The sequence below is a fragment of the Ovis canadensis genome, chromosome 24 (genome assembly GCF_042477335.2).
Source record: "Ovis canadensis isolate MfBH-ARS-UI-01 breed Bighorn chromosome 24, ARS-UI_OviCan_v2, whole genome shotgun sequence".
Classification (NCBI taxonomy): Eukaryota; Metazoa; Chordata; class Mammalia; order Artiodactyla; family Bovidae; genus Ovis; species Ovis canadensis.
In genome coordinates this window covers 17,540,963-17,655,219 of record NC_091268.1, presented here as the reverse complement: position 1 = coordinate 17,655,219, position 114,257 = coordinate 17,540,963, and the positions used below count along the sequence as shown (strand labels likewise).

The following is a 114,257-nucleotide window of genomic DNA, read 5'->3' as shown; positions in this document are numbered from 1 at the left end:
GAGAGCCCCCAGACCCCTGAGAGAGAAAGACCAGACCCTCTTCCTTGAGCCCAGAGCCTGGAGGGTCCACTTACCTTTTCCCAGGCCCAGAGATGATGGAGGGAGCCCTAGGGGAGCAAGCAGGGTGCCAACTCAGGGCAGGGACCCCGGGGACAGAGAAGGGGCAGGTCCCAGGCATCCATCCCTCAGCCTCCCCAAACCCTGCCCTATCCCAGACTTCACAGACCCTCACCTCCCTCTCTGGGGCCCAGTGCTCCCCCGACACCCCCAGACTGGCCGGCAGCCCCACCGCTGGTGCTCACCGCCTTGCAGGCTTTCAGAGGTCAGGCCGAGCAGGAGAAGGGCTGCGGGGAAGGCCCAAGCACTCATGATGCCGGCAGAGTGGGAGGGTACCACCCTGTGGGCCTTTAAACACCCCTGCTGGGTGGGGGCCAGGGTCTCTGCTGGGCTGGCAGACCCCAGGGGGCCAGCCCCTACCTCCCACTGCTGCAGGAGATCAGCCCCAGCCTCCTCGCTGCCCCACTCCTCATCCATCACAGGTGCTGACAGACGGGACAGGCCCCCACCTAGCCCCTCCAAGGCTCCTCCACCCCTGTCAGGGGCTCGGGCCCTGGCGTCAGGCCTGCAGGCTCAGCTGCTCCCCCGCCAGTTGGCGAGGGGCAGGTGGGCACCCCAGGCCCAGCCCAAACACAGCTGGGGGTGAGAGGGGAGCCAAGCCCAGAAACGTGGGTGTGGCTGGCAGGGGATCCTCTGAATGAGTTAGTGTGTTACAGGAAGGAGGCAGTGTTACAGGGGCAAGTGGCCCAGGAACAGGGTAGCACGTCAGGACCTCATCACTATCGCACAAGCAGATGCGTGCGTGACGAGTCCACTCCTAATCCTGGGGACGGCAGCGACCACACGAGGAGACGCTGGCCCTCTGCCCCCAGCTGAGCCCGGGTCGGCATGCGTGGGCCAGAGCCTCCCTTCCACGAGGGATGGTGACACACAGGGATGGCTGACACGCACTCAGCCCAGTTTACACTGTCTCTCGAAGGCTCGGCGGGGGCCCATCCGCTGCACAAGACACCCTCCACCCCGGCTTCACCTCCCTCTCGTGCTCTGCTCCACCAGCACTGACTCTAACTTTAGGGACAGAATCGGGGAGGGGAGCTGCTTAAGCTGCAGGGTGGGGGCAGAGGTGCAAGCAGGTTGTCTCGTGGTGGATGAGCCTGGAGCTGGGGCCCGGGGAGGGGCTTGTGGAGAGCTGAGTCCTGGAGGCCAGGACTGGCAGGCCTGAGACATGCCAGGCATGGGGGGTCTAGACCCCAGCTCCCCCTCCTCCTGTGGGCCCCCACTGGGCTGGAGGGGGACAGTGGTGACTCAGGGTCCCTGGACCTTAGTCCTAAAGCCTCCACTCTCTGTCTGCTGGCCTGGCCCCTGCCCAGCCAGCCACCCCTGGCATCTCAAGCTGAGGAGTCCAGAATCAAGCTGGCTACACTAGACAGCCTGGCAGGGTGGGGTGTGGAGCGGGGCTACAGTGAGGAGTGGGCCACGGTTGGGGGGAGGGCTTCTCCCGGGTCCTCCTCACTGGTGGTGCTCCCAGCACTGCCCCCTCCGCCTCCCCCACACAGCCTGCACCCTTGCTGCTCAGTCTGCCCACACACGAGGGCCGGCACCCCTGGGGCACGCGCACAAGAGTGCACACCTGATGTGACCACGCCGGTGACACCCACCTCCCCCCCACAGACCCCTCTGCGAACACGATCCCCTCAGCCAGGCTCCCCGGCCCAGCACCCCACAGGCCCACTCCAGCCCCGCCGGGGGGCAGGTGTCCGTGACCTGGAGTCCTGGAGGCTGGGAGGGCTCAGGGTTGGCCCCTGGCCCCAACCACTCCTGAGAGCCCAGGGCAGCTGTGGCAGTCTACTCCCCTGCCAGGCCACCTGCTCAGCCCATGGCAGCAGGCACCAGCTCCCTGGCCCGCTCATGGAGGGCACCTAAGTGACCTGTGATCAGCAGCCTGGGTGCTGGGTTCAGATTCAGACCAGGTTCACATACCAGCTCCTTCTGGCTGGGGAGCTTGAGCAGAAATCCCACTTCCCTGTGTCTGTTCACTCTCCTCTAAAACGAGGGAGCTACTTCTTACCCCATTTTACAGATGGGGAAACAGAGGCAGAGAAGAGAAGGGACTGGGCCCAGATCATACAGCCAAGCTTGGGGGCTGGGGTTTGAAGGCATGCAGCCCATAGGCCTCCACCTTCTGCTCACCCACACATGCCTGAGCAGTAGACCCTCTTACCCCAGTCGTCACATTGCTGTCAACCCACCTTGAGCCAGTCTGGGCCCAAGGCCTCTGCCTCAGACCCGGGAGAGCTGAGGGCCCCCTGCACAGATCCAGACAAGGCCCACCCTGCTGGGCGCCAGGGAAGCTTGGCCCAGGAGGAGGCGGGCAGGGAGACCAGGAGAGGCCCGGTGGGAGGTACGGGCTAGGTGCCCGCTTGGCCACTGCCAGAGGGAAAGCCAGGGCCCGCCACCACTGCCAGGCTGCCTGGGTGTTGGCGTGTGCCTGCGGAAAATGCCAAACAGTCTGGGGCCTGGGGCCAACCGACTCCGCTCGGGATCAGGGCCTGGCCCAGCTGGGAACCCTGGCCCCGGCAATGCCACTACCACCCCCGCCCCCGGCACAGCTCAGCCAGGCCCCAGAGCTCAGCCCCACCCTGGGAAAGGCAGCCTGAGAGCACGTGGACCACTCAGGGGTCACGAGAGCCCCTGGCAGAGCCAGGGTCTGGGCTCCCCTTTGCTCCCAGAAGTGGGGGACACACACGGCCCAGCCTCTGAATAGAGGAGCAGCTTTGAGGGGCCAGAGCTGGGAGCCCAGGGCAGGGTGACAGCTGGGGTGTAGGAAGTGTGTCACCTAAAATGGCACGGCCTGGGTCAAGAGGCTCCCACCAGCTGCTCGAAGCAGCACCGCCTGCCTGGTGGGAATCTGGGGGAGGCCAGTTGAAGGAGAGGCCAGGAGCCTGCGGGTCAGACATCTGAACACGCAGCCATGCTAAAAGCCCCTCAGGTCACCCGGTGGCAGCTCTTTAGCCCAGATCCCTGCCTCTGCCGCCTCTGGGACTTCTCTGTCAGCCCGACACTCACACTGTGCAAAGCTGACTTCTATTAACTCCTCCTCACACCTGTCGGATTATTAAAAAAAAACAAAAGAATCTTATGCCAGGGATAAGATTCTTATTCCCTGGTGGTCCAATGGTTACGTTCTTTCACTGCTTTGGGACCGGGTTCCTGGTCAGGAAACCAAGATCCCACAAGCCGGGCAGCACAGCTGTCCAAAAGACAAACAAGTAAACAAACAAAGCCATAGGCCAGGGTGAAGTATAGTGCACGAGGCGGAAACTACCAATATGACACGAACCTGCAAAGCACCTACGAGGCTGGCACAGAGGTCAAGCTGAGGTCAAGAAACAGAACACAGCAGACTCCCCAGGAGTGCTCATCACAGTCTCCTCTTGCTGTTAGGGTAGCCATGTTTGCACCTGTGGTCATCTTTTCCTTGCCTTTCTAAAGCCACGTTAATTCAATTTTGTGGCCCCGTCCGGGTGAGTGGTGAATGCGGCTTCTCTCAGCGGGTCAGAGGTGCTGTTTCCGAGACAGGTCACAAGGGGGCGCACGGTTCAAGCCGGCTCTTGCCTGGACTTGCCGGGACCCACGCCTGGGCGGGGCTTGGGTGGCTTCCTCCTGGACAGAGCCCCGGCTAAGGGCTTTGGTCTCAAACCTTGAGACCCCCAGGTGGGAGCGGAGGTCCTGGGTCCAGCTCTCCTCCTGGGTCCTCCTTTTGAGCTAGGCAGCTGCTTTGAAAACCAAAATACTGTGGTGGCGCTAGTGGTAAAGAACCCCCTGCCAACCCAGGAGACGTGGGTCCGGGAAGATCCCCTGGAGGAGGGCATGTCAACCCACTCGAGTATTCTTGCCTGGAGAATCCCATGGACAGAGGAGCCTGGTGGGTCTCCGTCCATGGGATCACAGAGTTGGACACAGCTAAAGTGACTTAGCACGCAGACACATGAGGGACTGTTAACTGTTAGGAAAGAGTGAGTGAGTTCCTGCTGTGTGCTTGACTGTCCTTTTCTCACAGGCATTTTCTCTTTCAGTGCTCATACACCCCACGGAAGTAGGAACTATGATTTTCCCTAAAATGGGGAAAATATGGAAATATGGAAACAGGCCCAGAGACATGAAGCAACTTACCCACAATTGCACAGCTTCGGTGGGGGGCAGAGCCCTAAATTCCCTGACTCCACGGCCTGTGCTATCGTACTTAACCTTATATTCTAGCCCTTCCACACTTCCACGGAAAGCACGTTTTGAACTTAAAAAAAGTATGTTTAAGTCATTGTGAACGAGACTTTTCAGAATGAGGAAAAGGAACTGAGTCCAGGACTCCCAGAGGTGGGGCTGGCAGAGAGGATGGCAGCTGGAGAGGGAGGGGCCTGCCAGCTCCCTGGGTCTCCTGGGGACACGCCTGGGCTCTTGAGCAGGGACTTGGCCTGAGGGACAGGGGCGTGGCTGCCAGATATGCTAATACAAAGGAAGGGCACAGAGAGGGGAGCTGCAGCTGGCTGAGACTCTGCGTCTTGGGCCCAACCCAGGACGCCAGGCCTCCAGTCCCAGTCTATGGCTTGGAGAGCGTTCCCTGAACGTGGACACACCACAGCAATCAGGCAGCCCTGCAGTCCATGACCTTTCAGAGACGTGTGGACTTGATCCACAAAGGAACTAAACAAGGTGGGAAATGAAATCTGACTGAAGAAGGAAACAGAACAGGCTCTATCTTGAAAGCAGGACTCCATATTGGGCCGGATGGTGGACTTTGAGTTATATGCCCAGTATCTATGGAAATGACATACCAACTGGGAAACTCGGCCCCCGGAAGGATGAGACACAGGGCTCTCCATCGCTTAAAAGAATACCCTAATTATCTGTGTAACTGAATAGAATCATACATTCTATTATGCTTGTTGGGATATGACCACAGGCCTATTCATAACTGTCCACTGTTAACTATGTAGGCTTAAGGCATATGATCACGGGTTAACTTTGATTATATCTTTCTTTTCCCTTTGTTCAGACTAGTTTCAGGGAACCTCATACACTTAGGGTATATAAGGTTTTCACAAAAACTGGTCGGGGTCCTTGGCTAAGAGGAGACTCTGCCTTGGGCCCGCTGGTGTAATAAACTGCACTCCACTGTCTGTATTGTCCTTCTGAGTGAGTTTGTTCCCCGGAATGTGTGGCTATAACATTTGGTGCATTGGCCAGGAAACTCCTCACTTTGAGGAGACAAGTCCCATTTGGGACTACCCCGAGGCCTTACAGGTTGAATCTTCTAGAGGGGGAAGGCGCCTTGTCCTTCAGGAAGGATTCTGCTTCTCAACACCCGGACCTTTCATGTTAGCAGGTAGTGGACGGCAGCAGGGGAACTGAGCGCTCAGGTGAGGAGGAACCCACCCAGCAGGGTGGAAGAGGGGGCCTGATCACCCCCCTGGGAGGGACTGGAAGGGGCACAGACCCACAGGAGCCTGGAATAGGCAGGTGGCAGCGATTGCTTGGTACACAGGTCCACGAGTGTGTTAGGGCTTAGGAAGGAAATTTGTGAAGGTCATTCGGAGGTGTGTCCACGCTGTCTTGGGGAAAATTATTACCAAGCAATCACCAGGGGATTTTTAGGAGAAGAAACTTGATCCTTCTGTGCTTGTATTCTACCCTCCCCTAGGAGGTATCCCGTCTGCTGTGAAATTCTTGACCCCCTCAAAATTGTCAGGCTAGAAGGAGGGGGATACATAAGCGAGTATGAATTGGCTTTTCCAGAGTGGGATATTTAACTCATCTGTGTTTTCAGACACACCTGATCAAGCCCACCAAGGCAGAACAGACATTAAGGGAGAAACAGTCTTGGACCACGTGGTGTTCTGGTTCAGCCGTGCTGGCTGGCAGGTGAAGACACGCCGATCCCCCTTCTCGCTCTGGGCTCTGGCAGGATTTGGACAAGGATGACCTGCCCTTCCCCCATACTGGATGATGATGTGCCCGCCTCCCGGTGCTCCACCAGGACCCGAGGCCACCTTAATGCCCGATCCAGGGCCAGGTGAAGTTCCTGCAGCAGCCACTGCTCCTCCGCCAGCTCTCTCGGAGGTCATAGAGCCACCACCTCGGCAGGCTCCGATCCTGGTAGCAGAAGCCTCTGGCCAACACTTCCAGGATCCGGCTCTAGCTGAACCGCCCAAGCTATACCCGCCTCTCCCGGTGAGTACCGACAGGAAGGGAAAAGGAGACGCCAGAATCAAACAGAGGCTGTGCTCCACTAAGGAGCCAGAGGAAAGGGCCCCACTACAAATGCCCCTCAGACAGTTACAGCAGCCTCCGGTTCAGGGGACAGACGGCCACTACCATCAGCCCCCTGTGGCCTAATATTACCAGTTTAGGCTAATGGAGACTATTTTTCGAACCCACTGCCCTACATGGGATGACATAATCCAACTTCTAGTCTCTCTCTTCATCACTGAGGACAGACACAGGATCCTAACTGAGGCCAGAAAATGGTTAACAGAAATGGCACCTGAGGGTACTGCAAACCCGCAGCGGTGGGCAGAACTAGCCACCCCGATGAGAGGTCCAATTGAGACTGTAACACAGAGGAAGGGAGGGGCCACCTGGAGAGATATCGGGCGGCTATTTCACAAGGCCTTAAGGCAGGGCCCCAAAACCTATGAGTATGGCAAAACCCTCTGAAGTGATTCAAAGAGGGAAAGAATCACCCTCTGAGTTCTATGAAAGACTGTGCGAGGCCTGTATACTTTATATGCCAATAGATCCAGAGGCTACTGGGTCTCAGATGGTGATAAATGCAGCCTTTGTGTCTCAAGCCTACCCCAAAAATGTCAGACGGGGGGACACCAAGTGACTCATGAATTTTTATACATCCCTGAATGCCCAGTACCTTTGTTGGGAAGAGACTTGCTGTCTAAATTGGGGGCACAAGTGACTTTCCCCCCACAAAAGACCCACTCTTCGAGTGGGCTCAACCACCTATTTACTCTTCCTCTCGGTAACCCCTCAAGATGAATGGAGGTTGCATGATCTCCTAGAAGGGAAACCAGATGGGCTAAACAGTGGAGAAAGAGAACTCAACATATTCCCTGAGGTCTGGGCAAAAGAAACCCCCCCCACACACCACCACCCCCCGCCCCCCCCCCACCCCCCGCCCAGGCTTGCAAAACAAGTCCTGGTGGTAATAGAACTCAAATCCAGTACAATTACGTCAGCACCTGCCTTGGGCCTGCCAGACTTTGCTAAGCTGTTTACTCTTTACACGACTGAAAAGGACAAGGTGGCTATGGGAGTGTTGTCCTAGACTGTGGGGACATGGGACAGGCCTGTGGCTTATCTCCTGTTGCCGCTGGGTGGCCAGGATGCTTATAGGAAGTTGCTGTGGTTGCCTTACTGGTCTGGGAGGCAACCAAGCTTACTTTGAGCCAAAATTTGATCATAAAAGTCCCGCGTGAGGTCAACACTCTCCTTTGAGAGGTCCCCCATAAATGGCTGTCGACACCCTGGATTACTCAATACCAGGGACTGTTATGTGAGGACCCCCGTGTTACTATTGAGCCTTGTCAGGCCCTGAATCTGGCCACTCTCCTTCCTCTGGGAGAAGGTGGACCCTCACATGATTGCAAAGAAATCCTAGAAGAAGTTTATGCCAGCAGACCTGACTTGAGAGACCAGCCAATCCTGGACCCGGATTGGGTCCTGTACACCAACGGCACCAGCCTGGTGAAACAAGGACAACTGTCGGGATATGCAGTAGACATGGAAGAAACCATTGTTGAGGCTAGCTCTCTGCCATCACACTGGTCTGCTCAACGGGTCAAACTGTATGCTCTAATCCAGGCCTTCCAGCTGTCAAAAGGTAAGAAGACAAACATTTACACAGGCTCCAGATATTCTTTTGCTACTTTGCATGTACATGGGGCTTTATATAGAGAGAAAGGGCTCTTTTGACAGCCAACAGAAAGGACATTAAAAAATAAAGATGAAATTCTGACCGTATTGGATGCTGTCTGGGAACCAGAAAGCGTTGCAGTCATACACTGCCAAGGACATCAGAAAGAGGATACCCCTCAGGCTCAGGGAAACAGACTGGCGGATAAGATTGCTAAACAAGCAGCCGAGGGCTTGGGGGTGACAAATGAAGCCCCTATTAAAGCTCTCATATTGGTGGAGCTGCCTGAGCTAACGCTGGAGTACACTGAAGCCTAAAACCAACTAGCCAAAGCGGAAGGGGGCCATCAAGACTGAAAAAGAGATGGTGGGAATTGCCAAGTGGCAAATTATTGGTACCAGAGGAGCTGGCACCCACTCTGGTAAGCCAAACACACCAAGCATCCCACCTAGGCCATGATAAACTGGAAGAGATAATTCAAAAATATTTCTTGGTTCCCTGTCTCTATTCCCTATGCAGGACAGAATCTCAGAATTACACTGCTTGCTCATAGGTTAATGTTGCTTCTCAGCACAGACAAAAACCTCCAGGGATTCAGCTGAAAGGCACGCTGCCCTTTGAACACCCTGGAAGTGGACTTCATTGAAATGAAACCTCACCGACGCTACTGTGTTACCTGCTGGTATGTACCTGCTGGTACGTTCTGGGAATGGGTAGAAGCTTTTCCTACCAGGACTGAAAGAGCATCAGAAGTAGCCTGGTGCTTGCTTAGGAAAATAGTTCCCAGATTTGGATTTCCTACCAGCATTGGACGAGACAATGGCCGGGCTTTCACAGCTGATTTAGTACAACAAGAAAACAAAACGTTAAACATCAAATGGAAACTGCACACTGCATATAGGCCCCAGAGTTCTGGGATGGTGGAACGAAGCAACCGGACACTTAAAGAGACGCTCTCCAAGTGGGTCAGAGAGACTGACTGCTCCTGGGGGACTTGCTTCCGACGGCTCTGCTCGAACTCAGGATGACCCCACAGTCCCAAGGCTATTCTCTATACGAAGTGTATGGGAGGCCCCTCCCATAATAAAACAGATGTCAACAAATGTGAAGTCAAGTGGGCCTTAGAAAGCATCACTACAAACAAAGCTAGTGGAGGTGATGGAATTCCAGTTGAGCTATTTCAAATCCTGAAAGATGATGCTGTGAAAGTGCTGCACTCAATATGCCAGCAAATTTGGAAAACTCAGCAGTGGCCACAGGACTGGAAAAGGTCAGTTTTCATTCCAGTCCCAAAGAAAGGCAATGCCAAAGAATGCTCAAACTACCGCACAATTGCACTCATCTCACATGCTAGTAAAGAAATGCTCAAAATTCTCCAAGCCAGGCTTCAGCAATACTTGAACTGTGAACTTCCTGATGTTCAAGCTGGTTTTAGAAAAGGCAGAGGAACCAGAGATCAAATTGCCAACATCCGCTGGATCATCGAAAAACCAAGAGAGTTCCAGAAAAACATCTATTTCTGCTTTATTGACTATGCCAAAGCCTTTGACTGTGTGGATCACAATAAACTGTGGAAAATTCTGAAAGAGATGGGAATGCCAGACCACCTGACCTGCCTTTTGAGAAATCTGTATGCAGGTCAGGAAGCAACACTTACAACTGGACATGGAACAACAGACTGGTTCCAAACAGGAAAAGGAGTACGTCAAGGCTGTATATTGTCACCCTGCTTATTTAACTTATATGCAGAGTACATCATGAGAAATGCTGGGCTGGAAGAAGTACAAGCTGGAATCAAGGTTGCCGGCAGAAATCTCAATAACCTCAGATATGCAGATGACACCACCCTTATGGCAGAAAGTGAAGAGGAACTAAAAAGTCTCTTGATGAAAGTGAAAGTGGAGAGTGAAAAAGTTGGCTTAAAGCTCAATATTCAGAAAACGAAGATCATGGCATCTGGTTCCATCACTTCATGGGAAATAGATGGGGAAACAGTAGAAACAGTGTCAGACTTTATTTTTCTGGGCTCCAAAATCACTGCAGATGGTGACTGCAGCCATGAAATTAAAAGACGCTTACTCCTTGGAAGAAAAGTTATGACCAACCTAGATAGTATATTCAAAAGCAGAGACATTACTTTGCCGACTAAGGTCCGTCTAGTCAAGGCTATGGTTTTTTCCTGTGGTCATGTATGGATGTGAGAATTGGACTGTGAAGAAGGCTGAACACCGAAGAATTGATGCGTTTGAACTGTGGTGTTGGAGAAGACTCTTGAGAGTCCCTTGGAGTGCAAGGAGATCCAACCAGTCCATTCTGAAGGAGATCAACCCTGGGATTTCTTTGGAAGGAATGATGCTAAAGCTGAAGCTCCAGTACTTTGGCCACCTCATGTGAAGAGTTGAGTCATTGGAAAAGAGTCTGATGCTGGGAGGGATTGGGGGCAGGAGGAGAAGAGGACGACCCAGGATGAGATGGCTGGACGGCATCACGGACTCGATGAACGTGAGTTTGGGTGAACTCTGGGAGATGGTGATGGACAGGGAGGCCTGGCATGCTGTGATTCATGGGGTCGCAAAGAGTCGGACATGACTGAGCGACTGAACTGAACTGAACTGAAGGCAGGGGATAGGATTTCGCAGCAGATGGAACTGGATAAGGTAATAAATCAGGTAACTAAGTTTGTACAAGAAAGGGTGTTCCCCAAAGGGGAACAGATTCATGAGTTTATGCTTGGTGACCAAGTATGCGTCAAAGATTGGAAACATGATTTACTAGCCCCTCAGCGGAAGGGCCCTTATACTGTTATTCTAACTAGCCCTACTGCAGTTAAAGTTACAGGTATTGCCCCTTGGATCCATCACATGAGGGTGAAAAGAGCATATCATGCAGACCCAGAAAACGCTGAGTGGACTGCGCAGAGGGACTCCACTGACCCTTGAGAGACCAAGATCATCCTTAAGAAAAAAAGGAGATCCCTGATGAGCCCCTTCAGGATGAAGCCGCATAATCAACTCCTGCTCCTTGGTCTCATCAACATGCACATTCCTACGTGAACTTCCACAATACCTCCACCTGTTCGATATGTGGGGCTCTGCCTCTGTCTGTGATGGATGGACTTCCCTGGTGGATGTCACCAGTCCGCCAAGGAGATTTTAAACCATTCTGCTCTTTTCTGGGACAACAAAAAGAGACTTTCCTTTCTCTTCTCAATCATAATCTCTCCCTGCTCTCTAGGTGTAAGCCAGACCTACAGTCAATAGACTCGGGTCATGGGGTTACATATTATGTAAACACCAGTTTCATAAAAGTAACAGAAGTGGTAACTCAAATTAGAATGGCTTTGGACATGCTCACAGCTGCTCAAGGAAGGACCTGTGCTATAATTAAGGTTGTGTATATAATCCTGATTTATCTGGCAATGTATCAGCTGCTTTAGATGAAAAAACAGAAAAAGAAACCCAGGTAAAAGCAATGTCAAATGAAAACATTCCTTTCTGGAGTTCAGTACTATCTTGGGTGAAGGGTGATTGGTGGAAAACTGTATTTACCATTGTTATAGTTGCCTTGATAGTTCTGCTTTGTGGACCCTGCATTTTACAATGTATTATGAACTTTGTAACCCAAAGGTTGGTGTTGTTCTCCCAAATTGGCGATCGGAGAGCCAGGGTGCAATATATCCTTATGAATGATGCTCATACTAAGAGTTGAGAGCATCAAGAGTGGGGAATGAAGGAGGAAACTGAACAGGCTCTATCTTGAAAGCAGGACTATCTTGGGCCAGACTGTGGACTTTGAGCTATATGCCCAGTATCTATGGAAATGACATACCAACTGGAAAAGCAGGCCCCTGGAAGGAAGAGACCCAGGGCTCTCCATCACTTAAAAGAATGCCCTAATTATCTGTGTAACCAAATAGAATCATAAATTCTATTATGCTTATTGGGGTATGACCACAGGCCTATTGATAATTGTCCATTGTTAACTACATAGGCTTAAGACATGATCAAGCGTTAACTTTGATTGTGTTTCTTTTTCCTTTCTTCAGACTAGTTTCAGGGAACCTCATACACTTAGGGTGTATAAAGTGAAAGTGAAGTTGCTCAGTCTTGTCCGACTCTTCATGATCCCATGGACTGTAGCCCAGCAGACTTCTCCGTTCCTGGGATTTTTCAGGCAGGAGTACTGGAGTGGGTTGCCACTTCCTTCTCCATGGGATCTTCCTAACCCAGGGATCAAACCCAGGTCTGCCACATTGCAGGCAGATGCTTTACCCTCTGAGCCATCAGGGAAGAAGGTTTTCACAAAAACTGGTTGGGGTCCTTGGCTAAAAGGAGACTCTGCCTTGGGCCTGCCAGTGTAATAAACTGCACTGCCCTATCTGCATTGTCCTTCTGAATGAGTTTCTTTCCCGGAAGGCGTGGCTACAACATGACCAGATGGGGAGCCTTGTGGCCTGGAAGCCTGACTCCCCTGATCCTGTTAAAGGATGAAAAGGTCCCGTTCGGTGAAAGAAGCAACTCCCAGTCACTAGCTAGGAATCAGCGTCTGCTCTGGCAGTCCCGCTGCTAAGAATTTTAATGGGATCATCGTATTTGACCCCCAGTTCCCTGAAGGAAGCGTCATCAGCTCCATTTTTACAGAAGGGACTTAAGTCCCAAGCTCGGAAAGACCCAGTGCCTTCCCAAGGTCATTAGGCCAAGAGGCTGAAGGAGATTTAAGCTGCGCCTAAGTCTCAAATCCAAAGACTGGGAAGGGCTGCCTCCGAAGTAGCTGAGACATGGAGGAAGGGAGGCTTCTTGGAAGAGGCAGAATTTTCTGGTTCATTCTTGTTCAGCGGGTAGAGGGTGTGTGTGTGGTGGGGGGAGGAATGGGGGGATGGCAGCCCTATCGCCGCATTGCAGTGCATGGCAGGTATGAGGAGGGTACAGTAAACCCCAAGGGACTCGACTGCGACAGAACCCTGGAGGCTGCAGAGACTTCCTGTCCAGCCCCCAAGGGACCGCCTCTTGGGGCTACACCTCAGAGGCAAAAAACACAGTTGACCGTTCCCTTTATAGATGCAGAAACTAAGCCAGCCCAGCGAAGGCCGTGGGTCTCGGAACCAGGCAGGAGGGACCCAACAGCTGCCTGAGACCCCGCGTGGCGCCTCAGCCTCCAAGCCGCACCACGTAGCCACCCTCCTCCGCCCCGGGGCGGAGCTGAGGAGACTTCGCGCCTGCGCAATGAGAGCGCTGGTCCGGCGACGGGGCGTCGACGACGCGCACGCAGGGGCGTTGGGGCGGAGCCCCAGCAGGCTGGGCCCCTCTGATAGGCCACATCGGGGGTAAGAGGCGTTCCTGGGCGGGGCCTCGAGGCCGGTTTGGAATTTTTGGCGCGAGCTGGGTCCGCGCGCGTTCACGGGCCGTTCCCCCTCGAGAGTTCCCCCGCCCGGGTGTGGGGAGCGGTGGGCCGAAGACCCCGGCCCGCCTGACCGCCCCGAGGGCTCCCGCGCCTTCCGCTGACCCGGAATCTGGGACTTTGCTGAGCTGCGCCCCGCCCACCCGCCTCAGGTGAGCCCACACCTGGCCCTGAGGGTTCCCGGAAGGGACCGCCCTCTCCTCCCTTCTGCCGCCTCCCGAACAACTCTTAGCCCCCCTGACTGGCCTTCCTTGGATCTGCCTCACAGCCAACCCCCTCCAGCCTCCCTCCTTACCCCTCCGACAGCCCCAGCCCTCCCTGGCTAGCCCAACCCCACTGCTCAGCCCTCCCTGGGCCCCTCTGCCTCGGGCGGCTCCGCCCACTTCCCCTTCGCCGGGCCTCCCTATCCCCTTGCTGGGAGCCCCTTACCCCTGCGACTACTCCTCCTTTACTTGTCCTCCCCAAGAAAAGCTCCTCCCCGGTGACAACAGGTCTGCTCCACTCTGTTCGCCAGGGTTTCCCCACGCCCACGGAGGTGAATCAGCTTTGGCCCTGCCCTGGAGGAGCTCACAGTCTAGTGCGGTAGACGGTGGTCAGCAGATGGCATCCTACCCACTGAGAGGGTGAGGCCCCTGAAAGGTCATCCCGGCCTGGCCTGTTCTTGGGGCCGCCCTGGATTCACCGGGAGCCCCAATTTCTCCTACCTACCCCCCCCCACCCCCAAAGCTGTTTGGCCAGGCTAGAACGTTTACGTACTGTGGGATGGTGTGAGAATTGGTTAAGGGCCTGGAGGCTGTACTTTCAACGAGCACCCTACAGGGGCCTGACACCCTAGTCCCTCGATTTGAGAAACTCTGGGATTCCTGAGATGGATAGAGGCAGAGGGAGCGTCCCCACAGGCTGCAGGGTGAGTTCTCCATGCAGGCCCTCGTGGGGTCCCGCCCCTCACCCCTCACTTACTCAGGCATTGGAGGACACCCTCAGATTACCGCTCCTTCCAGTTTCAGTTACTGACTCACCCCCCTGTGCTGACTATGGACTCCTTTTGCTACACTGTGGCTCCTCTCAAGATTAGACTCTTTTTTTTTTCCCCCTTTTTTCTTTCAATTATAACATTATAGCCACACAATAGCCCTCTCTGCTCCAACAGAAAAGTCATTTATACCCATGGGACCACTGTCTTTTGTGTATTTTTTTAATTACAACTCAGAGCATTATATAACGGATACTGAGGAATCTGCATGCCAGATCCTAGACTAAGCCTTCCATAAAGCCAGCATTACAGGTGCACAAGCCCCTGAGTCCAGGTGTGTTTCCTGGACTAAATGTCTAAATTCTATAATGTCTCCAATTTTAGAAAGCTAATAGGGTACATGTAAGACATCATAGCTCAGTTGGTAAAAAAATCTACCTGCAATGCAGGAGACCCAGGTTTGATCCCTGGGTGGGGAAGATTCCCTGGAGAAGGAAATAGCAACCCACTCCAGTATTCTTGCCTGGAGAATCCCATGGACAGAGGAGTCTGGCGGACTATAGTCCATGGGGTCGCAAGAGTCTGACACGACTTAGCAACGAAACCAATCAACCAACCACCATATGTAACACCACCCATTCATGCATCTGGGACATCATCTCATAATCAAATGCATTAGTATTTCTATATGAATATTTATACTTAGAAGGAAGAATAGGCTGGGTTGGATTTTTCTTCTAAATGCTTATTGCATGTACACACCCAATTTTCCCAGCACCATTTATTAAAAAAACTATTTCTTTCCTGCTGAATTCTTTTGGCACTCTTGTGAAAATCAATGGACTCCTTAAGTGTGAGAGTTTTATTTCTCAACTCTCAGTTCTATACCACTGATCTTCATGTCCATCCTTATGTCAAGGGGGGAGTGGCTGTTTTCAGTAACGAGTCATTTTCCTCTTGCTACTCCCAAGATTCCCCGTCACGTTTGGTTTCCAGCACTTTTGATTCTGTGTGTGTGTATCTGCACTTACCCTACTTGAGGTTCATTGAGCTTCTTGGTTATTTTTACAATCACATTTGGGAAGTTGTAATCCATATTTTTCTAGCTCCTTCTCTTCTCTGGTGTACCCATCATGCATATGTTGGTTCACTTTGTTGTTCAGTCACCAAGTTGTGTCTGACTCTTTGAGACCCCATGAACTGCAGCACATCAGGCTTCCATGTTCTTTACTATCTCCTGGAGTTTGCTCAAACTGATGTCCATTGAGTTGGTGATGCCATCCAACCATCTCATCTTCTGCCGCCCCCTTCTCCTCCTGCTCTCGATCTTTACCAGCATCAGGGTATTTTCCAGTAAGTAGGTTCTTCGCATCAGGTGGCCAGAGTATTGGAACTTCAGCTTCAGCACTAGTCCTTCCAATGAATATTCAGTGTTGATTTCCTTTAGGATTGACTGGTTTGATTTCCGTGTAGTCCAAGGGACTCTCAAGAGTCTTCTCCAGTACCACAGTTTGAAAGCATCAGTTCTTCAGCACTTAGCCTTCTTTATGGTCCAACTCTCACATCCGTACATGACTACTGGAAAAACCATAGCTTTGAGTATGTGATATCTCTGCTTTTTAATATGCTGTCTAGGTTTGTCATAGCTTTTCTTCACTTAATGCTATCCTATATTTTTCTGCAGCTTGTTTCCCTTTTCTTCATCTGGTCTTTAGATTGCATAATTTCTATCAATCTATCTTCAAATTCACTAATTATTTCTTCTGCCAGTTCAAATCTACTTTCAAACCCCTTAGGTGATTTTTTTTTCATTTCAGTTACATTGTACTTTTCCAACTCTGCATTTGCTTCTTTTATAATTTCTATCTCATTACTGATATCCTCTACTTAATTGAGATGTTGTCATTGTGTTTACTTCAAGTGTGGCTTCCTTTAGTTCTCTGCACATTATTTATAGTGGCTTGCTTCATTGCTTATTCTAAAGCATGGATAACAACAAACTGGAAAATTCTTAAAGAGATGGGAATACCAGACCACCTCACCTGACTTCTGAGGAACCTGTATGGAGGTCAAGAAGCAACAGTTAGAATCCAACATGGAACAATGGACTGGTTCACAATTGGAAAGGAATACCTCACGGCTGTATATTGTCACCCTGCTTATTTAACTTATATGCAGAGTACATCATGAGAAATGCTGGGTGGATGAAGCACAAACTGGAATCAAGATTGCTGGGAGAAATATCAATAACCTCAGATATGCAGATGACACTACCCTTATGGCAGAAAGTGAAGAGGAACTAAAGAGCATCTTGATGAGAAAGAGGAGAGTGAAAAAGCTGGCTTAAAACTCAGCATTCAAAAAACTAAGATCATGGCATGCAGTCGCATCACTTCATGGCAAATAGATGGGAAAACAATGGAAACAGTGACAGACTTTATTTTCTTGGGCTCCAAAATCACTGCAGATGGTGACTGCAGCCATGAAATTAAAAGACGCTCCTTGGAAAAAAAGCTATCACCAACCTAGACAGCATATTAAAAAGCAGAGACATTACTTTGCCAACAAAGGTCCATATAGTCAAAGTTACACTTTTTACGGTAGTCATGTATGGATGTGAGAGTTGGACCATAAAGCTGAGTGCCAAAGAATTGATGCTTATGAACTGTGGTGTTGGAGAAGACTCTCGAAAGTCCCTTGGACTGCAAGGAGATCAAACTAGTCAATCCTAAAGGAAATCAACACTGAATGTTCATTGGAAGGACTGATGCTAAAGGTGAAATTCCAATGCTTTGGCCACCTGGTGTGAAGAGCTAACTCATTAGAGAAGACCCTGATGCTGGAGAAGATTGAGGGCAGGAGGAGAAGGGGATGACAGAGGATGAGATGGTTGGATGGCATCACCGACTCAATGGACATCAGTTTGAGCAGGCTCCGGGAGATGGTGAAGGACAGGGAGGCCTGGTGTGCTGCAGTCCAGGGAGTCGCAAAGAGTCAGACACAACTGAACAACTATGAAGTCTGTCTGTTAAAGACATCTGGTCTTTCTCACAGGCAGATTCTGCTGTGTTTTTTGCCTGTGTATGGGTCACACTCTCCTATGTCTTTATATACTTTGTAATTTGTTGTTGAAAACTGGACATTTTAGATTCGTTCCTCACTCTGCATCTGGGGCTTGGGATTATTTGCTTGTTCGTTTAGTGACCAGCCTGACCACAACAGTGATGTCTCTTTACTCTGCAATGTGAAGCCTTTGACTTTGCTCCTCAGAGGCCCTGGCCTTGCGCCTGTGCACAGTCACCCTGGGACACTAGTGGTTTTAGGGGTGCTCTGTTTGTCTTTTCTCTGATCATACCCAGCTGTCAGGCCCCACCAGTTGCTGGCTGATTGCTCTACTGTTTTTGACAATGCCCTGGAGCATCAATTGTTCCACGGACTGATCAAATCAAATCTTGACTTTAAAGGGATATCTTTGGAGTTCCAGACTGAAGGTTTGTTCTGACCCCAGGAAGCCTCATCTTAGCTATGTCTTTCCCTAGTTCTATCCGGTACACTAGCTGGCCTGTGGTTCAGCCAATAGCACTAATGGAAGTACCAGCCTCCTTCTAATTGCTTATTAGCAAAGCCTCCATTGATTTTGAGAGTACCTTTAGGCTTGAACTTCTCATACTCTGTTACTAGTCAGGTCAGTTTTTTGCAGAGAGAGCTTTGGAGCTCTCTGTTTCCTGACCTGCCTCTCCCCTGGGCAGAATCTCTGAGCTGGGGGCATGGACAGTGGAGCCTGTCTCTGAATATCACTGCTGCCTGAGAGTGAGGCAGTAGCCTCCAGCCTTCTTGGCTGGCCTTTGCTAGTGTGGGATTTTCTCCTGAGGAATGAGCTGGTACTTGAACTGCTGGGCTCCTGTATCACAGCTTCCTGCAGCTCAATTAGAGCTTCTGCCTCATGAGTGGCTGGTGAAAGAAGGGAGCCCTAGTTTCTCTGCTACACTCAGTGGAAGCTTAGCCTCTGCCACATGGAGCTGGAAAGAAACCCCACTGAGTTTTAGCAGCTCAACTACGAAAAAGGAAACAAGAAAGACATTTGGAATTCAGACTTTCTTTTTTCCTTTGGAATTGGAGATAAGGGGTAGTGGGCCTGTGTTAATATTTTTACCTTACAGTCTCGGAAGAGGTTGGACGTTTCTTTTTCTAAGTTTTAATTTTTTTTTTTTTTTTTAATGTTTTTGGCCAGGCCCCAAGAGCCTGGCAGACTACAGTCCGTGTGATCGCAAGGGGTCGGACACAGCTGAGCAACTAAGCACAGCACGGCACATGTGGTGTGGGAGATGTTAGTTCCCTGACCAGGGAATGGACCCTGGGCCAGGGCAGTGAAAGTGCCAAGTCCCAACCACAGGACTGCCAGGGAATTCCCAAAGGTTGGCTATTTTAAGGCTAAACCAGGCAGGGCTGTGCACACAGGTGGTCTGGCTTCAGAACCTGCCTCGGTTAACCTCTGTCGGACTGTAGGCGCCTCCAGGACAGGACGCTGTGGTTTTCAGTTTTGTTTTTCTACCCTCATTTGTATACCTTTTCCTGCAGGTGTTCGAGGAGCCGCGGCCTCCGTGCTTAGAGCGGAGCGTGTGTGTGGTGTCGACGTGGCTGTCTTCTGCAACCTCTTTGGGGCCACAGGAGCAAGCGCCATTTGAGTGACACACCATACTCTGCCTCCCGGGGCACCTGTGCTGGACATGCTCATGCCCGCCGAGGGCACCCCGCCACCCCTGGGTGGCACCCCTGTTCCAGTCCCAGCCTACTTCCGCCATGCAGAACCTGGCTTCTCCCTCAAGAGGCCCAGGGGGCTCAGCCGGAGCCTCCCACCCCGGCCCCCTGCCAAGGGCAGCATCCCCGTCAGCCGCCTCTTCCCTCCTCGGACCCCAGGCTGGCATCAGCCCCACGCCCGGCGGGTGTCATTCCAGGACCAGGCCTCTGAGCCCCTGCAGAGCCCCGGATATGACCCAAGCCGACCGGAGTCCTTCTTCCAGCAGAGTTTCTACAGGCTTGGCCGCCTGGGCCATGGCTCTTATGGGGAGGTCTTCAAGGTGAGTTGGTGACAGCTCTGTGGGTCTGTCTGGGGTCCCTCCCCCAGTCAGGGTGGGAGGGTATCCAGGGAGCCTGCTCCCCCCATCCCCTGACGGCCCCCCTCACAGGCTGGCAGGCTCCCCACAGTGCTGGACTTGGCTGCTTTCTCATACCCCCCTACACAGGCCCCTCTGAGGCCCCTTAGTACACACTCTCCCCTTGTCCAGAGCCTGGCACGCCTTGCGGTGGCTCCTGCCTGCCATCTCCTGCCCGGAGCCAGCCGTCTGGGGGTCTTGGCAGCTCTACCTGGCCCCTGAGCCAGAACCACTCCCCCGCATCTCCCTCCAGCCGCAAGCATTCAGGCAACTCCTCCATGCCACCTTTTGTTCCTTAAAATATATTTTCCAATCATGTATATTTACTTTAAAATGTAGTTTTCCTTACACAAGTACTACACGAAGACAATTTTGTTAAAAAGTACAAACAGGAGCCCCTAGGTCAGCTGTCCTTACTGGAGGAAACTAAGATGATTGTCAGGTGGGGGTCTTGCTTCTAGACTTTTCTCTGGAGTTGACTACATAGAGACAAAGCCATTTCATAGGCTGCATGCAGACCACACCGCCTTGCTATTCTCTAGGCAGCTTCTTCATCTAACATCCTCCCGGGCCAGCACTTAGAGGTCTGCCCCGTCTCTTCCATTGCTGGCTCTCCAGCAAACTGGCACGTGGCGTGGAGGTTTGTCCAGCTTTGCTCTTGCACACACAGGGGGTCCTCTAAAGTGATTGCCATGCGACACCTCCCGCACAATGAGATCTTAACCGAGCCTTGGGGTGGTCCTGAGTGGCTGTGCCCCCTCCCTCCCAGGTGCGCTCCAAGGAAGACGGCCGGCTCTACGCAGTGAAGCGCTCCATGTCGCCTTTCCGGGGCCCCAGGGACCGGACCCGCAAGCTGGCTGAGGTGGGCGGCCACGAGAAGGTGGGGCAGCACCCGTGCTGCGTGCGGCTGGAGCAAGCCTGGGAGGAGGGCGGCATCCTGTACCTACAGACAGAGCTGTGTGGGCCCAGCCTGCAGCAGCACTGCGAGGCCTGGGGCGCCAGCCTGCCCGAAACCCAGGTCTGGGGCTACCTGCGGGATACCCTGCTGGCCCTGGCCCACCTGCATGGCCAGGGCCTGGTACACCTAGACGTCAAGCCCGCCAACATCTTCCTGGGGCCCCGGGGCCGCTGCAAGCTGGGCGACTTCGGGTTGCTGGTCGAGCTGGGCGCGTCGGGAGCTAATGAGGCCCAGGAGGGAGACCCCCGCTACATGGCGCCCGAGCTGCTCCAGGGCTCTTACGGGACTGCGGCAGACGTGTTCAGGTGAGGGCTGGGGGGCTTCCTGGTGGGTGGGGCATGGTCAGCAGAGGGACACCAGCCTAGCCCAGAGTTAGGAAGACTTGGTCTCAGGCGAGGAGACCCTGCCTTGGGGATGGAGGTCCCACCTTCCAGTCGAGAGGGCCTGGAGAGCTAGGCTGTCTAAGCAGAGAAGCCTTAAGAACCACCTTATGTGATTCACTGGCCTCATCACACCTCCCTGGGAGGGACCATATTACTCCATTTACAGAGGAACAGACAGCAGGTGGAGAGACTTTCCCCAAGTCCACAGTTAGCAGGCTGTAAAGCTGGGCCTGGATCAGGTGCTGGGTTCCAAGGTCCACGCCAGTCACCCCTGCCCTGCCTCTGACAGTAGCACCTGGTCACCTCAAAAGGACAAGGAGAGCCTCAGTGTTAAGTCACTGTTAGCAACCAGAGTGCCAGTCCTAGGGGGTGGGGGCTGCTGGGAGGACTCACCATGGTGGTGTGTGAGCCGTGCTGGCCCGGGGGTCCACGCTCGATGAAGTGGTCATCAGCTCCCCCTCCCCCTAGGGCACTGGCTCACGGTGGAGGCCAGCAGCCCTCTCCATGGGGTCAGCCCGAGTTGCTGGGTTCTGCGTCTCATGGCCCTCCCCGCCCCGCTTCTGTCCCCATCCCCCAGCCTGGGCCTCACCATCCTGGAGGTGGCATGCAACATGGAGCTGCCCCGCGGTGGGGAGGGCTGGCAGCGGCTGCGTCAGGGCTACTTGCCCCCTGAGTTCACGGCTGGTGAGTCGAGGGGCGAGGGCTGGGGGGCTGTCTGCCGCAGGGAGGACAGGCTCTGGGTGGCTGGTGGCAAGGGGCTGGGAGGTGCAAGGCCCCACCCCTGACGTGGCCCTGCCCGGGGACAGGGCTGTCCTCTGAGCTGCGTTCTGTCCTTGTCATGATGCTGGAGCCTGACCCCAAGCTGCGGGCCACTGCCGAGGCCCTGCTGGCCCTGCCGGTGCTCAGGCAGCCACGGCCCTGGAGCGTCCTGTGGTTCATGGCTGCCGAGGCCCTCAGTCGAGGCTGGGCCCTGTGGCAGGTAAGCGGGGAGGGTGACGGGCCGCCTGGCTCCGCTCCCTGCCCAGGGCCTGCCCAGCCTCCCCTGAGCCCCTATCCCTGCAGGCCCTGCTCTCCCTGCTCTGCTGGCTCTGGAACGGGCTGGCGCACCCCGCCAGCTGGCTGCAGCCCCCGGGTCCACCGGCCACCCCACCCGGGTCGCCGCCCTGTAGCCTCCTCCTAGACCGCAGCCTCTCCAACACCTGGGACGACGACAGCATAGGGTAGGTGAGGACTCGGGAAGGGCGGCTGAGGGCAGGGCAGGGGGGACAGCCGTCAGCATGGTGAACTGGGAACGTACCCACAAACCTGGCCCCCTTCAAGCCCCGGGAAGGAAACCAAGGCTGGTGGGGGTGTGTGGCCTGGCCTAGTTTGAATGCAGTTCTTTCTAAACTTGGTGTGTGGAGCAGGGTCTGTACTGAGCAGAGAACTGGCAGCCTCCCACTGAGGGTGCTGCCACGCTGGGGGGCTGCGCGGGGCCCACCGCGCTGCCGAGAGGCGGGCGGTGCAGCCCCCACCCCTGCAGACACCCCGCCACCTGAAGACAAGGCATCGTCTTTCCTCTGGGGGACAAAACCACCAGAGCCTGGCGAGCCCCTTCCCCGGGAGGAGGAATTCCTTAGTCCCAGGTGCCTGGTGGCCAAGTGACAGGCCGTAATTAAGAAACTACTGCAAAGGAAAGCACATGCTCGGGGCAGGCAGCGCTCAGGAGGGTTCACGCCAGTCACCCACGGGAGCATGTTACAGCAGACAGACTGCCAGATGAGCTTCATTTACCACAAGGTCATTTCAGAGTCAGCTCAGTCAGAGCCTCCGTGCTCTAAGGGACAGAGGTGGCCTTTGTGTGCGGTCAGGTGGACTTTAGAAGCTGTCAAAGCCCTTCTTTCAATTCCACCACATACCCATTGTCTGGCACCAGCCCCCGCCTGCTTCAGGCGGATCCGCCCAGGGACAGGTGGGCATTGCTGCTCCGGTGCCCTCCCCTCCACAGCCTGCTGGTCTTGGCCCCACCCCCCCAACCCCATCCAGGCCCTCGCTGTCTCCAGAGGCCGTCCTGGCCAGGGTTGCCGGCAGCACCTCCACTCCCTGCAGTGGCTCCCCTGCCCCCCGGAGCAGGCACACGCCGAGGTGAGCTGGCCCAGGGTCCTGGGGTGGGAGGGGGCAGCTCTTGGCCCTGAGTCATTTCTCTGTTCTTCCTGCCCCCAGGGATGCTCTGGACCTCAGTGACATTGACTCAGAGCCCCCTCGGGGCACGTTCCCTGCCTTTGAACCTCGGAACCTCCTCAGCCTGTTTGAGGACTCCCTGGGCCCGAGCTAAGCCCACCGGCCCAGGCTCAGCGCTTTTAACCTCTTAGCCCCTCCCTTCCATCCTCCTGGAGGCTGGGGTCCCTGTGTGGACTCCAGTGGTCCCTTCTGCCTGGCTGTCTAATAAAAGGTATTTGAATCTTGGGGTGCACCCAAGCTTGCTTGTGTGGCAACACAGTGCTTCCTGCCCCCTTTTATTGACGTTGCTTAGGGCCTGAGGCCCCCGGGACTGGCTGAGCTCTGCTGCAAGTCCCCGAGCCCCAGGCCAGCAGATGAACTGGGAGCCACCGCCTGTGTGGGGCAGCGTTCCTGAGCAGGTGTGTTGCTGGTGGGCAGGTCAGTTGTCAGAGCACTCACTCAAGGTGGAGGGTGGGCCCTCAGCCCAGTAGGGCCTAAATGCTGTCCAGCATTTTAGGTCTCTGTGCCAGTTGCCTGGAAAAAGCAGCAGCTGCCCTCCTGCTCTTAGGTCCGGGGGTGAGTCTAGTCTTGATGCCCAGACCCCTCAATCCACAGTCTCCGGACAGAAGGGAAAACCAGTGGGCGAACCTCGGGCTGCTGGGAGGGCTGGCACACAGGATGGATGGACAGAGGCCATGAAGCAAGGGCAGGAGGCTGGGCAGCCGTGAGGAGCCTTATGTGAGGTTCCGAGGAGGCCCAGGGTGGGCGATGGCTCTGGGCTGGCAGGATCACAACTATCCCTTTGGCCTAACTCTCAGAAGTCACACAGAGGGTAATTGGAGGCCCAGAGAAAGGAAGGTTGCCTTTCAACCTACGCAGTAGGACTAAGTTCCCTGGAAGAAGGCAGGCAGGGCCACTGGAGCTCCAAGGTGTGAGTAGAAGCAGCTAGTCCACAGGGAAGACAGGATGACCAGGCGGAGGCCCCCGCTCGGAGGTCCCATTTGCGAAGCGTCCAGGGAGCCATCCGCTTGCAGGCCAGCGGAAAGACCGAAGCATGGCACCGTTGGCCCTAGAAGCCTGAGGGCATGGCAGGCAGGAGGTGGCTCAGTCCGGGAGGCAGGTATGCCGGGCAGCCCAGAGCAGGTCGGGCACGACGCCAGCATGCAGCTGGAGGATAGAGCCCACGCTGAGCAGGTGCATGATCTGGTGCGAGTTACCCCAGTAGTCGAAGCGGCCAGGTCCCCAGCGCTCCGGCAGGCGGGCCACGTTCACCAGCCCCCCAAGCAGTGCCAGCGCATCCATGCGCAAGTAGCAGCGCAGGGAGCCTGGAGCCCCGGAGCCCAGCCCCGCTCCCCGGGCCCCAAACACCAGGAGGCGAGCGCCAGCCTGCCAGCCAAAGGCGCGGAGCCGGGCACTGGTGGAGGGGGCGGTGAGGGCCCGCCAACCAGCTACACCCGACAGCAGGGTGTAGCCCAGCAGGGCAGCGGGGCGCAGCCAGGGCCGGCAGGCCAGGGTGCAGTGGATGATGGGCAGGGCCCCTGTGCAGAGGAGAGAGGCGGGAGAGGGCACGTCAGTCTGCGGGTCCACCTGCCCTCTTGCTTCCAGTTTTCCTGACTCCTGCCCTTTCTACCCAGGGCTCACGTGAGTGGACCCAACCCTCAGCTCCCGTCCTTCAAGCCCCCCGCCCTCCACCTCACGCCCTGCTCACCGAGAGTGTTGATGAGGCAGACCCCACACATATCCAGGGCAAGGAGCCGGGTGTACACAGGGCTGCCCCCTCTGTGGCACATGAAGAGGTGATAGAGCACAGAGCCTGCAGGGGGTGCCAGGCAGGCCACACAATGTGTGCCCCACAGCCAGCCATCCTCGCCCAGCTGACCCCAGGGCATGGTCATGGGCAGCAGCACCAGGAAGCCCAGCAGGGCCAGTCCTGGGGGAGGGAGACAGTTTTCCATCAGACACCTTCACAGTGAGGACAAGGCAGTCCCCAAGGAGGCCCCAGTCCAGAGACAGCACGGTGGGGTGAGCGCAACACAGGTCCTGTGGGTCAGCTGCTGGCCAGCCCTGGGCAGGGGCGGGCCCTGGGCTTCTGGTCACTTGATTTAGCAGAGCTCACAGTAGTTCTTGGAAGGACAGACCTTTATCCCCACTAACTGGTGAGGAAACTCACTGCCCCAGGTGACCCCAGCAAGGAAGCAATGGAAGTAGCTCAGAGCCCAAGCAGTCTTGACTCCGAAGCTGCTCTCACCCTTGTGGCGGATTCCCTGGAGAGCAGGGGCCCCAACCCCTAAACCTGACCAGCAGAAGTCAGAAGGAGGCGTGACCCCAAGCTGAGCTCTGAACAGGACATGTGGGTGATGCTAACATGCCAGGGCCACTCCACCTGCTCTTGCCAACCCCTGTGCCCTCTCCTCTCCAGAAGCGGCCAGACAAATTGGGGGGGGGGGCCTTTCTGTCATCTCGAGGCGAGGCAGGGGAGGGGGCTGAAAGAACCTGCTCTGTCTCCTTCCCCAGCACCTTTTCGGGGAGCTCCATGCCTCCCAGCCCAGGCCTCCAGGGCCATTCCTACCACTTCCTGCAGGCGCTTTGGAATTGCCTTCACAGCAGTCAGAGCTCAGCGCCTGCGGACTGGGGCCGCTGACTGACCACTCTTGGCGGGGCCTGGCCAGGCCACAGTTCCCCCAGGGAGCAGGTACGAAGGCCAGGCCCAGCGCACCCAGCGCCCCTCTCTGCCACCTGTCTGCCGGGGCAGGCCAAGGGCGGGCAGGCCTGTGTCAGCACGGTTCGGCGGGGCAGCGGAGGAGGGGCCTGGCGCCTGCGGGGGGAGGAAGGAGCCGCCACCAGGCGGAGCCCCGCGGCTGAGCGGCAGGGCCGCCCGGCCTGACTTCCTCTCTTGGGCCCCTCTTCGACACCCATCTCCGAGATTGGGTGCTGGCGGGAGAGGATGACAGGGCGCAGGGATTACTAAGTGGCCGGACACCAAGCTCCGTCTTCCCAGGGCTCAGAAGGATTAAGCGGACTGGGTCCCCCACTCCGCTTCCCTCGCCTGCCCCCGGGGCTGCAGAAGCGGGTAGCGACGTCCGGGACAATGGCAGCTTTGTCACTGCGGCTCCTGGCCGTGTCAGGGCCGGGACAGCCAAGGATCTGGGCGCTGGGGCTCTCCTCGGCCTTCGGGCCGCGGCCCCGGCGCGGACAGGGCTGCTGCGGGTGCGGGGTGCGGGGTGCGGCTCACCGTGCGTGTAGATGTTGCCCAGCTCGTTGTGCATGTAGAAGAGGCTACGAAGGCAGCCCGAGCCGCTGCTGGCCGGCCGGTAGCCAGTGAGCACGAACTTGTTAAACTGCAGGTGAGGCGGCGAGCTGGCCCAGTCAAGCAGGCGAGGCCCGGCCAGGAACGCCATGGCCCGGTCCAGCGAGGTCGGTCCGCGCTCCTCTGGCCCCCCGGGTCTCCTCAGTGGGCCCGCCGTACCGGGAGCCTAGTCCGGGCGCCCGCCCACCTCTCAGGGCTCTGTCCGCGCACGCGCTGGCCCGGGGGTCCCTGCCGGCGCCCCTCCGGCGCTGCGCACGCGCGGGCCTGGCGACCCCACGCTGGGGCGGAGGCCGGGGACGCGCAGGGCGCCGGAGCGCAGGGCGGCCCGCTCCGCTGGGGCAGGCGCTCTGCAGGGACAGCTCGTGGCGGCGGCAGTTTTCTTTCGGCGGCCCGGAGGACGGGCGCGGCCGGACATGGGAGGGGACGCCAGGCTCCGCCCCAGCTGCTCGCCCCCGTCATCCCGCCCAGGGTTTAGCGCTCCGGGCTCCTGACGTTGCAGCTGCGAGGGCCAATGGGCGCGGCTGGCGGGGAGGTTCCTCCAGCGGCAGCTCAGGCCTTCACCCTCTTAGCGTAATTTTTTTAGGTCCCAGTCTCACTTGCATGGGGTGCCTGTTGGATTGGGACGCAACGTTCTGAGTCCCGGTGGCTCTGTCAGAGTGACCCGGGAGCCTCGCGTTCCCTTGCAGTGCGCGCCCAGGCTTTCCGCGCGAGCCCCAGGGTCGACCCACCCTTGGGCATTCACCCTCTAGGATACAGCCCGGCCACCCTGCCCAGTCCCCACAGCCCGGGCTCTGTCCAAGGTGCTGCCGGCCCGGGACTTTCGGACGGGTCAGGTCTAGAGGCTGAGCGCCACCACTCCGCGGGTGATCGCTCCACTCGCACGACTTCCCCGGAGCGCAGCAAGGCGTGCCAAGGTGGCTGGGCCCCTAAGGGTGTGCCTGACTTGCCCGGTGCCCTCCATTGAGGACCTGCCTTTGGGCCAGGATTCTCTGAGCGTGTGTGTGTCTGTGTCTGTGTCTGTGTGTGCATGCGCGCCCGGGCGCGCTCAGTAGTGTTTGACTCTTTGCGACCCTTTGGACTGTAACCCGCCAGGCTCCTCTGTCCATGGAATTTTTCAGGCAAGAACACTGGAGTACGTGACCACTTCCTCCTCTAGGGGTTCTTCCCCACCCAGGGATCAAACCCGCATGGACGGCTCCTGCATTGCAGGCGGGTTCTTTCCTCGCTGAACCATGAGGGGTGGGCGATACTCGCTCACTGTTGAAGCATATTGCGCCCCGCCTAGGACCGGCAGGAAACAGTGAAGGAGAGAAAGCAGGAAATAAGAAAGTTCAGCATTTCCTTCCCCTCCCTTGCCCCGCAGGGTTCATTCTAAATCAAATCCACGAAGGTATCCCTTCTTCCGCCTCCACCTCCTCCCCTTCTTCAGGATCCCGCCCATTCATCCTTCCACCTCCTCGGTTTCTCTATCTCTGCGTTCTAGGCGGTTACACGAAACTCTTTCCGTGGAACGCCCTTAATTTGCCCACAACCAGTCTAGGCACAGTACCTCGTTAACATAGCTCCTCCCGCACAGAAGAGTTTCCGGTGCCCTGTACCAAAACAGGTCCTTTATTCAAAGTCTATGGTTGGTCTTTTGACCACTTTTGTTGACCTCTTACATTTCACTTTGGGCATCGTCCAGAACTACCCCAAACAGGGCTCAAAGACCCACCAACCGAGGTCTAAGAGAAAGGGAGGCAGGATTCCTCTCGTCCTTTGGCCTTGACCATCCGGACCCCGAGGGTCAGGTCAAGTTCTCAATGGTACCAGATGCTTCCTGTCCAACGTCTGGCCTCCTCGAGATGACTAGAGCTGCCGTCAAAGGGGTAGAAGGCCAAGGCACACAGAGGGTGGCATAGGGTCTGCGGAGTCCATCCAGCCGCAGGAAGATCCAGTGGACCCTGGGGGTCCCCGAGTCAGAGAGCAGAGATGAGTGAACGCAGGGAACTCTGGCTGGAGGCGCTCAAGGGCCGGTAACTCGCGGTTAAACCCTCAACCTGGGGGTCCCCGGGAGGACAGGGCAGGGCCACCCCTCGAGGCCGGCGGTACCAAACGGCCCAGCTTCTTGTGGGGTCCCGGGAAGGCCCCAACGTTGGGGACCCTTTACCCGGAGCCAGCAGGCAGCCCCTAGAGAGGGAGCAGACGTCAGCCGAACCCTCCAATCAACCTCATCTTCAGCACCTCGCTTCGCCTGTGATCCCACGCGCGACTCCCTCTGTGGACCCAAGGCCTCGTCCCTCAAGAACCCAGGAGTTCCATCCAGCCCCTTTCCCATCGTGTACCCTAGCGTCCCAGAGGGCCCTCCACGCCCCGGGGGCACAGGGGCGGGGTGACAGGCTCCCCGCCGGCTCCGCCCTCAGGCCCCGCCCCAGAGCGCGCACCGTCCGCGCAGCAGGCGCAGCAGCGACAGCACCAGCAGTAGCAGCACCGAGACGGCCGTCACCGTCGAGAAGACCTGGGCTGCGGGCACACGAGGGCGGTGAGCACGGGGCTTGGAAGGGCCTGACGCCCCCAAACTCACTCCCGCCTCCCACGCCCGTCTCACCCCCCATCGAGGCCTCTGGAGCGCCAGGCCCGGGGCTGCAGCTCACGTTGGCCCCGTCGAGGGGCGCTGCTGGGGTCTGAGTCGAGCCCTCGAGGGGCGCCGGGTCGGCGTCGGCGTCCTGCAGCCCTGCGGAGAGGGGTGTGAGACCGGCCGGCGGAGCGGAAGGCCCGAGGCGGGGTGGGGAGGGGCCTCACCCTGGAAGGTGAGCGCGAAGCCCTGCGCGTGGCCGCGCTCATCGCTGCGGAAAGTGAGCCGCAGCGCGGCGGCGCGCAGGCGCAGCGGGCCCGGCGGCGGCGGCCGAGCGCCGTCGAAGGCGCGGAGCAGGCTGCCCGAGGTGGCGTCGCGCAGCTCCAGCCGGTCACGCGGGTCGGCCAGCTCGAAGAGGCGGAAGGCGAGCTCCAGCGCGGCGCCCGGAGGGGCCAGCACCCAGCTACAGTTACGATCCGGCCCGTACTCGTCCGGGAAGTCCGGGGAGTAGATGACACCCTGGGGTGCGGTCCAGTTCCCCTGGCAGGAGCCCACGGACACTGTGGGCGGGGCCGGCGGTCAGAACCCGGAGGCCCGCGGGCTTCTCCTTAATAGGGGCGGGGCTTCTACATAGATCCCCGCCCCTTCCCCCGCTGGGCCCGGACCTCAGTACCCTCTTCCATCCCAAGTCCAGCGAAGTTAGTTCCCTCCTCCGGCCCCGTCCAACCCGTTCTAATCAAACCATTAGTCCCCTCCTCTAGTCTTCCCTGGTGGCCCAGATGGTAAAGAATCTGCCTACAATGCAGGAGACCAGGGTTCGATCCCTAGTTCGGGAAGGTCTCCTGAAGAAGGAAATGGCAACCCACTCCAGTATTCTTACCTGGAGAATCCCATGGACAGAGGAACCTGGCAGGGTACAGTCCATGGGATCACAAAGAGTCGGACACGACTGAGTGACTAACAACTAGTCTTGTCCTCAAACAGTTCCTTCCTCTAGAGCCCCAGAGCCCTGACCCCCAGATTCAGCCCAGTCCCTTCTTTGGTCCAGTCCTCAACCTAATCTCTTAACCAGGCCCTGCCCTCAACTCATGCCTTCCCTTCCCACATAACCCCCTGTCACTCTTCCCCTGACCCAGGCCCCTCATCCCTGCCCACTCCTCACCTTCATAGATACCCAGGCGCCCATCGCCACCACACAGCTGGCCCGGGTGGCCGAAGCAGATCTGGTCACAGTCAGTGGCCGGAGCCGGGCGTCCTCGGGCCAGGTCGCTTTCAGAGCCACAGAAACAGGCGTAGCCGGCCTCCACACCTGCCAACTGGGAGCACAGACTGGGTGACTCCCCCAGACGGGCTGGGGGAGGGGGTGGGGTGGTGGGAGCCAGGGATAGGGGTCGGAAGTGGGAATCAGGGCTGAAGGTTCGGAAATCAGCATGCATCAAGGTTTGGCCTCAGAGTCCGATGTTGATTTGAGTGCTGAGGTCAAGGTCAGGGGTCACTAGTCTGGGCAGGTGGGCAGTACCTGGTAGCCCTTCATGCGGCAGAAGCGAAGGCACACCTGGACGGTGAGCTTTGTCGAGGTGCCACTGGGGCCGCTGAGGGCTGGAGGTGCCCCAGAGTCCACAAAGCAGCCCAGGTACCCAGGCACTGAGGGGGTAGCAGGGTCAGGCTCAGTGTGGGGCCTGCAAAAGTGAACTCCATCCCGGCCGCCCCCGTTGTCAAGCCCAGCCAGCTCACTGTGACACGTGGGGATATCGCAGTAGCGCCAGTAAATGCCCTCCTCCGTCTCGGCCACGTAGCACCATGGTTGCACGTCACCGTCTGGGTTACTGCAGGCCCGGGAGAAATCGTTGGGATACTGTTGTCCCAAGAACCATGAATTCCAGGCCCTGACCCACAGCTTATTTGCAGAATGGCCTCTGTGTGTGTTAGAGCAAATCCTGGTTTGCCCACCAGAATGGATGTCAACTTTCCAGTGCATGGTGGGAAGTCGTTAAAGGGGCCCTGGGGGGCTGATTTTAGGTCTTCAGCTGTTGCTCAGACATGACTTCATGTATGAGGACTTCCAGGCCATTTGTGTTCACCCCCCACTCAGCCCTGGGCCTCAGCCACTGTCCCTTGTCTTGGAACCCTGCTTTAAAGCAGACGTGATGAGCCCTAAGCTTTGCGGTTCAGCAGAGAAGTGCCCTCCCACTTAACTCGGTCCCTGCCGCTTCAGACCACAGCTATGGCTCTGAACCCCCAATCCCTCAGTCACTCAAAGGAGCTGAACGCTAAGAGCTCGGCGCTCACTCTAGAGCTTGCCCTCTGACTAGGCCCCATCTTCATGGGCGCCTTGGTGCCCAGGTCTGATCTGAGGCTCTGCAAAAAGTTGGACTCCTAAGGCCTGACCCACGTCAGAAAAGGTTTCCACTCATCACTCAGGCCCTGCCCTTAGGTCCTTAAGCCGATTCACTGGGAAAGATCCTAATGCTGGGAAAGATTGAGAGCAGGAGAAGGGGGAGACAGAAGATGACATGGTTGGATGGCATCATCGACTCAGTGGACATGAGTTTGAGCAAATTCCGGGAGACAGTGAAGGACAGGGAAACTTGGTGTGCTGCAGCCCACAGGGTCGCAGAGTCGGACATGACAACAAATGAACAAGCAGGCCCTCCGGGAGGCTTCTGGGCCCGCCCAGCGGAGACCTCCGCTCCGCCCACGCCGCGGCCGGGCCCCAGGACAACGCCCTCCACCCTGCACCAGCCCCGCCCCGCGCAGGCCCCGCCCCTCACCGGCAGAAGTTGTGCGCGCCCAGCCCCCAGCGGCCCTGGGGGTCGCTGGCGCTGCTGTAACTGTGCTGCTGCGTCTGGTCCCAGTAGAGGCACGGGCGGCCGGCCCCGCGGGGGCCTGTGCGGTTCTGGTGGCCGCGGTAGTCGGCGCCGTTCACCTGGAAGCACTCGGACAGGCCTGCACGCGGACGGGGGGCCCTGAAGCTGACCCTCGCCCGGACCTTCTCCCCACCCTCCGAAGGCTGTTCGACTGCCGCCTCCACCTGCTCTGGCCCCTCGCGAGCTGGGCAGTCGGGTTCTAGGCGCGCAGGCCGAGTTGGGAGTGCGGCCCTCGGTCCACTCTCCGCGCCGGGACTCACCTGGGCTCTGCAGGCTCCCCGCCGAGGCTCCGCGTGGCGGCAACAGCCGGAGCAAGAGGAGGAGGAGCAGGGCCTTGGGGGCCCGTGTCCCCATCGCCCCCAACCGAAGAGAAGTCGCCCTGGCCCGCGCGAGGCCCTCGGCGCCCCCAGGGTCTCCCAGGCGTCTGAGGAGAGGGGCGTTGTCCTCTGACAGCGGGTCCTCGTCCCTCTCTGGGGCCCGCTCTGGGTCCGGGGCGAGAGGATGGAGGGGCGGGGGCGTATCGCCCAGGGGTATCTGCTTCCTGAGGTTTCTGGCCTTGAAGTCTTCTCTGCCCCGACCCAACAGGGAATTTACCCCGGGGGGGGGGCGATCTCAGGTCAGGGACGTTTCCGGTCTCTGCCTCTCGGGGTTCGGGGTCCTGCCTCGGCTTCCACACCCGCCCCCTCCCGCTGCGCCTCGCTCTCTAAGTCTCCCTCGCCCAGGTCTCTAGCGCGCCGGCTCCTGCCCCCCTCGCGTCCCTCCGCGCGTTCCTCCCCCCTGGGTCCCTCCCTCCGCACCCCACCCCCTGAAGCCGGGAAGCCCCGCCCGAGACTGGAGCCGAGGCAGCAGGTCCAGACGCCTCCCACGCTCGCCCCCCATCTCCGGGACCCTCCGTGGCCTGGCGCGCCCACGCTCTTCCCCCTCCCCGGATCGGTGAAGGTTCGGGTGGGAGCGTGTGCAGGAGGACCGGCCGGGCTGGTGGACAGAAGGACCCTAAAGGGGGAAATACAGGACCGTCTCCCGGGCCCACATGTCCCGGGACTCGCCAGCGTCCCCTGCTCACAGCCAGCCTTGAATGAAGTGCGCGCGCTCTCCCACTCAGTCACCGTTCATGGTGAGACGCTCACACGCACACCGTCTTTGGATCTTCACGCCTCTCTCTCCCTTCCCGACGGGCCTGGGGAAGCGTCACTCCCGGCTCCCTCACCCGCCCGACAAGCTGGAAGGGTGAACGCTCAGCCCGGGACAGGCAGGGGCAGCTGGTGTCTGGGGAGGAAGGCAGCTGCGCCCCTGGTCCCAGCCTGTCCCCTCCTCGCCTCCTCCTCCTCTCCCCAGGACCCCCGGCCCGGGCTCGCAGCGAGATGGAATTCCCCCAGCGGTGCCCCCCCCCCAACCTGGCGGGGGAGGGGGGAGGGGAGCAGGCCCAGGCAGGCGTGGGGGGAAATTCCCCGCCCCCTCCCCCTGGGCCCAACTCCTCCGAGTCCTCTGATCTCCCAGCAGCGCCCGCCGGCTGCCCCCAGGGCTTGGGGGGAGGCCAGCGCAGGTGCGTGGGAGAGAGCGGCGGTCGGGGAGCGGGGGAGGGAATAAGGGGGAGGGGAGGGGAAGGAGATGGGGGGGCCCAGAGCCCCAGTCGCTCAGATGTCTTGCCCCTCAGTGCAGCCTCCCCACCCCTCACCAGACCCCCACCTCGCTGCCCAGCTTGGAAGGACCTATCTCCACCCTGTCAGTATCCACACTCCCCCTGTCTCTCCTGGAAGATTGGGGTCAGCAGAGAAGATTCTAGGAAACCCAGAGTGCTGGTGGTGGTGGTGGGACCCCTGAAGACCTCTGATTGGAGGTCAGTGCCTCAGGCTAGGGGGCTTCCCAGGTGGTGCTAATGGTAAAGAACCCGCCCGCCAAGGCGGGGGACAGAAGAGAGGAGGGTCTGATCGCTGGGTCTGATCCCTGCGTCGGGAAGATCCCCTGGAGGAGGGCAGGGCAACCCACTCCAGTATTCTTGCCTGGAGAATCCCATGGACAGAGGAGCCTGGAGGCTACAGCTCATGGGGTCGGAGTCACGACTGAAGTGACTTAGCAGGCACTTCGCACACGTGCTGGTGGGGGAGTGCATGCTCACGCTGGGGCGGCGAGCATTCTAAGAAGCTGGCTGGCTGACGAGGCTAGCGCCCTGGTTGCCTCCTGGGGGAGCCCTCTCGCCTCCCAGTTTCTTGGCCCTGCTGAGCACTGGACGGGGGTCTCTGCACAGGTGAACCCAGCTAAGGGAGCAGTAACACCCATCGACCAGGGCCCCCTTCTCTCTTTCGCTTGTGAGCTTGGGGGCCGCCGTGGCTCCATGGTGTCGTCCTAGGCTCTGGCCTGGGCCATGGCAGGGGCAACAGGGTTGCAGGGAGAGCCTCACTCTCAGGGGTCGGTCACATGAGAGAAGGGCGAGGTGGAGGACAAAGACCACCGGGACTCTGCATGCAGAAAGAGGGTCAGCGGGGACCTGGAGAAAGAACTGAGCCCTTCCCTGACAGGAGCGGGGACCAGGCCAGGCTGATCTGCAAAAGGGGTGTGGGATGAGAGGAAGGGGGTGCTGAGTTCCAGAACTCGGGCACCAAGACAAGGGGCAGAACCCCCACTGCCAGCTCCAGCCCCAGTTGGCTCACAGAACCTTGAACTTGGAATTCCTGGGTCCTCGCCCCCCACCCCCTTCTGGGGAGTTCAGAAAGGCTGCTGGCCAAGGGTCCCTGGTTCCAGTCAGTCCTTCTCCCTGGTCTTGCTGCAGCAACGCTGTCTCAGGAGAGCTGGGTCCCTGCTGCCTGGCCCCTGCCTGCCCCCTGCCATCAACCGACCCTGCCTCCTCCAGCTCCTGCACTGACGGCTGAACTTCACTTCTGTGCCTCCCTTGCATTTGGTGTGGCCACAGAGAGGAGTTCTGGCCATGAGGCGGGGGGGGGGGGGGGGTGAGGGGGGGAATTGATGCCTCTTACTCTCAATACTCAAAGTAATAGCCAGGATCAATAGCGTTGTCATCCCTGGGGAGAAATGCAGAATTCAGAAATGCAGATTCTCAGGCTCCACCCCTAAACTCCTTCATCAGAATCTGCATCAACAAGCTCCCCGGATCTTAAAGTTTGGGCTGCACGGATGTAGACGGGCCCAGGGCAGGGGGGATGGAGCTGGGTTTCCGAGTGACCTTATACAAGGAGTCTGCCAACCAGAAGTATCAGCATGGGGCTCTGCGTGAGTGGAGACATAAACATCTATGTGTTCAGCCACTGAGATCCTGGCCTTGCTTGCTATAGCAGCTGGTGCAACTTAACTAATACATCCTCTCACCCTCATCCAGTTCTTGTCTCCAGGGCTGCTTCCTACTGAGAGCTGGCGGGGGAGAATGTTCTGTGCTTCCCGTTGAGCTTCTGGTGCCTTGTCAACTGTCTTGGCATTCCTTGGCTTGTAGAAGCCACCCATCACCCCGATCTCTGCCTTCATCTTCACATGCGTCTCTCTGTGTGAGCACCTGTGTCCAAATTTCCCCTTTTAATGAGGACTGCAGCCATACTGGACTAGGGGCCACCCTAGTTTGACCCTGTCTAGACTAATCACATCTGCAGTGATCTATTTCAAATAAAGTCCCATTCTAAGGTTCCAGGGCTTCCCTAGTGGCTCAGATGGTAAAGAATCTACATGCAATGCAGGAAACCCAGGTTTGATCCCTGGGTTGGGAAGATCCCCTGGAGAAGAGAATGGCTACCCACTCCAGCATTCTTGCCTGGAGAGTTCCATGGACAGAGGGGCCTGGCGGGCTACAGTCCATGGGGTCGCAAAGAGTTGGACATGACTGTGTGACTAACACTTTCACTTGTGGAGGTTCGAGGGCTTAGGGTTTCTATTTACTTTTTTTTTTTTTTTCTATTTACTTCTTTTTTTTATTTTTTTTTTAGAGGGCTTAGGGTTTCTACATGTGAATTTTGGGGGACACACTTCAGCTCCTAACTTCTCATCTACTTCCTGTCCCTTTTTATCCTTGCTGCCACCACCCTCATCTGGGCCCCCACCATCTCCTACTTGGACTAATCACTCTCTCAGTTGAGGCCCAGTGTCCCACAGTTTCCAGGAGCAGCCTCTCCAGCAGCCGGAGTCTTTTTTTGATGGAAGCGGCTGAGGAGTCATTCTAGGGCCTCCAGAGCCCTGAGGTGGCAGGGCAGTCATGAAAGACTGCACTCTGCAGAGCTGTGGTGCGGCTGAGGCCTGAGGCTGGCAGCTGTCCTGGCCTTCAGAGACTTCCTTGGGTACCTCTCGCTTCTGGTCCTTGAACCAGGTAGTCATACTTGATATGGGCACCCAGGAGAGAACACCTGGAACAGATGTTGTGTGACGGGATTGCAAATCAAACCTGCATATTCCCTGGAAGGACTGATGCTGAAGCTCCAATACTTTGGCCACCTTAATGTGAATAGCCGACTTGTTAGAAAAGACCCTGATGCTGGGAAAGATTGAGGGCAAGAGAAGGGGGCGGCAGAGGATGGGATGGTTGGATGGCATCGCTGACTCAATGGACATGAGTTTGAGTCCACTTGTCCCCTCCCTGATCTCATACTTTCAGCCTCCAGCACTGTGAGAAATTAATGTCTGGTGTTTAAGATCCTCCCCTCCCAGTCCAGTCTATGGCATAATCACGGCAGCTTGAGCAGACTAAGACACTTGGATTCCCCAAATTCTCTCAGCACCGGAGGAAGGAACCCCATCAACCTGAAGACACAGGGAAACTGGCAGAGACAGTGTCGACTGATAGATCTGGGGTTTCTTTTCAGGATGATGAAATGTTCTGGAGTTAGAGGGGATGGAGACCCTACCCTGTGAATATACTAACAGCCACTGGACCACACACTTGAGTGAGTGAGCTGGATGCTACATGGATTGTATCTCAATAAGGCTGTTACTGAAAAGAGCCTGACCACTGACGGAACATGGGGACAAGAGGGATGGTGTCAAGGATGGCCCTAGGTTTCTACTGTGGTGGAGCCATCAGAGGAGCGGAGGACAGTCCCCTTTGCTCCCTGCTCGGCTGGTGGCCATGGGAGACCCGGGGCCAAGGTCCTGGAGGCAGCAGGACACACAGGCTTGGTTGCAGAAGGCTGGGGGGGGGGGGTTGGAGCTGCACGGTGACAAATCGCGAACCCTGAAAGTGGCTGGGCAGAGAGGGCTGAGGTCCAGTCCCCAGAGCCAACCCCCTTGCGGACAGGTTGGACCAGGGCTGAGGGGCCCTTGAAGGAGGTTGGGGGTGGGTGCGGAGAACCCGGGGGTCCCTTTTAGGTCTGCCAGGATCAAGGAGGGGCAGTCAGTGCAGGAGAGCCAGCTCTGAGATGCACCCACTGAATTTAGTGACTCATGGTGCCGGAGCCATCTCGATGCAGGACGTGGGAGCAGGAGGCTGGGCTGGGCTGGTGGGGGGGTGGGGGCTGGGCTGGGCTGGTTGGGGGGCTGGGCTGGGAGAAGCGTTTCAGCAATGCTTGCCTCACACCCCTGGGGGCAGGACTCCGGGCGGGAGTCCCTAGAGCCCGACCCTGCCTCATCTTTAAAATTTGGGTTCCGTGTTGGTAGTTTCCCTTCTCCTTATGAACTTTTACTTAAAATTTCATAATTGAGAGGTTGTTGTGCTGTCGCCCAAAGGAACACAGTAATACTCTACCAGCTCCACGTGGTGAAGACATACTGAAGCGAGGTTTATTGCAGGAAGGAGCAGCCAGGCGGAGACAGGGCAGGAGGAGGGCAGGGCTGCTTCCCGCTGGTGCTGCCTGCCAGGGGCCAGCTTCCTGCGCACTTTCCTCTGAGACAGCACCAGGCCGGGGGCGTCTCTCTGGCTCTAGAACCGGGGCGGAAGTGGCCACTTGACGGGGGCTCGGGCGTGGGTGGCTATGGGGCCACCCCAGGCGGCCTCGGCGTCCAGATTCACGTCCACTGGGGAGTCCTCGGTCTGAGCAACACGGACCAGCCACCTGCCCTCTGAGGTCAGAGCAGGTGCAGTGAGGGGGCCTCATGGATGGGCCCCTTCAGAGGGCTGGGCAGACATGCTGCAGAGGCGGGGGGACCGGTGACCCTGTGGGGCCGGGGGTGATGCTAGCTGCTAGGACTCAGTGCTTCTGGCCTGGCACCTCGGGGCTCTGTGAGGCTCCCCTTCGTGAGAGACTGAGCAGAGAGCCAGCTGGTGGTGGCACAGACGTGCCTGTCCACTGGAGTTCAGGTGCGGCTGCCTGCCATGGGCGTGCTCGTCTGTGGGTCTGGATTGGGGTGTATCTGCTCCCCCCAGGGCTGTGTCTTCGGCCTTGGCCTTGGCCGAGAGCAGTTCGCTGTCCTGGGGCAAGAGCACTGTCCGAAACGTAGCCCCACATGGGGCCAGCAGCACGACGGGCCTCCTACCTGGGAGGTGGGGTGGGTGTCCGGTCATGTTGCTGGGCCATCTCCATGACCGCTGGCCAGGCTGGTGGGCGAGGGTCTGGAACTGGCAGTCCAGTCAAGGAATGGGTCAGTTACCTGCCTGGGAAGGTAGCCATGGTCTGGGGGGGTGTCCAGGTGGCCCTAGTTTGGGGGGCCACTTCCACTTCCAGCGTGGCCCGGCTCGTGAAAACGAGTCAGGGAGGACGCGGGATGAGTCAGCAGAGGTCCAAGGCCTTTCTTGCAGCTCCACAAGGGCTGGGGGAACAGCCAGCAGGAGACCCCATCAGTGAGCTTTCCGAGGAGTCCCACCCGCGCCCGGTCCAGCTGACACTTGGGCCAGGTGAGCAGACTATGCCCCAGGTGTGGAGGCCTCCCTCTGCCCAACCAAGCTCCATCACTTCCAATCAGGTGGCACAGGGACGTGCGGAGCGTGTGGCCTCCTGGTGGCCATCTGCTGCTGCCGCGGGCATGTGGACACACACAGCAGCTTTACGTGGCGAGGTATAAAATCAGGTTTATTGCGGGAAGTGTGGAGGCAGAGGGACAGCGGGGAGCGTCCGAGCTGTCACTGCCCTGTAGCCAGACAGCAGGCTGCACGGCCAGCTAGGCGGGAGAGGGGGAGCCCCCGGCCATCACAGGATGGGGGCAAGGAGCCGCTGGCGGGACGCGGCTCCCTTAGCAAGCTGCAGCCTTGGGTTGGTGGGGGACATCAGCCTGTTGCTCCCGGCTGTGCCAGAAGACAGGAGAAGGGGATGCCCCCACCCCCGTCATCTGGGTCTGCCTCTCCTCCGGCATCAAGCAAACCTGGGCGACCCAGGACAGTCTGCCCAGCTCAGGCTCCCACGGGCCCACATCACCTGCCCTGGGCATCGTCGACACCATGCTTGATTAAAGGTGGAGAAAAGCAAAGGAAACTCCGACAGATGGTGTAAGAGTCCCCTGGTTTCTGCCTGCTCTGCTACGGGATGGCCACACCCTGGCAGTAGGTGCCCACGGAGCGCGGAGGCCCGCCCGGCACCTGCCCGGCAAACACCACGTGGGGCAGCTCAGCCCAAAGAGGCAGGAGCTTCCCCAAACTCGCCTGTCTTCATCTTGGCGTGGCTGCCACGACGACTTTCCACTTTATGGAGCTCAAGTGGGACACCTGACAGGAAAGTCCTTGGCAAAGCAGCGGGCTCTCAGGATGGCTGGGTGTTTGCAGCTCGGCAGGCTGGGGCGGGGGGAGGTGTCCTTGTGAATGACGCTTCCCTTCTCTGAGCTTTTCGAGGCCCCCACAGGGGTCCCCCTGCCCGCCACATCACCCCACATCACGCACTGCTGCAGGCCACCAGCTCCCGGCTCTTCTCTGCCAGCAGGGAGACACCATCAAGCATTCTTCCTGGGAGGCCTCTGGAGGAAATGTGAAGCCCGTGGATGCTTTGGAGAATGAAAGAGAGGCTTTGTCGAGCAAAATCTAACTGGGTGGGAAGTGCCAGGGTCCTGCGAGGACCTGGAGCATCCTTGACACTGGTGACACGTTAGGTTGGGTTGGTTCCTCTGCTGTCAGGCTGGAGGCTGGCCTCACTGGGACTCACTGTCAAGCTGTGTACTTTCCACCTTCCTGAGGACACAGAAACACACGCGTCATGCAAATCCAAACATAGCGGAAGGAGATAATGAAGAGAGTTAAGGATAATAAAATAAAAAATGACCTAACATAAATAAAATGCAAAAAAAAAAAAAAAAAGGGACAGTTAAGGATTCCTATATTCCCTTCCCCCTAGAGATCACCATCAACCAGGTCATTTTTATACACATACATCACACTGGTGCCTTGAAAACACGGGATTGGGAACTCCTTGGCAGTCCAGTGGGTAAGACTTGGTGCTTCCCCAGCCACAGCCTGGGGTTCAATCCCTGGTTGGGGGGAAACTAAGATATCGCCTGCCAAGAGGCATGGCCAAGAAAACAACAACAAAAGAGAAACCCCATGCCCTTTAACTGCACCCTCAACGTTCCTCACCCTAGGCAAACTTTAATCTACTTTCTGTCTCCATAGATTTGCCCATTCTGGACATTTCACAGAGATGGAATCACACAAGTTGTGGTCTTTTGTGTGTCTGGCCTCTTTCACTTCTCATGACGTTTCTGAAATCCATCCGTGTTGTAGCGTGTGTCAGCATCACTCCTTTTTATGGCCAAATAACTTTCCATTGTCGGAGAAGGCAGTGGCAGCCCACTCCAGTACTCTTGCCTGGGAAATCCCATGGATGGAGGAGCCTGGAAGGCTGCAGTCCATGGGGTGGCCAAGAGTCAGACACGACTGAGCGACTTCCCTTTCACTTTTCACTTTCATTGGAGAAGGAAATGGCAACCCACTCCAGTGTTCTTGCCTGGACAATCCCAGGGACGGGGAGCCTGGTGGGCTGCCGTCTATGGGGTTGCACAGAGTCAGACACGACTGAGCGACTCCACTTTCACTTTTCACTTTCATTGGAGAAGGAAATGGCAACCCACTCCATTGTTCTTGCCTGGACAATCCCAGGGACAGGGGAGCCTGGTGGGCTGCTGTCTGTGGGGTCGCACAGAGTCGGACACAACTGAAGTGACTTGCCAGCAGCAGCAGCAACATTTCATTGTATGAATAAACTATATCTTGTTTTAAGCAGAGGGTACCTACAGTCACTGATATTCCAGAATCTCAGAAAAAAAGCAGTGCTTAGTCGTTCAGTCGTGTCCAGTTCTTTGCAACCCCATGGACAGAGGAGCCTGGTAGGCTACAACTACAGCCCGCCAGGCTCCTCTGTCTATGGGATACTCCAGGCAAGAATACTGGAGGGTTGCCATGCCTTCTTCCAGGGGATCTTCCCAACCCAGGGATTGAACCCAGGTCTCTTGCATTACAGGCGGATTCTTTATTGTCTGAGCCACCAGGGAAGCCCATGAAGAAAAGCAAGTGTTCAGCAAAAATCACATTCTTTGTACAAACAGTTAAGAGTGAGCAACTGTCATCATTTAGGGACAGTATCAGTCAAGCCCTGGAAGCATCCTGATCTGGACCCTGGAAGCTCAGGGTCAGCCTTACAAACAGGATGTTCTAAGGACAGGAGTTGCCGGCCTCCTGTGTTAAGTCTCTTCTGTATACAAGCTTGTATGATATTGACTTACAGACGGGGAAGCAATTTCGGATTCCTGGCATAATTCCCATTTGGTCGTGGTGTAGGATCCTTTTCACATTGCTGGATTCAGTTTGTGGTATTTTGCTGAGAATTTTTGTATCTGTATTCCTAAGAGATATTGTTCTCTAGTCTTCTTTCTTGTGTGTCTTTGCTTGGTTTTGGTGCCAGGCTACTGCCAGCCTTACAGGATGAATTGGGATCTAGTTCCCTGACCAGGGATCAAACCAGGTCCCCTGCACTGGAACATGAAGTCTTAACCACTAAGACCACCAGGGAAGTCTCTCAAAGTATTTTCTAATTTCCCTTGTCATTTTCTTTGAGTCACTGGATATATTTACAAATATGTTGTTTAACTTTCATGTATTTATGAGTTTCCCAAACTTTTGTTATTGACTTCTAATGTCACTCCACTGTGGTCATACAATGTACTCTATGATTTCAGTCCTTTTACATTCGCAGGGTCTTGTCTGATGGCCTACAAATGGTCCATCCTCGGGAATGTCCCACGTGTGCTTGAGAAGAATGTGAATTCTGCTGTAGGTGGTGGCCTCCTTATTGCTCTGCTCCCTCACTTGTTGTTCAGTTGCTCAGTCGTGTCCGACTCTTTTCAACCTCTTTTCCGGACTGCAGCATGCCAGGCCTCCCTGTCCATCACCAACTCCTAGAGCTTGCTCAAACTCAAGTGCATTGAGTCAATGATGTCATCCAACCACCTCATCCTCTGTTGCTCCCTTCTCCTGCCTTCAATCTTTCCCCGCATCAGGATCTCTTCCAATAAGTCGGCTCTTCGCACTGGCGGCCAAATTATTGGAGTTTCAGCTACAGCATCAGTCCCTCCAATGAGTATTCAGGGTTGATTTCCTTTAGGATTGACTGGTTTGATCTCCCTGCAGTCCAAGGGATTCTCAAGAGTCTTCTCCAGCACCATAGTTCGATAGCATCAGTTCTTTGGCGCTCAGCCTTCTTTATGGTCCAACTCTTACATCCGTACATGACTACCAGAAAAACCATAGCTCTGACTACATGGACCTTTGTCAGCAAAGTGATATCTCTGCTTTATAATATACTCCCTTCCTCGGATCACTTACTTTGGGGGAAAATAGCTGTCCTGTTTGAGGATACTAGAGCAGCCCTAAGGAAAGGTCTACATGGTGTGGGCCTCCAGCCCACAGCCCTGTGAGCGAACAGATCATTTGGAAACATCTACTCCAGCCCCCTTCCTCAAGCTTTCAGATGGCTGAAAGCTTGACCCACATGGACACCTTCCCTTCAATCTCATGAGAGACCTGGAGCCAGAACTATCCCAACTGGCCCCTCGTGAAACCTCAACCCATGGACGCTGTGAAAGGCAGTGAGTATTTGCTGTTCTTAGTCTTGAGTCTTTGGGGTAATCTGTGATGCAGCATTAGATAATCAATATAGTTACCCAAAACTCTGCTGGCATTCAGGAGCACACCTCTCGAAGCACAGTTGAACTTCAGGCAGAAGTTTTACCTTTTCTGAGGGAAAAACATTGAAAACATGGATTAACACTTCTTCTCTTGTTGAAGTTGCCAGAGGCAAAGGCACACCCCTTGGAACAATGACCTCAAGGCCTTAAGGGTGAAGAAAACCAAGCAGAATGACTCTGACTGGGGAAGTCATTGGGAATTCTGGTTTTCTGATGCCCCAAACTGAGTGCATGTGTGCCAAGTTGCTTCAGTCGTGTCCAACTCTTTGCGACCTGACCCCATGGACTGTAGCCCACCAGGCTCCTCTGTCTATGGAATTCTCCAGGCAAGAAAACTGGAATGGGTTGCCATTTTCTTCTCCAGGGCATTTTCCCGACTCAGGGATTGAACTCTTGTGTCTCCTGCATTGGCAGGCCAGTTCTTTGCCAGGTGAGCCACCAAAGAAGCCCCAAACTACCTATGCCAGGTAAAATAAGCTATTGGAGATTGTGAGCCAGGCTTCACCCTGTCACCAAAAAGACTGGAAGGCAACTGGATCTCGAAGAGGCCACACCCTTCATCCTGCCATAGGAGAGTCACAGTGCCTCCTTGGTTAAGTCAAACTGGCTTTCTCATGGAAAAGAAAAATTTTAAAGCAGAAATCAAGTTTCCTTTGGTCGTTTTATACAACTTGGATTCATTCATGTATAAGATGTGGCCCTTCCTATTTCCATGAATTAATATGAGACACTTTCTAAAGACTGGGTTTACATTCTGTTTATTTGAAGAGAAACCAAGTTCAGCTCAACATGGTTAATTATTTGCAAAACTATGTGTGTGCGTGCGTGTGTTCATGCTTGTGTGTGTGTACTCGTGAGTACATTCTTCTAGAGCAGTCTGTATTTTTTAAACAGGCTTTCAAAAGATACTACCATCTGTAAAAAATGAAGACCTCTTAGCGTAAAAGAGAGGAAAGAAACTGGCAGTTAGAATGGGAGTGTTTGCCTGTTTGTTTGGCTGCACCGTGTGACTTGAGGGATCTTAGCTTCCCAACCAGGGATTGAACCCAGGCAGTGAGAAGCTGGAGTCCCGATGACTGGACTGCCCAGGAATTCCCAGGGAAGTTGTTTTTAATAATGGGACAGTTTTAGGGACTTTCCTGGTGGTCCAACCCTGAATATTCATTGGAAGGACTGATGCTGAACCTGAAGCTCCAATACTTTGGCCACCTGAGGCAAAGACCTGACTCATTGGAAAAGAGCCTGATGCTGGGAAAGATTGAAGGCAGGAGGAGAAGGGGATGACAGAAGATGAGATGGTTGGATGGCATCACCGACTCAATGGACATGAGTTTGAGTAAGCTCCGGGAGTTGGTGATGGACAGGGAGGCCTGATGTGCTGCAGTCCATGGGGTTGCAAAGAGTCAGACACAACTAAGCAACTGAACAACTGGTGGTCCAGAGGTTAAGACTGTGCTTCCAGTGCAGGGGGCGTGGGTTCAGGTCCCTGATGGGGGAATGAAGATCCCACAGGCCTCACAGCCCCACCCTGCCAAAAAAAGGGATGGGACAGACTTCGGTGTGTTTCTCGATCCAGGAGAAGGAGCCAGTGGGAGGTAGGGTAGGAGACTCTAAAAAGGCAGGAAGCCCAGGGAACAAAGCTCTCCAGACCGGGTCGGCCCCTGGGGTGTCTGAGCCTCAGCCTGGCAGAGCGTCTTGTCCCCGGCCCTGTCTGTACCTGGGTCCTCCTGCTGGGCCGGGCCGGGGAGCTGCTCCCGCCGCCGCAGCGCCTCCAGGCCCGCCAGGTCGGGCGGGTGGCAGTGCCCTCGCATCACCGTCACCCACGGGCCCTGGGTGATGGCGCGGCTGCGGCAGCCCTTTCGGGCCTGGTCCCGGCACATCCAGTACACCTTCTCCCCGGCCGCCTTCTCCTTCCTGTAGAGGAAGGACTCGTACACCAGGAACCGGCCTCCGAGGGAAGTCCTCAGGAACTCCAGGGGCTGGGGGGCTTCTGGAAGGAACATGTCGTGTGAGTGGGGCGCCTGGGCAGGGCCCCGGAAGCAGGGCGCAGAGCTCCAGCCAAAAAAGTGGGGACCCCTGCCCCCACCCCAGCCTGCGCCACAGGGGCCTAGGGACTGAAGCTCAGGCCGCCTTGGCCCTGTCACCTCGGGGTGCGGGCTGTCTGCCTGTCTGAGGCCCTTGGGGCTACTGGGGAGGCTGGGCCTGCGGCCACCCAAACCCTGAGTTTTCCCGCAGGCCCCTGCTGACCCAGCTCGACCTCCACACCGGCTGGCAGGCGCCCCAGGGCAGGGGCTGGACTGGAACACTCTGGCAGGCCCGAGGTTGGTCTGGACAGTGCACCAGGGGCCTCCCCGCTCTGGGGCCACCCGCCCCTCGGCCAGCTGGTGACTAGTCAAATTCTCCCTCAGGAGATATTTTAAGACTCTGAACGGAAAGCTCATGACATGTTGGGGTTGGGGTGGCTGGAAGGCGGGGCTGGGGAGAGGGCAGACAGAGGGTCCCCCAGGTCTGGGAGCACTTCCCGCAGCTCCTGGTATCACTCCTGCCCTTCTCCAGGCGTCCGAGGGGGTCTTCCCCTGAGACCCCAGCCCCACCAGGACCAGCGCGGGAGTGTGGGGCCTCTCCCCCCGGGAGCTCACCACCCAGGGGGACAAACCCACCCCACCTGGGCCACAGGAGGACTGTCCCACCAGGCTCCCTCCAGTCCGCGCCCTGGGCTGTCCCCAGGGAGACCAGGCCCAGCCCCTGCCGGCCTCCCTCGCCAGCACCTGAGCCTTCCCTCTGGGCCGGGGTGGGGAGCTGGTCCCGCTGCCGCAGCGCCTCCAGGCCCCCCAAGTCGGGCGGGTGGCAGTGTCTGCGCATCACCATGACCCGCGGGCCCTGGGTGATGGCACGGCTGCGGCAGCCCATGCGGGCCTGGTCCCGGCACGTCCAGTACACCTTCTCCCCGGCCGCCTTCTCCCGCCGGTAGAGGAAGGACTCGTACACCAGGAAGCTGCCGCCCAGAGGGGTCCTCAGGAACTCAGGGCCTCCTGGGGAGAGATGGGATGGCTTCAGGGGAGGGAGGCAGGGAGGGTGGGCTGCTGTTCCAAGGTGTTGAGAGGGGGACCCAGGAGGTTCTGACTCGAGAACTCCTTTCCTGCCGTCCAGACATGGGAACCACGCAGGGGAGGGGGTTGGGGGTCTGTCAGGAGCGGGGGGGGGGCGGGGCGGGTGGCAGCCGTCAGCGGGGGTGGTGCATGGCTGGAGGGGAGGTATGGGATGGGGGGCATGCTTCTGCTCTCTCTGCACTCAATGAAAACGAAAAAGGCACAGGGCACAAACTGGAGATGCAAGGAGGGGAGGGGAGGAGAGGGCAGAGATGCTGACGCAGGTTAGACGCTGGGCAGAGGGGGCACCTGGTCAGAGCTAGCAAAGCAAGGGCTCGCCCAGCCTGCGGGGGCCACTCTCAGAACAGGCAGAGTCCAGCAGCTGAGCCCAGGGCACGCTGCATGCCTGAAGGGCAATGAGACAGGTGCCCGTCTTGGGGAGCAAGAGTGTGGGGTGTGGGGAGAGGAGGAGGAAGTCTGCAGCCCACCCTGTTTCCCTGCCCGAGTCCCTGGAGCCTGCAGCCAGGCTGGGCGCTTAGGTCTGGGGTCTCTCCCATCACCAGGTTGGTGCCCATATACAAAGCGTGTGGGTCTCACCTTCAACCTGGCAGACAGCCAAGAACCACTGGACACATGATCAAAGATTCTCATGTCTTCCACAATCAAAAAGTCAAGATTCTTACACCAAGTATCTCATATGAGACCATGTAAATCAATTTAAAGTGTATACAACAATCATTACCAGGAATTCCCTGGAGGTCCAGTGCTTAGGACTCCTCACTTTCACTGCTGGGGGCAGGGGTTCAATTCCTGGTCGGGGAACTAAGATCCTGCAAGCTGTGTAGCATGCCCTCCCCCCCACCCCGCCGCAAAAAGAAATCATTCTCCTTCAGTTTGTGCTGCTTTATACAACTGTGTGATCGACAGAAAATGGAAGTGAATGGCATATACCTGCTTGGAAAACTTCACCTGTTGACAAAAAAAAAAAAAAAAAGGGAAAGAGAGGCAAGCTTTACCCTAAAAGGCAGGGACCAAAGAAACCCACAGAGAAAAGGCACGCAGAGACAACAAGGCCGCTGCCAGGGCCTGGGTGGGGGTGGGGTGGGCTTTGTGCTCTGGGATGATGGGTCAAAAAGGAACTCAAATACGAGAGTGAAAGTTAGAAAGTAAATTGAAGAACTGGAAAGCAAAATCAAAGAAGTGTATGAAAAATGGGGAGTTGAATGTCATGGAACATGAGGAAATTTCTATGAGTGAAGGACACGAGTTTCTGGCCTGAAATGGCCCCGAGTGCCCCCAGCACAGCAACGCACCCCAGGGGCAGAGACACGACCTTACACCTTCAAGCAAAGACCCCTCCACATGGGTAGGATCAGTCCCGAGCACAGAGACCAGACGGCCACCGAGAAGGAGCCACAAACAGCCTGGTCCCACTCGGCCGGGACGGTTTATAGAACAAAAGTACAGCAGCTGCGTTGAGAGGAGGGGGCAGCGCGGGGGGAACTGCTGGTCAGAGGTCAGCAGGCAACGAGGGGATAAAAGACCAGCTGAAACGGTGGAAGGAGGCAGGCTTCAGAGAAGAGGGAAAGAACAAAGGAGCTGAGCGGTTTACTTAGGATGGGAGTTGAGGGTGAGGACAGCAAGGGGTGAGACCATCTCCAGATACACAGAAGTTACAAGGAAATGGGACAAAAGGAGTCGGGAAGAAAAAAGAAGGAATCAGAGGTCTCGAGTTTGAGAGAATTTTAGGGCCAGCCAGGCTCTAAAGGCGACTCAGAAAAGTCTGGGATTGGGAAGCCCAGAGGAGAGGCAGGTGGAGTCATGGATGGACCTGAGCAGAGAGCCCCAGCGAGCAGAGGGCCAGGCCAGGGCTGCTCTTGGCAAGACGTTAATATGCGAGTTACTGCGGCCTCACAAGGGTCAGACACAGGCCCTGTGGGGCCGTCGAAGGTGGAGGAGGGCCCAAGACCCTCATTGAGCAGCCCTGAGGGACAATGGCAGGTTCTGGGGGAGAGCGAAGCAATCACAGGACTGTGCCACCTTCAGCCCTCAATGCTTGTTACTTTTCGCAGTGTCAGCCACCTCCCCTGGAAAAATGACAAGCCGCCCTGTGTAATCAGCTTCCTCTATAAATCCTATTGTAGTTTTCCCTTGTAGCTCAGCTGGTAAAGAATCTGCCTACAATGCAGAAGACCCAGGTTTGATTCCCAGATCGGAAAGATCCCCTGGAGAAGGAAATGGCAATCTACTCCAGTATCCTTGCCTGGAGAATCCCATGGACAGAGGAGGCTGGCGGGCTACAGTCCATGGGGTTGCAGGAGTCAGACACGACTTGGCGACTAAACCACCACCACCGCCATAAATGCTATACGTGCGAAACAAGAAAGGAAAAGATGAGAAGGAGCAAAGGGAGCCCAGGTTGATCTGGTGTGCAGAGGTTCCGGGCTGGTCTGGGCAGGAGGGAGAAGAAGGGGATGAGGTGGGGGGGAGGGGGCGGCCGTGGGGAGGACAGGGAGGGGAGGAGCCAGGAGGGAGCTGCAACCTTCCAGAAGTCTCCAGTAAGGACGGGAAGATGCTTGCTGGAGGTCAAGAGGGCACAGTGGGCAGTCTGGGTCTCCTGCCTGTCCACTGAGGCTGCCCCCACCCCCACCCCATCTGTCTAACCAACCTGGGCTTCCTTGCTGGGCTGTGCCAGGGCGTTTCTCCCGCTGCCGCAGCGCCTCCAGGCCCCCCAGGTCGGGCGGGTGGCAGTGCCCTCGCATCACCGTCACCCGCCGGCCCTGGGTGATGGCACGGCTGCGGCAGCCCATGCGGGCCTGGTCCCGGCACGTCCAGTACACCTTCTCCCCGGCCGCCTTCTCCCGCCGGTAGAGGAAGGACTCGTACACCAGGAAGCTGCCCCCCAGAGGGGTCCTCAGGAACTCGGGGCCTCCTGAGGAGAGATGGGAGCATGGGTGAGTGGGGGGAACCTGGGACAGGAGCTGGGGGGGCCGGGGGCCAGGTTGGGCCTGGTGTTGCCCTGCCCCACGCCTCCTGGGACCTTGGGGAGCAAGACTGGAGGGAGGTCCGGTCCAGCAGGTGTGGACTCACCCGGGTCCTCGTCCTTGTCCTCCTCGCCCTGGGGCTCAGCCGGGAGGTCCTCGTCGTTGGCCATCGGGCGCTTCCTGGGCCGGGGCCTGGTGAGAGTCAGGGGCCCGGGCCCTCTGTGGTAGAGCAGGCTATCCACGCCTTGGAGCGGCTTGTCCTCTGGGCCCCCGGGGCCGCCCGGCTGGGCCCGAACCGCCGCCATGGCCCGCTCCTGCTGCCGCCGGGCCTTCAGGCCTTCCAGGTCGGGCGCGTGGCAGTGGCCCCGCATCACCGTCACCCGCCGGCCCTGGGTGATGGCGCGGCTGCGGCAGCCGTGCTGCGTGTGGTCGCGGCACGTCCAGTACACCTTGTCCCCCACGGCCTTCTCCCGCTTGTACAGGAAGGACTGGTGCACCAGGAAGCTGCCCCCATAGCAGGTCCGCAGGAACTCCAGGGGCGGGGGCCCTCCTGGGGGAGGAAGCGGGGTGGGGGGCTGGGTGGGCACCGGCCGCGGGGGCTCCAGGTGTGCCCCCATGGACCACCTGCCCAGCGAGCCAGAGGCCATGCCCCTCTCCTGATGTGCCCGCTGTGCCCGCTGCCCATGTGCCCCCGCGGACCACCTGCCCAGCGAGCCAGAGGCCATGCCCCTCAACTGGTGGCCAGTGCGGGTGGTCTCGGGGCGGGGCTGGTGGGGAGGGCCGAGCCAGCTCTGACATGCCATACGTCTGCTTAGGGTTTGTTTGAAAATTGGATGTAGTTTTTGAGCAACACAGGCACACTCCATAAAATAAAATGGGACCAGAAGACACACATGAGAGGCACACACCCTGCGCCCAGCCCCTTAAATCCCTGAACTCTTCAATGCTTCGCAGGTTAGGAGGCCTACGGCCTCAGGGACCAAGCCCACCTCCCAGTGACTGCTAATAAAACCTCTGCAAAAACAAAACGAAAGCCAACAAACAGATGAAGAATGAAAACCTCTGCAAAGACTCCATCTAGCAGTGACTCAGCGACAGCACACGCTGGACTAGGGCTGGCATTTCCCACCCATCAGTGCCCAGGCCCCTTACAGAGAGGCCACAGCCCATCTTGTGAACCTGAAGAACTTCACTAAGGCTGCCCAGGCGCGTGAGGTGGGGCCGGACCTTGAACCCGGGCCACGAAGCTCACGTCTCCCACTAGGCCCACCTCCCCAAACTTCAAAGGTTGCCAGCACTCTGTGGGGCCCACAAACCTCCGGTTTGTGCCTCAGGAAGCTCCAGGAGGACCTGGGCCGCCCAGTCCATGAGCACTGCTTCTACCCCCACGGGCTTAATGATTATTGGGACACCTTTATATTTTTAAAATCGTTTTTTGACTTTGAGTGTGTTAAGAAGCCACAAAGGACCCGGGTGTGTCTTTGGGCAGAGGAGAGGGGCATGGTTCCCGCCTGCTCAAGGGTAAGGCCAGGGTGGGGGGCACTTACTGCTCCCCAGCGTCGAGCGTTTCTTCGGGGGCAATCTCAGCAGCGCCAGGGCTCGGAGCCCCTCGTCCTCCTCGGGGGCCAGGTAGCTCAGCACTGGGCCTGGGGTCGGCTCTGGCTCCACAGGGCACAGCCATGGGCCCGCCCCCTCCAGGGGCTCCTCCACCCCACTGCCAGGGCCCTGGGAACCCGCCAAGCCCTCGGGCAGGGCCGGGCCGGGCCGCTTCTGTCTCTGGCGCCGGGCCTCCAGGCCCTCCTCGTCGGGCGGGTGGCAGTGTCCCCGCATGATCGTGGCCCGCGGGCCGCGGGTGATGGCCCGGCCCCGACAGCCCAGCTCAGTGTGCTCGCGGCACTTCCAGTACACCTTGTCCCCCACGGCCTTCTCCTGCTTGTACAGGAAGGACTCCAGCACCAGCAGGCGGCCCCCAAACGGGGTCCTCAGGAACTCCAGGGGCTGGGTGACTGCAGAAGACAAGGCGGGGGGCAGGTCAGCTGACCTGGAGCAAGGCTTGCAGCCAGGGGTGTGGACGGGAACACGGGCTGGGGCGCCCAGGGACACTTTCCTGCCCTCGCCGCACCAGCCTGCGACAGGGTCAGGGAGGCCCTGCTCAGAGCAGGGAAGGGATGGCCAAGGTCACCCTGCCGGAAAAGCCCAAGTCTGAGCACGCAGGGCCACAAAGTGGCTGGTCGAGGGCAGCTGGCTTGGAACTCACCGATGTTTGGCTTGCTGGGTTTCAGTGCCTGGGTCTGGGGCCTTGGCTGGACCACCGCACACTGTTCCTCTACTGGCAGGATCTGGGGAGTGCCGGCCAGGGTATCGGGGTCAGCCATCTCCAGGGTGAGGACGCAGTGCACTTCTTCAGGCTGGGTGTCCACTCCATCGCCGCTCTCAGTGGAGGCCGCCAGGAGGACCAGTTCAGAGAACTCCATGGGCTTCACGGGGGCTTCGAGGACGACATCTGTGCCTGGCTCAGGGGGCTCAGGGGAGGGCTCCTGGCCTGCCTTCACGCTCTCGCCCTCCTGCTCGCTGGGCTCAGGCAGGGGCATTTTGGGATAGGCGGCCGGGCCGCCAGGCCACGCTCAGGTCTTAGTAGGATTTGTCCTCCACCTCCCTGCAAGGAACCTGGCAGTCCAGGGGCTCTGTCCTAAGGGAGGAGACAAAATCCCATCAGCAGGGACATCCCTGGCAGTCCGGTGGATAAGACTCTGGGCTTCTAATGCAGGAGACATACGTTCGATCCCTGGTTGGGGAACTAAGATCTCACATGGGAAAAAAAATCCCATCAGTGGAGGGGCCCTTGGGCCAGGGTTCAAGAGGAATCTGGGCTGGAGGATAGGGCAGGTGGGGCTGCCCTGTGCCCCCCACGCCCACTCCCACCTTGGGGAAGGACCTGAATGGAGCTGGAAAACCTGGGCCGGCATGTCTGCTGTCTTGGCAGCCTTGGGACCATCACCTCCCCCAGCCAAACCTCACTCCCCAACTGTAAAATGTGCCAGAAACAGGGCTCTCCAGGGGTTTCTGGGGTGACCAAGGTACTGACAGCTGTGAGTTACTAGGAATCCAGGCCCACAGGTGCTGAGCTCAGGGTCGAGTGCTTCCACGGGTTTGTCCCATTTAACCTTCACTCCACGTTATGGAAGTTGTTCTCATCGCCCCAGGTTACAGATGAGACCACGGAGGCACACGGCCATGGAGCATAGCTGCGGGTCCGGTCGAGCTGGCCCAGGGCCCGCCCCGCACTGCGCCTGGGCTACCTGGTCCAGGATGACGGGAGCCGGTCTCCCTGAGCAACGGGTGTCGGGGAAAAGCACTTGGGGGATGTGAGCTCAGGTCACCGACCCTCCCAGAAGGCCCGCTGCCCTTCACCCCGACACTCTGTCTGTGTCACCAGGAGCGGGGGCTGGGCCCCCAGGGCACTCTGCAGGCCCCAGAGGGGAGCCTGGCCCTGGGAGGCTGGCCTCTGGATTCACAAATAGATCCAGTCCCTATCCCAGGCCAGAGGCCCGGGGCCCCCAGGGCTAGGGGATGCCAGGGCCCCACGAGGGCAGCGACTTCTGTCTGAGCTGGTGCTGGTGCTGCCCCAGCTGAGTGGGGACAAGGCTGTGGAGGTGTCCAGAGGAGCCGTGGTCACTGAGGGTTCCCTGGCTGCTGGTCTGGAGAAACAGAAAGGATGGCTGGCAGGGCTGGCCTGGAGACCTGGTCCCTGGGGCATCGGTATGGGGGCGTTAGTGACTGCTTTATCTTCTTGGAGGATTGGGTGGGATGTATGTCAGGCCCTTTCCCACCTCTCAGTAACAGCCCAGAATCGGACCTCAACCTTTCGGCTTCCCCATCTGTGAGCTGTCACCCCGGGTCCCCCATTCCTGCCGCGTGGCGTTTCCTGGTCTGGGGCCCACATGCAGCTCCCCAAGGTCTATCAGACCACGCGCGGCGCTCCTGAGTCCCCGAGGAGGCAGAGCCAAGGCCATGGAGGGCAGGAGCAAAGGCCTGTCCTGACGGGCGGGGACTCAAGGAACCTAGGAAACTGGTAAGGGGACGCCTGACGGAGTCCCCGGCCAGATCCTTCCTCTAGTGTCATCCTCCAACCCCCGCGCCCCCTGTGCGGCCCACCCCGCCCCTCAGGCGGGCGCGGCGGCCCTGGGGACCCGGGGGCACGTGCGATGGCCGAGGCGGGGCAGCGGCGGCGCCTCCGCGCGCGCGGCAGCTCTGGAGGGAAAGGCTTCCGAAAGCAGCCCCGCCCCCTTTACCGCCCCGTCCCCGCGCGCTGATTGGCCCCGGCGCACGTCCGTCCGCCGGGAGCCCGCCTCCGCGGCTTGAGCGGCGGGGGTTGAGGGGCTGAGGAACGCGGTATCTACCCCGCGTCCTTCCCACGACACGGCGAAAGGCCGCAGGGAGCCAGCCCTCCCTTCCACAGGCCGTTCAGACAGCTCAGGCCGCCAAAATGTTGCGGTCATTGCCCACCCAGCACGCACATTCCTATGGGACCCTGCGCTCGGTCCGCAGTGGAGGCAGCAAGGACCCTGACCTCAGTCTCATGCGATCAGAGGCCAAAGCCTTCCGACACAGAACCCCCACATTCCGGTGGAACTTCACCCACAGTCATGGGCACCCCGAGGCAGTGTAATTCTCTCAACTGAAGCTTTTGATTACAAAGCTTAAAATATGCCCACTCCAGTATTCTTGCCTGGAGAATCCCCATGGACAAAAGGAGGCTGGCAGGCTGCAGGCCTTGGGGTTGCAAAGAATGGTACATGACTGAGCGACTAAGCCCTGTGCATGTACCTCAAAGGATATGGAACAAATTCCAGTGCAACAAAAGACCTCCAACTGTGACTGACCACAGGCTGTGGAAAGGCTTGGGTCCTTGCAACAGGCTGCAATTTAGATTTGATTGAGGGTTCCCATTCTCAGCCACTAAAGGGCCTTAAAGTGTAGACTGTTTAATGACCACAAATCCTCCCATAAAGTATGCAGGCCCCTCTGCAATGTGGTCTTGAACCTGAACTGGTCTCCAGCCTGGACTGGTCACTTGCTGTAGCCAATAGAGCATGGCAGGAGCTTGCTGTGGGGGGTCACCCTCTGAGACAGGGGCCCTGAGACTGCCAGGGAAGGAAGCTATATGAGGGGCTACACACAGGGGATGGAGGCACTGCCAGGTCTGGAGGGAGACCATTTCCACTGTCAAGTTCAGTGACCCTTCAGTTGTGTGTAACCACAAGAAAGAGCCAGGGAAAAGTGGCCCAGGCACCCCATGGAACCCTGATCAATAATAGACTACAGTTAGTTTAAGCCAGTAAGATCAGGGCTCATTTGTTATGCAGTAGTAACTGATACTCTTGGCAAGCAACTGAACATAGTCAGTTTTGACTTTTTGATAGATGGAATAATACTAATGGATATGGAATATCCAATATCAAAGTGCTTTTGAACTCTTGAACTCTAAGTGTCATCCAACAACACAAATTTTAAATCCCTCAGATGCTCACATTTGAAAGACTGGTAACTCAGTGAGAGGAACAAAATATTAAGTATAAAGGATATCAAATGAGAATTGTGCATTTTAAGCATCTGTAATATGAAATAAACCAAACACAAAAGGACAAATGCTCTATGATTCCACTTACATGATGTAGCTAGTCAAATTCATAGAGACAGAAAGTCCAACAGTAGTTGACAGGGGCTGGTGGGGAGGAGGACTCGGGACTTGGTGTTTAATGGGGACCATTTTGGGCATCCCTGGTAAAGAACCCGCCTGCAGTGCAGGAGACACGGGAGAGGAGATATGGGTTCGACAACCCACTCCAGCGTCCTTGCCCAGAGAATCCCATGGACAGAGGAGCCTGGTGGGCTATGTCATAGTCGGACACGACTGCGCATGCACTCACGGGGACTGTTTCAGTTTGGGAAGATGAAAAATTTCTGGAGATGGGCGGTGGTGATGACTGAACAACTATGTGGCCGAACAACTAAGTGACACTGCACTGTCACTTAAAAGTGGCTAAAGTAGTAAGTTTTTGTTATGTTTATTTTACCACACATGCAAATAAGATTATTTTAAAAACCCCACAACTATGGCAAACTATACATAGTAACGCTCCATCTCTCATACTGATGAATGAGGTTCTCCACACAATGCACATTTCTGATGAAAGTTATTCCTCCGTGATTCTGAATTCTACAATCTCTCTTTCACAGTTCATCCATTGAGGAGGAATGCTTCTTAAGCTCTAATGACTCATCACTGTCTGGATAAAGAGAGCATACAAATTTTATCCTGATTTGGAGGACGAAGTGTCCAGTCCAGTTCCCTTGGTACCCCCACACCAGGGCCCTTTCTCCATCTGAATGATCTGCTTTCCCTGGTCCCCAAGCCTCTCTGCCTCCTCTGGGTCTCTGCATTTAGAGTTCTCAGGCCTAAGCTTCTCGTTGTTGTTCAGTCGTGTCCGACTCTTTGTGACCCCGTGGACTGCAGCACACCAGGCTTCTCTATCCTTCATCATCTCCCAGATTTTGCTCAAACTCATGTCCTTTGAATCAAAGATGCCTAAGCTTCTCATGTCTCCTAAATCCTAAAACAGAAGCTCACAAAACCCCTCCTTCCCTCAACAGTTAGACTTTTTGGAACAGTTCACACCCCTTCCTTCTCTGCCACGCCATCTAGCACCTGCCCCCTGACTCTTCAGACCACCATCTTCCTCTTTGGCCTGAGTGCAGGATCGGCACCTGCTGGGTTAATCCAAAATCCATGCTTCTCTCCCAAACACCTGGTCTGGCCTGTATGTGGTCTATCCATGCAATGGAATTTATTCAGCCTTAAAAATGAATGAGGGCTTGCCTGTGGCTCAGTGGTAAAAAAAAAAAAAAAAAAAATCCACCTGCCAAGCAGAAGACACAGGTTCAATCCCTGGGTTGGGAAGATCCCCTGGAGAAGGAAATGGCAACCCACCTTGCCTGGAAAACCCCATGGACAGAGAAGCCTCATGGGCTAGAGTCCCTGGGGTCGCAGAAGAGTCAGACACGACTGAGCAACTAGACAACAGAACAAAAGGAATGAGGTTCTGATACATGTTACCATGTGTGTGAGCCTCGAAGACAGTATGCTCTGCGAAGGATCCCAGACACTAAAGTTAGCACGTGGTATGAACCCATTTGCATGAGATGTCTACTAGGGATGGAAATTAGATTTGTGGTTGATGGGGGTCGGACAGGAAGGAGGGGGAGATTCAGGAGTGATGCTAAGGGTTTCTTCTTGGGGGAATGAAAATGTTATAAGGTTGACTGTGAATACACTAAAAACACTGAATTCTACACTTTAGATGGGGAAACTGTGTGCTATGCAAACCATATCTCAATAAAGCTGTTTAAAAAAAATCCTTATAGAGAATTCCCTCGACCAGGACTCTGTGCTTTCACGGTCATGGATTCAGGTTCAGTCCCTGGTCTTGGAACTAAGAGCCTGAAAGCCAAGCAGTGCGGCCAAAAAACAAATCATTATAGGTATGACTCGAGTCCCCAGGGTCACTTGGATAAAAAACAGTCTTCACCATAAACAGGCTTCCCACTCTTGGGCTTGATTTCTTCACAAAAGTGGGCATGGACTATATATTAAGATATTTTGTAAGTTGTTAATATCATATTGTAAAAACTTTATTGAAAACACTTTTAAATGTTGAGAATGTGACACTGATAAATTATCTTCAATTCTGCCACTCAAATGCACTTGTTTCTATTCTTGTATTAGTGTCTTTAATATACGTTTAACTTTCTGTTGCACATACATGTGTTCAACATGTTTGTTGTTTTCTTCCTCTTTATAGAGTGGGAGGCCCCCACCTGCAGACCAGATGGATCTCTCCTAAAGGACCAAAGTATTATGTTGTATAACCAGGCCCCGAACATGAACACAAATCCAAGTCCTCAGCGCAATACCAAAATAGAGCCACAAGAGGGTGATGTTGCTCCTTGAAAGTACAGCATCCTTGGTAGAATTAGATGTACCACAGGGGGCGCCAGTGATAAAGAACCCACCTGCCAATATGCAGGAGACAGACATGAAGAGATACCGGTTAAATTCCTGGGTGGGGAAGACCCCCTGGAGAAGGGCATGGCAACCCACTCCAGTATTCTTGCCTAGAGAATCCCAAGGACAGAGGAGCCTGGCAGGCTACGATCCATGGCGTCGAAAAGGGTCAGACGCAACTGAAGGGACTTAGCGTGCACACAGTGTTATAGAACTAGAATTTGGGAGTTTTTCCACGTTGGACAAATAATTCAGGAAGACTTCCCCCAAAAAGTTTGTATTTACAAAATATATTAGGTAGAAAGTGAAATCCAGTGAACAAATTCAGCAAAGATTACAATTTCTAAGCTGTTGTTGTTGTTTTAAAAAAAGACCAAAATACTCCTTGGATGGTGACACTGCCTCTAGACCTCAGTACACTTCATTTCTTCTGGCTCATCTCAAGTCTGGTCACATTTGTTGTTTATTGACTAATTTATGTATCTGTGACTTAAAAAAAAAACTATCACTAGGAGGAAATACCTCACAACGTTAAAACTAGTAAGAAAAGCGATTAATTTTTTTCCATTAAATTTCTTCTGTTTTCTCAACTTTGTTTACAATGTGCGTGAGCTCTTTACAGTGGGGAAATATCACACACTTTAAAGATAAGCTGCACCTCCTTGCTTGGTAATTGTTTTCTTTAACTCCATATCTCTCAGGAAAAGCAGGGATTCCATTCCTCTGTAAGATGGGTCATAAAAGAAGACAAAGAGGAATAGAGATCATGGGGCAGAGAAACAAGTGAAAATCAAGAATCCTGTGGTCTCCGCTGTGGGCCTTTGCAGAGCCTCAAAGACTTCCCCCAAGACATGTATTAAGCACAAAGGGGGAGATAATGACTCGACAGTGGAGAAATCGCGCAGACACAGCCTTTAAGTGCTCAAGGCCAGCTTCATTGGTAATAAGACACACCAGCACCATGACCTCCTTGACGAGTCACACAGCGTCATCTCTGGTGATGTTCCTGCCCCGAATGAGCGTCCCCAGACAAGTCACTTGGAGGGACATTCTAAACGACTGACCAGGACGTGTCACAGGGTCAAGGTCATCACGGAGAAAGAAAGACTGAGGGCCTGTCACTGGAGGAGACACAAGAACGAGACGCAAAACGGGATTTGAGGACAAAGGACGTTAGGGGCCAAGCTGGTGAAACGAGCATAAGGTCGAGAGTTCAGGTGAATGGTATGGGACCAGTGTGGATTTCCCGGACTCGATCACCGCATGTTTGGTAAGACACTGATATTCAGGGAGACTGGGTGATGAGCACAGGGGAATTCTTTATTTATTTATTTTTTTTTTGCATTTTTTTTTAAAGAGTCTAATATTAACTCAAAATAAAAGGATTTTGAAAACTAAGTGTCAAACCTATAGACACAGTGGAAGTTGACAGAGAAAATAAGTGAGCCACAGGCCTTCTGGGTGGAACAAGAAGAGAGAAGGGAGGAGGGTGGAGGAGAGCAGGGGTTACCAAGGGGCCATTCCAACCCAGAGCCACAAGGCTGGTCCTCAAGCTGGGACCTGAGCCAAGAACAAACATCCTATGACATCACGGGTCTCTCTGCACCATTGCCCCCTCTGCTTCTGGGGAAACAGGCTCGGGCCTGAAGCGAGTGGCCCAGGACCACATGGCTAGTGACAGCCACGTCTTCAGAGCTGTACTGATTGGCCCTACATACCATCTATTTTATGGTTTAGTACTGTGGCTTGGAGAAGGGAATGGCAACCCACTCCAATATTTCTGCCTGGCTACAGTCCATGGGGTCACAGAGAGTCAGACAAGACTGAGCATCTAACACACTGTGGCTTCCAGCTGATCTGGCCACCAGGAGCCACCGTGGGGGTCTGGAGAGTGGGGCGGGGAGCAAGGAGCTTCGGGGAGAAGTGACCTGCCTGGCCTGGCTGCCCCAGCGCTGTCTGCTCAGTGCCCCCACCTCCAGCTGCTGCACTGCTGCTAAGCCATTTCCGGTTTAGCTTCTCAGCTTTCACCAGCAGGGAGAGCGACGCAACTCCCAGTGAAACCTTACAGTGCTTTCTGTTTTCCCAGGTGGGTTCCGACCATACGTCCTTCAGGAATCCGACGGACTGTGGTTACATGCCTCATAGTCGCCAAATGCCATTGAGGTGCCTGGGGCTAGGTGAGGGCTCTGCATAGGTTATTTCATTTTATCTCCCAAATACCTGCCTCCATTAGGCCTGCTGTTCTTTCATTCACTGGTGGCTCAGGCAGGAAAGAATCTGCCTGCAATGTGGTAGACCTGGGCTGGGAGTGATCCCCTGGAGAAGGGAACGGCTACCCACTCCAGGATTCTCGCCTGGAGAATCCCATGGACAGAGGAGCCTGGTGGGCTACAGTCCATGGGGGTCACAGAGTCAGACATGACTGAGTGACTTTCACTTTCACTTTCTTTCACTCACAGAGGAGGAAACTGAGGCTCACTTTTAGGTTTCTGTGATCAGGGAAGCTGAGCTGCTAAAGCACAGCCAGCGTGCGAACCTCCTGTGTCTGTTTTCTGGGCTTATACTCCTAAAATTAGTTAAAAACGGTTCTTTTTAAGTTGAGGATTCTGACCCATAGGTATTGACAGGTATCGACGACGGAGTAGGGTTAAGGCCGGTGGTCCTCAGTCAGGGTGCTCTGCCCTCCAGGTAACACGTGGCAAGGTCAGGAGACATTTCTAGCTGTCACAAGTAGGGTGCAGGACAGGCTCCTGGCCTCCGTGGGTGGGGGCTGAGGATGCAGCTCAGATCTCGGGAAGCCCCCACCACCCCCAGGAGGAAGGATCTGGCCTAAAACAGCAGCAAGGTTGAGGCTGAGAAACCCTGCCGAAGAGCGGGGTTTAAAAAACAGCGCAGAAAGGGTGCACCCATATAGTGACGTTACGTTCAGTTTTCACAAAGCTTGTATGTCAATTATTTGTGTATGTAATACTTGGGGTGTTTGATACTTTAAATTTACTTTTTATCGGAGCACTTGATAAAAATGCAGATGCTTGGGGGTGGAGATTCCTGGAGCTCTGCCTGGTTACCTCTCCACCAGCCAATTAGAAGAAAGTCACGCACCCTGCAGCCTCCACCCCAAATTTTGCCTATAGAGACTTCCCCTGAAAGTCATCAAGAGGTTGGGGGTGGTTTCTGACCATGAGCCATCCATTCTCCTTGTTTATGTAATGTTAGTCGTTCAGTCATGTCTGACTCTTTGTGACCCCATGGACTGTAGCCCGCTAGGCTCCTCTGTCCATGGAATTCTCCAAGCAAGAATAGTGGAGTGGGTGGTCATTTCCTTCTCCTTGCTTGGCCCTGCAATAAACCTTTCACTGCTTTAAAAAAAAAAATTCAGATGCCTAGATTTCCCATCCAATATGTGAGAGTGAATCTAGAATCAAATTCAAGAATCTGGAGTTTTAACAAGTACCCCTTGAGGCTCTGGTCCTGGTGGATCACGGACTCAGCTTTGTGAAACACTGGACTAGACGTTCAAAATTTTACATACTCAAAATTCTCCAAGCCAGGCTTCAGCAATACGTGAACTGTGAACTTCCTAATGTTCAAGCTGGTTTTAGAAAAGGCAGAGGAACCAGAGATCAAATTGCCAACATCCGCTGGATCATCGAAAAACCAAGAGAGTTTCAGAAAAACATCTATTTCTGCTTTATTGACTATGCCAAAGCCTTTGACTGTGTGGATCACAATAAACTGTGGAAAATTCTGAAAGAGATGGGAATACCAGACCACCTAACCTGCCTCTTGAGAAATCTGTATGCAGGTCAGGAAGCAACAGTTAGAACTGGACATGGAACAACAGACTGGTTCCAAACAGGAAAAGGAGTACATCAAGGCTGTATATTGTCACCCTGCTTATTTAACTTAAATATGCAGAGTACATCATGAGAAACGCTGGGCTGGAAGAAGTACAAGCTGGAATCAAGATTGCCGGGAGAAATCTCAATAACCTCAGATATGCAGATGACACCACCCTTATGGCAGAAAGTGAAGAGGAGCTAAAAAGCCTCTTGATGAAAGTGAAAGAGGAGAGTGAAAAAGTTGGCTTAAAGCTCAACATTCAGAAAACTAAGATCATGGCATCCGGTCCCATCACTTTATGGGAAATAGATGGAGAAACAGTGGAAACAGTGTCAGACTTTATTTTGGGGGGCTCCAAAATCACTGCAGATGGTGACTGCAGCCATGAAATTAAAAGATGCTTACTCCTTGGAAGAAAAGTTATGACCAACCTAGATAGCATATTCAAAAGCAGAGACATTACTTTGCCAACTAAGGTCCGTCTAGTCAAGGCTATGGTTTTTCCCGTGGTCATGTATGGATGTGAGAGTTGGACTGTGAAGAAGGCTGAGTGCCAAAGAATTGATGCTTTTGAACTGTGGTGTTGGAGAAGACTATTGAGAGTCCCTTGGACTGCAAGGAGATCCAACCAGTCCATTCTGAAGGAAATCAGCCCTGGGATTTCTTTGGAAGGAATGATGCTAAAGCTGAAACTGCAGTACTTTGGCCACCTCATGCAAAGAGCTGACTCATTGGAAAAGACTCTGATGCTAGGAGGGATTGGGGGCAGGAGGAGAAGGGGACGACCGAGGATGAGATGGCTGGATGGCATCACGGACTCGATGGACGTGAGTCTGAGTTAACTCTGGGAGTTGGTGATGGACAGAGAGGCCTGGCGTGCTGGGATTCATGGGGTTGCAAAGAGTCGGACACGACTGAGCGACTGAACTGAACTGAACTGGAGTAGATGTCCTTGAGGTTCGGTGGCCGGAAGATCCGTGGCCACCCTGAGAAGGATCTGACGTTTCCTTTGTGCAGGACATCACGTGAAGTGTTTCTCACATGTTATTTCATCTGTCACAACGTACAGGTTCTTTCATTAGTGTGTTAAACAGAATCGTTAATGTTTGTTTATTTTCACACCGATGGGAGACTCATGATTCCTTCTTGTTAAAATGATCCTTTAATAACAATCTAACAGGTCTCAGACACCTTAAAGTATTTTGGGGACCTCGAGTGGAATATGCCCAAATTTTTAAGTAGTACAGATGAAATCTGGGGGAGAAAGCTTGTTGGGCATGGCTTCAGTACCTTGGGATAACATATACCAGACTTTTAAAAGTCCAAACTGAGGTTCCTTACAGAGACTTTCAGCAAAGCAAACTCAAGAAGGCCTACAAGGTGAATTAACAAATGCGCCACACCTGTGTAAATGATCAGCCCTCCCACCCCGTGTGACAGGACCCCCTCCATTTCATGCAAAAACGACCTTTCGTTGAAATTATGAGGCTGTAGCGGAAATTTGTGCATCAGTGGAAAACTGGGCCTTGTCTGGAGCACAGCCTTTCAGGTTACACCATTCTAGCCTCTTGTTGTCTCTGAGCTGCTTTTATAACTCTGCACAGGCAACAGAACAAGGCGAAATAGTTCTCGCCTGTAGACCCATTCTTGCTTTCTCACCATGTACGTTACAGATAAGTAAGCAATTTCTCCAGGTTTTCCTCCATGTACGCGTTCATGTCAATACTCCTGACCTATAGTCTTCTAGAATCTTCTTTGGATTCCCTTGCAAACTGGTTATAAGATCTTACTGGTTCCTGGATTAATGGGTTAAGCAAAAGCTTGAATACGCGTTCATTTTATATCTACATCAAAGAGTTTTATTTCCTCTGTTTTGGTCTTAAGCCTCTGCTTTTCAAATCTCCCTGGTCATTGGTATTATAATCTGTGGGCTCCAGTCTGCAATTTTATTTATTTGGTTTTTTAAATTTATGTTACTATTTTGTTTGGCTGTGCCAGGTTTTAGTTGTGGCACTTGGGATCTTTAGTCTTCACCGCGGCATGCGAGATCTTTAGCTGCAGCACGTGGGGCCTAGTTCCCTGACCAGAGATCGAACCTGGGCCCCCTGACCTTAGCCACTGGACCACCAGACAAGTCCCCAGTCAGCACTTTAAAAAATCGCATAGGAAATAACTAACCTGCATTGCATGTAATAAAAGTAAGCATTATTTTATGAAACTTCTATTTGCATTACATTTGTATATTTGTTCTAAGTGGATTTAAATTGCTTTCTTTTTTTTGGATGATCACTGTTTGGAGGTAAATACTTGGGCCCTAATGTGTTTGTTTTATAATATTTTATTTTCACTCAGTAAAGAGTGACTGGAGTATTTTTAAGTCAGGCAGATGTGAATGGAAAGTGCAAGAACCTCACAGTCTACGGTTAATCGCTCTCTGATGCTCTTTTCCTCCCCTCCCACATCAAGTACAGAGCAAATTTGAGTGCAATACTCAGCTTGCCTGCTCTGGTAAACCCAACACCCAAGAGACACATAATATTACATGCAAACTGTTTTCAAATACCAGTGGGTCCAAGCCCTAAGATCCCCACTCAGCTGCTGATGGAGGAGCAAGAGAATTACCTTCATAGACAAGTAAGAACCACCTTCACGGTCCGCCAACACCCATCATCAGCGCTGGCTTGCTGGGTGGGAGACCAGGGGCAAATCCCATCACTTCTCTGGACTAATTTCACCTGGAAACAGGAAAAGTGGTGAATGAGATACTGTACGTGAAATTCTTCCATAAACTCTGAGTCATCACATAAAAGAAGGGGGTGACAGAGGATGAGACAGTTGGATGGCACCACTGACTCAATGGACATGAGTCTGAGCAAACTCAAGGAGATGGTGAAGGACAGGAAGCCTGGCATGCTGCACTCTTTGGGGGTCACAAAGAGTCGGACATGACTGAATGACTGAACAACAAATATCACATAAGAACAGGGAGAACACTGTCCAGGCCCCGGAGGGGATCCGAATGATAGAAAGGGGAGGTGCAGAGGTCCTGACATTTGAAAAATGTCCTGGATGATTCTAAAAGCTGCCCGCGCCCCACTAGGACGTGCACACTGATTGGCTCACGGGCCCTCCTGTGATACAGATCCTGTGATACAGATCACATGATCTGTATGTGGTCTCCAAGTGTGCACACGGGCATTAATGCTGGGAGAGAGGAAGGTAGCAGTGATCCCCCCCAAGATTAAGGATTCTGTTCCAAAGCAGGGCTCCTCAACCTCAGGATGGCTGGCCTTTGGCACCAGATAATTCTTTGTCATGGGCCTATCCTGTGGAATGAAGGATGTTCAGCAGCATCGCTGGCCTCTGCCTGCGAGATGCCACCATGTGCTCAGTCATGCCCAACTCTTTGTGACCCCATGGACTGTAGGCCACCAGGCTCCTCTGTCCATGGAATTTGCAAGCGAGAATACTGGGGTGGTTTGCCATTTCCTCCTCCAGGGGATCTTCCCAACCCGGGGATCGAATCTGAATCTCTTGAGTCTCCTGCATTGGCAGGCAGTGGTTCTTTACCACCACCACCTGGGAGATGCCAGTTGCATCCCTCAAATCCTGATAACCCAGGTTTGCTGAATGTCCCCGGAGGACCACTGCTCCAAAGCAGTTTAGAGGCAGAGGGCACAGAAAGGGAGATTTCAGCTAATCGGACTCCTGGCCACAAATCTCCTAACCCCTGTAGATCACAACCGTGGCGGTTTCCACGCTTCCCGTATCAGGCCTGACTTGTCCTCACGTCCCAGGACACTGGGTCACACCATCTTCCACGCCCTCCCACCCCACATCACCTTGGGGCTTCCTCTCCCACCACCTCCCTTTTTAAAACACTATTTCTGCATGCGTCTGGAGGGGCCAGGTCTTGGTTGCAGTTCGTGGGCTCTCTGGTCGTCATCCCAGCACTGATGATCTTCTCCTTGCGGTGTGTGGACTCTTAGTTGAGAGTGGGGGGTCTAGTTCCCTGGGGTGCGTGCTCAGTCGTGCCCAACTCTTTTGTGACCCCACGGACTGTAGCCCGCCATGCTCCTCTGTCCACGGGATTTCCCAGGCAAGAATACTGCCATTTCCTTCTGCAGGGGATCATCCTGACCCAGGGATGGAGCCTGAGACTCCTGCATCGGCAAGCAGACTCTTTCACCACCTAGTTCCCTGACCAGGGATCAAACCTTGGCCTCCTGCATTGGAAGCACAGTCTTAGCCTCTGGATTACCGGGGACATTCTGCCTTTTTTTTTTTTTTTTTAAATTTGGCTGCAAGGACCCGAGGTTCTGGGTCTGGAAACTCAGTTGTGGCATGCAGGATCTAGTTCCCTAATGAGAGATGGAACCCAGGCCCCCTGAACTGGGAGCAGCGTCGTCTTAGCCATTCAGCCACCAGGGAAGTGCCCCCACCATCTCAACTGCCTTTCTGCCCAGCATCCAGATTCTCCCTACGAAGTACTGACTTCCTAAAGCTCAGTTCGAATCATTTCCTTCTCCAATGACAGTGGTGTCCATCTCCATTATAAACCGTCCACAATCTAGCCTCCAGCTTCCCCAAGTCCATCTAGGAGCTTTTGGGAGAGGAACAAGGTAAAACTGCCTGAACTGAACTAAGTCCTAGAAATGATTTTGGCCTGGAAAAGCATTAAAGTCAGAATGATAAAAAATATACCCTTTCTTTGGAACTGAAGTTTACACGTGATTGATTATCTGTTACTGGAGTTCAGCATGCTCCAAACACAAGGGGTAATGGAAGCGAAAGAGTGTGTGTGTGTGTGTGTGTGTGTGTGTGTGTGTGCTCAGTCGTGTCAGGCTCTTTTGGACCCCTGTGGTGGTTAAAGCAAGGGCTTCAAACTGGTCAGACTCATTAGGTCCTGAAATCAGTTTAATGGGTTAGCAATAGTCTTTTTTAAAAAAATGGAAAGAAGAGAATAGACTAGAACAAGATAGGATAGAATTAGAACGCACGTAGAGTAGATCTGGCTGCGTCATGTGAGGTTGGGGTAAGAATCTCCCTTTAAACTTCTCTCTCAGTAATAGGCATTTACAGGCATGTCAGATAATATTTCTCACTATAGGTTGAGTCTAAAAAGTTTGAAAGCACCAACAGGCAATCTATATATTCAGTAGTAGAAGCAGTTGTAACAGCAGCAAAAAGTGCAAGGTCACTGGACCTCCGGAGCTGCAAAGTCAGGATGGGGCTCCGGTGGATGCCAGGGCGGGGGCAGTACTGGGTGGGGCGGACACGATCAAGGAAAGGCAAGCCCATGTGGGGCTCCCTGACTTGGGGTGTCGGGGCTCAGTCCCGGGGGGTCTGGTGGGTTGCAGGGGAGGAGGAGAAAGGAGGCTGCGAATCGCAGGTGAAGGACAAGGAGGCGGCCTGATGGAGGGACGTAGAGTCCAAGGACACCCCATTCCCCAGCATCAGCAGCCCTGGGGACCCCCGGGAGAGCCCGGCTGGGGGCGCAACCACGCCGAGGGACCCGAGACCCTCCCCGATCCGCTGGGGCCCGTCCTCACCGGGCACCGGCCGGGCGGCGACAACAGCGGGGCCCTCGCTCTCCGGAGACCGAGCCGCGCGGCGGGTCCTCTGGCCTCGGGCCGCTGCAGCCACCGGCGTCGACCTCGCGGCCCAGGCCCCTCCGGCCACCGCAACCCGGGTGTCCACCCCCCGCCCCCACCTGCCCTCTCGGGAACGAGCCCCGTGTCGCGCGCTCCGCCCCGCTGGCCGTAGGGAGCGCGAGCCGCCCCGCCGAGAGCCAGCCTCTAGGAGCGCACTCGCGGGTATCTCGCGAGCATGCGCAGCAGGACCGCGGGGCTCCATTCTTCGGACAAACTCCGCTTCTCCGGGTCTTCAGTGCGCGGCGGCTGGCGGCCTGGCCAATCGGCGCGGGGAGGCGGGGCCAGGGTTCGCGAATGAGGCGGGGCAAGCCCAGGATTGGGCAGCGGCGCCCGCGGACCGAGAGTCGCTCAGACCTGAGACTTGGACTGGAGGTCTGTGGGGTGACGCTCGGAGAGAGCTGGGGGGCCTTGAGACTTCAAGGATTTGATTCTGCGCTAATTGAGCGGAAGCGATCATTGAAGTGCATCCTTAGGCCCGTCACTTTCCTTAGGCTGCGGAAGGAGATTTCTTCTGCACTTCACTGACAGGTTAAAATGACTAACCTAAGTTGGGCCAATTTGATTCAAGCTAAATAATGATAATAACAGATTAAAACTGAGTAAAACAAGAATCCACTATCGATAGTGATGTAAATAATTAAATGGAGAGATGAGAAATCTCTTACAGTAGGATGCCGACTAATAAATGAAGAAGGAATGAAACAGAAAATCACCATTTGGCGACCATCATTAAGTATTAGGATGGACTTCCCTGATGGCTCAGACGATAAAGCGTCTGCCTACAATGCGGGAAACCCGGGTTCGATCACTGGGTCGGGAAGATCTGGATAAGGAAATGGCAACCCACTCCAGTATTCTGGCCTGGAGTATCCCATGGACGGAGGAGCCTGATAGGCTACAGTCCATGGGGTCGCAAAGAGTCGGACACGACTGAGAAACTTCACGACGACGACATTAAGTAATAACTGATTTGGACAAAAATAAATGGACTCTAAGACCGGAGGGTGAAAGTTTAACAAGGAACTGGTATTTGCGTATTCCCAAATTACATATTTCTCCACAAGATATTAATTGCAAGAGGGGAAATATGAATTTTACAGTAGAGAAACCGTCCTCAAAGTCTCTGGGGTTTCTGGAAGTCCTCATGGGACATTCCAAAGGTTACATGACGTGTAACAGGTTGAATGCTGAAGCACATATGAGATCGTGTAGTGCTCCATTTACCTACATTAAAGAGATTTATGCCTCCCGAAAAAAAGTAAAACACCATTCTTATAAAATTTGTTTTGGAAAATACAATGATTTTCATTAAAATGTTATGCTAACACATAAACGTTTTATTGTATCTTTTTTGGTAACAGATTTATTGGATATAATTCACATACCATACAATTCACCCAATTAAAACGTACAATTGAATGGGTTTTAGTATATTCACAGAGATGCAGATGTCACCACAATCAGTTTTAGAACAATTTCATCACTCCAAAAGAAACACACTTCAGTCCCCCATCCTCCCACCCTAAGCAACTATTAATCTAATTTCTGTCTCTATAGATAAGCATATTCTGGACATTTCACTTAAATGGAATCATACAACCTTTGGTCTTTAGTGTCTAGCTTCTTTCACTTAGCATAGTGCTTTCAAAGTCCATCCATGTTGTAGCATGCCAGCAATACTTCATTCTTTTTATCATCAAATAATATTGCACTGTATAGATATACCCCAATTTGTTTACCCATTCATCTGTTGAAAAACACCGGGTTGTTTCCACTTTGGGGCTACTATGAATAGTGCTGCTATGAACATACATGTGCAAATTTGTGTAGACAGATTTTTCAATTATTTTCCCACCTAGGAGTAGACTTGCTGTGTCAACGTTTAACCATTTGAGGAACTGCTAAATTGTTTTCCACAGGGTCTACTCCACTTTACATTCCTACCAGCAATGTATGAGGATTCCAATTTCTGCACATCCTGGTCAACACTTGTTATTATCTGTCTTTCTGATTAGCATGGCATTTCATTGTGAAGTGAACTGGCACTTCATTGTGGTTTGGTTTGCATTTCCCTGATGGCTGATGATGTTGATCCCCTTCTCAGGTACTTATTTGCGATTTGCATACTTTCTTTGGAGAAATGTCTATTTAGAGCCTTTACCCATTTCAAAGTTGAGTTGTCATTTTATTATTAAGCCTAAAAATTCTTTATATATCCTAGATATACGTCCATTGTCAGATATATGATTTGCAAAAGTTTCCCCCATTCTGTGGATTGTCTTTTCATTTTATTGCCCCCAGTTAAGACAGGGTCCTCTGAAGCACAGAAGTTCTTAATTTTGATGATGTCCAGATCTTTTTTTTTTTTTTGCTTGTGCTTTTGATGGCACATCTAAGAAATCATTGCCTAGTCCAAGTTCACAAAGATTTACTCCCACGTATTCTAAAAAGTTTGGTAGTTTACTTGTTACATTTGAGACTTAAACCCAATTTGAATTATCTTTTGTGTATGGGCAAAGTACAGGGCTTCCCAGGTGGCTCAGTGGTGAAGAATCCGGCTGCCAATGCAGGAGACTCAGGTTCGCTCCTGGGATCAGGAAGATTCCCTGGAGAAGGAAATGGCAACCCACTCCAGTATTCTTGCCTGGAAAATCCCATGGACAGAGGAGCCTGGCAGACTACAGTCAATGGGACTGCAAGGAGTTGCACATGACTTAATGACTAAGTATGCACAGGCAAAGTAGAGCTGTGATTTCATTTTTTTTTTTGCGTATGAACATCCTAGTTGTACCATTTGTTGAAAAGACTGTTCTTTTCTCCTTGTAATTCTTTTGGCTTTGCTGTTGAAAAACAATTAACTGTAAATATGAGGATTTATTTCTGGACTCTCAATTCTATTCATGATCTGTGTCTATCTTGTGCCAGCACCACCCTGACACAATTACTGTTGCTTTGTGGTAAGTTTTGAAATCAGAGAGTGAATTCTCCAACTTCATTCTTTCTCAGGATGGCTTTAGACCCCTTAAGTTTACAGTTGTCATCTTTCTTGTCAGTCTTTTTGAAAACAGATCTTTATTTTAAACTTTACATCATTGCAAACACACTCCATGGCAATTATTTTCAAGTATTCTTGCTTTTTCCACCTACCTGTATATTATAACGCTCCCCAATATTATAAGCCTATTTACATACGATTGGCTACCTAATTTAGTTATTTTCCTATTGGACACTCATTTCTAAATTTTACTATTGCTGCTGTGACTGCTTCATTCCTGTTTCGGAGTACCTGGGTGAAAGTATATGAGAACTCTTTGTACACTTCTTGCAATTTTTCTGCATGAAATAATGTCCAAATAAAACGTCAGAGAAAAACTATCCCTTTGGCATTTAGTGAGGGGAAAGCATCTTTTTCCGAACTGCTCCAGCCCCTGCCCAGCTATCCGATGCTCGTCCATGAGTCTGGCCATCGTCCATCGGCCCAGACCCCACTCACAGCTCACAGTCACTGCCCACTTATTCTCTGACCACTCTGTGCCGTGGGGACCGGGGTTGCTCCGGTGCGGGGAGCTGCGGAGCCTGGGAGTGCTCTCCTGGACACTTGGCGGTGGCGATCCGAGTGGTCCAGCATCCACCGAGCTGAAGCCGGCCCTACCTCTCACCCGCCCCAGGTGCAACGACGCCCCCGCTGCCCCCCACCCCCCACCCCCCCCGCACCGCGCCTGCGCCCTCTGCTCGCCGCGACACTTCCAGCCCTCCGTCCGCCCCACCCGGCTCCGCCTTCTTCCGGCCGGAGCCCCCAGACTTCTGGCCGCGCGTCCTCACGTGGACAGAAAGAAGGCACTGCTCCTCCAGAAAATGCCGGTCGCCTGACACCCCTCCCTCCGCCTCGCTCCTCCGCGCCTCGCCGTGTCCCTGCGCTCCGGGCAGGTGCGGGGCCAGGTCGCGCGGGGCCAGCCTGCCCACATTCTCCGCACCCTCGGTCGAATTCCCTCCTTCCCGCTTTCTCTTGCCCCTTTCCCATCCGTGTTCTCTGTCCTGCGCCTCCTTCTCGGGCCTAAGCTCCGCCGGACCTCCGGCTCGGCGCTCGGGGTCCCCTCATCTCCGCCCCTTGCCGGGGCTTCGCGTTCCGCACCCCTTGCTGTCCGCCCGGAGCGCCTCCCCTGCGGAAACAGACAAAAAACCGCTGCCCCCGCCTACTTGAGCCTAAGTTACGGAGCAGGAGGGTAGGGGGAGAAGCCATAGATCTTAATAAACAGTGGGTCACGTGGTGTCTTGGAAGCGGTACCTGCTGGGGGAAATCAGACACCGAGGGGGAAGGTCTGCGACTTGGGTTGGAAGGTCTGTCGGAGAAGGACTGGGAGCACGGATCTCGGATAGCCAGCGATCTGCCGGATCGCCACTGAGGGATCCTCCCTGCCCCCAGCAGAAGTCACTTTGGAGCCGGTGCCCCGGCTGCAAAGGGCCTGGGTGGGCGTCCTGGGTCCGTTGGGCCGGACAGCTTCCGGGCGCGCCGCCTCTGGTCCGTCCGGAGCATCAGCCACGCGGGGCGGGGGAGGGGGCATCTCTGGACCGGTCCTCCAGGCTAGCGGTGGCAGCCCCCAGGAGAAAACACGCGGAGGGTGTGCCGGCGGATGAAGCGTGGTGGTGGTGGGGACGTTGTCAATATTTTCTTTTCAGTGGCGTTGCCTGGGGTCGATGAGGATGCCTGAGCGCCGGGTGGAAATGTTGGGAGCGGTGTCCTCCCGCGGAGCCGCTATCTCACCCAAGGCTTTTGAGAGGATCGTTACCGACCTGGACACGACCGGGATACGTCCAGCGGGACTGGCTGGATGAATGATCACCTGTGGCAGGACGTTGTGGTACGCTGTAAAATGGATGCTGGAAAGACCTTTATAATATATTAAGAAAAAATAGGGAATTCCCTGGCTGTCCAGTTGTTAGGACTCGGTGTGTCACTGCCGCTGCCCAGGTTTGACTCTCCGGAGGGAATTAAGATCCCGGAAGTCAGAGGGAACGTGCAAGAAAAAAAAGAACTGAATGACCGCAATTTTCTGAATATAAAAATATTTATTACAAACCTATCTCTAGGTGATGGAATTATTGGAGATATTTGTAATATTTCTTCTTAATATTTTCTTATTTATTTCATGACCATGAATGACATTGTTTTTAGCTTGAAAGAAAGACCAATGCAAGTTATTTTTAAAAAGAAAGTGTACCGTCATCCTATGTATTTTTAAAAATTTTGTTGTTTATTTATTTATGGCTGTGCTGGGTCTTTGTGACTGCGAGCGGTTTTCTCTAGTTGCAGCCGGCAGGGGCTACTTTTCATTGCTTTCCTGGGGCCTCTACTTTTGGTGGCCTCTCTTGCTCCAGACAGGACTTCCCTGGTGGCTCAGATAGTAAAGCGTCTGCCTACAATGCGGGAGACCTGGGTTCAATCCCTGGGTCGGGAAGATCTTATGGAGAAGGAAATGGCAACCCACTCCAGTATTCTTGCCTGGAAAATCCCATGGATGGAGGACCCTGGTAGGCTACTACAGTCCATGGAATGGCAAAGAATTGGACACGACTGAGCGAATTCACTTCACTCACTTGCTCCAGAGCACCAGCTCTAGGGCCCTCCGCCTTCAGTAATAGCAGATCATGGGGGCAACAGTTGTGGCTCCCGAGCTCTAGAGCACAGGCTCAGTAGTTGTGCCCCACGGGCTTAGTTGCTCTGAGGCATGTGGGATCTTCCTGGATCAGGGCTCAAACCCGTGTCTCCTGCATTAGCAGGCAGATTCTTTACCACTGAGCTACCGGCTGGGCAGGCCAGTCCTCTCTCCCTCAAACCCAGTTCCCTGAAAGAGACCGCCATCGCTGAGCCCTTTTCAGCCCCCTTCCAGCATCTCCCCTCTCCCTCCCTTTCCTCTACCCTGGGGTAGGGGGTAGGGAGTTGTCTGTGGGGTGGCTTCCTGACTGTTCTCTCAGCTCCCACTTTGGATGCCCCCACCGCACCTCGAATCCGTTCTCCTCCTGGGTGTTCAGTGAGTTTTGTAAAACCACACTGACTAGGTTCCCTCTCTGGGAGAATCCTTCCCCACCTCCCTCTACCTTCCATGAACCTGGACTTACCTGTAGCCTCTAGGCCCCTGGGCTCTGGGCCACTAGCCTCCGTCCATCCTGCCTGTCCCATGGCCCTCCTGTCCTTTTCTCTCTGGCTCCAAGTCTCGCCTCTCCGAAGCATGCCATCCTTACCCTTCAGCTCCCTTCACGGGGCTTCCCCAGGGCCCTGTCATATGCTGAGGAGCTGTTGGCCTTTTCTCTGGCAGCCCTTAGCCCCAGTTTTCATGGACTTGTCGCAGGAAGTTCCGTGCTTCCTGTCTAGCTCTGGGAGCCTGGGCTGTGATCTGTTGACCACTGGGTCCTGTGTATCCTGCTCTGGGAAGACATTAAGGTTCTCCAAAGGTGGGACTTCCTGGTGGTCCAGCAGTTAAGACTCTGCACATCCAATGCAGCCGGCCTGGGTTCGATCCTTGGTCAGGGAACTAGATCCCATGTGCCACAGCTAATGATCCTACATGGGGCACAGAAGATCCCGTGTGCCCCAACCAAGACCTGCTGCAGCCAAATAAATATGAATTAAAATGAATGTAAGACAGAGTAAAATATACAATGTTGGTCTGGGTGTGTTAAAGAAAGAAGTCAAGGGGGAAGAAAGCAGCAGGAGGGAGAGGGCAGGTGAATCTAGGTGGTGCTTCCTGCATGCTTGTACAACTTCTATGGGAGTTTCCAAATGTTTCAAAATTTAAAAAATAAGAAAACCTCCACATCCAGCGTGTGGGTTCCCATCCTGGCTCGGCAATGGCTTCCTGCCCCGCAGTCCTGACCACCTTCCAGGCAGGGCGACTTGGGCCCCCGGAGGGAGGTACCCCCTTGCTGCTCCCCCACGCAGCCTCCAGAGACCAGTGAGTCAACCAGGCCCCTTCACTGGGGCCCTGAGTGCCACTCCCAGCCTTGCCTGGCAGTTGCAGAAGGGGTCAATTGTGCCACAGCACAGTTCAAGGGAGTGGATGCCCGCTGGGACCCTGTCCAGGCCAGGACTGCCTGGAGACCAGGCTGAGGGGCAGGGGTCAACTCCTCTCCCCACCACCTCTTCTCCAGGCCTGCTCCACCATCGAACGGTCCCCCGCAGCCCCCCAGCACCCTCAGAACCAGCCCACCATGGGGATGACTCAGACCTCAGGAAAGGAGAACCAGGGTGGGGGATGGGAATCTATTTAAATATAGAATCCAGACAAAAGAACTTTCCAAGTTATGGGTACAGAACGTAAATGTTACAGACAACCTCGCTGTAAAAATAACAGCAGAATGGAGAGCTGGGCAAGGAAGATGCCACGTAACTCACTTTTCCCAAGAGGGAGTCAACAGATAACAGATTAAATTTGGAAAATGTTGCTTGAAAACAGAAGTCCTCTAAACTCTGCCTTAAAAAAAAAAATCCATTTCGCTTTGCTCAAAGGCAGTTTCCAAATGATGAGGAGCACGTGGGCTGAAGCGTCTTGAAGGTGTCAGTCGCTCAGTCATGACCCCATGGACTGTCGCCCGCCAGGCTCCTCTGTCCATGGATTTCTCCAGGCAAGAACACTGGAGTGGGTTGCCATTTCTTTCTCCAGGCTGACACCTTTTCTCAGGGAACCCCGACTTCTGGTTGAAGGAGGGCAACAGCAGGCCAGCACTACAGAGACCTGGAGGCGGGTGCTCAGGCTCCCAAGAGTCTACCTCGGCCCCCACACCACCCAGAGGAAACACAATGGGGCACCATACACTGCTGTTGGGGTGCCCCCTCAGACTGCAGGCCCACCTCCTCCTCAGCAGAGCCTGGGGCTGCCATGAACATTAGGGCCCCTGTGCAGGGGGGCTGTCAGTCCTGTGCAGCTCCCTGGAGGAGGCAGCCTTTCTGAGGGTCCAGGAGAAAGGAGCGGGCTGAGGCCTCCTGTGGACTGGCTCTGGAGGGAGAGCCAGGGACAGGCAGGATCCACTTCCCAGGGGTTCTGGGCTGGAGACCAAAGGCGGCAGAAAGAGGAGGCCTCTGAGTCTCCACCTCATCTCTGGATCAGAGGCTGGATGTCCACGCTGAAGAGGCCCAGGGGTGTGAGGCCCTGGGGCATGGAGGCCCTTGCATAGCCCTCTGGGGTCTGAGATGGTCCAGGCCAGGAAGGGCGAGGTAAGTGCTAGAAGGGAGGCCCTGGGGTGGGGCGTGGGGGGAGGGGGACGGTGAGGGGGGAGGGGGACGGTGAGGGGGGAGGGGGACGGGGGGCGGTGGTGGTTGGAGCTGGGGTCTCAAAGGATCCAGAATCATGGAATTGTAAAAGCCTATCTATGATGGGACCTAGTGTACAGCATCTTTTATTCTCTTAAAAAAATTTTTTTTTTTTGCTACAAAAGTAAATTATGCTTGATCAGGGGGGAAAAAATTACAGTGCTGAAAGTGAAAACCAGTCAGGGGCTGGGCCCCGGGAGAAGCCCAGTGGAACGTGTAGAAGGCGCAGCCAAGATCACTGACCCGGGCAGGACGCACCCTCGGTTGTCAGGGCTACGGGGCCGCCCTGGGCTCGACGGGGGCCGAGGTGGACTCCTCCCCGTCCACCGAGGGGCTGGAGGCAGAAGGGCCTGCTAAGCTTCCGTCTTCTTTTTCATCTGGAAGAGAAGGGGATGGGTCAGGCTGTTGTCAAAGGAACAGGGGGTGGAGGGGTGGGGGCAAACCTGGGGGTCCTGGCTGCCAGGGGAGGGGTGCAGAGCTGTTGGCTGACTTAGAGAAGTAACTGCTGACTCCAGACATGCTCGCAAAGGCCACTGGCCAGGGGACACAGAGGTTGTTTCCAGAAGACTTCAGGCCAATTCTCGGCTGAGCACCAGGAAGCAGCTGCTACCCCTGCTGCCTGGCCAGGGGCGGGAAGCGTTGTGGACAGGTCTGGAGGTAAAGGTGGAGGGGCAGGCCGAGGGTGCCCATGAGCGCCTGCCCAGGGGCGCCTGGGGGGCCTGCGTGTAGCCCCTGTTCCACGCCCCATCTCTGCGTCCGAGGAAGGTCGATTTGTCCTAATTCTCACAAAGGCGCCCTATGGGTTGAGGCCTACTTGGCTCGAGAGCCCAGGCTGATCTGAGAAGTGAGCAGAGGTCTCAGCTGGTGTGGAGGGAGCCCCGGGGATGGCCTGTCCCACCCAGCCCAGCTGGAGAAACGGGCTCTGAGCCAGATGCTCCCCACCCCCATCCTTTGCAGCGACCGACTGATGACCTCAGGGCAGTGACTTTGCTTCTCTGAGCCCTGCCTCCCCACAGGTCACCAGGAAGGACCCTCTCCCCCCACAGAGGCAGGTGGACATGGAACAGGCCAGCGGAAGGGCTCAAGGTGAGCCGGGCCCCCTGCAGAGGGGCCTCCGGCTCCGGGTTCCCTGACTCCCTGAGGATGGCCCTGTCTAGCAGGTGATGGAGCCTGAGGGGTCCCTTAGGTTCCCTGAGAACTCTAGGCTGGTGGCTGAGGATGCCCCCATCTCATGAAAAAGACACATGAATATGTAAATGCAGAAATAGGAGAGAAATAGGCCCAGGAACACAGACTCACAAGGACCCACACAAAGTTACCCTTCTAGACAAATACACATGTAAACAGACAGAACCTTAGACACACACACACATACATGCACGTGTGCATGGAGGCCTACAGACACGCAGAGATTCACACTGAGATGTGTTTAGACAGACACACAATGTCCATGGCACATGCACCCTCTCCAGGCCAGCCAAACCTGGCGGTCCCCCTGACTTCGGCCCTCAGAAGGCCCTGCTCCTGTCCTGCGTGCTGGGCCCAGGCCTCACCTGTGTCCAGCTTGCTGCGTTTCTGTTCAGGCTCCTGGGGGGCGGCCTCGATGGCCCGCTGAGCCTCAGGATGGATCTTCAGGAGGGCTTTGGCGAGGGTGGCAGGGCCAGGCACCCCCAGGGACATGATGCAGTGCACACCTTTGCGCTTGGCCCCTTCCACTTTGGCACTGTCCTTGGAGGCCGTCAGCAGGACCAGTTTGGAGAACTTCCTGGGTTTCTTGGGGGCTGCGGGGACAACATCTGTGCCCGGCTCAGGGGGTTCAGGGGTGGGCTCCTGGCCGGCCTTCACACTCTCACCCTCCTGCTCGCTGGGCTCGGGCAGGGGCATTTTGGGATGGGCGGCTGGGCCCCCAGGCCACGTTCAGGTCTCAGTAGGATTTGTCTTCCACCTCGCTGCAAGGAACCTGGCAGTCCAGGGGCTCTGTCCTAAGGGAGGAGACAAAATCCCATCAGCGGGGACATCCCTGGCAGTCTAGTGGATAAGACTCTGGGCTTCTAATGCAGGAGACATAGGTTCAATCCCTGATTGGGGAACTAAGATCTCACATGGGAAAAAAAAAATCCCATCAGTGGAGGGGCCCTTGGGCCAGGCTTCAGAAGGGATCTGGGCTGGAGGTCAGGGCAGATGGGGCTGCCCTGTGCCCCCGACGCCCGTTCCCACCTTGGGGAAGGACCTGAATGGAGCTGGAAAACCTGGGCCGGCATGTCTGCTGTCTTGGCAGCCTTGGGACCATCACCTCCCCCAGCCAAACCTCACTCCCCAACTGTAAAATGTGCCAGAAACAGGGCTCTCCAGGGGCTGCTGGGGTGACCAAGGTACTGACAGCTGTGAGTTACTAGGAATCCAGGCCCACAGGTGCTGAGCTCGGGGTCGAGTGCTTCCACGGGTTTGTCCCATTTAACCTTCACTCCATGTTATGGAAGTTGTTCTCATCGCCCCAGGTTACAGATGAGACCACGGAGGCACACGGCCATGGAGCATAGCTGCGGGTCCGGTCGAGCTGGCCCAGGGCCCGCCCCGCACTGCGCCTGGGCTACCTGGTCCAGGATGACGGGAGCCGGTCTCCCTGAGCAACGGGCGTCGGGGAAAAGCACTTGGGGGATGTGAGCTCAGGTCACTGACCCTCCCAGAAGGCCCGCTGCCCTTCACCCCGACACTGTCTGTGTCACCAGGAGCGGGGGCTGGGCCCCCAGGGCACTCTGCAGGCCCCAGAGGGGAGCCTGGCCCTGGGAGGCTGGCCTCTGGATTCACAAATAGATCTAGTCCCCATCCCAGGCCAGAGATCCGGGCCGCCCAGGGCTAGGGGATGCCAGGGCCCCACGAGGGCAGCGACTTCTGTCTGAGCTGGTGCTGGTGCTGCCCCAGCTGAGTGGGGACAAGGCTGTGGAGGTGTCCAGAGGAGCCGTGGTCACTGAGGGTTCCCTGGCTGCTGGTCTGGAGAAGCAGAAAAGAAGGCTGACAGGGGCAGGGTTGGCCTGGAGACCCGGGCCCTGGGGCATCAGTGTGGGGGTGTCTGTTGGGGGTGACTGGGTAGTGGGCAGATGGTGAGGGTCTTTCTCAGTTTCGCCCAGAAACAAGACTGTCACCTTGGCAGACGTCTCATGTACCCTGTCCAGAACCCAGGGGGCAGTGAAGCCCATACTCTTACCCGCCCCCCTGGACCTGCTTTTCCAACCTGGCTTTGAACTGTTTCTTTGAGTTTGCAGTCCATAGGGTTGCAAAGAGTCGGACACGACTGAGCAACTGAACAACAAACTCATATGGCTTGAAGGGTCCATGCCCCTCACTTCATAGTCTTCCAAGACCCCATCACCCATGACAGGAGTCTGAAGTGCAAGATCAATGTGTGGTTGGGGTGTCTTGCCCCCCACAAGTTCCCCTGACAATTAGACATGAGAGCAGAAACCTCCCACTGTGACAGGGAGGACTCCAGGGGGGGGGGTGTCCTCAGGTCTATGCTGCCTGGTAGCAAGTCCCCTAACGACTGGCACCCCTAGGATTGATGTCTTATTATCTCTCCTGTCCCTGGTCCAGCTTCTGGATGAGCCAACCCCTGCTCCTCCCATGTGGTCCTTCCCGGCTTTGCCCACCCTGCCCCACAGGGTGGGCAACATGGTGGTATCGGGGGTCTGGGGGGACACAGGGTCCAGCAGAAAAGATGCTGCCAGTGCCTCCCCTAGCAGAGCCACTCTGGGCAGGAAAGGGTTATGGTGGGAAGCCCCGCCCCCAGGCCCCTGATTGGCCCTGGGGCACATACCTGGCCTAGCCCAAACCTTTGTGGTCCAGGGATGAAACTACAGGTGGTTGCACCCCTTCCTCATACCATATCCAAAAAATTAACTCTAAATGACCACAGGCTTAAACATGAGAGCTAGTGATAAAACTCTTAAAAAAAAGAGTTGGATTAGGCAAAGAACTAAAAGTACAGACAACCAAAGAAGAAATATGTAAATTGGACATCATCAAGATTTAAAACTTTTGTGAGTCAAAGAGACTCACAATCAAGAGAGTTAAAAGGCAATCCATAGGGTAGGGGAACATTTTTGCAGATCATGTATCTGATAAAGGGTTTTCCTGGTGGTTCAGTGGTGAGGAACACACCTGCCAATGCAGGAGACCTGGGTTTGATCCCTGGGTCGGGAAGATCCCCTGGAGAAGGGAACAGCAACCCACTCCAGTACTGTTGCCTAGGATTTCCCGTAGACAGAGGAGTCTGGCATATAGTCCATGGGGCCGCAAAAGAGTCGGACACCACTTAGTGACTAAAACAACAACATATCTGATAAACGACCTGCATCTGGAATTTATAAAGAACACTTACAACTCAGTAATGAAAAGACAAATAACTCAATTTTAAAATGGGCAAAGAATCTGAAAAGGCCTTTCTCCAAAGAAAATATACAAGTGGCCAGTAAGCACATGAGATGTTCAACATCATTAGTCGTGAGGGAAACGTGGATCATGAGATACTATTTCACACTATTAGGATGGATCTAATAAAACAAAGCAAAAAACAGACAATAACAAGTGATAGTGAGGTTGAGAAGAAAATAGAGCCTTGATACACTGCTGGTGGAGCTGTATATAGGCGCAGCCAGTTTGGAAAACAATCTGGCAATTTCTCAAAAGGTTAAACATAAAATTACCATACAACCCAGCAATTCTACTCCTAGTTGTTTCTCCAAGAGAAATGGAAACTCATGTCCACATAAAAACTTGTACATAGAATGCGTGCAGCAGCCTTATTCATAGACATCAAAAAGTGAAACAGCCCAAATATCCATCGACAGCTAAATGAATAAACACAATGTGATGTGTCCACACAATGGAATATTATTTGATAATTTGACAAATTAATGCCACACATGAATAAGCCTTGGAAACATTAGCTGAGTGAAAAAAAGGCCTGTCATCAAAGATCGTAAATTATACATTCCATTTCTATAAAATGATCTGAAGTCTCTAGAAAATTGATACAGTAGAAAAATCCATAAGGACAGAAGGTAAATTTGTGCTTTTCTAGGGTTAGGGGTGGGAGGGATGGGGGCCAGAAGAGTTAATACTAGCATGGGGGTTTCTGGGATGATGAAAAATTTCCAAAACTGATGGTGGTGAAGGCTGTAGAACTTGGTGAATTTACTAGAAGCCACTGAATTGTACATTGTGAGTGAACTCACAGTATGTAAACTATCTCAATAAAACGCATGTATTAAGAAAAGGGAAATTAAGTCTATGACCAGTGGTTTTCCAACTTCACAATACCTAAGAATCTTCCAGAATTCTTGTTTAAAATGCCCAATCCTGGACTCCTCCAACCCCAGACTTCTTTCTCAGTGCGTCTGGAGAGGGCCCTGAGGATCTACCTTTTTTTTTTAAACCAGTACTCTATTTGATTCTGATACTTTGTGAAACATGGCTGATGTCATGGGTCCTCAGCTTAGGAAGTTTCTAATCTCTCATTCATAGTTGAACTGTTCTTCGGCCACTCCATAATCATTGTCCCATGTGCTTCTTGGAGGGCTGTGATGGGGCTGCTGATGAGGTGATGGGTTCACTTAGGCATCAGGTACAATCCTCACAGGGAGATTTTCAAAGCAGCAGTTAGATCCAAAAAGGGTCAAGAATTGCTACTTGATAGTGTACAGGGAACGGTTTCCCCAAAGTGGGGATTTCATGTAATGACGTCTCCTTTCCCCTAATCACCATGGCTTAGAATCACCAAAGGTAGTCTTAGAGTTAGCTTTACTCCTTCTTACCCGCTGTATTCTGCCCCTAGACCTGTCTATGCTAAGCCCAAATGGCCCCCGCTCCCCAGCTCTCTCCTCTCGTGTCATGATCGCCCCTCCTGCCCAAGCCCCCTGAGTGCCTCCCCTGTCCCAACATCTCAGACCACCAACCGCCAGCCCTGTGAGCATCGCTAGAGCCACAAGGATGGGACGGGACAGGGGCTGGGTGCAGGGCGGGGGCGGTACTGGGTGGGGCGGACGCGGTCAGGGATAGACAACCCAGAGTGGGGTTCCCTGATTTGGGGTGTGAGGGCTCAGTCCTGGGGTCGGGATGGTTGGGGGCAAGGCGGAACGAGGAGAAAGGAGCTTGAATCGCGGATGAAGGACAAGGAGGTAGCCTGAGTGCCGGGAGGCAGAGGTGGGGAGCACCCCGCCCACCCCAGCATCAGTAGCCCTTGGGGACCCCGAGGAGAGCCCGGCAGGGACCTGAGACCCTCCCCGATCCGCTGGGGCCCGTCCTCACCGGGCACCGGCCGGGCGGCGACGGCAGAGGGGCCCTCTCTCTCCGGAGGCCGAGCAGCGGCGGGTCCCTCGGCCTCGGTGTCTGGGGGCCCCCGCCTAGGTTTGGGCAGTCACCTCAGGCTGGGGTCAAGGAACGAACATGCGCAGTAGGGTTTGTGAGGTGCCAGTTCCTTGGGCCAGAGTGGTTTCTCCGGGTCTTCCCCGCGCGGGGCGGAGCTGGCGGTCTGACCAATCGGCTCGCGGGGGCGGGACCATGCGGGTACTGGGCGGGGCTCTCCCAGGACTGGAGGGTGGGTTTAACTGAGACCATGCGACCTCCCCCAGTGTTTGACATCGGCCCGACGCGGAGGAAGCCTGAGCATTTGTTTAAGGGCCTCGGTCGTCCTCTTCGTTTTTCTGAGCGAACAGAAAGAACTTCCTTTATGTTCATCAAAGCCACTGATTCCTCTCTGCCCCCAGCATCCCTGAGGGCACAGCATCTTTGGCATTGATTGGATTCTCGGTCCAACACTCTCCATTGGTCTCTTCCTCGCTACTGGTACCCCCAAACTCCCACAGGTTCAGTACTTATCTTTCAGTCCGTCTATCGCCCATAGGTCCAGCCCCCACTCACAGCGCACAGTCACTGCCCACTCATTCTCTGACCACCCTGTGTGGTGGGGACCGGAATTGCTCTGGTGCGGGGAGCTGCGAGGCCTGGGAGTGCTCTCCTGGACACTTGGCGGGTGGCGATCCGAGTGGTCCAGCATCCTCCGAGCTGAGGCCGGCCCTGCCTCTCACCCACCCTAGGTGCAGCGACGCCCCTGCTCCCCTCCCGCACCGCGCCTGCGCCCTCTGTTCGCCTCAACCCTTCCCAGTCCTCCACTCGCGGCCCCCACCCCGGCCCTTCGCCCGGCTGGAGTCCCCAGTCTTCTGGCTGCGTGTCCTCATGTGGACAGAATGAAGACACTGTTCCTCTAGAAAATGCCACTTCCCTGACACCCTTCCCCTCCGCCTCCCTCCTCTTCCTCTAAGGCTGCTCCTGGGCTCCCTGGGCAGGGCAGGTCCAGGTCCCTTAGGGGCCTGCCCGCCCGGGATGTCAGGCATTTCCTAAGTCCTCTGCAACTTCTCCATCCTGTGTCCTTCAGCTCACACACATTCTCCTGTATCCTCCTCAAGTCCAAACATCAGCAGAACCTGTGTCTGCCTCCCAACGACTCCCAGCTTCCTCCTCGCCCCTGCCTCCCCATCTGCAGATTCCTATCCCCACCCTTGGTTCAGGTTCAGCAGCCAGACTTCCAACACCCTCCAATCCTTTCTCCAGGGGTCACGTCATTTTCTGGGTATTTTCTAGGTTCATTCAAAAGCCTTAGTAAGTTTATTTTCCATTATCTATTAGTAGTCCACTGACTTATTTAACTTATATGCAGAGTACATCATGAGAAATGCTGGGCTGGAAGAAACACAAGCTGGAATCAAGATTGCCGGGAGAAATCTCAATAACCTCAGATATGCAGATGACACCACCCTTATGGCAGAAAGTGAAGAGGAACTAAAAAGCCTCTTGAAAGTGAAAGAGGAGAGTGAAAAAGTTGGCTTAAAGCTCAACATTCAGAAAATGAAGATCATGGCATCTGGTCCCATCACTTCATGGGAAATAGATGGGGAAACAGTGGAAATAGTGGCTGACTTTATTTTTCTGGGCTCCAGAATCACTGCAGATGGTGATTGCAGCCATGAAATTAAAAGACGCTTACTCCTTGGAAGGAAAGTTATGACCAACCTAGATAGCACATTAAAAAGCAGAAACATTACTTTGCCAACAAAGGTCCATCTAGTCAAGGCTACAGTTTTTCCAGTGGTCATGTAAGGATGTGAGAGTTGGACTGTGAAGAAAGCTGAGCGCCGAAGAATTGATGCTTTTGAACTGTGGTGTTGGAGAAGTCTCTTGAGAGTCCCTTGGACTGCAATGAAAACCAACCAGCCCATCCTAAAGGAGATCAGTTCTGGGTATTCATTGGAAAGACCGATGTTGAGGCTGAAACTCCAATACTTTGGCCACCTGATGCAAAGAGCTGACTCATTGGAAAAGACCCTGATGCTGGGAGGGATTGGGGGCAGGAGGAGAAGGGGACGACAGAGGATGAGATGGTTGGATGGCATCATCGGCTCGATGGACATGAGTTTGGGTGGACTCTGGGAGCTGGTGATGGACAGGGAGGCCTGGTGTGCTGCGGTTCATGGGGTCGCGAGGAGTTGGACATGATTGAGCGACTGAATTGAACTGGACTGAACTGAACTGAATCCACTGACTACTGGTTGTTTCTAATTTATTATGTTATAAATATCTTTGTATACAAATTTGATTATCTCCAATTATCCCCTTTCATAAAATTTCAAAATGAAATAGTTAAAGAAGGCAAATATCTTTAAGGGCTTTTAGAACTTATTGCCAGATTGTCCCTAAGGAAATGCACGAGCTTGGAGTCAGATGCCTGGATTCAAATCCCAGCTCTGGCGGTAGCTAGCTGTGTGACAAGCAATTGCTCCTTTCTGTGTCTCAGTTTTCTCATCTAGTAAATGGGTATCATAATGTCACCCACCTCAGGGAGATATTGTGAGAATTCACAGAATAGCATTCTGTGGGCCATGGGTTCCAACGTTTATATTTCTTAGTCCTCTGGTTCTCAGAAATTTTGGTCTCAGAATCCTTTTAAAGAGTGGTTATACTCTTTAAATTATTGAGCAGCTCAAAGAGCTTTTGTTTTTATAGGTTTCATCTAGCAATATTTCCAATATCAAAGTTAATCTGAAAATATAAAATAGCAATGATAAATTCACTGACTATTTTTTTCAAACCAAAAATGAGTGAGAAGAATGGCAGTGTGCTACATTAAAAAAAAATCTATTTGGGGACTTCCTTGGCAGTCAAGTGGTTAAGACTCAGGACTCCCACTGCAGGGGGCATCGGTTCTACCCTTGGTTGGGGAAGTAAGACCCCACATGATTTGTGGCATGGTCCAAAAAACAGTCTGTATAATATCACATTTGAGAAAAGACTGCTGGCTTCTCATATCTGTGTCTGCCTTCACTCTATAAGAATACATTGATTTGACTGAAGTGCATGAAGAAAATTCAGCCTCAGATTAAAAAAAAATTGGAAAAGAAAGTAGTCTTTTTAGAGCCTTTTCAGATAATTGTGGCTATTCTTCTTTGATACTACACCGACACTCAGAATGTGGTGGTTTTTTGACGGTTAGCTGCAACATGGAATCTCAGATGATGTCAGCGTGTTTTTTGTGTTCTATTACATGAGAACCCACGGATCTATCTTGCACTTTGAAAGGATCTTTTATTCACATGTGATTTTGTAAATCATGTGTTGGTCTTTCCAAACATATTTGTTCACTGACTAGATCTTGTGGCCGTTGACACATCTTATTATACAATATGAAAAAAAAATGTATAACATTCATGAATATTGCAACTCTCTGGCAATATTGGGAAGTTGTGAAACTAAAGGTGGCAGATACAATCTCTAAAATTGTACTTTTTGCTAAAAGCCTTAGAATTTTATTAGTGGCAACAAATTCTGTCAGTTTGGTGTCACTGCCTTGATTCACACTAAGAACCATCATTGCTTTCGCATCATTGGTGCAAGCTCATTACAGTGAAAAAGGCCACAATTGCCTCAGTATTATTAATACTATGAAATATTCATGGGCCTCCTGCAAGGGCTTTGGGAACCCCTAGAGGCCACCACTTTGAGACCTGCTACACTATTCATTTTTCCATGAACTTGTTCATCTTTTCCTTACTGATTTAAGAAACCTTACTGAATTCAGTCAACCCTAGCATTCCACGTTTGACAGAAACATTATCATTTGCATCTGGTCGGGGAGGTGGTTGGGAAAATTGGTGTATGCATCCACACATCTGAATATTTATTTATTTATTGGCCACGCCTACCCACTTGTGAGATCTTGGTCCCCAACCAGGAATCAAACCAGGGCCCTTGACAGTGCAAGCGGTGCAACTACTACACCACCAGGGAATTCCATATGCAGCTAGCTAAATCTAATGGTCTTTTTCAGTTTGAGTTTCTTGTTTTAAAAAAAATCTTCCTGGCCTTCCCTGGGGGTATAGTGGCTAAGAACCGCCTGCCAATGCAAGGGACATGGGTTTGACCCCTGGTCCAGGAAGATTTCACATGCCCTGTGCAACTAAAGCCAGTGTGCCACGATTACTGAAGCCCGAGCACCCTAGGACCTACATGCTGCAACTACTGAAGCCCACGTGCCTGGAACCTGTGCTCCACAACAAGAGAAGCTACCACAATGAGAAGCCCTCGCACCGCAATGAAAAGTGGATCCCTCTCATCCCAACTAGAGAAAGCCTGGATGCAACAACAAAGACCCAGCACAACCAAAAATAGATCAATCAGTGAAGTTTCTTAAAATAAATAAAATAATCCTAAGTAAGTTCTTCCCATATTAGTATTAGTGTGTCAGTGGTACTGAGCAAAGTATCACAAATGGAGTGGCTGAAACAACAGAAACTTCTCATCTGACAGTTCTGGAAGCCAGAAATTTGAGATCAAGGTGTGGACAGGGTGGGTTCCTTCTGAAGGCTGAGTTGTTGTTCAGTTGCTCAGTCGTGTCCGACTCTTTGCAACCCCATGGACTGCAGCACGCCAGGCTCCCCGTCCTTCACTGTCTCCCTAAGTATGCTCAAACGCGAGTCCTTGGAGTAGGTGGTGCCATCGACCATCTCAGGACTGGGAGAGAGTCTGTTCCAGGCCTCCCTCCTTGGCTTCTAGACACGTCACCCCAGTCTCTGCTGTCACCGTCACAGAGCGTCCTCCCGTGTGCGTTTCTGTGTCTGTATCTCCCCTCTTCATAAGGACACCTGTCGTTTGAATTAGGTCCACCCTAGCAAAACGGCTGTCTGGGGAGGCCTTACAAATAGCTGTGAAAAGAAGGGAGGTGAAAAGCAAAGGAGAAAAGGAAAGATATAAGCATCTGAATGCAGAATTCCAAACAATAGCAAGAAGAGATAAGAAAGCCTGCTTCAGCGATCAATGCAAAGAAATAGAGGAAAACAACAATCGGAAAGACTAGAGATGTCTTCAAGAAAATTAGAGATACCAAGGGAATATTTCATGCAAAGATGGGCTCGATAAAGGACAGAAATGGTCTGGACCTAACAGAAGCAGAAGATATTAAGAAGAGGTGGCAAGAATACACAGAAGAACTGTACGAAAAAGATCTTCACAACCCGGATAATCATGATGATGTGATCACTAATCTAGAGCCAGACATCTTGGAAAGTGAAGTCAAGTGGGCCTTAGAAAGCATCACTATGAACAAAGCTAGTGGAGGTGATGGAATTCCAGTTGAGTTCTTTCAAATCCTGAAAGATGATGCTGTGAAAGTGCTGCACTCAGTATGCCAGCAAATTTGGAAAACCCAGCAGTGGCCACAGGACTGGAAAAGGTCAGTTTTCATTCCAATTCCAAAGAAAGGAAATGCAAAAGAATGCTCAAACTACCGCACAATTGCACTCATCTCACATGCTAGTAAAGAATGCTCAAAATTCTCCAAGCCAGGCTTCAGCAATACGTGAACTATGAACTCCCTGATGTTCAAGCTGGTTTTAGAAAAGGCAGAGGAACCAGAGATCAAATTGCCAACATCCGCTGGATCATGGAAAAAGCAAGAGAGTTCCAGAAAAACATCTATTTCTGCTTTATTGACTATGCCAAAGCCTTTGACTGTGTGGATCACAATAAACTGTGGAAAATTCTGAGAGAGATGGGAATACCAGACCATCTAACCTGTATCTTGAGAAATCTGTATGCAGGTCAGGAAGCAACAGTTAGAACTGGACATGGAACAACAGACTGGTTCCAAACAGGAAAAGGAGTGCGTCAAGGCTGTATATTGTCACCCTGCTTATTTAACTTATATATGCAGAGTACATCATGAGAAACGCTGGGCTGGAAGAAGTACAAGCTGGAATCAAGATTGCCGGGAGAAATCTCAATAACCTCAGATATGCAGATGACACCACCCTTATGGCAGAAAGTGAAGAGGAACTAAAAAGCCTCTTGATGAAAGTGAAAGAGAAGAGTGAAAAAGTTGGCTTAAAGCTCAACATTCAGAAAACTAAGATCATGGCATCTGGTCCCATCACTTCATGGAAAATAGATGGGGAAACAGTGGAAACAATGTCAGACTTTATTTTTGGGGACTCCAAAATCACTGCAGATGGTGATTGCAGCCATGAAATTAAAAGACGCTTACTCCTTGGAAGAAAAGTTATGACCAACCTAGATAGCACATTCAAAAGCAGAGACATTACTTTGCCAACTGAGGCCCGTCTAGTCAAGGCTATGGTTTTTTCCTGTGGTCATGTATGGATGTGAGAGTTGGACTGTGAAGAAGGCTGAGCGCTGAAGAATTGATGCTTTTGAACTGTGGTGTTGGAGAAGTCTCTTGAGAGTCCCTTGGACTGCAAGGAGATCCAACCGGTCCATTCTGAAGGAGATCAGCCCTGGGATTTCTTTGGAAGGAATGATGCTAAAGCTGAAACTGCAGTACTTTGGCCACCTCATGCGAAGAGTTGACTCATTGGAAAAGACTCTGATGCTGGGAGGGATTGGGGGCAGGAGGAGAAGGGGACGACCGAGGATGAGATGGCTGGATGGCATCACGGACTCGATGGACGTGAGCCTGAGTGAACTCCAGGAGATGGTGATGAACAGGGAGGCCTGGCGTGCTGCAATTCATGGGGTCGCAAAGAGTTGGACACGACTGAGCGACTGAACTGAACTGAACTAGCAACTTCATCTTAACACAATCATCTTAAGGACTTAATGGCAAAGTTCTTATTTCTAAACGAGGTCACGTTCAGAAGCACTGGGGATTAGGACTTGAACTTCTTCGTGTGGGGAGTGGGGACACAATTCAATTCACAGCATTTGCTTTGACTTGTTTCTAATGGTTTGATAATTTCTCCCTTTCCGCACGATTCTCTCATGTTTTGCAATTTATTTATTTTTAAAATATATTGCCAAATTGTTTCAAAACCCTGATAATGCTTAGGGACCTGTCTATAATTTTAATTGATTGAAAATTGAATTTCTCATTACCCCTAATAAATAGTTTTTTTCGGCTTGCGGGATCTTAATTCCCTGACCACAGATCAAGTCCATGTTCCCTGCAGTAGAAGCTGGGAATCTTAAGCACTGGACCACCAGGGAAATCCCCTGGGATTTATGTATTCAACAAATACATGTCTAATAGTGACTAATGTGTATTTCCAAAGGGAAAATTTTATTCTGTGTCAACTGTACTTCAAGGACATTGCTTTTGTAAAAAGTAAGTGTTGTGAAAGGAAGAAAGAAGGGAGGGAGGAAAGAAAGAGGAAGGAGACGGAAGAGGGGCCTGCAGTTGGCATTGAGCTTGATGTGGGAGGACTCTGGAGTGAAGGATATCACCTATGTTCTTCAGATAGCCAGCCATCTGCTGGGTCAGAGATCCTTCCTGGATGGATCACCACCCTCCCCCAACCCCTGCAGAAGACAAGTTAGAGCCGGTGCCCAGGCCTCAAAGGACCCGGGTGGGCTCAGATGGCACCCCCAGGCGCCCCTTCCTTGCCACCAGGAGCATCAGCTGCAGAGTGTCCATGGGTGGGAAACGTGGGTCTGCTCTCCATGGGACAGCATGGGACCCGCATGGGACCCCCATGGGACCTCCCCTGGGACAAGCACAGCGGTTGCGTACACAGAAGGGCTGTTTGGTTTCTCTGGTCTCCCGTTCCCCCCACCCCATTACTGAATAACTAGACCTCCTGTTTATCCTCTGACATAGCTGTTCCAGGGCCAGTTTCACTCTTTGGCCTACCGAGGTGACCCGGATTTAGCCTCAGGCTTTTTGACGTATTTATGAGAGTGAAACAAATATGACGTGACTCAGATGTCCATCCACTGATATGTGGATAAATAAATGCTGGCTATCCCTCAAAGCAGCATTACTCAGCCATGTGCTGTGTCTGTGCTAAGTCGCTTCAGGGGTGTCCGACTCTTTGTGACCCTATGGACTTGTAGTCTGCCGGGCTCCTCTGTCTGTGGAATTCTCCAGGCAACAATACTAGAGTGGGTTGCCATTTCCCTCTCCAGGGGATCTTCCCAACCCAGGGATGGAACCCAGGTCTCCCACATTTCGTGCAGATTCTTTACTGTCTGAGCCACCATAATAAGGGACCAAATACAGATAGCTGTACACCGTGGACGAACCTGGGAGACCTCACCGCTGGGTGAGAGAAGCCGGACAGTAAATGACAAATACAGCGTGTTCCATTTATGTGAAATGCAGAGAAAAGGCAAATCCATAGACACAGAAAGTAGACTAGTAGCGGCGGGGGCTGAGAGATCTGGGGGGAAAACGAGGAGTGACCGCTGAAAGGGGACTGGGTTTCTTTGGGGGTTATGACGGCATTCTGTAATTGGATAATGGTGACGGTTGTAAATATACTATTAATAAAAGCCACAAAGCTGTATACTCTAAAATGGTGAATACTGGGAATTCCCTGTTGGTCTAGTGGTTAGGCGGAGAAGGCAATGGCACCCCCACTCCAGTACTCTTGCCTGGAAAATCCCGTGGATGGAAGAGCCTGGTAGGCTGCAGTCCATGGGGTCGCTGAGAATCGGACACGACTGAGCGACTTCCCTTTCACTTTTCACTTTCATGCATTGGAGAAGGAAATGGCAACCCACTCCAGTGTTCTTGCCCAGAGAATCCTGGGGACGAGGGAGCCTGGTGGGCTTCCGTCTATGGGGTCGCACAGAGTCGGACACAAGTGAAGCGACTTAGCTGCAGCAGCAGCTAGTGGTTAGGATTCAGGGCTTTCACAGCCCTGCAGGGGTGTGGTGGTGGGAGGGGAATTCCACCCCTGGTGGGGGAACTGAAATCCTGCAAGCTGTGTGGCCAAAAATGTTTTGTTTAAATAAAAAATGGTGAATATTATGGCATGTGAATTAAATCTCAGTCAAAAAAGAAAAGAAAGAAAAAAAAAAACCAGAGAATTCCCTGTGGTGTTTAGGAGTCCATGATTCCATTGCAGGGGGCACAGGTTTGATTGATCTCTGTTCGGGGAACTAGGATCCTGCTCGCTGCCACATGGAACAGCAGATAAAAAGAAAAAGAAAAGAAAAAATAATAAATGTGGGAGTTTTGGATTAGCAGATGCAAATTATTATATGTAAGTTGGATAAACAACAAGGTCCTGCTGTATAGCACAGGCAACTATATTCAATATCCTGTAATAAATCATAACAGGAAAGAACATGAAAAAGAGTATATATATATGTGTATAAGTGAATCACTTTGCTGTGCAACAGCAGGAATTAACACAGCATTGCAAATCAACTCTATGTCAGTAAAATAAATCAAAGCATAGTTATCATAAAAATATCAGCTGTTGTCCACAGTAAATCGGAAAACGGGCAGGTGTGATAAATCCCACATATCTGGTGTGAGAATTGTTGGTGTGTGACTGTGAGCGCAGGAGAGGAAAAGCAGGGTGCTTTTTCCTTGTCAGGGCTTCAGAGCACAGAGGCCCCAAAGGGCTCCCCATGGGCTGAGAGGTGGCCCAGGCCAGGCAGCCCTGGAGAAGGGCCAGGAGCCTGGTTGGGGTGGGGATGGTTCAGGGCTGCTCAGGTTAGAGCTGGGCATCCAAGGACCCTGAATCCTGGGATTCAGAGACCAGTTCTGTAACAGAGTCAGGCACATTCGATGAATTTATTTTTCTACCCACAAGTTGATTTTGCTCAAACCCCAAAGATAAAATGTTGCTTCAAAGAATTCCTGACCCCAGGAAGGTGGACTCTCCAGTCTGCAGGGAGCTGGGAGAGAATTCCTTTCAATACATTTTAGGGTTCTTGTTCATTTTTACCTGCAAGAGAAGCAGGTGGTATCAGGCAGGGCCCAGAACTGACCACAGGATGACAAAGGTGGCCAGTTGGGTGGGGCCACTAGGGCTACAGGCCAATGGAGGGAGTCCCACCACCTTCTCCCCGCCGCACCTGTGCCTCCCCCAAACCACACTCAGACCTCCCTCTTACTCACACACTCCCCATCCCTACCTGCGGTCAACCTAGGACTTCTGAGGTCTTTCAGTGTTCCTCTTCCAGGCGTAAACGGCTATCCCAGCGAGCACTACTAGCGCAGCAGGCCACACCGCAGGCCCTATGGCCATCAAACCCACAGACATAGACCCTTTTGCCTATAAGGGGGGAATGAGGTCAGGTGACCTGAGTGACACCAGGGTGACCCCACAGGATGGAGACAGTGAGGGGATTGTGGGGCTCGGGGTCCCAGACTGACGGGAGAAGGTGCAGGAACCAGAGAAAAGACAGGGCCGCTCAACGAGATGGCCCCATCCCTGCCCCCCCACCCCTAGCTGAGCAGAAAGAATAAGCTCTAAGGCAGATGCCGGCCTTGTCCCTCCCTCTGCAGTAACAATCCGGTAATTTCAGGGCAGCGACTTGGCCCTCATGGAGACAGCACCCTCTGCCTCCTGGACTGGTGGGAGGAAACAACTGCCCACAGGGTGGGGGGCACCTGGGACAGGACTGCCTGGGGGGAGCCCTTCTGGGTGAGCCAGGCATGGGCTCTAGGGTCTGGGGCGAGGGGGGCACTCTCGCTCCTCAAGCCAGACCCGGGCTCCCAGCAGGGGGTGGGGGCCGAGGGGTCCCTCAGGTCCCCTGAACCTCCTGGTCTGTCGCTGGGGATGTGCTGGGGTCTCAGTCCAAGGGAAGCAGTCGCTCCACTCTCACCCCCAGGTCCCTGGAGACTTTATCTGTTCTGGAAACAACCAGGGTCTTGCTCTTGTGCCGGTAGCTGTTGGCTGGGCCTGGTCAGGTCCGGCTGGTTTTGAGGGGTGGACTTGTCTCTCACCATGAAGAAGATTATCCCGTTTTTCACGTCTGTCATCTTCTCAAGGTATCAGAGTTCACCCCTGTAGGGGGACACCTGTCATCTTCCTTCCCACACACTCTGACTCCCCCAAGGTCCCCTGGCTCCTCCCGCAGAGACTGAGGCCCCTCCCCAAACCCTTCTGGAGGGGTCGCCCAGACAAGAGACAAGTGCCACTTGCCTGGAGCTGACCTTGGGGGGATGGGGGTCCGCTGGAAGGTGACAGTGGGGTGTAGGCTGGGCCACCCCAGGGATTGCTGGGTCTGGAGAAAGGAGCATCTAGGTCCCCTCCCCCCCCACTTCCTGCCCAACTGCCCCCACCCCGAGCCTGTTCAAAGATACCCCCACGTGTTGGTGGATCAGCAATCCCACTCGGGTCCCCAGTCTGGCACCCCCTCACCTTTCGAAGGAAGCCGAGCTCTCTCCTCTCCGACTCCCAGCTCTAACTAGGCCAGATCAGCAAATGGACTTGGTACTATTTCCTTTCTCCTCCCTCCCACGCCCCGCACCACCACAGCTTCTCAGAAAAGCAGTAGCTTCCCGGAAAGTACGGTTCGGAGATCATGCAGGCGTAGTTGCTCAGTTGTGACCCCTATGGGCGGTAGCCTGCCAGGCTCCTCTGTCCATGGGATTCTACAGGCAAGAATACCGGAGTGGATTGCCGCGCCCCGCTCCAGAGGCTTTTCTCAACCCAGAGATCAAACCTGCGTCTCTCACATCTCCTGTATTGGCAGGCGGGTTCTTTACCACTACCGCCACTGGGAAGCAATGGTTTGTTCTCTTTCGTCTGCTCTGCAACAAAAGCTTTTAAAGGTACCAGCTGTGAGACAACTCAGGGCTCCATGGGTGCAGATGAGGGGGAGAGGGAGTGCCCAGCACTTGGGCGGGCTTCCCAAGTAGCTGGTAAAGGAGGCATGGAGAGGCTGTAGGCCACAGACTGCAGAAAATGGAGCCAAAGGCCCCATAACTTGGAGCTGTTTGGAGAGGAGGCTGAGCTCGTGCGTAAACACAGCTGCAAGTCCAGCCGCTGAGTCCAGTCCCTCCCCACTCAGTAGCCTCCAGCTCCTACTGATCAGAATCCCTGTAGCCAATAGGTTTGGCAGCAGACATTTACTCTGGGAGGTCCCAGCCAGGAGCCTTCAGTCCTGGGAGACTTCCTGGAGGAGGTGACAGTTGGTCTTGGGAGGGCAGTGACTTGAGGAGGGCTGTGTCCTGGGGAGGGCTAGCTAGCAGGAGGAAGCCTGAGGCTTTCTGGGGACAGGTCCTGCAGGGCAAAGCCCGGAGTCTCTGACACATACAAAACACCCCTCATCTTACCATCCACCACCCACCACCCATGTATCATCTACTTGCCTATGTTGGCAGAGAATACAGACTGCCTGATGCATGTGCCTTGACAACCGGGAGAACAGAGTTGCTCTTTTAATGCAAGGTTTTTTCACTGTTACTTTAAGTAATATCCTATAGATGGACATTTAGGTTTATCCCATTTTTTTCATATTATGAATTTCTGCCAATACTATGCATGCATGGATGTCTCCTTCTGACCTTCAGCTGGCATCATGCTCTGTGGCCTCTCCCACCAACGCTCCGAGGGCTCTGCGGTGTGGGGTACCAGCTGAGGGAGTGCCACTTTATATTTTTGTAAAATACGTTTACATTTTTATAAAGAATGTTTGCATTTTTAGAAAATATTTATATTTTAATAAAATACATTTATATTTTATAACATGCTTATTTTATAAAATGTTTACATTTTTATGAAATACGCTTATAATTTTAAGTGATAGGATTTTGATTGGTTGGTCTTTTATAAAATATAAAATATTTATATAAAATATGTTTGTATTTTAATGAAATTATGTTTATATTTTATGAAATACATTTGTAATTTTTAAGTGATGGGATTTTGATTGGTTGGTCTTTTATTTTCAGTGTTTAGGGGTTTTTTTCCCCTCAGTTTTTTTTTTAAGATTAAAAAAGTGTCATACTTCATTTGAATTTTCATGAAGCCTCAACTGCTAAGAAATAAAGGTAGTGCTCTAAAAAAGCTCTAGAAACCCGCAAGTTGCAGAGAACATCCACCTGGAGAAGAAAGGGGTGGGGAGCACAGTGCATCCTGGTCTGGGGCTTACCTGTATGCGTGAGCTTCCCAGGGTTGCTGTAACAAATTGCCACAACATGGCTCAAACAACAGGAATTTGTCTCCCGCAGTCTGGAGGCCAGAAGTCCTAACTCGAGGCATTGCAGTCTCCCACCCTTCCAGAGGCTCGGGGGGAGGAGTCTCCCAGCCCTCCCAGCACCTGGTGGCTGCTGGCATCCCTTGGTTTGTGTTTGCATCCCTCTTATCTCTGCCTCCATCTTCCTACAGCCTTCTCTCCTGTGCATCCGTCTCCTCTCTCAACTCATGGTGATTTTGTCTGGAGATCCTTCACTAGTTACCTCTGCCAAGCCCCTGGCTCTAAACAAAATCACATTCTGAGGTTCCAGATGAACACGAAGTTTGGAGGGGCCACTAGTCAACACATTACACTGTAGGATACAAATTACATTTCAAGGAAAAATTAAGAAATCTTTCTGGGGACTTCCCTGGTGGCTCAAGGGTAAAGAATCTGCCTACCATTGCTTGAGACGCGGGTTTGATCCCTGATCCGGGAAGATCCCACACGCGGTGGAGCAACTGAGCCCAAGCGGCAAAACTGCTGAGCCTGTGCTCTAGAGCCCAGGAGTGGCAACAAGAGAAGCCACTGCAATGAGAAGCCAGGGCACTGCAACTAGTGAGTAGCCCCCACTCACTGCAGCCAGGAAAAAACCTGAGCAGCAACGAAGACCTAGCATGGCCCAAAATAAATAAATAAATACAATTTAAAAAAAAAAAAAACAATCTTTTACGAGGTTTCATGAAGATTGAAGGGGAAGCCCAGAGGCTGGGAGCCTGGAAAGGAGACTGTCTGTAGAGTCCAGAAATGAAAACACTTGTCCCCACGGTAACCTGCATACTAATGTTGACAGCAGCACTATTCACAATAGCCACAAGGTAGAAACAACTCAAAAGTCCGTCAGTGAATGCATGGGTAAACAAAATGGGATATATATACATTCAACGGGGCATTATTGTCATAAAAAATGCTGACACGTGCTACAACATAAACCTTAGAAACATTATGCTAAGTACAATAAGATGGGTGCTAAAGGACAGATAGACTCCACCCTGTGAGTGCTGGGGTGCACACAGCAGGCCTCATATACTTTCCCAGCTTTAAGAATGCAGAAACAGCCTGCATCGGCAACAGAGACGTCAGTGGTTTAAGGAACGGGGGGATCTTGACACATCTGAGCCTTTCCTGGTGGCTCAGACAGTAAAGAATCTTAATGCAGGAGACCTGGGTTTGATCCTTGGGTCAGGAAGGAAAATTTCCTTCCCCTTGAGAAGGAAATGGCTACCCACTTCAGTATACTTTCCTGGAAAATTCCATGGATGAGGAGCCTGGCAGGCTATACAGTCCATGGGGTTGCTAAGAATTGGACACAAGTGAGCATCTTTCACTTACATGTCTGAGCAAGGTCCTGGGGCAACCACCTCACCATGTGGGGTTGACAGTGAGCAGGATAAAGTGGCAGCCTTGGCTCCCTGGCACACTTCTTAGTGCCCCTTTAATAAGAACAATCACTAGCTGGGTCCTGGGGGCAAGTACGTAAGAAGGTCAGTCTTGTGCTTAAGATGCAAGTGAAGCAGGCGCTGGCCTGCACAGGGAGCAGGCCGTGCACAGGGCATGCACAGGGAGCAACAGAACAGCCCTCTTGAGGGGCCCGACTGAGCAATGAAGCACCTAGAGCTGATGCAGGAAAGGGTCCCCTTCTAGGGCCCGACAGTGGGCTGTTGTCTAACACTCAGAAATGAATTGTCTGAGGAGGCACACATGCTGACAAAGCAAGAGACTTTACTGAGGAGGGGTGCCTGGGCAGAGAGCCGCAGGGTAAGAGAACTCAGGGGTCTCAAGGTCAGCAGTCTCGGGGTTTATGGTGATGGGGTTAGTTTCTGGCCAGTCCTTCTGACTCAGGGTGCTTCTTGGTGGCCAGCGCGGTGCTCAGCCAAGGTGGATTCCAGGAAGAAGGATTCTGGGGGACACATGGACTGGTGTCTCCTTTTGACTTTTCGTTAGTTCTTTTGTTTGGCGGTGGCTTGTTAGTTTCATGTTCCTTATTAGGATCTCCTGTTGTAGAATAACTCATGCCAATGGTAACTGTGGTGCCTGGCCAGGATGGACAGTTTCAGTCAAAATAGGCAAATTCACAGAGAGAAAACAGAATAGAGTTTACCAAGGGCTAGGGGGTAGGAAAGTGAAAGAGGAGAGTGAAAAAGTTGGCTTAAAGCTCAACATTCAGAAAATGAAGATCATGGCATCTGGTCCCATCACTTCACGGGAAATAGATGGGGAAACAGTGGAAACAGTGGCAGACTTTATTTTTTGGGCTCCAAAATCACTGCAGATGGTGATTGCAGCCATGAAGTTAAAAGACGCTTACTGCTTGGAAGAAAAGTTATGACCAACCTAGATAGTATATTGAAAAGCAGAGATAATACTTTGCCAACAAAGGTCCATCTAGTCAAGGCTATGGTTTTTCCATGGTCATGTGTGGATGTGAGAGTTGGACTGTGAAGAAAGCTGAACGCCGAAGAATTGATGCTTTTGAACTGTGGTGTTGGAGAAGTCTCTTAAGAGTCCCTTGGACTGCAAGGAGATCCAACCAGTCCATCTTAAAGATTAGTCCTGGGTGTTCACTGGAAGGACTGATGCTGAAGCTGAAACTCCAGTACTTTGGCCACCTCATGCAAAGAGTTGACTCATTGGAAAAGACCCTGATGCTGGGAGGGATTGGGGGCAGGAGGAGAAGGGGACGACAGAGGATGAGATGGCTGGGTGGCATCACCGACTCGATGGACATGAGTTTGGGTGAACTCTGGGTGTTGGTGATGGACAAGGAGGCCTGGCGTACTGTGATTCATGGGGTCACAAAGAGTTGGACATGACTGAGCGACTGAACTGAACTGAGAGGGTAGGAAGTAGTTATTGTTTAACAAGTACAGAGTTGGGGGATGAAAAAGTTCTGGAAATGGATAGTGGTGATGGTCGCACAACACCATGAATGTATTTAATGCCACAGAATTGTATATTCAGAAATTAGTTTAAATGATAAAATTTATATTCATGTGCACTTTACCACACACAAAACAACTACACTGTAGTAACACTCCTGACCTATGAGGTTAGCCAAAACGGAAAAGCACTGCGAGGCAGTCCGTTGGTGAAGCAGTGGGAAACAGGCCCTCTCATATTCTGCCAGTGGGAATGCAAACTGGTACAACCCTTACGGAGAAGGATCAGTCCTTACTAACAAAACTACATTTGTCTTTACCTTTTGCCCTAGCAATCCAACTTCTAGGAATTTCCCTTGAAGATACTGTTGCAACGCTATAGCCTTGTAGCCTAATAGGCTTCTCTGTCCATCGGATTTTCCAGGCAAGAATACTGGAGGGTAAAAAAAAAAAAAAAAAAGAACACTGAAGGGATCGCCATTTCCTCCTCCAGGGGATCTTCCAGATCGGAATCGAACCCCGGTCTCCTGCATTACAGGCAGATTCTTTACCACTGACCCACCTGGGAAGCCTACCTTGAAGATATACACCCCGACAAATATGAAAATATGTATGCACCTGGTTACTCATTGCAGCATGGTTTGTGATCACAAAACACTGGAAACAATTTAGGTGCTCATATATAAAAGAGTGGGGCTTCCCTGGTGGCTCAGATAGTAAAGAATCCGCCTGCGATGCAGACCTGGGTTTGACCCCTGGGTTGGGAAGATCCCCTGGAGAAGGGAATGGCTATCTATTTCAGTTTTCTTGCCTAGAGAATTTCATGGACAGAGGAGCACGGTGGGCTATAGTCCACAGGGTTGAAAAGAGTTGGACATCACTGAACAACAAACACTTTTACACCTTTTCACTTTCACAAACTAGAAATTTCATGAGAAAATTGGTTCACTCCTTCTTCACTAAATGACCTGAATCAGATCAAAGTCAGTGTTGGCAGTAATGCAGCTACTGGGCAGAACGTGTCTCTTCCTACTGTACACTGAGAACATGTATCACTTCCCTGGTCTTCCTGCCAAAAATGTGTAACCTGCATTTTAAAACTATGATGAAACATCAGACATACCCACATTGAGGGACCTTCTACAAAATAAATGGCTTGTACTCTTCAAAGATGGTAATGCCACGAATTACAAAGAATCTGCAACCCTTCTGGATTAAGATGTCTAAGAACACAACATTTATGATTTTGAATTTTCTTTTGCTATTCAGGATATTATCAGAACAATGGATAACACCTCTATATAAAGTTTGTGGATTATTTCAATGTTACTTTATTTTGAAAACTGTACTGTGGATATGTAGGTTTCCCAGGTTGCACAGTGGTAAAGAATCCACCTGCTAATGCAGGAGATGCGGGTTTGATCCCTGGTTTGGGGAGATCCCCCTGGAGTAGGAAATGGCAGTCCGCTCCAAATTCCATGGACAGAGGAGCCTGGTGGACTATGGTCCATGGGGTTGCAGAGTTGGACACAACTGAACAACAGAGCACAAAGACTGTGGATATGTAAATGAACTTGTAGTTCTCATAATTCATCCCTTTCTCATAGGAATAGGATGTTCTCACAAGCATTAAATGCAGTGATTCACAATCAGAACTTAGCACAAAATATTCAGTAAATACAGGTGAAACTATTTACCTCAGATTGGGACTTGAATCCATGTGCTGGGATTTGAACCCAGCCAAAACCCTGCTTGGGACTCTAACCCACAGCTTTCCAACTGAGATTACACACCTGGTTTCAGGACCTAATGAAGCTCAGGTTCTTGGTGTCTCATGGCAAAAAGAACTCAGTAGATCAGGATGGCGGGGCGGGGGTGCAAACGTGCACCTGTGGCTGATCCCTGTCGTGTGGCAGGGGCTACCACATTGTTGTGAAGTGATTGTCCTCCAATTAAATCAATAAACTAAAAAAAAAAAAAAAATCTCAGCGAGAGATAGTGATATGTAAAAGTTAATTTATTTAGAGAGAAACTCAATCCACAGAGTGTGGGCCATCTCAGAGGGTGAGTGCAGCCTCACAAGGTGGTGTAGTTAGCTTTTATGGACTGGGTAATTTCACAGGCTAATGAGTGGGAGGATTCTTCCAACTAATTTGGGCAAGGGGCAGAGATTTCCAGGAATTGGACCACTGCACAGTTTTTGGTCTTTGATGGTTGGCCTTGAACTGTCATGGGGCCTCTCCATGGGTCATCTAGCTCACTGATATGTTAAAATGAGTGTATACTGAGGACAATTCTAGTCAAATTTGACTTGTCTGCATCTTGAACCCATTTAATTCTAATCAGTGTTTATCTTGGGTCCTCAGGATATTATATCATTTTTTGAAAGATTGTGCCCCACCTCCTACCCTCCTATCTCTTGGGAAGAATATCATCGAGAATTTGGTTACAGGAAAGGGTCTTACTGAAGGTAATGGGTTTTAAGAAACTATCACCCTTCACCCTCACCTGAGAAATATCAGCTTAAGCCCAGAAAGGACAGGCTTTTCCACTTTGCCATAAATCACTCCAAAGGTGCATCCAACTCCAGGAAGCACTTGCCAGGAGTTCAAGAAGGTAAGATTACATCAGCCCTGGCACCTTTAAGCCAAAGCTACAGCTCCTACACCAAGCAGTAGGTTGCCCCGCTCCAGCATATGAGGTGAGTTATCTTTCCACGATTACAAAGAAAACCTAGTAACATCAGATACAAAGTCAAAGGGGCCACAGTTCATTAAGTGGCTGCTGGTATAGGCTGCCCCCACCCCCACCCCAAACAGAGATAACCCAGACGACTGGCCTGCCTCAAAAACTCAGCTTCTCCCAACTCTGCTCCGAGGGAGACTAGCTGGTCCTCAGGCTGAAGCAAAACGGACTTAAAAACATTAACTTAAGACATTCTGCACAGGGCTGACAAGCTTGGGGCCGGGTGGGGGTGGGGGTTGTAATGTTTTTACCCTGCCACGTATGTAACACGCTTCATGTTCTGCAGGAGAAAACTGCACCTCTGTCTGGCCCCCTTACTCGCAGTCATAAAAAAAAAAAAATCATTCCTCAGGGGCAGCCAGCCCGGTTCAGCGGATGGAAGCTGCGAACACCACGGTCTGCTGGCTCAGCTCTTGGCTCAGGCCCTGGGCCTGTAGCTGGGCTCTGGGATAACCCGGGTGTCCGCTGCCCAGGGTCCGGGGGGCGGGTACTCCTGGGTCCGGAATGATAGGTGCAGCACAGCCCCCGGGCTCACCCCGGGAGGCGTGCGGTCACTTGGAGGAAGCGGTATTATTGGCCTCGGGCCCATTGCCTCCTAACATGAGGAGACAAAATGGCGGCCTCGTGGGGGCGGGGGAGAGCGAAGCTACCTCCGGGTTCCACGCCACACTAGAACTACAACTCCCAGCATGCTCTGGGCCGAAGGCGGGAGCGATCGAGGGCTAGCGACGCTAGGCCCTGTGTCCTCCTGCTCCCCGTCGGAAACCCCCTGGAATGCGTTGCTTCCTCCGGGCCGCTCCCGAGACCCTCCTCGCAACTGCCTGACGGGAATCGTAGTTCATCGACAACAGAGTTGACTCTCCTTCGGGACTCAAGAAACTACACATCCCGTGCTGATTCGGCGCCTGCGCACAAGGCCGCGGAGCCGTACTACGGTTCCCGGCGGGCCTTGCGACGCGCGTGGTTGCGTGCTGACGCGTTTAGTTGGTCGTGCTGACGTGCAACGCGGCCCAGGCGGGGTGCGAGTGGCGCAGTCGGAGCCCGCTGCGGCCCCTGAGGAAGCGAGGAGGCGGCGGTGTCGGCTGAGTCGGGCGGACCGGCGAGGCAGGGCCGCTGCTCCAGGCCCCGAAGGACTCAGGAGCTCGATCTGCGGCAGCACCTCTCCCCCTCGGAGGCGGCGGGTGGAGGCGGCGGCGGGTGAGAGGGTGAGGGAGCGAGCGAGCCGGGTGGGGGAGGGGCGGCGGCCCCGGCGCCAGGCCAAAGCGCGCGGAGAACGGCCCAGGCCGCCGCGCGCACGCGCGCTCGCCGCCCCTAGCTCGCGCGGACGTCCCCGCTCGCCTGCCTCCCCTCCCCCTCTCCCGCGGTTCCTGTCGCGCGCGGGCTTTTATTCCCCCTCCCCCATGGCAACGACGCGCGCCGCCGAGTGCACTTGGGCTCGCGCGCGTTCTCGGCGAGGAGTGGGTGGCGCGCGACTCGGGCTTCTCGTCTCCCAGACGCGTGCGGCGACGAGTCCCTGTTGCAGCTGTCCTTGCCGACATCTTGTTTGCGGGGAGGGGGCTGCGGCGGCGGGGGCCGGCTGTCGGCTCCTTTGCCCCGCGCCTCGCCGGCGTCCGGCTTGTCCGTCCCTCCCCGGGGCTTGGGGTCTGGCCCTGAGCCTCCCAGACTACCGGGCGCCGCGCAGCCCCCTCCCCCATCCCTCAAGGCCGAAAATAGGTCTTGGCGGCTCAGCCTCTGCAAAAAAGGTCTTGAACTAGATGTCTCCTCGATTTAGGCAGTTTGGATTCGTTACTGTCTGCCATGAAGTATTAAGCGAAGCATTCAAAACGTTTTTTTTGTTTTGTTTTTAATTAAGTACTCAGTCTAGGTATGTTAAGGCAGACCACGTGCTCTTTTCTTTTCTTGCACCTTTTCATGGTCTCCAAAGTTGTGTTGAAGCTGGGAAGGCGGCTGCCAGCCCTTTCTTGAGGAGAAAGCGCAGGGTTTTATTATAATTTGACTCAAAACTCTTCCAGACCTCGGTTTTCACGCAAACGCTTATGTAAGATATCTTTTGGGTCAAAAATTTTAAAAGTTGTGTTGTGTTTCCTTTTGAGTGTGTTGAATCTAGGCACTCTCTTACTGAGCTAGTACTTCAGCTTTCTGGGTTCCATAGTCCCTCGTCAGCTACTATGGTGCCCCAGTGCTGAACTTGATGTGCTTACGTATTAGTTTCATTTTCCTGCACTCTCCGCTCCCTTTTTCCCTGCGTTTCTTTCCTTGACTGTCATAATACTGAATTTTAAGACTCCTTTTGTCTTGTTTAACATGTGATAATTCTCCAACAGAAAAATGCTTTTTATCTTCTTTTGCAGCTTGCTTTTCATCTGCCTTTAGCTTTGGTGACTTTTGCATGCCCGTAGTCCGTGGATCCTAGTTTAAGTGTCTCCATTTGGGTTTTGGTGATTTGTGTATATGTATTATCGATACACTCCTCCTGTCTATCTGTCCTTTGTGAGCATTGTCTTGGATGCCATGGTATTTATGTTTTTTGTTTGTTTTCTTTGCTGGGTCATTTTCTAAAAGTAGTCTGTTGTGATTGAATACCGTTTGCTTGGCAGCTGCTGGTTATCCTTTTCCAGGGAGTGGGAGGATTATTGTGTGAGGTGGTATGGAAGTGTGGGTGAATGGTTAAACTGAAAAATTAATTGCAGGTCAGAAGCTTTCTGCTAGGGAAGCAGAAACTAGGTAGGGTATAGAGAGCCAGAGAAAATCTAGCTTAAGAGCAAGGAGAAATTTTGAGAAAGTAAACGTGAAGGTTGGAAGATTTCTTGTACTATAAAGAAATTTTTCGTTTCACACAGTTCCACTTGCCTTTCCTAGATTTAGCATCATCCTTTACCCCAATATGGTTATTTTTTTGTTTTGTTTTCAGATCTCTAGAGTCTGCAACTGGGATTGGGTAGGGACCCAGCCTTAGAGTTGGGGGGGAAGGGGTACCAAACTGTTCTAGAGTTGAGCTGTCTTCTTTTCATTCAACATCTACCTGTAAAGGGGGAGGTTGGTACATTTTCCCAGGTGTTTATGTTTCTTCCAGAGTATTTTAAATGGAACTTTTCTTTTTATCCAGTTCTGTGTTTTTTTTCTTCTGCCTTCACTAATATCTCAACTTTGTTCCTTGGGTTCTTTTCCTGAGGTCCTTTTCACTCACACATTTCCTTTGTGAAACTATCTTGGACAGGAGGAGTTGGAGGAAAAAAAAAGTACATAGAGCAGGAGAAAGGAATAGTCTGTGTAGTCAAGAAACCTAATCAGAAAAAAACTAGCATATGAGGGTTTCTTCAGAGTCATGTGGGGCTGGATGAGAAAAACTAGGCAGTAAGGTAATGAGGGGACTGTTAAAGTCAGCAGTTTGACTTTAATGAAGGTGAGGGAGAAAGAGTGGGGTTTTTGTGACTAAGTGTAGGGAAAGGATGTAGAGAAGGTATGGGGAACAGTTGGACTAGAGGAGACTGCTTTGATACATAGAGAGTTTGAGTTGGAAACGCAATCTTTCCGTAGGAGCTAGGGAGACTTGGGTGAGCCACAAACCATGTGAGAAATCCTATTGGGAAGGAAATTGAAGAAATAACATATCAGTCAGGATAGTTGATATGCCCCTTACCTGAGAGATGATGTATATGAGGATTATGTATCCAGGCTTCATGTGTTTCTGTAGTGCGTGCTGGCCTTTTAGGTTAGGCCTCCTTTTGGATATCAAGGGGTTCTCGAGTCAATTTGTAGTCATAATTTCTGGCTACGTTCAGGGTAGCTAGCCTGAAATGCCTAGGTCAGTTCTTGGAAGACTCTAGACTTGACTGCAGGCCCTTGTGTGCCACAGATCTTTCTCTCTCTCTCTGTTTTTATTTTTTGTTGGTGTTTGTTGTGCCCTGTTTGGAGGCCTCAGTCAGTTGCCAAGGAATCAGAGTAGTTGGTAAAGATATCACTTGTGCATATTGGGTTCAAAGGAGAATAAAGGGATAGTGTGGAGAAATTTGGGAGAAATGGGATCTTTGGGGGTGGGTAAGGAAAAGCTAGGTACAAACAGAAGTGGCTCTTGCACACTGAGGGTAAAGACTGTAAGAGCTGGTCTTGATTTGGTAGAAAGAAAGTGAGGGAAGGATGAAGGAAGGGTTTGTTTAGGAGACCAGGAGGATTATGCAGCCAAAGGAGGTTTAGTGTGGAGAGACCTGTTGAAGTAGGGTTGAAGAAGAGCAGGGATTTGGGTGGTGGTGAGTGGCTAGTTTGGGGCCAGGGGCCTGACCCGTGTCTCCCCGCTCCCCCTCAGGAGCGGTGGTGCCCCCCCGGGCACGGGGCCATGTACAACGGGATCGGGCTGCCGACGCCCCGGGGCAGCGGCACCAACGGCTACGTCCAGCGCAACCTGTCCCTGGTGCGGGGCCGCCGGGGTGAGCGGCCTGACTACAAGGGAGAGGAGGAACTGCGGCGCCTGGAGGCTGCCCTGGTGAAGCGGCCTAATCCTGACATCCTGGACCACGAGCGCAAGCGGCGCGTGGAGCTGCGATGCCTCGAGCTGGAGGAGATGATGGAGGAGCAGGGGTGAGGGAGGTCTGGGGGAGAGCCACATACCCAGCGAATGCAGAGCTGGGGAGTTAGGTGGGCTGTAGGGAGTGTTGGGCAAGTTGAAAGAGGCCTGGAGAGGAGTGAGTTGTAGGAGGGGAGGTGGTAAAGAAGCTAGCAAATTGAAAGGAGTTGAGGGGCAGTTCAAAGTGGAACCTGTGTCTGGAACATAAAAGGGAGCCTGAGGGAGTCTGAATTATTTAGATGAAGGCACAGGGGGAAAGAGAGGGGCCATTGAGAAAAACATGCTTTAAGGGAGAGGTGGGGAAGCAGACTAGGCAAGACACAAGAGCTTGGTAAGCTGATATGTTGTCGTCATTGGTAGAGAAAAGGAAGGTGAATGGATGTGAGGGTCGAGGCCTTGGAGAGTAGCAAAGGAAGACAGGAAATTGGAATAACACCTGGATAAAGGGGATCATGAGTTGGGTAGGGAAGTGAAATTTGTGGAAAACGAGCATGTTCAGGCAGAAAACCTTTTAGAGCAGTGGTTTTCAAACTTCAGCAGTGGCGTCCCCCCTGTTTTTGTTTTTGTTTTTTTGTTTTTTTTTTTTAACAATGCACGTTACTTTAGAATCCCATGAAATGAAAGACCTGTTCATGTTGATTGAAGTTGGGGAGGAACACTTGGAACTCTGCCTGCTTAACTTTCCTCTTTTGGCCCTGGAGTGTAGCATGTTTAAAATCCACTGTTCTAGAGGGTGTAGTCAGTGGAGGGAAGAAAGATTACAGGAAAAGAGCAGAATTTGATAGGAGGGCCCTTTGGGTGGCAGTGAGTGAAACATTTAATGTGTGCATGGAAAGGGAAGGGGTCCTGCTGGGAACGAGGGAATTGTAAACCCAGGTCTGGGGAGAGTGTCTGGTCAGGCTCTAACCCTGAAGGCTTTTGTTCTTCAGGTACGAGGAACAGCAAATTCAGGAAAAAGTGGCGACCTTTCGACTCATGTTGCTGGAGAAGGATGTGAACCCTGGGGGGAAGGAGGAGAACCCAGGGCAGAGGCCAGCGTGAGTGTTTCCCTCTCCATTTTCTCTGGACTCTCTTCTGCTTTTGCTGTTTTCTCTCCTTACTGTGGACATTCTCCCTGCTCTTGTCTGCCTTTTCTCATGGCTGTTTGGTCCATGCCTGCAATTGTGTGAATATGGCTCTGCGTTTTGTTGTCTATCTCCTTTAGACCTTTGACTTTTTCTCCTCTAGGGTAACTGAGACTCACCAGTTGGCAGAATTGAATGAGAAGAAGAATGAGCGACTCCGAGCTGCCTTTGGCATCAGTGATTCCTATGTGGATGGCAGCTCTTTTGATCCCCAGCGTCGTGCTCGGGAAGCTAAACAACCAGCTCCTGAGCCTCCCAAGCCTTACAGGTACATGAGATTAGTGTCGGTTTCTCTTCCTAATCCTAAGCGCTTTGCTCCATTGTTTGTGTGTGGATTATTTCTTTCATATTCTTCAGATTTTGTTCTGAAGTTGAAATGTCTCAGAAAATCCATCTTAGCACCCATCTTTGCTTCTTTTCATTTTCACTCAGCCTTGTCCGGGAGTCTAGCAGTTCTCGTTCACCAACACCAAAGCAAAAGAAGAAGAAAAAGAAGAAAGATAGAGGACGGTAAGTTAGTTGGAAAGTTATTTTAGTAGCCAGAGGACCGCACCTGTCAGGCTTTTTCTCCTTGGAAATAGAAAATTTCTATTTCTAGGAAGCAGGAGGGAGTTGTCAGGAAAGTCAGGGAAGAGGAGTTACCATTCAGGTCTCAGCTGAGAGAAAAAATATGTTTGCTGCTTCAGTGGGAAGGGTTGATTATGTAGCTCTGCAGGACTGATGAGAATTTTGGTACTGTACTCTCTTTTGAGGTTTGTTGTTATAGGTACTTATGCTGCTTAGAGAGTAAAGTTCTGGGTGTAGATCTGGCACATAGGTGCTGTTGGAGTTGTTCTGTGCAGCCTTCTGAGGATGGATCGTATGTAGGGTGGGCCAGGGAAGGAGGCAAGCTGAATGACCCTGTTTCTGAACCCATGTTTAGCAGGTCAGAGAGCAGCTCTCCTCGACGAGAGAGGAAGAAGAGTTCTAAGAAGAAGAAGCACAGGTATGAGGTGGGAGTACATGGAGTGATGGGAGAAGCTTAGTGAGTTCAGGCATAGATAATGGTTTATGTTTTATTTATTTATCTTTTATCCACAGGTCAGAATCTGAATCCAAGAAAAGGAAGCATAGGTAAGCGCTCTTTGTGGCAGAGGGAGGACAGTGGCACATGGAGTGATGAGCCATTGCTACCTGATGGCTTTGTTTGCCTTTTTTTTTTCTCCTTAAAGCTCAGTTCCTTGATTTCTTGCTGTTGATTCTCCTGAATAACAATTCTTCCCTTTCTACTTTTGGCGGTCTTTTTCTTTAAAAATGATTTTTATTTTAAATAATCTTGCCTTATTTCCCAGGTCTCCTACTCCGAAGAGCAAACGTAAATCTAAGGACAAGAAGCGGAAGCGGTGAGTAAATTAGAGGGAAATTTGCTTAATGAGTAGATGAGTGCCACTTGGGAATAGGGCAGTCCAGTAGAAGGTTGAGGGATGGATAAGGGGAACCTTGTAGACCTGTGACAGTGCCCTGAGCTGTGATCTTGGTCTTTCTTCAGATCTCGAAGTACAACTCCAGCCCCCAAGAGCCGACGGGCCCACCGTTCAACTTCTGCTGATTCTGCTTCTTCTTCAGATACTTCCCGCAGTCGGTAAGGGGTGGTCCAGGAGGAAGGGAGGGAGAGGGACTTGTGGGTTAATCAATTTAATATTTATTGAGCGCCCACGGTGTGCTAGGCGCTGCACAGACCATTCGGAAGACACGGTCCCTGCCCTCTAGGAGCTGACAGGCTAAAGCAACAGGATGGACAGACATATACATTTCCCCTTCTCTTTTTTTTTTGTTTTTGTTTATTTTATTTATTTTGTTTTTTGTTTTGTTCTGATATATATGGACTGCCAGAATAGGGGGGGTGGTGGTTGTTCGTGGTGTCTGGGGGAGGAAGGAATCCTTACCCTGGCTTCCTTAATCGGGGAAGGCTTCCTGAAGGAGGTGGGCTCAGAGGTGAGTTGTGAATGAAGCGGGTAGGGAATGGACTGGGTGGAGGGTTCTGGGAGGTTTGGGGGAGGTAAATATGAAGGGGTAGAGGGAGAATATTTTTGGGGGATTGATGTTGAGAAGAGAAGGAGCAAAATGAACTGGACCTGAATTTCAGTATGAGTAATTTGAATCTTGTGAGTGAGAGAAGGTTTTTTGGAGGAGGGTTATAGTCAGGAAAGGTAGATGGGAGCTGGGGAGGGGGTTTTCTGTTCTCTCCTGAACTGATTTTCTTTCTCTCTTCCCGTCCTTAATTACCTCTCTCAGGTCTCGAAGTGCTGCAGCTAAAACCCATACAACTGCCTTGGCTGGACAAAGTCCTTCACCTGCTTTGGGGCATCGAGGGGAGGGAGATGTACCTCTCAGGGAACCAGGTACTACCAGCATAGGGCAGCCTAGTCCGGAGCCTTCTACAAAGCAGCCTAGCAGTCCCAGTGAAGACAAAGACAAGAAGGAGGTATGTTCCTGAATTAATGGATGTTCTTGGGGTTGCAAGGCTGTGGATTCAGGATAGCTGTTCAAAGTTAAGGAAAAAGTAAGATCAAGTTTTGGTTTCTGATTTGTCTCTTGGTATTCATAAAGTTCTTTTTTGCATCTGCAAATCATTTAGAATTGTGATTTTCAAACTTCACTAGATAATAATAAATAGGTTTTACCTTACTGTTCTGTTTGTAAATATAAGATAAAACTTGGAACAAAAAATTTTCTTTACACTTACTAGCCATTTACTATTCTGTGTATCTAGTATTTATTTCATTAAATGTTGGTTGTGGCTTACTAAAACTTCTCAGTCTGCTGAGTTGCTGCTTGCAGTCTGAAAACTACTTTCAGAAATCTTTTCCATACCTTTTCTTTTATACTTGCTGCTGCTAAGTCGCTTCAGTTGTGTCTGACTCTCGACTCTGTGCAACCCCATAGGCAGCAGCCCACCAGGCTCCGCCGTCCCTGGGATTCTCCAGGCACGAACACTGGAGTGGGTTGCCATTGCCTTCTCTGTTTATACTTGCTATTCTAATTCAGACCCTAATCATGTTTTCTTATTTCTATCATCACAATATATTTTTAATTGCTCTTTGATAAAGTTGTAGCTCTCCTGTTATTTTTCATGTTCTCCAGAGTTGATTTTCCAAACTGCAAGTTCGATCACCTCAGAAACATAATTTACTTCCTATTTCTCTTGGCTTATGTTTTAAGGTTTTTATAACTTGGTCTCTTTTTCTGTGTTTTCCTATACTTTATCCTAGTTTTTGTTGTTCACATGCCATGTTTTCAGTTTTTTTTCTTTTTAATGTGGTTATTTTTTAAGGGTGAAGTCAGTCACTTTGGGAAACTGCTTTATCTTTACATTTAAAAATACTCTTCTGCATTCAGCATGTTACAGTGGTTGTTGTGAACTAATAGTACATTAGATTGCATTGTTTTTTCTAGATTAGAAGATTTGAGATTATTATAGACTCTATTTTCATATGTTTTTAACTGTATTTTGTACTGTGTGATTATTGAATGAACGTGACTGCCTGTGGTGAGGAAAAGGTATTTCATTGGAAGGGGTGTTGAGACCTTACAGATGATAGGAAGTTTTGGTGCTTACATTATCCCTACCCCTACCCTCTTTTCCACTCTTAGAAATCTGCAGTTCGACCTAGTCCCTCTCCGGAAAGGAGCAACACAGGGCCAGAACCACCGGCTCCCACTCTGCTCCTTGCTGAGCAACATGGCGGCTCCCCACAACCCCTTGCAACAACCCCCTTAAGTCAGGAGCCAGTGAACCCCCCTTCTGAGGCTTCTCCAGCCCAGGGTCATTCACCACCTAAGTCTCCTGAGAAACCTCCCCAATCTTCTTCAGAGAGCTGCCCACCATCCCCTCAACCTACCAAAGTTTCTCGGCATGCCAGCTCTTCCCCTGAAAGCCCTAAACCGGCACCAGCTCCTGGGTCCCGCCGAGAGAGTTCCTCTCCTGCATCCAAGAGTCGCTCTCATGGCCGAGCAAAACGGGCTAAGTCACATTCTCATACTCCTTCCCGTAGGGTGGGGAGGTCCCGTAGTCCTACCACCAATAAGAGGGGGCGGTCTCGGTCTCGAACCCCTACCAAGAGAGGTCATTCTCGGTCCCGGTCACCTCAGTGGCGTAGGTCACGTTCTGCACAGAGGTGGGGACGATCTAGAAGCCCCCAGCGACGTGGCCGCTCTAGGTCTCCTCAGCGACCAGGCTGGTCCAGGAGCAGAAATACACAGAGAAGAGGCAGGTCTAGATCAGCAAGACGAGGCAGGTCACACTCTAGATCCCCTGCAACTAGGGGTAGATCTCGTTCTAGAACACCTGCCCGGAGAGGCAGGTCTCGGTCTAGAACACCCGCCAGGCGGAGGTCACGATCTAGAACACCTGCCAGGCGGAGGTCACGATCTAGAACACCTGCCCGGAGAGGCAGGTCTCGGTCTAGAACACCTGCAAGGCGCAGATCTAGGACCCGATCACCTGTACGACGGAGGTCTCGTAGTAGATCACCAGCCAGGAGAAGTGGCAGGTCACGTTCCAGAACCCCAGCCAGGCGTGGGCGCTCACGCTCTAGAACACCAGCAAGACGAAGTGGGCGGTCACGCTCTAGAACACCAACTAGACGAAGTGGCCGGTCACGCTCTAGAACCCCAAACAGGAGAGGGAGATCTCAGTCTAGGACACCAGCAAGACGGGGAAGATCCCGTAGTAGAAGCCTAGTTAGACGGGGAAGATCTCACTCTAGAACACCACAAAGAAGGGGCAGGTCTGGCTCATCATCAGAGCGGAAGAACAAATCCCGCACATCACAGAGAAGGAGCAGGTCCAACTCAAGTCCAGAAATGAAGAAATCGCGGCTGGCTTCTAGGCGGAGCAGGTCTCTCTCTTCACCAAGGTCCAAAGCAAAATCCCGTTTGTCTGTGAGGCGAAGCCTTTCAGAGACCTCTCCATGCCCAAAACAAAAGTCTCAGACACCACCAAGGCGCAGTCGTTCTGGATCATCCCAACGCAAAGCTAAATCTAGAACGCCACTGAGACGAAGTCGCTCTGGTTCTTCTCCGCCTGGTAATCAGAAATCTAAAACACCATCAAGGCAAAGTCATTCCAGTTCATCTCCTCAACCTAAAGCAAAGTCTGGAACACCACCAAGGCAAGGGTCCGTAACAAGTCCCCAGGTAAATGAAGAGTCTGCAACGCCACAGAGACGGAGCCGTTCTGAATCATCACCTGACCCTGAGGTGAAGTCTAGGACCCCTTCAAGACACAGTTGCTCTGGGTCTTCTCCTTCTAGGGTGAAATCTGGCACACCTCCAAGACGGAGCCGATCTGGGTCGTCATCTCCACAACCCAAAATGAAGGCAATAACATCACCAGTCCAAAGCCATTCTGGCTTCTCTTCTCCAAGTCCTAGTAGGATGACATCTAAAACACCTCCAAGGCAAAGCAGATCAGTGTCTCCATGCTCTAAGACAGAATCTAGATTGTTGCAAAGACACAGTCATTCTAGATCTTCCTCTCCAGATACCAAAGTGAAACCTGGGACACCACCAAGACAGAGTCACTCAGGGTCTACTTCGCCGTGCCCCAAAGCAAAGCCCCAGACTCCACCAGGGCATAATCTTGGATCAAAGTCCCCATGTTCCCAAGAGAAGTCTAAAGATTCACTAGCACAAAGTTGCTCTGAATCCTTCTCCCTCTGTCCAGGAGGCAAGTCTAGCACGCCACCCTCATTTCTGCAACAGAAAGGACAATCTCCAACTTCACCAGACTCCAGATCTGGTACTTCAAGCCCAGAAATGAGACCAAGTCATTCTGAATCTCCATATCTGCAGAGCAAATCTCAAACACCTCCTAAGGGCAGCTGCTCTAGGCCCTCATCTCCAGTCGCTGAGCTGGCACCCAGATCTCCAACAAGAGGTGAATTGTCAGCAAGTCCTAGGCTGAAGTCTGAAATATCTCCAGAACAGAGCAGGTCCCAGTCCGACTCTTTCTCATATCCTGCCATAGACTCTAAATCTCTTCTGGGACAGAGCAGATCAGAGCCTTCCGAATCAAAAGAAAAAACTGGCTTATTCCTGCAAGAGGATGTTAGTGCATCACCTCCAAGACCAAGAGACAAATTGAGTCCTCCTCCAGTGCAGAATAGGCCTGAGTCCTCACCAGTACTCAGAGATACCCCTAGAACTCCATCAAGGGAAAAAGGTGGTGTTAGGTCATCTCCAGATACAAAAGACCAAAGTTCTACATTAGTTAAGCCAAGCCAAGATGAAGAATTAATGGAGGTAGTAGAGAAATCTGAAGAATCATCAAACCAAGTCCTGCCGCATTTGTCTCCAGAACTTAAAGAGATTGCTGGAAGTAATGTTGAATCATCTCCAGAAATAGAAAGGCCTGCTGTACCTTTGACTCTTGACCAAAGCCAGTTGCAGGCTTCTTCGGAAGAAGTCCCTGCAATGGCCTCAGCTTGGAGCGGGCCACACTTTTCTCCAGAACATAAAGAACTGTCAAACTCTCCCCCCAGGGAGAATAGCTTTGGATCACCTTTAGAATTTAGAAACTCAGGAGGCCCTGTTGCAGAAATGAATACTGGATTTTCTCCTGAGGGTAAAGATTTGAATGGACCTTTTCCTAATCAGCTAGAGACAGATCCATCTCTAGATGTGAAAGAACAATCAACAAGGTCCTCCAGACACAGCAGCTCTGAGTTATCCCCAGATGTGGTGGAAAAAGCAGGAATGTCTTCAAACCAGAGTGTGTCTTCACCAGTGCTTGAAGCTATACCCAGAACCCCTTCAAGGGAAAGAAGTAGTTCTGCATCTTCTCCTGAACTGAAAGATGGCTTACCCAGAACTCCCTCAAGGAGAAGCAGGTCTGGGTCTTCCCCAGGACTTAGAGATGGGTCTGGGACTCCCTCCAGGCACAGCCTATCTGGGTCATCTCCCGGAATGAAAGATATACCTAGAACACCATCCAGGGGGAGAAGTGAATGTGATTCCTCTCCAGAACCAAAAGCTTTGCCTCAGACCCCTAGGCCAAGGAGTCATTCTCCATCTTCCCCGGAGCTCAACAATAAGTGTCTTACCCCCCAGAGAGAGAGAAGTGGGTCAGAGTCATCAGTTGAACAGAAGACTGTGGCTAGGACACCTCTTGGGCAGAGACGTCGGTCTGGATCTTCTCAGGAACTCGATGGGAAACCCAGTGCATCCCCTCAGGAGAGAAGTGAGTCAGAGTCTTCTCCAGATTCTAAAGCTAATACACGAATGCCACTCAGGCAGAGGAGTCACTCTGGATCTTCTCCGGAGGTGGACAGCAAATCCCGGCCTTCTCCTCGGCGTAGTAGGTCTGGCTCATCCCCTGAGGTTAAAGAGAAGCCAAGAGCAGCACCCAGGGCACAGAGTGGTTCTGATTCCTCTCCTGAACCCAAGGCTCCTGCCCCTCGAGTCCTTCCAAGACGAAGCAGATCAGGTTCATCAAGCAAAGGCAGAGGGCCTTCTCCTGAAGGAAGCAGCAGTTCCGAGTCCTCTCCAGAACATCCTCCCAAATCCAGAACTGCTAGAAGAAGCTCTCGGTCATCACCAGAGCCCAAGACTAAGTCTCGTACTCCGCCGCGCCGTCGCAGCTCCCGGTCATCTCCTGAGGTGACTAGGAAGGCCCGGCTCTCCCGTAGGAGCCGTTCTGCGTCATCTTCACCAGAGACCCGCTCTAGAACGCCCCCAAGACGCCGAAGAAGTCCCTCAGTATCTTCCCCAGAGCCAGCTGAAAAGTCGAGATCCTCACGCCGGCGGCGTTCAGCATCCTCTCCACGCACTAAGACAGCTTCAAGGAGAGGCCGTTCTCCTTCACCAAAGCCTCGTGGGCTCCAGAGGTCCCGTTCCCGCTCAAGGAGGGAGAAGACCAGGGCCACCCGACGTCGGGATAGGTCTGGATCATCTCAGTCAACCTCTCGGAGAAGACAGCGGAGCCGGTCGAGGTCTCGGGTTACTCGCCGTCGGAGGGGAGGCTCTGGTTATCATTCAAGATCTCCTGCTCGGCAGGAGAGTTCCAGAACCTCCTCTCGACGTCGCAGAGGTCGCTCTCGGACGCCCCCAACCAGTCGGAAGCGTTCCCGCTCACGCACATCACCAGCACCGTGGAAACGCTCCAGGTCTCGGGCTTCTCCAGCTACCCACCGGCGATCCAGGTCCAGAACACCCCTGGTTAGCCGACGGAGGTCCAGGTCTCGGACCTCACCAGTCAGTCGGAGACGATCCAGGTCTCGGACATCAGTGACTAGACGAAGATCCCGATCAAGAGCTTCGCCTGTGAGTCGAAGGCGATCTAGGTCCAGAACACCACCAGTAACCCGCCGACGTTCAAGGTCCAGGACACCGACCCGCCGGCGCTCTCGTTCTAGAACGCCACCAGTGACTCGAAGAAGGTCCAGATCTAGGACTCCACCAGTAACCAGAAGGCGATCTCGAAGCCGAACCTCCCCTATCACTCGCAGGAGATCGAGATCCAGAACATCCCCAGTCACCCGAAGGAGATCACGATCTCGCACTTCTCCAGTAACTCGAAGGAGGTCTCGCTCTCGAACCTCTCCAGTGACACGCCGCCGATCTAGGTCCCGAACTCCTCCAGCTATTCGGCGCCGCTCCAGGTCTCGAACCCCATTGCTGCCACGCAAGCGCTCTCGAAGTCGCTCGCCACTTGCTATTCGCCGCCGTTCCCGATCCCGTACTCC

At 53.1% G+C, this 114,257-nt stretch overlaps 6 protein-coding genes and 1 long non-coding RNA gene across 14 annotated transcripts; 3 read left to right on the top strand and 4 right to left on the bottom strand.

Annotated features, from left to right (window-relative positions):
• Window positions 1-13,308: 13,308 nt before the first annotated feature.
• PKMYT1 (protein kinase, membrane associated tyrosine/threonine 1) lies at window positions 13,309-23,319 on the top strand. 4 transcript variants are annotated; one of them, XM_069571380.1, is made up of 9 exons: window positions 13,332-13,530; window positions 13,893-14,001; window positions 18,930-19,429; window positions 20,274-20,767; window positions 21,423-21,529; window positions 21,652-21,824; window positions 21,908-22,065; window positions 22,871-22,969; window positions 23,048-23,319. In XM_069571380.1, exons 3-9 carry the CDS (start codon window positions 19,079-19,081, stop codon window positions 23,157-23,159), a joined length of 1,494 nt encoding a protein of 497 aa, XP_069427481.1. In that variant the 5' UTR covers window positions 13,332-13,530; window positions 13,893-14,001; window positions 18,930-19,078; the 3' UTR covers window positions 23,160-23,319. The 4 variants fall into 4 exon arrangements, with proteins under 4 accessions (XP_069427480.1, XP_069427481.1, XP_069427484.1 ...); XM_069571379.1 differs by lacking the exon at window positions 13,893-14,001 and having other exon boundaries at window positions 13,309-13,530; XM_069571383.1 differs by lacking the exons at window positions 22,871-22,969; window positions 23,048-23,319 and having other exon boundaries at window positions 13,362-13,530; window positions 21,908-22,159.
• A 5-nt stretch (window positions 23,320-23,324) lies between these two features.
• PAQR4 (progestin and adipoQ receptor family member 4) lies at window positions 23,325-26,840 on the bottom strand. Of its 2 annotated transcripts, XM_069571384.1 has the most exons (3): window positions 26,277-26,840; window positions 24,753-24,974; window positions 23,325-24,582 (listed from the first exon to the last, which is right to left on the bottom strand). In XM_069571384.1, exons 1-3 carry the CDS (start codon window positions 26,440-26,442, stop codon window positions 24,149-24,151), a joined length of 822 nt encoding a protein of 273 aa, XP_069427485.1. In that variant the 5' UTR covers window positions 26,443-26,840; the 3' UTR covers window positions 23,325-24,148. The 2 variants fall into 2 exon arrangements, with proteins under 2 accessions (XP_069427485.1, XP_069427486.1); XM_069571385.1 differs by lacking the exon at window positions 24,753-24,974 and having other exon boundaries at window positions 26,277-26,764.
• A 1,099-nt stretch (window positions 26,841-27,939) lies between these two features.
• Window positions 27,940-32,485, bottom strand: KREMEN2 (kringle containing transmembrane protein 2). Of its 2 annotated transcripts, XM_069571378.1 has the most exons (9): window positions 32,033-32,485; window positions 31,677-31,851; window positions 30,640-30,731; window positions 30,425-30,549; window positions 30,068-30,221; window positions 29,133-29,465; window positions 28,939-29,064; window positions 28,775-28,853; window positions 27,940-28,520 (listed from the first exon to the last, which is right to left on the bottom strand). In XM_069571378.1, exons 1-9 carry the CDS (start codon window positions 32,124-32,126, stop codon window positions 28,310-28,312), a joined length of 1,389 nt encoding a protein of 462 aa, XP_069427479.1. In that variant the 5' UTR covers window positions 32,127-32,485; the 3' UTR covers window positions 27,940-28,309. The 2 variants fall into 2 exon arrangements, with proteins under 2 accessions (XP_069427479.1, XP_069427478.1); XM_069571377.1 differs by having other exon boundaries at window positions 30,425-30,731.
• A 6,195-nt stretch (window positions 32,486-38,680) lies between these two features.
• FLYWCH1 (FLYWCH-type zinc finger 1) lies at window positions 38,681-66,653 on the bottom strand. The gene is made up of 10 exons (XM_069570568.1): window positions 66,334-66,653; window positions 63,404-63,516; window positions 51,131-51,562; window positions 50,421-50,879; window positions 48,980-49,423; window positions 48,558-48,821; window positions 45,569-45,832; window positions 44,518-44,790; window positions 42,777-42,849; window positions 38,681-39,792 (listed from the first exon to the last, which is right to left on the bottom strand). The coding sequence occupies exons 3-10, from the start codon at window positions 51,462-51,464 to the stop codon at window positions 39,753-39,755; spliced, it is 2,151 nt and encodes a 716-aa protein (XP_069426669.1). The 5' UTR covers window positions 51,465-51,562; window positions 63,404-63,516; window positions 66,334-66,653; the 3' UTR covers window positions 38,681-39,752.
• A 3,512-nt stretch (window positions 66,654-70,165) lies between these two features.
• On the top strand, window positions 70,166-71,698 carry LOC138428851 (uncharacterized). Its single transcript, XR_011252610.1, has 2 exons — window positions 70,166-70,362; window positions 71,113-71,698. It is a non-coding gene; the product is annotated as an uncharacterized lncRNA (long non-coding RNA).
• A 3,100-nt stretch (window positions 71,699-74,798) lies between these two features.
• FLYWCH2 (FLYWCH family member 2) lies at window positions 74,799-100,470 on the bottom strand. Of its 3 annotated transcripts, none has more exons than XM_069569782.1 (4): window positions 100,098-100,470; window positions 98,895-99,066; window positions 76,294-76,722; window positions 74,799-75,117 (listed from the first exon to the last, which is right to left on the bottom strand). In XM_069569782.1, the coding sequence occupies exons 3-4, from the start codon at window positions 76,622-76,624 to the stop codon at window positions 75,014-75,016; spliced, it is 435 nt and encodes a 144-aa protein (XP_069425883.1). In that variant the 5' UTR covers window positions 76,625-76,722; window positions 98,895-99,066; window positions 100,098-100,470; the 3' UTR covers window positions 74,799-75,013. The 3 variants fall into 3 exon arrangements, with proteins under 3 accessions (XP_069425883.1, XP_069425884.1, XP_069425882.1); XM_069569783.1 differs by having other exon boundaries at window positions 100,382-100,469; XM_069569781.1 differs by lacking the exons at window positions 98,895-99,066; window positions 100,098-100,470 and adding an exon at window positions 81,047-81,257.
• On the top strand, window positions 99,726-111,108 carry SRRM2 (serine/arginine repetitive matrix 2). Its single transcript, XM_069569778.1, has 12 exons — window positions 99,726-99,802; window positions 100,133-101,043; window positions 104,150-104,421; window positions 105,337-105,444; window positions 105,635-105,799; window positions 105,964-106,041; window positions 106,457-106,516; window positions 106,612-106,644; window positions 106,863-106,913; window positions 107,060-107,152; window positions 107,238-107,995; window positions 109,165-111,108. The coding sequence occupies exons 3-11, from the start codon at window positions 104,180-104,182 to the stop codon at window positions 107,278-107,280; spliced, it is 873 nt and encodes a 290-aa protein (XP_069425879.1). The 5' UTR covers window positions 99,726-99,802; window positions 100,133-101,043; window positions 104,150-104,179; the 3' UTR covers window positions 107,281-107,995; window positions 109,165-111,108.
• Window positions 111,109-114,257: the final 3,149 nt, after the last annotated feature.

Bases quoted from the DNA above. Each gene is read 5' to 3' on its own strand.
- PKMYT1 (XM_069571379.1), top strand. From the start codon at position 19,079: ATGCTCATGCCCGCCGAGGGCACCCCGCCACCCCTGGGTGGCACCCCT. The intron at 22,066-22,870 runs GTAGGTGAGGAC...AACCCCATCCAG, and splicing joins TGGGACGACGACAGCATAGG to GCCCTCGCTGTCTCCAGAGG. The intron at 22,970-23,047 runs GTGAGCTGGCCC...TCCTGCCCCCAG, and splicing joins CGGAGCAGGCACACGCCGAG to GGATGCTCTGGACCTCAGTG.
- PAQR4 (XM_069571384.1), bottom strand. From the start codon at position 26,442: ATGGCGTTCCTGGCCGGGCCTCGCCTGCTTGACTGGGCCAGCTCGCCG. The intron at 24,975-26,276 runs GTGAGCCGCACC...TCCCTCCCCCAG, and splicing joins GGGCAACATCTACACGCACG to GACTGGCCCTGCTGGGCTTC. The intron at 24,583-24,752 runs GTGAGCAGGGCG...TCCTCTGCACAG, and splicing joins CTGCCTCATCAACACTCTCG to GGGCCCTGCCCATCATCCAC.
- KREMEN2 (XM_069571377.1), bottom strand. From the start codon at position 32,126: ATGGGGACACGGGCCCCCAAGGCCCTGCTCCTCCTCCTCTTGCTCCGG. The intron at 29,065-29,132 runs GTGAGGCCCCTC...CCCTCTCCGCAG, and splicing joins CTTCGCGCTCACCTTCCAGG to GGCTGCAGGACGCCGACGCC. The intron at 28,521-28,774 runs GTGCGCGCTCTG...CTCCCTCTCTAG, and splicing joins CTGCGCCTGCTGCGCGGACG to GGGCTGCCTGCTGGCTCCGG.
- FLYWCH1 (XM_069570568.1), bottom strand. From the start codon at position 51,464: ATGCCCCTGCCTGAGCCCAGCGAGCAGGAGGGCGAGAGCGTGAAGGCA. The intron at 44,791-45,568 runs GTGCTGGCGAGG...TGTTCCTTCCAG, and splicing joins GGCCCAGAGGGAAGGCTCAG to AAGCCCCCCAGCCCCTGGAG. The intron at 39,793-42,776 runs GTAACTATATTG...CTGTGTCCTCAG, and splicing joins GAATGCCAGCAGAGTTTTGG to GAAGGTGGAAAGTACACAGC.
- FLYWCH2 (XM_069569782.1), bottom strand. From the start codon at position 76,624: ATGCCCCTGCCCGAGCCCAGCGAGCAGGAGGGTGAGAGTGTGAAGGCC. The intron at 75,118-76,293 runs GTGAGGCCTGGG...CTTCTCTTCCAG, and splicing joins ACGCAGCAAGCTGGACACAG to ATGAAAAAGAAGACGGAAGC.
- SRRM2 (XM_069569778.1), top strand. From the start codon at position 104,180: ATGTACAACGGGATCGGGCTGCCGACGCCCCGGGGCAGCGGCACCAAC. The intron at 105,800-105,963 runs GTACATGAGATT...ATTTTCACTCAG, and splicing joins GAGCCTCCCAAGCCTTACAG to CCTTGTCCGGGAGTCTAGCA. The intron at 106,042-106,456 runs GTAAGTTAGTTG...CATGTTTAGCAG, and splicing joins AAGAAGAAAGATAGAGGACG to GTCAGAGAGCAGCTCTCCTC.